Genomic DNA, 144,179 nt, shown 5'->3' on the forward strand with positions numbered 1-144,179 from the left:
TACGTTTTGTCCAGGTTAATATTTCACCTCACTCAGCTGGGCTGGCATCTGGAGCCAAACAGTCGGGTCCCTGCCCTGTCACATCTGAAGTGGCAGTTGAGGGTAGGCCTGGGGAGTGGTGTTTATGGGTTGTCTTGTGCTCGGGCTGTCTGTTGGGGAGCATTACCCAACTCTCCTGAAAGGGGAACTGAGCTCCCGGCCAGCTTTCAACCCACAGTAAGCACACTGCTTTCAATGTTTATTGTAAGAAACAGGCCCCCTGAAATCATTCTGCTTCTAGAAGTTTTCCTATACATGTGCTTGCACAGATGTACAAAAGCATGGGTGTTGCTCCCCACTGGGCCAGCAGCAGGAGTGGCCCACAGGGACACAGACTGGATTCTGAAAAAAGAGGTGGAAAAACCAGGTTGATCAGACAAGACTTTATTAGGGAACTTATATACAGAGGTCGACACCAAGATTCTCACGACAGACAGTGAAACGTCAAGCGTCACCTGGACAGAGGTCTGCACACAGCAGTGTGTGAAGGGGTTTAGATACCTAGTGCTTATGTGCAAGGATACATGCAAGGGGACCAGGAAAAAACATGTTTAATCTTTGGTGGATGGGGTTGTTTTTGTACTATTTAATGGGCTCCGACTGACTTTACCATGAAGTTAGGTACATGGTGTGTTTTTTCCTGGCCCAGGTCACTTGCTCAGGAACGTATTCTGGTTCTCTCCCAGAGTCCTTTGTGGGCAGGGTCCCTCACAATAGGTTCAGGAATGTCTACTGGAGCCTTGCTTGTGAGAGGGGAAGGTTGGAAAAGACCTCAACAGACACCAGCAAGGAGCCTGTGACCTAAGGCGGAAGCTCCGTGCCTGCTGAAGGGAAAGTCAACCATATTCCTGGGAGTTTATCCTGTTTATCTAATAAACATATCTGCAAACACAGGAAACAAATATACAGCCTTTCTCCCCCCCTGCATTGTTTAAGGATAGCAGAAATGTTGGAAGCAATTCAGGTGGCCCTCAATAGACAAGTGGTTTGATAAACAGTGGCATAGGCTAATGGCAGGGCCTCTGTGGCTGTGGAAAGCACTGGAGCTCTCCCCAGGGCTGACAGGTAGATCTTCAGGGCATAACAAATAGATACATCAAGTTCGATCTTTTGGGGGTATTGGAAATATTCTACATCTTGATTCTGGTGGCGAGTCTGTGGGTGAATGCATTTGTCAAAACTTATTGAACTGTACAGTTAAAACATGTCAATTATGCCTCAGTAGGAGCCCTGGTAGTACAATGGTTAAGCACGTGGTTGCTAAGCAAAAGGTTGGTGGTTTGAACCCACCAGCTGCTCCATGGGAAAAAGATGTGGCAGTCTGCCTCCGTAAAGATTTACAATCTTAGAAACATTATGGGGCAGTTTTATTCTGTCCTATAGGGTCGCTATGAGTTGGAATCGACTCAATGGCAATGTTTTTTTTTGTTTTAATACCTCAAAAAGTTGATTTTTAAAAAAGCAAGGTGCAGATCAGTGGGAAAGGGGAGAAGAAACATTCACATTTGCTTTCATTTGCCTAAAGAAATCCTGGAAGGAAACACAAGGCATGAATAAAACATTATTTCCTTATAGGAGATGGGGAAGGAATGGGGCGAACCGGGTGAGAGTTCCCAGGGTGGGAGTGAGACATTCCATCTTTCTATAAACCTTAGATTTTTGAGCCCTATGAATGTATTTGGAGCCCTGGTGGCGTAGTGGTTAAGAACTCGGCTGCTAACCAAAAGGTTGGCGGTTCAGATCCACTAGCCACTCCTTGGAAACCCTATGGGACAGTTCTACTCTGTCCTGTAGGGTTGCTATGAGTCGAAACCGACTCGACAGTACCTAATGACAACAAGAACATAAATGTATTACCGATTCCATATTTAAGTTGACAAGACTGTTCTGATATGAACGATGAATGTTCTGATATGAACAATCTAAGAGTTGTGGTTAAGTAGGAACAAGTGCAGAACTACGTGCATATTGGGTTGCTTTGGTGTGAAAAAGGGAGACTTTCCTGATGGAAGCATTGACTGTGGAAGGAAACAAAATGACCTGGTGGTTGCCACCAGAAAGGTGAACCTCCGGGCCTGCCTATCTGGTCTTGGAGGAAGACTTACTTTGTGCTATACCCTTCTTTCCAATTGGTTTTTACTTAAAATTGCATCCATGTGTGAGGCCAGTTGGCTATGGGTGGGGCTAAGAGATGGAGGCACAGAGCAGCAACTCTGAGGAGCGCTGACAACTTGCCAGCGAGGAGAGGACAGACACTCAGGGCACACGCTAGGCCTTGGCAACGATTCTTTTATTGAATGGCAGTGACAGAAGGAGGCTTGAATCAGGAGAAAGCTTCCCCTCCCTGCCCCTGCCCCCCAAGCCCAGCCACCAGGCATAGCACTCTGGCCCTTACACGTGTCCATGTCTCTTTCACATCCTTGGGCATCCATGACACAGTGCCACATGGCACCACAGTTCCTTGGTTGTGGTTCTCCTTCCTGCTCTGCCCCAGCCCCAAAGACCTGAAGAAAAGCCTCCCCGTGGGCAGGGCCCCAGCAGGGCTCACCTACCCACTGGTGGGAGGCCCCATTGCCTCAGGCCTCAGAGCAGGACCCTTATGGGGCTCAGGGCCTGGGTCGTCTGGGCAGGCTGGTCTTGAAGAGGGACTTGCCCGAGGCCTCGATGTAAGTGATGCTCATTTCCTTGGGGCTGATCTCTACGTAGGCAAAGCCTCCCAGTGAGTCTTCAGCTCCATAGTGGAAGCGCAGATAGCCGCTAGGGACTTTGCGCTGGTGCCGTTTTGAGGGGTCCATGAAGTTCCCAGCTCCACTCAGCACGTAGCCCACGCCATTCTGATCCTGAAGGTACTGCAGACAAGAGGACACAGGGCTCAGTGGAGCCCCAAGTCCCCCATGACCACCCACCTGAGGGCCAGGGTGAGGTCTGTTCCTGACCACAGAGTCACCTTGGGCAAGGTTCATAACCCTTCTGTGCCTCAGTTTCCCCAACTGTAGAATTTCCTACTTCACAGGTAGAGCACCGAAAAAAGCAACTGGAAAATGGTAGCTATTATTATGGCTTTTAGGGAGCTTTGACAAGGAGCTGTGATGGTGCAGTGCTCATGCACTCAGCTCCTAACCAAAAAATCAGCAGTTTGACCCACCAGTGGCTCCACAGGAGAAAAGATGTGGCAGTCTACTTTCGTAAAGATTTCAGCCTTGGAAACCCTATGGGGAAGTTCCACTCTGTCCTATAGGGTTGCTATGAGTCAGAATCGACTCAACGGCAACAGATTTTTTTTTTTTTTTAGGGAGCTCTGGCATGTTTTTCTGGTTAGTGTAGAATTTAAGGGAAAGTATTGACATTTGGGAGGCCACAGGAGGCCCTCAAATAGCATGTGGCACATTGGCTGGGGTGGGTACCCCTCGCCTGGCTCCCCAGCCCTCCCACTGGCCCCTTACCTGCAGGTTGTGGTCATGACCGCACAGGTAGGCGGTGACCCCATGTGTGGCCAGCAGTGGCTGCAGCTGCTTGACAAGGCAGTGGGTGGGCCCATGTTCGGCTATGGACCATACCGGGTAGTGGCCAGCTATCAGCACATAGTCTTCCTTGGCTGCTGCCAGCTGCTTTTTGAGCCAAGACAGCTGGGTGCGGGCCAGCACCGGGTCGCGGGGCCTCTCAGGGCGCTGGCTGAGGAAATCATCCGAGTTGCCACACAAGGTCACTGTATCCAGCATGAAGATGGCCACGGATACATTGGTCCGTGGAACCTTGAAGCGCAGGCGGTAGAAAGGGCTGGGGAAGTTCCTGTGGAGGGGAGAGAGGTTGTGGGCAGACATCTTGGGCAAAGGAGCCCTAGTGATGGCTCAGGCTCAGGCTCAGGCCAAAGGACCTCTTTGTTCACCTGAGTGCATGTCTGGGGTGGGGCAAGGCGGGCAGGCTCACCAGCGCTTGGAGATTTTGGAGTAGGCAATCTGTGCTGAGACGTTGCCAAGGTGGTCATGGTTTCCAGCCAGCACATACCAGGGCACGTTGCGAAGGGAGCGGGCAGAGAAGACGTCCTCAAAGGTTTCCTGCAGAAGACAGAAAGGGCGCCCCCCCATACCTGAGGTCAAGCAGCTACCTGGTTCTTCCAGGGGCTGGGGACATGGGGATCATCAAGTGCTCCAAGCACCTGCAGGTGCCCCGTCAGCTTCCCTCTGGACTGTCCTGAGGAGGGCCACCAGGTCAAGTGGCTTCTCCCTACTGCCCCCCCCCCCGCACCGGGAACCCAGTGGGCACATACCTGGAACCTCTTGTCATTGACATCCCGCACGCCAGTAAAGTAGAAGTTGTCCCCCAGGGACAGGATGAAGTCTGCACCCAGGGTCTGCACGGTCCTTGCAATCTCCTTGGCATTCGCCATTTCCCGGGCTGTGTGGAATGGGGCATTGGGGACCCCACCCCAGTCACCCACGGCCACAAAGCGCAGGGCGGGGGCGGCACTCTGAGCCAGGGGGAGCGCCAAGAAGGCTTGCAGGAGGAGGGTCAGCAGCACTGTCCATGCATCCATCTGGAAGGGGAGAGACGTACGTCTGGGGGCCTGAGGTTGTGGCACGGGCAACAAGCCCTTGAGACCCCCTTTCTGCCCTGCTGAGGGAGGTGCCCTAGTTCCCAGGACATCTCAGCAAAAGCTGGCCAGGAAGGTCAGGGGAGACAGGGTCCAGCGAGGGGCTGGGCAGGGGAGCCTATGCAGGCCCACTCCGCCCTCCCTTATCCCTGCTCAGCCGGATTTGGGCCTCCTGTCCAGCACTTACCCTGGCGGAGGCACAAGCCAGTCAGTGGGGGCTCCAAGAGGCAGGTGGGCTCCAGGGCAGAAATAGCAGGCACCAAGCCTTTATTCCCTGGGGCGGAAGTGGATCATTAATGAGGATGATGCAGTTTCTCCGCTGAATGTTCCAGAAGCCGTCCCCATGGGTCACGTGAGTGCTAGATCTCCCCAGGGTAGCACGCGGGATTTGGGGTGGGGGTTTGGGCACACGTGTGCAGTCGTGCCCGCCTGAGGCATGTTGGGGTGCAGCTGTGCTCGTCGGCACAGACTTGTCTGCCCCATGAACTTGTTTGTGTTGTGGCTCAAGGTGCCCTGTGCATCTGCATTGTGTATGTAGCGGTGTCTACTGTGTTTTGTGCCCAAGACACGGCTCATATGTCTGTGCCCTCTGACGGTTGTTTGTCTCTGTCGGGGTATAGCTGACTATGCCTGAGAGTCCCATGTCTGTGCAGAGGCACACGGCGCCAGGCCTGCGTGTGTCTCAGTGATGTGTGCCTGAGTGCTCCTGAGAGGCCGTGAGGGTTTCTGTGCAGACGGGGATGTGTGTGTCCTCGCTTTGTGCCTGAATTGTGCTGTGTGTCTCTGTGCCTGAATTCTTGTGGATAGCCATGCTGTGCCTGTACTGTGTCTCTAATGTGAGTTGTGTGTCTGGTGTGTGATGTGATGTGTGTTTGACAGCATCTGAGCGTGGGATTCTGTGTGTGTCCCAGTGCCCCCCTCCAACACACAAACCGCACCACCACCTCCGTTTTCCAGGAAGTTCCCACCCTCCTCCTCCACGTTCCTGAAGGAAGAACCCAGGCAGGAGGCAGCTGGTGAGAAGCTGTGTGACTACAACCTTTGCCCTCTACCCTAGCAGCTGCCTGCAGGCCCTCCGTGTGACCGCAGCCTCTGAGGGCAGGAAGTCAGGCCTCAAGGTTGGGGCCCCTGCACCTGCAGCCCATGTGACCCGCTCCTCTACTCCCTCCCTCTTCAGGAGGACGCTGCTGAGCGCTTAGTCCCAGCCCGGGACTCTTCACTTGCACCCTCACAACGAGTCCCTACAGTCCTTGTCGGGGCAGATGATAAGGGACCCCTCATGCTAAGCCCAGGACACCGGCTCAGAGGAGTCTGGCAACTTGCCTGGGGGCCCCTACATCCAGGCTGGGGCAAACAGGAAGGAATAAGGTCATGAGGGCAGGCGGCGACCCCTCCCTCCGGGGCGCGGCGCCGAAGCCGGCGGGGCAGTTGTCCTTGTCCACACCGCCCGCCACGCCGTCGGCCGGCCGGCCTCACCTGCGGGCGGCTGGGTTGCGGGCCGGGCCGGCCGCTCTCGCCAAAGCCAAGTTGCTGAAGCCCGGGACGGGCGTGGGACGCTCGCGTCGGGGCTGCCCGGCTTTAAGGAGGAGGCGGCCGGCCACGGTACTCTCCCTCCCCGCCCCCAGCGCTTCTGACCTGCCTGGGCAGGCTGCACCCGTCAATCCTGCTTGGGCGCCTGGCTGCAGGGTTCTCATCTGTAAAATGGGAATAACGAACTCAAGAGGGAGTCCCAGACGTACGTGTTGGCCCAGGGAGGGCGGCTGGGGACTCCTTTCGGACGCCCTTCCCAAGCCAGCCGGGAGTCGCCCCCCGCCTTGACACTTGGGGCCCACAGCCCCGTGTCGCAGCGCTGAGTGGCGCCTTTCCCTGGGCCGCGGAGGTTGGGCGGGGTGCTGGGCCGGGCTCTAGTAAGGAAGTCTGTCTTCAACCTCAGTTTCCTGGTGTTTAAAATGGGTATTAAGGGAGAAGGTTCAAAATCTTCCTATCAAGGAGAATTCCAGATAATATAAGTAGATACTCCCCCTTCTGGTATTTGAGTGTGGGCTCGATGGAAAAGCAAAAAAAAAAAAAAAACTAAGTGGAGACACCTGGCAGTCACCACCTTAACAAAATGTTTAAGATCTGGTAGACACTGCCTTAAGGTCACTATCCTTAGGGATAAGTCACGTGGATATCACATGGCCCACTGGAAACTCTGGTGGCGTAGTGGGTTAAGTGCTATGGCTGCTAACCAAAAGGTTGGCAGTTCCAGTCCACCAGGAGCTCCTTGGAAACTCTATGGGGAAGTTCTACTCTGTCCTACAGGGTCACTATGAGTCAGAATTGACTTGACAGCAACATGTTTGGTTAACCCCAGTCTAATCATGAGAAAAACACCAGACAAACCCAAACAGAGGGATATTCTACAAAATGCCTGACCAGGACTCTTCCAAAAAAAGGGGTCATGAAAAACAGGGAAAGACTGTCACAGACTGGAGTACACCATGGAGGCACGAAAGGAGCCCTGGTGACTTAGTGGCTAAGTGCTCAGCTGCTAAACCACCACCTGCTCTGGGGGATAAAGATGTGGCAGTTTGCTTCCATAAAAATTCCAAACCTAAGACCAAACCCGTTGCCATCAAGTCTATTCTGACTCATAGCGACCCTGTAGGACAGAGTAGAATTGCTCCATAGGGTTTCCAAGGAGAGGCTGGTGGATTCCAACTGCCGACCATTTGGTTAGCAGCAGAGCTCTTGTGCCACCATAAAGATTACAGCCTTGGAAACCCTATGGGGGCAGCTCTACTAACCCTGTGGGGTCAATATTAGTCGGAATTGACAACAACAGGTAAGGAGGCATGAGGACCAAGTGCAATGTCCTCGGCCAGAAAGAGGACGTTGGTGGAAAAAGGCGTGAAATACAAATACAATCTGGAATTTTGTTAATAGCAAGGTAAAAACAAAACAAAACAAAAACCAAACCCATTGCCATTGAGTCTGATTCATAGTGACCCTATAGTGACCCTAGAGGACAGAATAGAACTGCCCTATAGGGTTTCCAAGGAGTCGCTAGTGAATTTGAACTACCAATCTTTTGGTTAACAGCCATGGCTACCAGGGCTATGATAGCAAGGTACCAAGGTTAATTTCTCAGCTGTGACAAATGTACCATGTACCATGGTTAGGTAAGATGTTAACCATAGGAGAAGGTGAGTGAGAGGTAGACTGGAGCTCTCTGCAGGAATGTTGCAACTTTTGTGGAAATCTGAAATTATTCCAAAATAAAAAGGTTACTGACAACGTGGACATCCATGATTCAAGAACTTAAAAAATTCATTCAACCAACATTTATCGAGGGCTCTGGGGGACACGGCCATCAATGACACAGACACAAGTCTCTAGCTGTTAATTGCCTTCCTTTTTGGGGGCAGGGGCAGTCCCTTTCCATTTTATACTTTTATATACTGTTTGAATTTTCCTCTTGAAAAGCCCTGTTAGTTGTTTTACAGTTGAATAAATGCAGGATTCCTCCTAATTTATCTACAGTAAACATGTAAACACAGGGAACAAAACTTCACCTCAAATTCCAGGCAGTGGTTGTTTCTCTGGGGGAGAGGAACTCAAATCAAACCAAACCAGTTGCCATCAAGTCAACTCTGACTCATGGAGACCCAACGTGTGTCAGAGTAGAGCTGTGCTCCATAGGGTTCATGTAAGTAGATCTCCAGGCCTTTCTTCTGAGGTACCTCTGAGCAGATTTGAACCGCCAACCTTTCGGTTAGCAGCTGAGCGCATTACTGTTTGCGTCACTCAGGAACTCCAGGCAGGTGGGTGGGGGGAGAAAAAGGAATGGAATTGGGGCTAAGGGGTGATGGGGCGGGGGGTTCAACTTTATCCCTATTGCTTTCCTTCTTTCACAAAAGAAGAGGAAAAATATATCTGAAGCATTTGCTTCCTTATGTGGTGGTTATAGAGGTGCTTTAGGGATCATCCTCTGTGCTTTACTTTTTTAAATTAAAAAACCTAAGAGCATGTGCACGTGATTAAAATAACCATGTGAAAAAAAAAAAAAAAAGAAGGCATGTAATAAAAGGATCCCTTGGCTGTGTCTTCATGCTGGCCTCCCTGGTTCTGAATTTGCTCTTCACCCTCTGTTCATCCACTGTGGAGGTGGATCAGGATTTAGCTCACAGCCTCCCTCCCTCTCCACCCGGCTCCCCTGCCTCCTAACACTGGTGTAGATAGATTGCTTGAGTTCCTCCCTGTGCTCTCCCTTTGCCCCACTGGCCTCCTCACCCTTCCTGAATTACTCAGGCACCTCTGACCTCAGGGCCTTGGCACTTGCTGTTCCTCCCACCTGGAGTGTTCTTTCTTCCCCAGATACCCACATGGCTCCCTCCCCCAATGCATTCAAGTCTCTTTAACTTATCTGAAATGTACCACCTCACCCCACTGCTGTCTAGTGTTTATCAGGCTGTAGGTTTCTCCATAGTGCTTATCGCTGCTGGACAAACCACGCACTTATTTATCTTTTCTGTCTCTCATCAGAATGAGCTCTGTGGAGATAAGAACTTTCCCTGTCTTGTTCCGTGCTGCTTACCCGGCATCTAGCAGGAGCACACATAGATGGTTGCTCAGTAATTATTTGTGGAATGATAGAACGAAGGGATGCCCATTCAGGCCACCCCATCCTTTCAACCTTCCATCTAGTCTGAGGATGCAGTCTCCTCCCCTCCCCTCCCCACTGTCCTCACCCCTTGGTTGAATTCAACCAATCTCTTTACAGACTGATTCAATTGTAACTTTTGTTAATGTTTTTGGTAATCTGCCTGGGGCACAAGTCTTGTATATGTATAAACCCATTGCTGTGGAGTCGATTCCGACTATAGCGACCCTATAGGACAGAGTAGAACTGCCCCACAGTGTTGCCAAGGAGTGGCTGGTAGATTCGAACTGCTGATCCTTTGGTTAGCAGCCAAGCTCTTAACCACTGAGCCACCAGAGCTCATATATATATATAATTTATTATTCTTATATATACATTTTATGATTTATTTTTGTTGTTGTTGAGAATATACACAGCAGAACATAAACCAATTCAACAATTTCTGCCTGTACAATTCAGTGATAATGATTACATTCTTCAAGTCGTGCAACGATTTTCACTTTCCTTTTCTCATTTTTTCCTTCCCCATTAACATGAACTCTCTGCCTCCTAAACTTCCTATCTCATCTTTCCAGTTGCAGTTGTCAATTTGATTCCATATAGATAGATCTTGAAAGAGCACAATGCTCAAGGCAGACATTCTTTACAAGTTAAGCTCAAGTACTGTTTGGTTTTAAGAGGACTTCAGGGGACATTTTGGTTTAAAGATTAAAGATTATCTCAAGGCAATCGTTTCAGGGGTTCGTCTAGCCTCCATGGCTCCAGAAAAGCTGGATTCCATGAGAATTCTTGGAGATATTTCTAAAGGACCTGTGATGAGATGTGGCATCTCTCTCATATCTTGGTCACAATACTCAGGTCACTCTAAGAACATTTATTCCCACCTCAGAACCTCTGCAATTGCTGTTTCCTCCTCCTCTATCTTCGTACCATTGAATTCTTGGCTTAAATGCTCCCTCCTCAGACCTTGTTGATGTCCTGACTCAATTAGCCCTCTGCTCACTCCCCAGACTCTGCTGTTGTCCAAACACTTCCCACCCCCCAGCCAACCAGGAGTTTCCAGGAATGCAGGTCTGAGTGAGCAACCAAAGTATGCTCAGTGCTTGGAGCAATGAGTGTGGGTGGGCAGGGGTTAAACTTTACTTCTGACACAAATAGGTCAATGAGCGGAGGTGGGGATCAGATTGTCCATGCGGTGTGATAAGCACCTGAGATGGAAGGATGGTGAGTGGTGTCAGGAGATGGGGATTAGGGGCTATTGGGCTGCAGGGACAAGGACCTAGAGCTAAAGAGTTGAAAGGCTTAATCTGGAGGGAGTTAGGTTTGAAGGGTGGGGTCTGAACTGTGTTTTTCACAAGGTCAATCTGGAAGAAAGCAAGACAGATATCCGTCTAGATCTAGAGCTACACAGAGGGAAAATGAAGGAAACCCTCAATGAGGTGGATTAACACAATAGTCGAAACAATGTGATCATGAAGATGGCTAAGGACCTGGCAATGCTTCATTACATTGTACGTAAGGTGGCCATGAGTTGGAGCTGACTGAACAGCAGCTAACCACATCTATTTCTATCTCTGACTACATCTGTCCACATCCTCTTGGTACAAAAGTACAAGTACTCTGGATGGTACATATTGAAAAGAAAATCAGGTGTGAACAGAAACCAAATTAAGAATGGTATCCTCTGAGAGGTGGCTATTATTACCTTTCTCTTTCTTTTAAAAATCAGATCTTTATTCAAAATAAACTGTCCAAAAATGAATTGACCTTTATGGAATAAACAGACTCAAGGGTTTACGCAGCAGGCTTCTTTTCTTCTGCGGTAGGTTTCTGTTCTGCTGGCTTCTTCTCAGTTGCTGGTTTCTTGGTAGCTGCAGCCTTTTTTCCCACCGCTGACTTCTTCAGCTTCTTAACACCAATGGCTTTCTTTCCTTCTTTCTTCCCTGACACAGGCTTCCTGCCTGGAGCCGCTTTTTCCTCTGACCCGGCCACTAGCGCTGCTGCTGCTTCCTCCATCCAGAGTTTGTGACTCCCAGCCTGGCGGAGAATGGACTTCTGGCACCTGATCCTTTCATGTGGGTTTAGCTTCAATTCGATTCTCAGGCTTGTCAACGGGTTCTTCAGGACTCCGTGATGAGTGTTCTTGCATGGTGCTTAGAGAGCTCTTTGGATCTCTGAGCTTTTCAAGCTTCTGCTTAAGTCTGTATTGTTCATCTGGTGCATGGGAAGGTTGTAGCTGCTCTTGAGGGGAGGCAGCTTTACGTCAAGTGCCATACAGATCACCTAACTTGTGAAAAGCACTTTCAGCCCAAACGTAGGAAAAACCTCACAGGTCCACCAGGAGCCAGTTTCAAAATGTTGCGTTTGCTTTCATTAAAAACCCAAAAAGACCAATTGCCATCAAGTCAACCCTGACTCGTGGTGACCCCATGTGTGTAAGAGTAGAACTGTGCTCCGTAGGGCTTTCGATGGCTGATCTTTTGGGAATAGATCACCAGGCTTTTCTTTTGAGGTACCTCTGGGTGGAGTTAAGCTGCCAGCCTTTTGGTTAGCAACTGAACACATTAACCATTTGTACCACTCAGTGACTTCCTTGCTTATATGAAGCAGAGTAACTCCTGGGATGTTTCTGAAGGCCTTGTTGATATCATTGTCCTCGTTATAGACAAGGCACAGTTCCCTGCTCTGTATATGACAACGGTTTCTCATTTTGCCCTTGCCAGCTCTCATTCACTGAGAGGCATAGACCATTTTTATATCATCCCAGGCTTAAGTTTCTTAAGAAGCAAAACAGCCTCCTTTGTCTTCATAGATAAAGATAAAGCCTTCAACTTTATCTTTGACCACCAAAGGAAGTTCAGGCGCTTTCTCAACATGGTGACCTTTAGATATGATCAGTGCTGGTCAGGCTGAGACAGCCATGGCGGAGCAGATAGCATAGCAGTTCTGTGTCGTGTTCACTCTAGGTGCCAACGATGCCAGGTTTCGGTTGGTGCAAACACATGGCCTCCACAACACGTGTATCCAAAAGCATCCTGGCCAGGTCAGTGAGTTCTACCACCTCGAACTCTGGCAATTTGAGCCATAGCTCTGCACTCAGACCAAGACTTGGTACTGGTTTGATGACCTGCTTGTTCTCTGACCGCAGAAGGCTATCTGTTGTTTTTGCCCAAGTTCATGTGAACAAAGTTTGCTACAGCTGGTCAAATGGGAGCCTTACACACAGGAAAGTAACGCTTTTGCCTGATGAGTCTCCCTTTTTGAGGTAGACGGATATCAGTGACCAAGCGCACACCATGGGATAGAGGAGCAGGCTTATTATTGTTGTTGTTAGGTCCCATTGAGTCGGTTCCAACTCATAGTGACCCTATGTACAACCAAATGAAACACTGCCCGATCCTGTGCCAACCTCACAATTGTGGCTATGCTTGAGCCCATTGTTGCAACAGAATAAGACAGTTGCAAGACAGGCTAGAGCACTAGGCTGCCTGCCGCCCACAAGCAAACTGTTAGGTAAAAAAAGCCACACATTGGTCTAAGCAAAACACTGTCCAAATCCCTCAGTTTTCCTCATTAAAGTTCTTTTTTTGACTCAGAGAAAACCTGGAAAACAGTGCTCTGTTTTGCCAAATTTGCAGGGGCAGGTGATAGCTCCTGACCTGTTTTATGAAATTTGCAGGGAGAAGTGGTAATTCCGGATCTTTTATGATAGTTTCTCAATAAAGACTCACAATGTTAAAATTAAAATCATCTGTAGCTACTTGAAAGTACTTTCCAGTTGGAGGAACTAGTATGTTTAAGGCCTAAAATAAGAGACTAAGTCTCCAGCCAGGAGAATGAATTAAGTTCAAAAGGAAGAAAACCAAAAGCTTGAACCTTAGAGCTTAACATCTTTAATAAATGAGCCTAGATTTGCCCCCTGCTACCGCGACGTTGGTTTGGGGTTCATATTAAAAAACACTATGAACTAAATATACTAGAAATAATTTGGAATTTTAGTGACCCCCTTTTAGGGTTGGGAAAATAAGCTTCCATGTGTGTTGTCTTTTCCTTTTGGGGCAACTTTTGCTTGATACTCAGATTTTGTCAAAAGATTTAATATTCCTCCACCTGAGGCTCTGGTAAGTTAACAAATTTTACCTAGAACTGATTTTTCCGTTGAATGGAGTTGATCTTACCAAAAATTGCTGTATACACTTTAAGAAATTAAGATCCCTGTATCCTTGTTTTGTGTGGTATTGTCCGGTGAGTTTATGTGGTCTTTCTGTCTCCTTTTGCCCTGAGAGCTTTCTTCTGGGCTAGAGCGTTGTGTCTTAGTTTCTGTGTTGTATCGGGTTAGAGGCTATGGCTGACAGTGGCTGTTTTTTGTAAGGCTGTCTTACAACCTCAGTTCTTTCCTCGCCCGAAGAAAAACTGCATCTTTTGTCTGTCTTAGGTTTTAGACTTTTAATCCAAAAAAAAAAAAAAACCTGTTGCTGTCGACTTGATTCTCACTCATAGTGATCCTATAGGACAGAGTAGAATTGCCCCATAGGGTTTCCAAGGAGCAGCTGGTGAATTCAAACTGCCAACTTTTGGGTTAGCAGCTGTCATGGATTGAATTGTGTCCCCCCCAAAAATACGTGTCAACTTGGTTAGGCCACGATTTCCAGTATTCTGTGGTTGTCCTCCATTATGTGACTGAATTTTATGTTAAAGAGGATTAGGGTGGGGTCTGAACACCACACTTACCCAGATCACATCCCTGATGCAAGGTAAAGGGAGTTTCCCTGGGGCGTAGCCTGTACCACCTTTATCTCTCAAGAGATAAAAGGAAAGGGAAGCAAGCAGAGAGCTGGGGACCTCATACTACCAAGAAAGACGCACCAGGAGCAGAGAGCATCCTTTAGAGCCGGGGTCCCTGTGTGAAGAAGCTCCTCGTCCTGAGGAACATTGATGAGAAGGCTGACAGAGAGAGAAAGCCTTCTCCTGGAACCAACACCCCGAATTTGGACTTGTAACTTATTAGACTGTGAGAAAATAAATTTCTCTTTGTTAAAGCCATCCACTTGTATTTCTGCTATGGCAGCACTAGATAACTAAGACAGTAGCCAAGCTCTTAACCAGTGTGCCATCAGGGCTCCAGAGACTTTTAGGAGCTACTTAGAAAAAACTTTGATATAAATTGATCCATTTAAAAAGTACACTAAAAGAAAGATGGATTGTTTATTTTAATTGGTATAAGAAGGCTTTAAAAAGAAATGTTTATGTCAATCTTTGAAGCAAATCTTTCTAAGTAACTTAAGTTAGATATTACATGAAGTGTGTTTCATTTAAGAAAAAGGGATAATTTTGTCTTAAAGTAAAATTAGCAGTTCCAGAGTAGGAAAAGAGAGGCATAGGGCAAGCCTAGAGAGAGAGAGAGGGCTAGCCAAGACAACAGAAAAAAAAATTTATCTTTTGCCCTTCAGAATGCCTAGTGTTGCAGGGAAAAAACCTTACAAAGTTTAGTAAAGCAAAAAGAAAGTTTTATTTGGCATATATTCAAAAAGGCAAAAGCGAGAAGCAGACAAGCATGTTGCTTGAACCAATGTCTCCTAAATCCAAGGCAATATTACGGAATAGACAGAAGTGGGAAAATGGACAAGCATGCTGCCACAGCCATGTCTGTCCGAGTCCAAGGGACTATTACAGAATGACCAGTATATATTAACACTACAAAATGGGCAAAACCATTGAAATCATCACCTTTTCACAGATTTGCTAAAACTGTGATCCTACATTTTGAATTTTCTTTCTTAATGGCACGGGTACAGGTTTCAGTAAGGACAGTCAAGAGGGTCTTCATTGGTCCAACAAATTTTCTATTCAGGAAATGCTAATAGAAAAAGAAAAGAGTGGGAATTCTTTTGTGTTCTGGTTGATTGGCTCATGTGAAAGATTCCCTAAAAGATATTTTCCAAGATTATCCTAGCTGTTGTCTTTTTGGGTTGTCTTTATACCTCATGGCCCAGTTGATGTGTCCTTGTGAGTCTTTGTGAGCCCAGCTCCAGCTGGGTCACATTCTCTATGCTCAAGGACAGGGAATAATGATTCCAATATTATTTTCTAAATCACTAGGTCAATTTAAACATACAAAAATGAAGTAAAATGATGTAATCTTGTCTTCTGCCATGAGTTAAAAAAAATGAGGGCAAACAGGATCAGGCCTCCCCAGCCCCCAGTCTCTGAGGTCATATAGCTCTGGGGAAGCTTTTAAAAGGCTCCTTCCAACTAGGTGGAGACCTTTTCTTTTTTTAAATTTATTTATTGTGCTTTGGGGGAAAGTTTACGAATCAAGTCAGTCTCTCATACAAAAAGTTATACATACTTTGCTGTGTTCTCCTAGCTGTTCTCCTCTTAATGAGACAGCACATTCCTTCTCTCCACGCTGTATTCCCCAGGTCCTTTCAACCAGCCCTTGTCCCCCTCTTCCTTCTCATCTCGCCACCTGACAGGATGTACCATTTTACATTCCCACCAGCATAGTCTCAAGTGTCTACTTGAGCCGTGGATCTTACTCCTCACTAGCATCATTGCCTATCTTATAGTCCAGGCCAATCCCTATCTGTAGAGTTGGCTTCAGGAATGGTTCCAAACTTGAGCTATCAAAGGGTCCAGCGACAATGACCGTCAGGGTCCCTCCCGTCTCAGTCAGACCATTAAGTCTGGTCTTTATACAAGAATTTGAGATCTATATCCCACTGTTCTCCTGCTTCATCAGGGATTCTCTGTTGTGTTCCCTGTCAGGGCACTGATCGGTGGTAGCTGGGCACCATCTAGTTCTCCCTGTCTCAAGCTAATGGAGTCTCTGGTTTATGTTGTCTTTTCTGTTTCTTGGGCTCATCTTTACCATATGTCTTTGGGGTTCTTTATTCTGCTTTGCTCCAGGTAGGTTAAGACCAATTGATGCATCTTAGATAGCCGCTTGCTAGCATTTAAGACCCCAGATGTCTCTCACCAAAGTGGGATGCACACTGTTTTCTTAATACATTTTCTTATGCCAATTGACCTAGATGTCCCCTGAAACCATGGTCCCCAGACCCTTGTCCCTGCTAATCTCTCTCCCTCCCCACCCTTGTAACCATCAAAGAATATTTTCTTGTGTTTAAACTTTATCTGGAGTTCTTATAATAGTGGTCTCGTGCAATATCGTCCTCTTGCAACCGACTGATTTCCCTCAGCATAATGTCTCCCAGGTTCCTCCATGTTATGAAATGTTTCATGGATTCATCATTGTTCTTTATAGATGCGTAGTATTCCATTGTGTGAATATACCATAATTTTTTTATTCATTCATCTGTTGATGGGCACCTTGGTTGCTTCCATCTTTTTTCGATTGTAAACAGTGCTGCAATGAACATGAGTGTGCATATGAGACAGATAAGGTTAACTGTGCTGGTGGCTGAACAAAAGAGTTTTTAAAAGATTATCATCTAGAAGTTGGGTAAACAGGAACCACACCCTGTCAACATGAGATAGGAATGGGGCAGCCCCTGAATTACTATCTCCTTCTTACTGTCTTTCTAGTCCCCTCCTCCTCTGCATGGTTTGTATGCACAGAGGAGCGAGTGTCACTGCTGTTTGACCTTCCTTAGCCCTCTGAAGATGGCAATGTAGTGCCGAAGATCAAGTGGGGGTAGGCTATATCCCATAATAAGTGATGCCAAGGGCTGCTGAGAGGACTCCATCTTGAATATCAGAGGGTTCCATCTTAGATTCCAGATGTACACGTGACCTAATTAACATACGCCGCCATTCTGAGAAGTACCCACCCCTTGAAAGAAGCGCACTAAATATTCATTATTCTATTGTCTCCACCGAACCGTATAAGCCCTAGCCTTGCTTCCCTTTTAGAGTCAGTCTTCTGGAGAGGCTTAGATCCCCCCTGACTCCTTTTGCTTGACTCAAGCAAAATAAAGATTGCTGAAGATAAAGTTTGTCTTTCACGTGTATTCTTACTCAGGAAAAGACAAGTACCCTTTGTGTCGGGTTGGCAATTGGTAACACATATATCTGCTTGTATGAAGGCTCTTATTTCTTTAGGGTATATTCCAAGGAGTGGGATTGCTAGGTCATATGGTAGTTCTATTTCTAGCTTTTTAAGGACGCAACAAATCGATTTCCAAAGTGGGTGTACCATTTCACATTCCCACCAGTAGTGTAGAAGTGTTCCAGTCTCTCTACAACCTTTCCAACATTTATTATTATGTGTTTTTGGATTCATGCCAGCCTTGTTGGAGTGAGATGGAATCTCATTGTAGTTTTGCTTTGCATTTCTCTAATGGCTAATGATTGTGAGCATTTCCTCATATATCTGTTAGCAGCCTGAATGTCCTCTTTGGTAAAGTGCCTGCTCATATCCTTTTACCCATTTTTTAACTGGGTTATTGTCTTTCTGTTGTTGAGTTTTTGCAGTATCATGTAGATTTTAGAGATCAGATGCTGATTGGAAAGGTCATAGCTAAATACTTTTTCCCAATCTGTAGGTAATCTTTTTACTCTTTTGGTGAAGTCTTTGGATGAGCATAGGTGCTTTACTTTTAGGAGCTCCCAGTTATCTAATTTCTCTTCTGGCATTTGTATACTGTTAGTAATGTTTTGTATACTGTTTATGCCATGTATTAGAGCTCCTGGCGTTGTCCCTATTTTTTCTTCCATGCCTTTATCATTTTAGATTTTATGTTTAGGTCTTTGATCCATTTTGAGTTGGTTTTTGTGCATGGTGTGAGGTATGGGCCTTGTTTCATTTTTTTGCAGATGAATATCCAGTTATGCCAGCACAATTTATTAAAGAGACTGTCTTTTCCCCATTTAACAGACTTTAGGCCTTTGTCAAATATCAGCTGCTCGTATGTGGATGGATTTATGTCTAGATTCTCAGTTTTGTTCCATTGGTCTATGTATCTGTTGTTGTACCAGTACTAGGCTGTTTTGACTTCTGTGACGGTATAATATGTTCTAAAATCAGGTAATGTGGGGCCTTCCACTTTGTTCTTCTTTTTCAGTAGTGTTTTACTTTCCCAGGTCCTCTTTCTCTTCCATATGAAGTTGATGATTTGTTTCTGCATCTCATTAAAAAAATGTCGCTGGTATTTGGATCAGGATTGCATTGTATCTATAGATCACTTTGGGTAGAATAGACATTTTTACAATGTTGAGTCTTCCTATCCACGAGCAACGTATGTTTTTCTGCTTATGTAGGCCTCTTTTGGTTTCTTGCAGTAGCATCTTATAGTTTTCTTTGCACAGGTCTTTTAAGTCTCTGGTTAGATTTATTCCTAAGCATTTTATCTTCTTACGGGCTATTGTAAATGGTGTTGATTTGGTGATTTCCTCTTCAACGTTCCCTTCGTTGGTGTAGAGGAATCCAACTGATTTTTCCATGTTTATCTTGTATCCTGATACTTTGCTAAACTCTTCTATTAGTTTCAGTAGTTTTCTTGAGGATTCTTTAGATTTTTCTGTGTATAAGATCATGTCATCTGCAAATGAAGATACCATTACTTCTTCTTTGGCAATTTGGATGCCCTTTATTTCTTTATCTAGACTACTAGCTCTGGCTAGGACCTCCAACACAATGTTGAATAAGTGTGGTGATAAAGGACATCCTTGTCTGGTTCCTGTTGTCAAGGGAAATGCTTTCAGTCTCTCTCTGCTAGGATGATGTTGGATGTTGGCTTTGTATAAATGTGGAGACCTTTTTTTAAGACAAAAGAAAATAAGAAAAAATGGCTGCTTTACTATAGTAACCAAAAATTGGGTGGATCCCAATCATAAAAGAACTGTAAACAAGTGCTATCTAAAGTAGGGGAACTCTAAAAGAAGCCAAAAAAAAAAAAAAAAAAAAAAGGAAAAGAAAAAGGAATCACACTGAGACACATCTCAAATGGTCTAGAAAAATGTTTCCAGCCCTAGCCAGAGACTTCAGGTTATATTCATATCGATGAATTAGTCAGTTGAGCAGAGACTTTGTGATTTCCGAAGCCAGTTGATAAAATCTTTAAGGGCTAAAATTAGATTGGGAATAATATGAGAAATAGTAAAAGTTAAATAAGAACTTAGAATATTTAAACAAACTTTATTTCAACAGTTATGCTTTGTGATATACAGGCTTAACATAATTTCTAAGACCTTTTAGGTAGCTTACTGATATTAATTTGACTTAATAGATAAAAAAATAATAGATATTTGTCATAATTTAATTTTATATAATTTTGTTCTTTATGCCGCAGGAGAAGGGATACGTATATATATGTATACATATATAAGTCTGCTAATAAATGTGTTCATTTTTGCCATTTTAAAGGGATACACTATAAGAGATGTGCAACAAAGACAACGTTTAATAGTTGATTAAAAAGAAATTTATTTGATAATGGTCAAAAGTTTTATCTGTCTGATTAAAGTTTAGTGGTTTAATTTATGAGATTTTTAAGAGCTTTAATGTTAAATAGCATTTAAAACAAAGAATCATGTTTCTTGCTGTTAAAATAACAAAATTTTCTTTGATTTTTGTGTTAAAAAAACCCTAAAAAAGGGTTTATTTATTCTTTGAGTAATTTGTCTCAAAGGCAAAGATTCGGTCTTTCATTAAAATAAGATTCCTGAGTCAAAAACCAAGCCGCATGGCTTAAAAAAAAAAAAGCTAAGATTTTTACCTTTAAATCTTTGGTTAAATAACTTAAGTATTGTTTCTCAGTGGCTTATAATAAACTCCTGACAACTTTGAAGCTTCATGGAAAGTCACAAAAAATTTTATAAAGAAAAACTCCTAAAAAATGTTTATTTAATATTATAAATTACATAGAACATGTTGTCAAAACCAAGAGAAGTGCCCGATTCTCTTTGGGTTAAAATTTATATGTTAGTATTTTCTCTTAGGTTTTTGCCTAATATTAGACAGGAAATGCAAAATATTATGTCATAATTTTATCATTTCTGAGACAGGTCTGGGGTCCTGAGGTAAAACTCTCTTGTGAATAGAGGCTGTAAAAAAATTCCAAAGCAAATAAGATATGGTGTAGGTGAGGAAACCAGGGTCTCAACCTGAGGCTAAATTCTAAATGATAAACAATCAGATTTCCCTTAAGGCTTCCTCTTAGGATTGTTTTTCAGGCAAACCAGCTAAAACCAGAATTCCACAGGCACAGAAACAGTTTGGTTGATTGCTGGATGTCCCCATCCCATAATGAGTCTTGCACAGGAACCAAAGACTCATGCGAAGGAACTAAAATTACCGGATTTAGGTCATCTTTTTTTTTTTTATAGTACCCAGGGAAACCCTGGCGACGTAGCGGTTAAGTGCTACGGCTGCTAACCAAAAGGTCGGCTGTTGGAATCTGCCAGGCGCTCCTTGGAAACTCTATGGGGCAGTTCTACTTTGTCCTATAGGGTCACTATGAGTCGTAACCAGCTCGACAGCGCTGGGTTTTGGGTCTATAGTACTCAGCACCCATTTCAGAAGCGGGAGGTCCACCAGCCACTTCCTGCCAAAAGTCTGATCCAACCCCTTTTTTGAATATGCATGCTATTTCCCAGAAATCCAATGAATATGTATCACTTCCCTTTTACTGCATAGTATAAAACTTCTCCCAGCCCTTTGTTCTGGGAGACAGTGCTTTGAGAGTGATCTCCCTGTCTCCTACTCACTGTGAGTATTAAACTATGCCTATTTAAATCCACTTGACTCTTAGTTATTCTTAATGAGAGTACAAGCAGCGGGCCCATTGTGTTTGGTAACACTTCATTATTGCTAACTTGGTTGCAACTTTATTTTTTTTTTAATCTAGCATCACCAAAGCCAATGGTTTGATTGGGGAATTCAAGTCACTTACCTATGAATTTTTTAAAATTACTATTCAGGTATTTAGGGATTTGATAATCTTGGTATTTTCTTAGTATATCCTGACTATATGGTATTTGGGTTTTATATGGTATTATGTCTCAAAATTACTATGCATTACATCTGAAGATCTTTGAAAATAAGGTTAATCATTGTATTTAAAAAATATTTTTGTCTAAAGCTTTTTTTTTAACTGAATTTATTGGCTTTATTTTATGCTTGCAATTAATTTCTATCAGGTCTTTCACTTTTAAGGGTATTATTTTTATAAATTAATCATGGCCATATTAAGTTTTGTCATCTGCAGATAAGTTTTTACTTTGCTGATTTGCTAAAAATATTTGACCAAAATGTCTCAACAAAAAGATGGACTATATTGGACATATGAAAAGGACTGTGACTAGACTGAGTCAAGATTTCCAGAACTCAAGCACAATAAAAACAAACAAACAAAAATTCTTAAAAAAAAAAAAAAGACTTCCAGAACTCGTATGTAGAAGCTGGCGGGTTCACAGACTGAGGCTGAGCCAGAATCACGTGAAACAGAAAGAAACTACATAAGACACAGTAAATGAAAGGATTAATATGGGTTTTTTGTGGAAATATTGCTGATGTTTTAAGGTTCTACTTTCTGGATATGTAAAACCTTATCCTTTCTCCTAAATTATCTTACTAATGGGTTAATGATTCTCGAATTAGAAGTTCCTGTTGGTAAACTTAGCAAAGTTGTAAAGATCATAACCAGAAAAGTGTCTGAAGTTTGAGCTATGATTTTACAAGACAGAATAGCCTTAGATTTTTTTTTTTATTAGCTCATGAAAGTATAGTCTGTGCTGTAGCAAATACGTCTTGTTATATTTAGATAAATAACACAGGAGAAGGAAAACAGGATATACGTAGAATTAGACAGCAAGCTACTCGGTTACTCACTGTAACACCCTTACAAACATCAGATTTATTTGGTTAGTTATCCTCAGGAATAAATACATGAGCTAGATCGCTATTACAATGAATAATAGTATTCTTAGTCTGTATTCGGCATTATAAAACCTATCTTCTACTGTCTTACACACTTAAGAAGTCCTCGGGCTAAAATAAAATAAAATAAACTGAATCTGCTCACTTTGGCAACGAGATTGATGGGAACATCGCTCTTACTGAAGATCCTGGTGAAGAACCAGATGGTGTCAGGGGAAAACCAACACTGTGAGTTTAAAGAGCCTGCCATGGCTACCATATGGGAGCTCGACTAAATCCAGGTATTGGTCATCAATGTCGAAGCTCTGATCAAAAGGAGAGAATGATTTAGGAGATAATATTAGAGCCATTATTCCCTGTCTTTGAGCACAAAGAATGTGATCCAGCTGAGCTGGACTCACAAGGACACAGCAACTGGGCCCTGAGATATAAAGACAATAGCTAGGACAATCTTGTAAAACATCTTTTAGGAAAACATTCACATAAACAGAGCATAAAAGCCACTCATCTTTTTCTTTTAGCATTTACTGAATAGTCAGGTGTAACCATACTGGATGGACTAACAATTGCTGGATTTGTTCACACTCCCCTTCGTATGTAGAGCAAGGATTACCCATAATCCTTGTACCTCTCCACCCAATTTACTGGCTAAAAGAAGAGGGGGCACAATTAATCAATAGCGCAATTAATAAAAAAAAACAAAACCCTAGGCAGAGTCCAATACACCACTGTGAGGTCTGCCTACCCATAATACCACGACAGTAGATCAGTGGCCACAATGGAAGGCCAACTGTTCAAGCTTCTGTCCAATATTTGCCCCCTCTCTGAGAGCATGCCAAACAATTCCAAGCTGGGCTGTAGTTCAAAATGGACACTGGTCCTGGATGACCAATGTCCAAAAAGAAAAGGAGGGAATAAGATGGCGGTTCCCAGGCCGCAGAAAATTCCCCTGCCTCAAATAGCTTGTTTGACATGCCCCCCTATCTTTACATTAGAATCCTGGTTCCTTTGCTTGGCTCACCCCATAGCTTTTCATTAGAATCCTGGTTCCTTTGCTTGGCATACCCCATAACTTTACATTAAAACCCTGGTGATACAGGAAACCCTGGTGGTGTAGTGGTTAAGTGCTATGGCTGCTAACCAAAGGGTCGGCAGTTCGAATCCACTAGATGCTCCTTGGAAACTCTACAGGGCAGTTCTACTCTGTCAGTAGGAGTTGGAATCGACTCGATGGCACTGGTTTTTTTTTTTTTTTGGTGACGCATGAAGTTATACGTAAACCCCATTGCACCTGCGTAGAAGGATTAAGAATGTTGCTGATGTGACTTTTATGGACTTCCTACTTGTCAACCCCTTAAAAGTAACCTTTTCCCTTGCCCTCGCTGAGCAATCTTGGTGGCAGCAGCCTTTATTTCATTGCGTGAGGAAAGGAGCATGCATATGGGATAATTGAAAATACTATGGCTTAGGTCAGTTGCACCTTAGTTCTCAAAGTAACACCTTTGCTTTTTAACACTTTAAACAGTTCTTTTGCTGCAGATTTGCCCAATGCAACATGTCATTTGATTTCTTGACTGCTGCTTCCGTGGGCGTCGATTGTGGATTCAAGTAAAATGAAATCCTTGACAATTTCAATCTTTTCTCCATTTATCGAGACGGTCAAGTGATGGGGATTTTTGCTTGATGTTGAGATGTAATCCATACTGAAGGCTGTAGTCTTTGATTGTCATCAGTAAGTGCTACATGTCCACCTTCAGCAAGCAAGAAATACCTCTAGACACGTAAAGGAGCAAATGTTAACATTTGGTCATAATTGCTTCAGATACATATCTTCCTTTTTATAAAAGAAAGAAGAGTAGGGATAAAGTTGATTGATCCTCCCAACCTGGTAATTTCAATTGAAAAGGTCCCAAATGGTTTACAATGACAAGTCTCCCTCACATTCTTGTCCTCCAACTACATCCCCCCTTTGGAGGCAACATGTGTCTCCAGATTTTTGTATCTCTCTCCAGAGATGATTAATTGATTTCAGATTGATAATTTTAAATTGAAAAGTATATAATAATTTGGTTAAACCTGAAGCAGTATTGGAATGTTTAAGAGAACATAAGTTTCCCTGATTTATATGTTTAATTTAATAGTAACTGCCAAGTACTTTAAAAGGTTTTGCTTAGTGAAGGCATTTAAAAAGATTAAAGAATAAAATATATCACACTTTATAAATGCCATATAAAATGTTTAAGTGATTTTAATCCACAAAATGTGTAAATAGCCATAAATATTAATCACGTGTTCTTCTTGAAAGTGATTGCCAACTTTATCAGATCTATCAGTAATACCCACCAGCCATCTGTGTGGGGGCTTGTGGGTTGCTATGGTGCTGGAAGCTATGCCACCAGTATTTCAAATACCAGTGCGGCCAACCATGCAGGACAGGTTTCAGTGAAGCTTCCAGGCTAAGACAGACTAGGAAGAAAGGCTTAGTGATGTACTTCTGATTAGTTAGCCTGTGAAAGCTTTATGGATCACAACAGAACACTGTCTGACTTGCTTGCTTTGAACACGTCATCAGGAGGGTTCAATTACCAGAGAAGGATATCATGTTTGGTGAAAGAGAGGGCCAATGAGGGTGAGGAGGACCCTTGGTAAGAGGGACTGGCACAATATCTTCTAGGATGGACTGGAACGTGCTGGCAATTGTGAGGATGTTGCAGGACCAGGTAGCGTTTCTTTCTGTTGTTCATAAGATCCCATGAGCCTCAGGTGACTTGATGGTAGATAACAACAACAACAATAAGTAACATGATAGCTGTAATCTGAACTATAGGCTTCAGAGAAACCATTTCTAAAAGCATAATTTAAATTGACTGTGAATTCACAAGGAAGCCCTGGTGGCGTAGTGGCTAAGAGCTATGGCTGCTAACTAAAAGGTCAGCAGTTTGAATCCCCCAGGTGTTCCTTGGAAATCCTATGGGGCAGGTCTACCCTGTCCTATAGGGTTACTATGAGTTGGAATTGACTTGACGTAGTGGGTTTTTCGGTGGGTCCATTCACAAAGTAACCACAAAGGTGAATTTTCTAGGCACCAAAACTGTCAAAAACTCAAACACCGTCATGAGTTTGATTTGAGAAACTGAAAGGCCAGTGTGGCTGGAGCAGAGTGAGTGAGGGGCAAGTGGGAAAAGGGAACAGAAAGGTGAGGAGGGGGCCTGTGGGGGAAGTGTAGGGGAGGCAGCGTAGTGGTAGGGGATCTTGTATCCTACAGGGCCTTGGGAGCCCTGGGTGAGGACTTTGGCTTTTACCTCCAGTGAGGTGGGAGCTATGGAGTGTTCTGAGCAAAGGAGGGACTGATTTAACTTGGGTTTGCACAATTTCCACTGGTTGTTGGGCTGTGGGGCATAGGCTATCCGGTGGTGGGGTGGGTGATTCCTCAGTTCAGAAGAGGCAGCAGTCTTGGCCAGGGAAGCTCAGGGAATGCTCAGCAGGGACGGGCCAACAGCCAGGGTCCTTTTCCAGACCCTCTGACCTATCCACTGCTTCCCCCATGTGGCCACTGTCCAAACTGCAGCAATGTCCTGCAGACAGTGTTCCTTGAAGCAGCAAGTGCACCCGTGCAGTTTAAAAAGCAGCTTCGTACCAGCTTTAGCATCCCCATTTTATAGCAGGGGCTGCTGAGGTCCAAGGTCATCAGACTAGGTGTGAACTCAGTTCTTTCCAACTCCAAAGCTGGGACTTAACCTTAACACTCTGCCCCCTCCATGACAAATCTCTGATGCAATTGGGTTTAAATTCTTTGCTATTCCTTCCTTCAAATAGTGGAGCCTAATTTAATTCCCCTCCCACTGAATGTGGGCCAGACTTTAGTGATTCACTTTTTAAAAACTTTTCATTTTTGATATAATTGTAGATTCACATCCCGTATACCCTTCACCCAGTTTCTCCCAATGGCAACACCTTGCATAACTAGAGTACCAGGAAATTGGCACTCAGACAATATATTGACCTTATTCAGATTTCAAAAGATTTACAAGCAGTTATTTGTGTGTGTGTAGATTTAGTTTTATGCAATTTTATCACATGTGAAGGTTTGTGTGACCCCTATACCACAGTCAAGATACAGAACAGGGATCCCTCATGCTACCATTTTATAGCCACAGCCATCTCCCTCTTCACCACCCTCAACACCTGGCAACCACTAATTTGTTCTCCATATCTATCTATCTTTAAATTTCAAGAATGTTACATACATCCAAGCCACAACAATTGGTCTCTATTTGCCTGGAGCAACAGAGGAAGAAGGAGGGTCAGGAATAGGAGGAGGAAATAGAAAGTGTGGATAATTGCTTCCATGAACAACTGCCTCCTTTACCACGAGACCAGAACTGGATGGTACTCAGCTACCACCCTTGAACATTTTGATCAAAGATTCTATATAAGAATCCTGATCAAAAGGGGGCAAATGTAGAACAGAATTTCAAACTCTAATAGAATCCAGAATTTCTGGATCCATAGAGGCTGGATGAACCCCTGAAACTATTGCCTTGAGATAATTTTTAATCTTAAACCAAAAATATCCCCTGAATTCTTCTTAAAACAAAGCAATAGTTTAGCTTAACTTGTAAAGAATGTCTGCCTTGAACCTTGTGTTCTTTTAAGATCTATCTATATGGGATCAAATTGGCAACAGAAAATCAAAAGATTAGATAGGAACTTTAGGGGGCAGTGAGTTTATGTTAATGGGGGAGGAACAACTCAGAAAAGGAGGGTGAGAATGGCTATACAACTCAAAGAATGTAATCAATGTCACTGAACTGGACATGTAGAAACTGCTGGTGTATGTTTTGCCGAGTATATTCTCAACAACGACAACAGAGAATGTTTTATAATATATCCATATGGTGAAATACTATTCAGCAATAAAGAGAAATGAAGTACTGATCTGTCTTAGTCATCTAGTGCTGCCATAACAGAAATATGACAAGTGGATGGCTTTAACAATGACAAGTTTATTTCCTCACAGTAAAGTGGCTAAAAGTCCAAATTCAGGGTGTCAGCTCCAGGGGAAGACTTTCTCTCTCTGTCAGCCTTCTCATCAATCTTCCCCCGACTAAGAGCTTCTCTGCATAGGGACCCTGGGTCCAAAAAGCTCACTCTGTTCCTGGCACTGCTTTCTTGGTGGTATGAGGTCCCCAACTCTCTGCTTGCTTCTCTTTTCTTTTATCTCTTGTAAGATAAAAGGTGGTGTAGGTGACACCCCAGGGAAACTCCCTTTACATTGGATCAGGGATGTGACCTTTGTAAGTGTGTTACAATCCCACCCTAATCCTCTTTAACATAAAATTACAATCATAAAATGGAGGACAACCACACAACACTGGAAATCATGGCCCAGCCAAATTGATACACACATTTTTGGGGGGACATAATTCAATCCATGACATGACACATACTACAACATGGATGAACCTTGAAAACATGCTAAGTAAAACAAGTCAGTCATGAAGGGCCACATATTGCATGATTTCATTTCTATGGAATGTCTAGGCTAGGCAAATCTATAGAGACAGAAAGTATATTAGTGATTGCCTAGGGCTAGGGGGCTGGGGAGAATTAGAGGTGATGGCTAAGAGGTATGGGGTGATAAAAATGTTTGAAAAGTGATAGTGGTGATGGATGCACACTTCTGTGAATGGGCTAAAAACCACTGAATTGTACATTTTAAATGGATGAACTGTATGGTATGTGAATTACATCTTAATAAAGCTGTTCAAACAAAAGAACATTGTATAAATGGAAGGATATAGTATGCAATATTTTGAGACTGTCTTTTCTCCACTCAGCATAATTCCTTTGAGATCCATCCAAGTTATGTGTATCCACAGGTAGCTCCTTTTTATTGCTGATTAGTATTTCATGGAATGGATATATCACAGTTTGATTAACCATTCACCTTTTGAAGAAAATTTAGGTTCTTGGCAGGTTTGGGCTATTACAAAAAAAGCTACTGTGGTGAAATGAGTTCCTTTATGTGGCCTTTTGCCTTGGTTCTTTGGAAAAACAGCTTGAGAGGTTTTCCTCCTAACCCTTGAGGAGCTACCCTTGTCCTAGTTGTCTATTCCAGGAAGTTTGTTTCTTTTGTCCAGGTTGGTTGAGGTTTCCTGGGTAAGCTGGAAACACCTTGAGGTTTGATACTTTTTGTCTGGTCCTGAGCTGCAGCCTGCCCTGTGATTGGTATGCACCTTGCAGGGACTGGTCAACGGGCAATGCAAATGAGGTGACTATGGCCTACTAGGCAAATGAAGTGTCTGTGGCCTACCAAGAGGGGATTGGTCAGTTTGTGGCCCCTGCTGGGAGGGCCCATGCCTTGAAATTGACAAGGAGCTGTATATATATGCAACCAGTGCCAGACAGAAAGAAACAGGAAGAGAAGCAGAAGGAAGAGAGAAGAAACAGAGACAGAGACAGTGAGAAAGGAGGCAAGGCACCTCCTAGAAGAGCTGTAACATGGGTCAAGGGCTATAACACTGAAGGCAGTGAGAGGCCCAGAAAGAACCATGCAGCAGAGTTGGCAGTGAGAGACGGCAGGGCCAAGAGGAGCCTGTCCTGAGGGGGCTGAGAGGAGGCCTGCACAGCTGAGAAGCTGAGAGAGCTGTTCTGCACTGAAGAAGGGGGACTTTGCCTACATGCTTCCTGATCCTGATCCTGAGTTGTAGCCCGTTGATCCTAACCCCAAGTTATACCCTATCACTTCCTTAATAAACCATTTAACTGTAAGTGTGGTTTGTGAGATCTGTGTGGCCATCGTAACAGACTATTGAACCCAGAAGAGAAGAAGACAGTGCCGTGGGATGGGTGGTATCAGAATTGGTAGAAAGGTTGGAGAGTGGAGGTATATCTTACCTCCATCTCACAGGGATCAGCCTTGGGCTGATCTCGATTTGCATTAGCCACTCCGAAGTTAGACAGGTTCTGACACTACTACCTAGATTCCTCAGCTACCATGAACACACATGCACAGATTTTCGTGTGAATTTAAGTTTTCATTCCTCTGAGCTAAACACCCAAGAATGTAATTGTTTCATTGTATGGTAAGCACATGTTTCCTTTTGTAAGAAACTGCCATACTCTTTCCCTGAGGGATTGTATCATTTTATATTTCCACCATCAAAGTATGAGTGATCCAGTTTCTTTACATCCTCACCAGCATTTAGTGTTATAATTTATTACTTTAATCACTTGGATAGGTGTGTAGTAATATGTCATTGGGGTTTTAACTTGCATTTCCTTAATTGCTAATGCAGACCTCTGGTAGCCTAGTGGTTAAGAGCTCGGCTGCTAACCAAAAGGTTGGCAGTTCAAATCCACCAGCTGCTCCTTGGAAACCCTGTGGAGCAGTTCGACTCAGTCCTGTAGGGTTGCTGTGAGTCAGAGCTGTCTCAACGGCACCTAACAACAATGGCTAATGATGTTGAATATCTTTTCATGTGCTTATTTGCCCTCTGTATTATCCTTTTCAATGAAATGTCTGTTCATATCTTTTGCCCATTTTCTAATTGGATTCTTTGCCTTTTTATTGTTGAGTTTTGAAAGTTCTTTATATATTCTAGACACAAGTCCTTTGCCAGATATGTGGTTTACAAATATTTTCTCTCAGTCTTTAGCTTGTCTTTTCACCCTTTTAACAGGTTCCTTTGAAGAGCAAAAGTTTTTAATTTTGGTGAGGCCCAATTTATCAATTTTTCCTTGTTTGGATCATGCTTTTGGTGTTAAGTCTAAGAATTCTTCATCCAGCCCTAGATCCCAAAGTGTTCTTTCTGTTCTTTTTTTCCATAAAAGCTTTATAATTTATGTTTTACATTTCTACTTTTCCATAATCCATTTTGAGTTAATTTTTCATATATGGTGTGAAGTTTAGTTTGAAGTCCTTTTTTTTACTATAGATGTCCAATTGCTACAAAATCACTTGTTGAAAAGGCTATCCTTTCTCCATTGAACTGCTTTTTCACTTAAAAGAAAAACCTTTTGAACATATTTGTATGGGTCTATTTCTGGGTTCTCTAACCTATTCCATTGTTTTACCCATCTATCCCTCCACCAATACCACCATTCTTGATTTCTGTATCTATGTAATAAGTCTCAATGTTGGGTAGAATAATTTCTTACACTTTTTTTTTTTAATTTATTGTGTTTGAAGGGAAAGTTTGCCCTTCAAGTCAGTCTCTCATACAAAAACTTATACACACCTTGCTATGTAACCCCAGCTGCGCTCTCCCTAATGTGACAGCACATTCCTCCTCTCCACCCTGTATTCCCCATGTCCATTCATACAGCTCTTGTCCCCCTCTGCCTTCTCATCCTCCCACTTTATTTTTAAAAAATGTTTCAGCTATTCTAGGTTCTGTGCCATTCCATATAAGTTTTAGAATAAGTCTATGTCTACACAATGTTTTATTGACTATGCAAAGGCATTCAACTGTGTGGATTATAACAAGTTATGTATAACATTGCAAAGAATGGGAATTCCAGAACACTTAATTGTGCTCGTGAGGAACCTTTACACAGATCAAGAGGCAGTTGTTTGGACAGAACAAGGGGATACTGATTGGTTTAAAGTCAGGAAAGGTGTGCATCAAGGTTGTATCCTTTCACCATACCTATTCAATCTATATGCTGAGCAAATAATCCGAGAAGCTTGACTATATGAAGAACAACGGGGCATCAGGTTTGGAGGAAGATTCATTAACAACCTTCTTTATGCAGATGACACAACCTTGCTTGCTGAAAGTGAAAAGGACTTGAAGCACTTACTAATGAAGATCAAAGACCACAGCCTTCAGTATGGATTGCACCTCAACATAAAGAAAACAAAAATCCTCACAACTGGACCTATGAGCAACATCATGTTAAACGGAGAAAAGGGTGAAGTTGTCAAGGATTTCATTTTACTTGGATCCACAATCAACAGCCATGGAAGCAGCCATCGAGAAATCAAAAGATGCATTGCATTGGGTAAATCTGCTGCAAAGGACCTCTTCAAAGTGTTGAAGAGCAAAGATGTCACCTTGAAGACTAAAGTGCACCTGACCCAAGCCATGGTATTTTCGGTCGCATCATATGCATGTGAAAGCTGGACAATGAATAAGGAAGACCGAGAAGAATTGACACCTTTGAATCGTGATGCTGGCGAAGAATATTGAATATACCACGGACTGCCAAAAGAACGAACAAATCTGTCTTGCAAGTACAACCAGAATGCTCCTTAGAAGCAAGGATGGTGAGACTGCATTTTACATACTTTGGACATGTTGTCAGGAGGGGCTCAGTCCCTGGTGAAGGACATCATGCTTGGCAGAGTAGAGGGTTGCAAAAAAGAGGAAGACCCTCAAAAAGGTGGATACAGTGGCTGCAACAATGAGCTCAAGTGTAACAACGATTGTAAGGATGGCGCAGGACTGGGCAGTGTTTCATTCTGTTGTGCAAAGGGTCACTATGAGTCGCAATCAACTTGACAGCACCTAACAAAAACAACATGTTTATACAAAGCCTTGCTGGAATTTTGATAGGTATTGTATTAATATTACATATCAGTTTGGTAAGAATTGACATCTATATTATGCTGAGTCTTTCAATTCATGAACATGGTATGTCTCTCCATTTACTCAGGTCTTCTTTGATTTCTTTCATTAGCATTTTATAATTTACAGGATATAGATTCTGTACATGTTTTATTAGATTTATTCCTATATTTCATTTTACTTGGAGCAATTGTTAGTGATACTGTGTTTTTAATTTCAGTTTTCAGTGACACACTTTTTCCAAGATAAATAACATTTTAATGCAATATTTTAAAAAATCAAGATGAATGCAAAAAATCCCTGATGAATAAAATATCAAATTTTAAATAAGGATAGAATTAGTACTACAGATTTTTCCATTGCCTCCGGCCTCAATATGCTTGGCATGGCATTGTATACTCCAGTAGCTCACTTGTAGTGAATAAAACCTGAGGGACATGAAGTCACTTAACTTGAGGCCAGGTCATTGAAACGATAGAGATTTTGCCTGGCTCTCCTTTTCTTGGATCCCTCACTCTAGGGTAAGCCAACTGCCACATTGAGGAACTTAAGCAGCCTGTGGAGAGGTTCGCGTGCAAACAACCAGAGCCAAATTGAGTAAGCCACCTTGGAAGTGGATTTTCCAGCCTCAGCAACAGCTATAGATGACAGCAACACCAGCTGATGCTGACTGCAACTTATTAGAGACTCCCAGCCGGAACTGCCCAGCTATGCTGCTCCCAAATTGTTGACTCACAGAAATTGTTGCAGATGTTTACTGTCTTTTTAAGCCTCTCAGTTTGGGTTCCATCCCAGCGGATTTTCCCCAGGCACCCTCTATATAGTTTTCTTTTGCACACACTGGCCTTTTTTTCTTTTTTTCAATTGTACTTTAGATGAAGGTTTACAGAGCAAGCTAATTTCTCATTAAACAATTAATATTGTTTGTGACATTTGTTGCCAACCCCACAACATGTGTCAACATTCTTCCCTGTTACCAGCTTTCTTGTCTCCTGCTGCCTTCTTGTCCTTGCCCCTGGGCTGGTGTGCCCATTTAGTCTCATTTTGTTTTATGAGCCTGTCTAATCTTTGGCTGAAGGGTGAACCTCAGGAGTGACTTCATTACTGAGCAATAAGGGTATTTGGGGGCCACACTCTCAGGGTTTCTCCAGTCTCTGCCTGAGCAGTAAGTCTGATCTTTTTTTGTGTATGTGTGAGTTAGAATTTTGTTCTACATTTTTCTCCAGCTCTCTCCTGGACCCTCTATTGTGATCCCTGTCAGAGAAGTCGGTGGTGGTACCGCGCGCCTTCTAGTTGTGCTGGACTCAGTCTGGTGGAGGCTGTAGTAGTTGTGGTCTATCACACTGGTCTTTCTTCCTCCCAAGAGCTTGTCTCTGCCTTTACCTTGCTGGAACCTCCTTTTGGTACTCACCTTGGGTATTACCTGCTCTATCAGCTTCCCAGATAGCTTGGTTACAAGTACTGAGTGAGTCCCCACACTCTGACATCTGAGCCTGGCCTCACAGACCAGTGTAGAGTCAGCCTAGGATGAGTAAAATGGGTTGCCTTCTCAAGGCAGCTTTGCCAAGGCTGGAGTGGACAAGCCTCAAAGGAGGGGGTGAGCCAGTGAGTGGAGGGGTGAGGCAGAGCACCATGGGTGTATGCCTGTGTGTGAAGACAAGAGCAATGAATAGGTGGCTCCCATGCAGACACTTCTGGCCTGGGGCGAGTGAAGAAGTTGCAACTTTTCGGGGCCCTAAATTCAGTCCCCTCAAAGCTTCTTGCTCTCAGTCACTCCTCCACGAGGATTGTGGGTGGTGCTTTCATGGCTCTGGTCTGAGGAAGAGCAGAAGGAGGGTCTCCTCTGCCCTGGTGAGGGGGTGAGGGCGCTGAGGGTGGAATCCTCCTCTCAGCAAACCAAGACCAGGAAGATGCGTGTTTCCATGGGCTACAGCGTGACAGCAACTGGTTCCAGGGTGAGAGGAGTGTGGGGAGTTCAGGAGGGCCCAGTGCCTGGTTTCATGCTCTGCTGTTACAGTTTTGAAATTCTTAAGTATTGATCAAGGGGCCTGCATTTTCATTTTGCACTAAAAAAACCAAACTCATTGCCCTCTAGTCATTTCCAACTCATAGCGACCCTGTAGGACAGAGTAGAATTGTCTCACAGGGTTTCCAAGGAGCGCCTGGTGGATTCAAACTGCAGACTTTTTTGGTAAGCAGTGGTAGATCTTAACCACTACGCAACTAGGCCTCACAAATTATGTAACTTGTTCTGGATTGGGGTGCCAAGCTTCCTATATCTGACCCTATCATGCCGCCTCCTTCAGATCTGCACAGAGGCCTTGACCCCCAAATCCTACCCAAGTCCTTGGATGACACCCCCACACTGAGTCCATCAAATCCCTTCCTGGGGCCTGGACCAGGTCCCTGGTCCCTCAGATCCAACTTTCTGATCTTGGACACCACCTCCAGATCCACAAATCATTCCTTGGGATCAAGACACCGTCCCTCCCCCACTCTCCCACCCCGACCCTGGTCACTAGGCATCATTCCAGACCTTCAAAGCCTTTATCCCTTCTGAAGCACAAGGGCTCCCTTTGGGGTTTAGACTCCTCCCCGTATCCTCAGAAGCCCCTCCACTACATCACGGGCACCACCTCTCGACCCTCAGGCTCCTCCTGTCTCTGGCCCCCACCCATGTTCAGTGTTCACTGGAGCCTGGAGGCGAGGCGCGGTCCTGAGCCTGGTTGGCGGCAATATGGTCTCCTGCAGGTGGGCAACGGTGAAGGTGGAGAACAGGTCCTGAAGGCAGTGGATGAGCCGGCTGAGTGGGGGCAAAGCGGGATTTGCCCTCACCCCAACTCTTTTTTCTTTCCCACCTCTATTCTGCTTACCCACAAGTCCAAGGTCACAGGGGAGCTCTGGTTTCGGCCCGAATCCTTCCAGATGGCGAACTAACCACCAAGTTCAGCAGCAGAGTCCTCCGGTTCTAACCAGCCACCAGGCGCCGTGAACTGCCTCAAGGGACGGGGCGGGGCTTACCGTGGTCAGGAGGCGGGGCTGACCTGAGTGGCGGGTTGTAGGGGGTACCGAGCCAGGGTTAGTGAGTGGGTGAGAAGGATCCGACTGAAGTGAGACCGGACCGGGTCAAGGTGAGGAGAAGCAGCATGACGTTAGGTTGTACCAGGACCCAGTCAAAGTGGGATGCGACTGGGCCAGGACCGCGCAGGTGGCTTGGCTGAGCCGAGAGGGCGCATACCAGTTTATAGTCTCCCCCTGACCTGCTAGAGGAGGGAAAGGTGGGTCCAGACCGAGCCTAGGAAAACCTTATCTAACCCGCAGGCTTCATTCCGGTCTTCCCTATCAGCTGACCCCGCTGCCCCTCACCTGCGTGGGCCCGGCAAGCCCGGGGCGGCAGAGGGCGCCCCTGCCCCGGGCCAACACCACCTGCGGGGCCAGGACCTCCTTTCCCGCCAGCACCCGGTGCCCGGCGGCAGCGGCCGGCCTCCTGCTGCGGCTCCCCTATTCCACGTGCACCGTCTCTCAGCAGCGTTAGGAGCACTTGGGGGAGAGCGGCCAAGAGAGGGTGAGGGTCCGGTGGGTGTCCCTGGGCCAGAAATTTGGTAAGGGCTTGTGGAAATTTCAACAGAAATTAAAGAGTGGGGGAAACAAATGAAGATGAAGGCTAGAGTCTCGTATGGAACCTCAGCAGAAAAGAGGATACACCTTGGTAAAGGGACCAGGATGGGGATGGGTGGGGTGGGTGAGGCACGTACCTAACAGGGAGGCCTGGGTGGGACACGTCAGGGCCTGGAAAGAGGTCTTGGGTAAGGATTGGAGAAAAGCGTGGAGGAAAGTCTCATCTCCTGTAGAAATAGGGGTCTGTGGGTTAATGCTATTCAGCTATATGCATCCCCTCCCGAATGGAATTAGCTTTGCTCTTCCCCGAAGCATGCTGGGGATGAATTTGGGGTGGACTTGGGCTAAGGTACAAGGCCAGGAGTGGCATGACTGGGCCAGTGGCCAAGACTGAAGGATGCCTTAGCAACAAGAAGGAAAACATCTGGGCCTGGATGTGAAGTCCCTGGGAACACTGACTGCCCAAGGACGTGGGAGAAAACAATGAGCCTTGGTCCCAGCTGGAATGGTATATAAGCTTGGGTCCTTTGCTAGGTGGTTGCAGAAAATACTCCAGCTGGCCACCACTGGAGAGCAGCTGTTTGCCCGTGTCAGTAAGTTTCCCTGAATGCATGAATCTGGAAAGGGCTATGTGTCAGTTCTTCGGATTATCTGCCAGGATGCACAGTGAGGATCTTTCCTTGCCGGGGCTGTCCCCCGACAAGTGGCGTAGTCAGCAGGAATCAAAGGGCACACCACACCTTCCCAGATGCGTGGGGAAAAGTGGGCTCCCCTGGGGGAAATCCTAGGGTGGCCAGGGATGCAAGCCCTGGGACCACTAGCCTGGGCTGTTGATGCCTGGGTACCAGTGCGTGAATACGGGGACGCCCTGAAAACACCACAGGGACTGTTGCAGTTACTAGAGTCTTTGCATGTTGAGAAAGAAAAGAAGGCTGTTTGTGTTTTGGTTGCGGCAGTTGCGTGGCCGCTGTTGTGGGCATGATGATATTCATGGGAGGTCCCAAAGCAAAAGCCAGATTGCTGTGTTGAGGCGGCTCATGTGGGGTGGCCTCTACTGGCATCATTGAGAGGGGCTTCTGATGCGGAGCCAGTCGCTAGGGCCCTAATTAGGCAGCTGGAAGCAGAGCCGCAACTGGGGGATTTGCGGGCAGCATATTCCTCCTCCACCCAAATATTAGTGCCCTGTTTGTGGAAGCAGGAGGGATCTTCGGGGGAAATCCCAGGTTGGCCAGTGACCTCTGTGTGGGGTGGTCTGGCCCGTATACTTTTCTGTGGGAGGAATCCCGGGGTGGCCAGTGAAGCTTGGCTAGCTCAATTGGTAGAGCATGGGACTGGAGCTAGTTGGAGGGGATAAACAGGTCCCTGGTGCTGAGAACACCCTGTAACACCTAGTGCAAAGCAAGAGTTAAAACAGCAGGGAAAAAAGAAAAAAAAAAAAAGGAGTAAAAAGCCCTTCAAGATAGCTTATGTTGAGCGACCTTGAAGAGACCTCAGAATTCTCCGATAGCTGCCCTGGCCAAGATAACTGAACAGCAACCTAGCTGCAGCTGCAATGGTAAGGGGAAAACTAAAAGAAGGGGGCCCACCACCAGGTTACCAAGCAACTGGACGGACCCATGCTTGCACTTGGTATGGTGGAGGCGTGGCCCCACAAATGAGTAAGGGCTCTGTCAACTTTTCCCAGATCTTCTTTTGGAGATAACTGAGATTGAGGATTAAGCCTAATTTCTCTGTCACCAGTGAGGAGGAAAGGCCTTGTGTTACAATTAAAGTCCAATGAGGTATACTTTGGGTCTGAGGTCACTATCATTGAGGCACCTGCCCCAGCCTGACTATGGATAAGTCCCATGGGGCCCCTACAAATCCTTATTGTATGTACTGATGACGTTGATGTATTAATGCACACCTTTGTAAACTTCTGCCTCCAAATCCTGATGGGAATTGCTGACGTTAGGGCCATTTTTAGAGGGGCACAAGGAAACTGTGACGTGGGCTATAGCTAACAACCTGGCCATTCAGTCTGGCCACTGACAACCCTCGGACTGACATATAATGCAAGCCCCTATAGAAATGAGATATCTGGACAAAAAAATAAGAAAATCAGTTCTGCTCCTGAGAAGCTTTTGTTACTTGTGTGGATAGTCATCAGAAAAGCCCCTATGCTGAGAGCGGAAAGCAGTCAAGGAGCAGACCAGTCTTAACCAGCTGACTGCAGAGGCTGAAGCATTGACTGCTCCAGAGCAAAGAGATGTGCAATCGACCACCTCCTGAATTTAAGAGAGGGCCGTCCTTGGAGATTCACACACTATCCTAGACCGGGCCTATACACATGGACTGCCACTGTCATCAGGAAACACTGGATAGCACAGGAAAGCTGACCTGCCTACGGGACCCTGGCCAAGGCTAAAACCTGCGCGGGGACAGATTCCCGAGCCAACAGGCCAGGGTGTTCTCAGCAGGTAAATCATATTGGGGCTTCTTATCCTACACAGAGGCTTCCACTGGATCTTGAATGAACTCTTCACATTCTTTATCACCCCAAGACATAGGGGCAATTGAGCACTCCAATGGACAGGTTTAAATGGCTAATGGGAGGGGACAAGACAATCCCAGCCTGAACCATGCATCTCAGACAAGCAGTCTGGGGTCTCAGTGCAGCAGTCCCTGCAAGGATATTTCTTATTTGTGCCGTATGTTCGATCAAACCCTCTATTCTATAAAATGTGTTTCTTTGGTGCAGAACTGTTCCTAACAAAAGATCTGAGTTCCACAAAGGCACTGACCACAGCCCACAAGAGGAGGCCAAGCCTATGGCTCCCCCAACCAAGAGGTGGGAGTCTCCCTTACCCCTCGACAAGAGGTGTGGCCAAGGTGCGCAGCAGGTGCAGGAAGCCCTCCACTGGGTGACAGGGGACCAGAGGCCACACATTGAAATGATCATACACACTGGACCCCCGCTAACAGCTATTGATGGGTACGGGGGGTGGGGCTGTCAGGGTGCGCCAAATCAAACTAGTGCTGCAGATTGGAAGGCTGCCCCCAAAGGCCTACAAAGTATACCTAGCCCCTATATCGATACCGAATACATTCTGGGCAGAGATATCTTGTTGGGACTGGAGCTGCACACCTCTGGTGAGTTCCACCTACAAGTGAGAGCTGTAAAAACTGTAGTACAAGGTAACAAGGTAATGCTAAATGGTCCCGTGTGCAGTTGCACTCCCCAGCTCAGGTCATGGCCCTTAAGCAGTGCCACCTCCCTGGTAGACACCAAGAAATCACTGAGGCCACGCAGGAGCTACACCCAGTGGGGATTCTAAGACTGGCCAAGAGCCCCTTCAATAGTCCTGTCTGGCCAGTGTGCAAGCCGGATGGCTCCTGGAGAATGACAGTAGACTACGGGGAATTGAATAAGGTGACTCCCCTTGTTTGCAGCTCTACCCAACATTGTACAGATGATGGGGAAAATGGGGGAGGCATTGGGCACTTACCACTTTGTGCTCATCTTGACTAATGCTTTCTTTAATATCCCTCTACGCTCAGACAGCCAGGACCAGTTTGCCTTCAGTTGGGAGGTGAGGCAGTGGACTTTCACTGCTCCCATAAGTGTACCTGCATAGCCCCACCATATGCCGTGGCATGGTTGCCTCTGACCTCAAGCAATGGATTTCCCCTGCTGAGGTGGCTGTATTCCACTATACTGATGATGTCATGCTGACCTCTGACTCATTTGCTTCTTTGCAGACTGCAGCTGGTGAAGTAGTCAAACACCTCCAGGCACGGGGATGAGCAGCGGTGGAGAGAAAAATGCAGGGGTCTGGTTTGTCATTCAAGTGCTTGGGTGTTATCTGGTCATGTGAGAGGCAAGTGATGCCTGAAGCGGTGATGGATGAGGTCCAAGCCTACCCCCGCCAGAAACTGTAAAGCAAATACAGGCTTTAGGAGTGTTAATGCAGGGTCAGCCATGCAAATTGGACGTAGCCTGTTACCCTAAAGGGCATGAGTGGGGCCTGTGGCAATGGCAAAACAACAAGAGAGTGCCACCGGGATTTTGGTCCCAGTTGTGGTGAGGAGCGGAAGAGAGGTATAGCATGTTGGAAAAACAGTCATGCACAGTGTATAATGCCCTACTGTAAAAGGTAGCATGTCCTTATAAAGGGTCAAGTTCCCCTTTACTGGGAGCGTCGGAAAAGGGCTAACACCTCTTCTTTCCTCAGAGTGATGTGTTGCACCCCTGACAACAGTGTGCTAGAACCCTGCTAGTTGTTGCCAATATTTGGTTAGGGAAGCAAAAGCAAAGCCTATAGGCAGGGGCATACCTATCGCCCAAGGGGTAGCTTTGGACATGTGGCTTCCATGGGTGGCTGTAACTGCCCTACAACTGGGTAGGGTGCTGCACCTGGGGGCAGCTGTACATAGCTGCTAATATTTACCCCACCCTCCCCAGTGTTCCCAGCATTTGGCAAACTGTAACAGCCCAGCACAGATACCAGGGCACATCATGGTGGTTTTGCCCCCTGTTCCTGCTCTTGCCCCAGGCCACCACTATCGTTGTGGAATTGCAGGTAGAGGTGCTAGCCAGACACACCACAGCTGCACTTAACAGCACCAGGTGGGCTAACACTCTTCTGAATGTGGAGACTCAACAAATATGGAAGGTCTTCCTTCAGAGTAGGATGGCCCTTAACATCCTGACCGCCACCCAGGGTGGCACCTGTGCCATGATAAAAACTGAATGTTACATGTATAGCCCTGATGCCTCTAAAAATGTGTCTTTAGCTCTGCAGGACTTGCAGCAACACATCACTGCTGGCAAACATGATGCAGCTGACTCTGTCTCCAGCTGGCTACAATCCCTCCCGTCCGCCTGGCAGACAGGCTTCTGTGTGACATTGGGACTCTTATTACTATGTCTTTTCCTGTGTTGCCGGTTATACTGAGTATATGGTCTGGTTTTGCAACGCTTCTCTGCATACCAAGTCCGAGGGCTATTGCGGAAGAGAGGGTGGTAAGATTGTAAGGACATTAGGAGGGTATGCTGGGGTGGACTGTAGGGTAATGCTATTCAGCTGTATGCATCCCCTCCCTAGTGGAATCAGCTTTGCTCTTCCCCAAAATATACTGGGGATGAATTCAGGATGGACTCAGGCGAAGGTACAAGGCCGGGAGTGGCATGACTGGGCCAGCGACCAAGGCCGAAGAATGCCCTTGTAACAAGAAGAAAAACATCTGGGCCTGGATGTGAAGTTCCTGGGAACACTGACTGTCCAAGGACGTGGGAGAAAACAATAGGGCTTGGTCCCAGCTGGAATGGTATATAAGCTTGGGTCCCTTGCTAGGTGGTTGCGGAAAATACTCCAGCTGGCTGACACTGGAGAGCAGCTGCTTGCCCGTGTCAGTAAATTTCCCTGAACTCAAGAATCTGGAAAGAGCTATGTGTCAGTTCTTCGGATTATCTGCCAGGATGCACAGTGAGGGTCTTTCCTTGCTGAGGCTATCCCCCAACAGGTCTGAGTTTAGTGGGGACTACAAAGTGAGGGCCACACCTACCGGATAATTGGGACAGGAACAGGCTTCCAGGTCCAGTAGGGTCTGGGAACTGGGTGAAGAAGGCCTGGTGGGAGGACCCAGGCTGGGACAGGGCTTTGACCCACTCCCTAACCATGAGCTTCAGGGGGCCATTGCTCAGGCTGCTACTCCCCTGGGAGCAGTCAGTTAGCACTGTCAGCTGCATGTTCCCATCCTGGGGGGTGAGGGGCAATGCTGCAAGCCAGCCCTGGCCCACAAGTGTCAACTGCTGAGGACAATTGGGCCCTGCTAAGGATGAGGGGTGATTTCCATTGTGGAAATCATGTCTTCATGTCAGGAAGAGGTGGGGAGGAGCAGGCTGGTGGGGTGGAGAGGGGTACTATGATGTAAATGTGGTCATTGACCTGGTATTTTTCCACCACTGACATTTTGTGGCTCAGGTTCTAGGTGGGTCAGTAATCCCCCTTTGTGGATGGAGTGGAGTCCTTCAGGTTTGAGCTCTGGCCCTCCTTTTCCTGTTTATCCACTCCTCACTTCTCTTTCACTCCCTCCCTCCCACAACTATATGATTAACATACGCCCCTGTGCCTCTCTAGGCAAGGACATTCCTGTCCCACAGTGTTCCTGGCCACTCCCGCTTCCTCTCCAGCCATTGCTGCATTTTTAACAACATTATGTGAATTCACTGATGACCTCTTTCTCCCAGCTGTCCCTGTACCAGATCGGATGGCAGGTAACTGAGCCCTGCCCAAGTTGCACTCTGCTCTCCCTGTCATCCCAGTCTGTGCTTACTCACATCAGGAGCACTGACCCCATGATCCACTCCAACCCCAGGTGCCTCTATCCTAGGTATAGGGGAACCACCTGGATACACCAGCCTGAGAACTTCTGGTGCACCTGCTGCACCAAAGCTATCTGTAGGCACATGGGTGGGGTAGGGCAGGCGTGAGGCCACACCTGATAAGGGTTGGTGTCCAAAGACTTCTATCCTGGTTTGAAACTCCACGAAGGTACATGGTCATCTACCAACCAATTTTGTAGGAGCCTGTCTTAGACTTTAACAACCAAATTTATTCTCTCACAGTCTAGGGGGCTAGACGTCCGAATTCAAGGCACAAGCTCCAGGGGAAGGCTTTCTCCCTCTGTCGGGTCTGGGGAAGGTCCTTGTCATCAATCTTCCCCTGGTCTAGAAAGCTTCTCAGTTCAGGGACCCCGGGTCCAACGGACATACTCTGCTCCTGGCTCTTCTTGCTTGGTGGTAATAAGTCCCTCTCCTCCCTGCTTGATTCTCTCTTTTATATCTCAAAAGAGATTGACTCAAGATACAGCCTAGTCCTGTAGATTGAGTCCTGCCTCATTAACAAAACTGCCTATAATCCCACCTCATTAACATCATCCAAAAATCAAACCTGTTGCTATGGAGTGGATTCCAACTCATAGCGACCCTATAGGACAGAGTAGAACTACCCCAAAGGGTTTCCAAGGAGCAGCTGGTAGATTCAAACTGATAACCTTTTGGTTAGCAGGCAAGCTCTTAACCACTGCACCACCAGGGCTCCATTTAGGTTAGGATTTACAACACATAAGATAATCACATCAGATCACAAAATGGTGGACAACCACACAATACTGGAAATCATGGCCTAGCCAAGTTGATACACATTTTTGAGGGACACAATTCAGTCCATAACAAAGCCCCATACACTTCTCCTTATCCATTGTGATGCCCCAAACATTCCCATCCTGTTTATTTTCACTTAATTTGTGACAGTGACAGATACTGCCCCCTTCTTACAAAATATCCATGGTTGCTTGGAATAAACACTACATTTTCCAGCTTAGGCCTGGCTGTGTTACCAGGTTCTGGTCAATGAGAGGTAATTTGACATGGCCTGGCCAATTTTCCTGGCCTGTTCATTCTTTCAAAAGAAATTTTCATTGTAGTAAATGTACATAAAATAAAATTTGCCTTTTAACCATTTTTAAGTGTACAGTTCAGTGGCATTAATTATACTCACAACGTTGTACAACCAACACCACTGTCTATTTCCAAACTTTTTGACACCCCAAATAGAAACGCTATCAACATTAAGCAATAATTCCTCATTCCCTCTCCCTCTGTCCACTGCCCTCCTCCGTCCCTGGTAACCTCTAATCATTTTCTGTCTATGTGAATTTGCTTATTCTAGATATTTCATGTAAGTAGAATCATACAATATTTGTCAATTTGTACATAGCTTATTTAGCTTAGGATAAAGCTTTAAGGTTCATCCACGTTTTTACATGTATTAGAACTTCATACATTTTTTATGGCTGAATAATATGCCACTTTCTGTATATACCACATTTTGTTTATCTATTTATTTGTTTATGGACATTTGGGTTGTTTCTACCCTTTGGCTATGGTAAATAATGCTGCCATGAACTCTGGTATACAAGTCTCTGAGTCCCTGTTTTCAACTCTTTAGATATATGTACCTAGGGGTGGAGTTGCTGGGTCATATGTTAATTCTACGTTTAGCTTTTGGAGGAACTGTCAAAGTGTTTTCCATTTCATATTCTTACCAGCAATGTACAAGGATTTCAATTTCTCCACCATGTTCTCCGATACTTGCTATTTTCCTTTTTTACAATGCCAGTAGATGTGAAGTGGCATCTCATTGTGGTTTTGATTTGCATTTACCTACTGGCTAATGTAGTTGAGCATCTTTTCATGTGCTTATTGGCCATTTGTATCTTTCTTTGAGAAATGTCTGTTTAAGCTCTTTCCCCAGTTTTAAATTTGGCTGAATGTGTTTTTGTTGCTGAGTTTCAGGGGTTCTTTATATATTCTGAATATTAAACTCTTATCAGATGTGGTTCAAAAAACTTTCTCCTAATCTGTTGGTTGTCTTTTCACTTTGTTGGTAATGTCCTTTGATGTACAAAAGTCTTTACTTTTGATGAAGTTCAATTTATCAATATTTTGTTTTGTTGTCATATCCAAGAATCTATTAACAAATCCGAGGTCATGAAAACTTACTCCAATGTTTTCTAAGAGTTTTGTGATTTTGGCTCTTATATTTAAGTTGTTGATCCATTTTGAATTAATTTTGTTAAAGAGATTTTTTTTTTTCTCCATTTAATGGACTTGGTACCCTTGTCAAAAATCAATTGGCCCTAGATATATAAATTTATTTCTGGGCTCTCAATTCTATTCCATTGCTTTATATGTCTATCCTTACGCCAGTACCACAATGTTTTGATTACCATAGCTTTGTAGTACTTTTTGAAATCAAGAAGTATAAGTACTCCTTTTTTTTTTCAAGATTGTTTTGGCTGTTTGGGGTCCCTTGCAATTCTATATGAATTTAAAGATCTGTTTTTCCATTTCTACAAAAAAGGCTGTTGAAATTTTGGTAGAAATTATATTAAATCTGTAGCTTGCTTTGGGTAGTATTGACATCTCAACAACATTAAGTCTTAAAGAACATACAATGTTTTTCCATTTATTTAGGTCCCCTTTAATTCCTTTCAGCAATGTTTTATACTTTTTAGTGTACAAGTCTTTACCTCCCTGATTAAATTTATTCCTAGGTATTTTATTCTTTTACATGCCATTGTAAATGAAATTGTTTTTAAAATTTCTTTTGGATTACTCATTGCAGGTGTATAGAAACACAACTGATTTTTGTAGGTTGATCTTGTGCCCTGCAACTTTGCTGAATTTATATATTACCTCTAGTAACTTTCTTGTAGAATCTTTGGGATTTTCTATATAGAGGATCCTGTCATCTGCAAAAACAGATAATTTTACTTCTTTTATTTTTATTGGGTTTCCATTTATATGATGGGTTACATTAATTGTTTTTCTAATGTTGAACCATCCCTGCATACCTGGGATGAATCCCACTTGGTCATGGTGAATTATTTTTTGATATGTTGTTGAATTCTATTGGCTAGAATTTTGTTGAGGATTTTTGCATCTAAGTTCATGAGGGATATAGGTCTGTAATTTTCTTTTTTTGTGGTGTCTTTACCTGGTTTTGGTATCAGGGATATGCTGGCTTCGTAGAATGAGTTTGGGAGTATTCTGTCCTTTTCTGTGCTCTGAAATACCTTTAGTAGTAGTGGTGTTAACTCTTCTCTGAAAGCTTGATAGAATTCTGCAGTGAAGCCGTCAGGGCCAGGACTTTTTTTTTAGTTGGGAGTGTTTTAATTACCTTTTCAATCTCTTCTTTTGTTATGAGTTTATTTAGTTGTTCTACCTCTTTTTGTTAGTTGAGGTAGGTAGTGTGTTTCTAGGAATTCGTCCATTTCTTCTAAGTTTTCAAATTTGTTAGAGTACAATTTTTCATAGTAATCTGATGTGATTCTTTTAATTTCAGTTGGGTCTGTTGTAATATCGCCCATCTCATTTCTTATTTGGGTTATTTGCTTCCTCTCCTGTTTTTCTTTGTCAGTATGGCCAGTGGTTTATCAGTTTTGTTAATTTTTTCAGAGAACCAGCTTTTGGTCTTGCTAACTCTTTCAACTGCTTTTCTGTTTTCTATTTCATTTAATTCTGCACTAATTTTTATGATTTGCTTTCTTCTGGTGACTGAGGGTTTCTTTTGTTGGTCTCTTTTTATTTGTTCAAGTTGTAGGAATAATTCTTTGATTTCGGCCCTTTCTTCTTTTTGTATGTATTCACTTATTGATATAAATTCACCTCTGAGCACTGCTTTCACTGTGTCCCAAAGGCTCTGATAGGAAGTGTTTTCATTTTCATTGGATCTATGAATTTCTTTATTCCATCCTTAATGTCTTCTATAACCCAGTAGTTTTTGAGCAGATTATTGTTCAGTTTCCAAGTGTTTGATTTATGTTCCTTGCTCCACGTAAGCTACTTCTGTTTTGTTTCATTCTTAGCTCTTAGGTTTTGGTCTCTTTTAAATGGATTCTTCGTTTTAAGTTTCTTTAGTTAAGGGAGTCCCTGGGTGGTGCACATGGTTCTCAGTGTAATGAAAGTTTGGAGACTTGAGGTCACCTTTAGAGGCTTATCTAAGGTATGGCAGGTAAGGCAAGTGCCCTGGGTGTGGCTTGGAGGGGCACACACACCAATGAGCACAGTTGCTGACTCAGAGCAACTATAAGACAGAGTAGAACTGCCCCATAGGGTTTCCAAGGCTGTAAGTCTTTACAGAAGAACGCTGCCACATCTTTCTCCTGTGGAGCGGCTGGTGAGTTCAAACCACCAACCCTTCAGTTGGCAGCCGAGTGCTTTAGCTACTGTATTACCAGGGCTCCACTCTATATAGCTCTTCCTAATGGAATCTTTCAGTAGCAACCATGCAGAAGGTCGGGTACTTAATATAAAAGTGCCACACCACCTTAATTTAAAATAACAAAATTCTCAAGAGAGAAGCAGGCTTCCAAGGCAAAGAAGTCACATTTTCTAGAATCCATTTTTTAAGAGAAAGTCTCCTAAAGATACTTGTTAGTGCTCATAGCTATAGTTTGCAGAGCGCTTACTACCGGCCAGGTGCTACGGAATAGTTCACAAGCATCTCATCAGCCAATTCCCGCAACAGCCCTAGGACCTGCGAGCAATTACTGTCCCAACTGATGGATGTGAAAACTGAGGCTCAGAAGTGAAGTCACTTGTCCCCAGCCCCTACATCCGTCCAGCCACGGAGCCAAAGCTCCCGCAGGCCATGGGTGTGTGGAGCCCTTTCTCGGCACCACCCAACTCTCGTGGGGGATGGGGAAGGGGTGTCTGAAGCCTCCACAGCTCTGTACCCTCCCCCTTCACGACTTCTGTGGGCCACCTGCACCCCAGGGCTCACCACACTCCTTAAGGGGCTCGTCCGACTAGTCCTGGCAGTCCTTGACCGGGTTGCACACTTTCTCCAGGGTGATGCATTCGCCACTGTGGCACTTGAATTTGTTGGGCCCCTCACACAGCATCACTAGGACAGCCAGAGACAGGGGGGGTCAGGTGCTTCTGAGTGCAGGAGACTGCTTAGAAGTCTTTAATGTGATGGTTAATTCATCTAAGAATATATGTAAATATATTCATTAATAAAACACAATAATGACTGAGCACCTGTGAAACACCACCTAGCTTAAGAATTAGAATGTTACTTAAAGCAGGGTTCAGCAGACTTTGGCCTATGGGACAAATCAGTTCATTTAAATAAAGTTTTATTAGAACTCACTCAGAGTTGAGTAGTTCTGAAAACATTTACTCTCTGGCCTTTACAGAAAAGGCTCGCTGACCCCTGATCTAGACTACCATGGCTGTCTTTCCCTGTCCCATCCTGTTAAGACCCATAAGCCAAGAAAACCAAACCTGTTGCCTTCAAGTTGATTCCGACTCACAGCGACCCTATAAGCACAGAGTAGAGCTGCCCTGTGGGGTTTCCAAGGTGCTGCCGGTAGATTCGAACTGCTAATGTTTTGCTTAACAGCGGAGCTCTTAACCACTGTGCAACCAGGGCTCCGACTCCACCACTGTTTAGAATTAATTCTACTGGGGTTGAATCTCTGGGTTGCTACCAGTTTCTGCTGTGACAACAGTGCTGCTGGGATCATTTCAGAGTGTGGGTCCCACTGTACTGCCGGTTTCTCCAGAGAACGTTTCCAGGCATAGAACTGCTGGGTTGTTCGCTCAGGAAACTGCTGCAGACGTCATATCACGCCTATAACCGTGAGTGCTGTGCGCACTGGCCTTATTAAATCTCCCCACCTCGAAGTAGGTGCTTTTATTATGCACATTTTCAGATAAGGGGAAGTGAGGCTCAACCAGGGGTCAAGTAACTTGCCCAAGGACCCATAACTGGTGGGGGCTGAGTGGGAGTCCCAAGCCCAGGCCCACACCTGCATTCACCACCAGCAGCCTCCTAATGCCCCCCTCGCAACTTTACAGAGCGCTTCACAAAGAGCAAGGCACTGAGAGATGGAGGCCAGGAGACCAGGTGGCACGCTGCTGTGCCTGTCCGCAGCCCAGGTACAAAAGCCCCTCCTTGCACTGATGCAGCCAAGCTCGTCGCTCAGGTCCTTGCAGTGTACTCCTTGTCGCACTGCTGGCTGCCATGGATACAGGTCCCATTCCCACATTGGAACTGGTCAGACCAGCATGTGGCCATGGCTGGAAAAGACAGGAGGGTTAACTCTCTCAGGAAGAGGCAGTAAGAAAAAATCCCCTCTGCTCTAAAGCCGCCATCACCCATGACGGGCCAAAGGGAACCCACTGCGTTGGCCCTCTGAGCAGCCATATGGGTGGGGACTTCGGAGAGGAAAAAGTGAAGCCTCTTCGACTAGGAGAAGAAAATGGCTCATCCTCCAGTTCCGAGAAAGAAGAGACCCAGGTCAAAAAACAGCCTTCCTGCCAACCACCTGTCTTCATATTCTAACTGCTAACCAATGTAGATTTCAGAAGTTTCTTTTTTTTACAACAGTATTTTGTTCCTCAATGAAAAAGAATCAAGGATCAGCACAACTAGATGGTGCCCGGCTACCACAGCTGGCTGCTCTGACAGGGATCACAATAGAGGGTCCTGGACAGAGCTGGAGAAAAATGTAAAACAAAATTCAAACTCACAAAAAAAGACTAGACTCACTGATCTGATGACAGAGACCAGGTAAACCCTAAGAGTATGGCCTTCAGACACCCTTTTAACTCAGTACTGAAGTCACTTTTGAGGCTCACCCTTCAGCCAAAGATTAGAGAGGCCCATAAAATACACAATAATATGTGTAGCTCAACCATGTATATGAGACTAAACGGGCACATCACCCAGGAGAAAGGACGAGAAGGCAGAAAGGGACAGAAAACCTGGATGAATGGAAACGGGAACCACTGGAGAGAGTGTTGACATGTTGCAGGGTTGGCAACCAATGTCACAAAACATTAGTTAACAATATTAATTGTTTAACGAGAAACTAATTTGCTCTGTAAACCTTCATCTAAAGCACAAGAAAAAGAAAACGAATTAAGGAAAATTTCTATTAAAGTAACAGCAGTTTGGAAAATAGGAAGGGAGAAAAAAAAACCCACCCCAAATCCTAACTCCCTAACATAGCCACTAAGATTTTCTTAGATTTCCCTCCAGTCCTTCCTCACTTGCATTTGTCAGAACATGGAACTCATTAAAAAGCCGACAGACCCAACAGGATGTCCTCAGCAGATCAGGTGAGGCAGATGGGAGCAGCTGCCACCAGAGGCAGGGAGGAGCCCAGTAAATTAGGGCAAAACAAACAGGGACCATGAGTATAATACAGCCGTTGAAATGGCCGACCGTGAGCGTGGAAAGTGCTTACGTGAGGACGCTAAGTGAAAAAGCAGACCTTAACATCAGAATCCCGTGGACGCGTGTGGTGGCTGGCCGCATTCTATAACTTGATCTCACACAGGTTTACTTGCCCTGCTAACGCATTAGGCTGGGTATTTGTGCTTCACGCATTTTTCTGTGTGTTACAGTTCACAATAAAAACGTTTCCAGTAAAAAAAATTAGACTCCGGATGTCAGTGAAGAGATCATACAAGCGTGGACGGAATGATCCCTCTTTAATCCAGGTGTTTGTCTTCACATTGACAACAGCAACTGAACGTGACTCTACCAAAAATGAAGCTGTGACAGCTAATGTGGTAGAATGACAGAGATTTTGGTTTTCACAGTGTGTGTCCTCAGAAAAGTCCTTTAGCCTTTCTGTGCTTCAGTTTCCTCATCTGTAAAATAGGGAAAACCCGCCTCCCAGGTATGGAAATTAAATGAGTATGTGTTATGTTTTAGAACAGATCACATACAAAGTCACCAATTTTATAAAATGTGACTTTAAAACAAGTTTGTTGTTATTGTTGTGTCCCATCAAGTTGATCCTGACTCACAGCAACTTTAAACGATGGAGTAGAACTGCCCCATAGGGTTTCCAAGGCTGTAGTCTTTATGGAAGCAGACTGCCACGCCTTTCTCCCAAGGAGTGGCTGGGGGTTTGAACTGCTGACCTTTAGATTAGCATCTGAGTGTCTAACCACTGCGCCACCAGGGCTCCTTAAAACAAGTTTAGATCTACACAAGGATTACAGCTATGTGAGAACTGATTACATCTGGGTCAAGACGCAAAAAGAAAACACGTTTTCGATTCGCAGTGTTTCTGACATGATAAAACCAGCTGCCACCAAGTCCGTTTGGGCTCATGGTGACCCCGCATGTGTCAGAGAAGAACTACGCTCCACAGGGTTTTCAATGGCAAATTTTTCTTTCGAGGCACCTCTGGGTGGACTCAAACCTCCAACCTTTTGGTTAGCAGCAAGCATGTTAACTGTTTACACCACCCAGGGCCTCTTTCTAACACAACTGTTGTTAGTTGCTATTGATTCGTCTCCACTCATGGCGACCCCACGTGTGCAGAGTAGAACTGCTTCACAGGGCTTTCAAGGTTGTGACCTTTCAGAAACAGATCACCAGGTCTGTCTCCCAAGGTGCCCCTGAGTGGGTTCAAACCAGCAACCTTTCAGCTAGTAGTGACGCACTTAACCGTTTGCGCCACCCAGGGACTCCGTTCTAACACACTAACAATCCCCATTTAAGGAGCCCTAACACAGGGCCATCTACAGGGCCACATTCTTTATTTGCACTGTCTCCAGCTCAGGAGCCACTAACCATGAGACTATTAAACTTTAAATAAATAAAATTAAAAATTCACTAGCCACGTTTAAGCGCCCGATAGCCACATGGGGCTAGTGGCTATTGTGCTGACAGTGTTGAAAGAGAAGATTTCCACCATCACAGAAGCTTGTCTTGGACAGAGCTGGACTCTAACCACAACCCACACAGGTCACTGCTGTTACCCCATTCTATCGAGGGGTGGAGAAGACCACGACACAGTGAGGCTGAGTTCTCGGCCAAGGGTCACTCAGCTCAATGCCTCCAGCCCAGGCCTGGGACCCAGGATCCTTCCTGGGCCGATAATACTGCAGCCTGTGGCTTGCTCCCTTAATCAAGAGATGAACTAGGGGTAAAAGACAGTCACGTATGGGGGCTACTGTCTCCCTCACATGATCAGAAAAATGAGACGAAACTGAAGTGGGGCCAGCTTCCTTGCTGTGTGGTTGGAAATCACTGAACCACTTAAAGCCACTGACCGTCCTACAGCAGGGTACCAGGCCTTACCACAGTCCTCCTCGTCTGACTTGTCCTTGCAGTCGGGGGCGGTGTCACAGCGCCAGCTGACGTGGATACACTCGCTGCCATGGCAATGGAACTTGAAGGCGGAGCAGGGGTCGTTGTCCCTTTGTGGGGCAGATGTGTTGTGGCCCCCACAGTGCTGCAGCCACTCGTCCGAGCCATCCTTGCAGTCAGGGTCGCCATCGCAGGCCCACAGCTAAGGGATGCAGGTGGAGGTGTTGCACTGAATGTTGGCAGGGCCACAGGTGTTCATGGTCACAGGGCAGGCGTCCTCGTCTGAGCCATCCAAGAAATCCCGGTCAGAGCCACGAACACCCCCGAGATGCACTTGCCATCGTGGCAGCGGAACTTGTCCTGGGAGCATGTCTTGGGGGCTGCGGGGTAGATGGGAGAGGAAAACCCCGTCACCGTGGAGTCTCCAACACCAGCCCCTTCCACAGATGGGAAGCTGTGCCGTGGAGAGGTCAGACCCTGGCCAGCATGCTGGTGGAGAAGCGTGCAGGGTACTGATCAAGGCCCCAGGGCTCTGAACAGATTGCCTGGCTCACACCTGCTCCATCCCTGTTCAAAATGGGCAAGTCACTGTTCCTCTCTGTGCCTCAGTTTCCTCATCTGTACATGCCTTTTGGGATTGTTGTGACAACTAGTGGGTTAATGTGTTTGCAGCTTATAGGTGGGGCCCAGCACACAGGAAGTGTTGTTTAAGGCTTTGATGTTAATTGTTCTTAAAAGGGCCAACACTGACACATAGCTCCAAAGTGCCTTCTCATTCAGGAATCTTGGCCTTCTTTCTTTCTTTTTTAATTGTGGTAAAAATAGACATAACAAAACATTTTTTACATGTACATTTCAAAGACATTAATGACACTCACCATGTGGTGCAACCATAACCACTATCCGTTTCCAAATTTTTTCATCACCCTTAAGAGATGCTCAGTGCCCCTTAAGCAATAACTCCCCCTTTCCCCTTTCCTCCGCCCCTAGTAACCACTAGTAAACTTTGGTCTCTATACGTTTTTGGCCTTACTGCTTAACACAATCCTCCAGCTCTGTGACACTCTTACTTTCGCTGGTTAGTTGGAGGATTGAGTCTCAGCCAACAAGCACCCACTGTCTGCTTGGCCTCCCAGGGAAAAGGCAGGGAGAGGTGGCTCATGATGGTCACAGTGGCTAACTGGAACATGTAGTAGGTGCCGTGCTGTGGACAAGGACTGCCTCAGTGAGTGTGTGACAACCCTGAGAGGAAACACCATGGCGCTCCTGCCTCCCGGTCAAGGTGGGACTTGAGGGGTGGGAGGGGCCTGGTATGAGCCCCCAAGAGACACAACACGGGCAGGTAAGCTGGGGAACAAAGTCTGGCCGCGCCCCAGGAAATGGTGTATATACCACTTCCCGGAAGCCTGGTGTAGTTATGGGCAAAATTATGAGAGAGCCCCGGGATCACACTCACCACAGTCTTGGTCGTCTGAGCCATTCTCGCTGTCCACTTGGGCATCACATCTCCAGAACTGAGGTATGCAGTTGTTGACCCGGCCCCCACAGCTGAAGTCCCCAGACTGGCAGGTAACAGACTCTATGAGAGAAATGGGATTGAAGCTTAATGCAAAGGGAAGACTAGACAAACTCACCAGTCCTATCTTTGCAAATGAAGAACCCAGAGTCTTCAGAGACAGCGTGTAAATTCCACCTTTGTGTGTTGAAAGCAAGGGCATTTAATGGAACTTGCTAGAAATCAGTGGTTAAAGGACCAACTGCCATCAGGTTGAACCTGATTTATGGCAGTCCCTTGTGTGTGTCAGAGTACAACTGTGCTCCACAGGGTTTTCAATGGCTGATTTTTTGGAAGTAGAGCCACTCTTCTAAGGTGCTTTGGGTGGACTTGAACCTCCAACCTTTTGGTTAGCAGCCGAGTGTGTTAACACTCTGCACTACCCAGGGTCTCCTGTTAAAGAACAACCAAACCAAACCAACCCCATTGCCGTTGAGTCAATTCCAACTCATAGTGACCCTATAGGACAGAGTAGAACTATCCCATAGGGTTTCCAAGGAGCAGCTGGTAGATTAGAACTGCTGACCTCTTGGTTAACAGCTGAGCTCTCAACCACTCTGCCACTGGGGCTCCTGTTAAAGGACAGTCCCAGTAAAATCTCTCCCTGCCTCCTGATCACTGGCTGCTTTTCCACCTCATCTCCCACCCGCCATCATTGCAAAGGGTCAGGAGGCGCACCACGCTCAGAGAGGACTCACTGCATGTCTCCTGGGACTCGTCAGAGCCATCCTGGCACTCAGCGCTCCTGTAGCAGACCCACTTGTAGGTGATGCACTCGTTCTTCCCACACTTGTCTCCTGCTGAGAGAGAAGAAAAGGAGAACGGAGGCCCCTCAGTGCTAGGTCAGAGAGTGAACAAGTGACCAATTTCCTGCCAACTAAAGAATGAACCTGAAATACAATCCTATGAACAATAGTCCGAGTCCCAGGAAATACAAGTCCAAGAAATAAGTAAGTCCAAATTATCAACAATTTTAAAGATTTGATGGTTGTTAAGTCCAAAGTATGGATCTATTGAGGGATGGGAGCAAAGTATTAGAACTTCTGTGCACAGCTGTTTAGCCTTGAGGCTGCTGAAAGACATTTCCCAGCATCTGTTCTCCTCCATGTTAATAAGACCCTCATTTGGAAATGGATAGTGGTGATGGTTGGACCGAGTGGTGAATATAATTAATGTCAAAGAATTGTACATGTAAAAAAATGCTGAAATGGCAAATGCTTTGTTATATATGTATTTAATCACAATAAAAAAAAGAAGACCTCAAAGTTTCAGGTGGGCAAATGACCCAAATAAGGTCTATGATTTCCCAACCTCCCTTGCAGCTAGCTGTGGCCATGTGACTAAGCTTATGCCAAAGGGATGTGAGTGGATGTGACATGTGTAAATTCCAGGTCATGGCCTTAAAGGAAAGGGTAGAAAGACTGACCATTTGCTTATTTTCATTGTGTTGCAACATTCTGTCATTAGCCTGTGTCTAATTTAATGGATTCATGGGTTAGCTTTAACCAACTTTCCTAAAAAAAGACAGGTGACACAACAAGAAAACCAGAGGTTGAATTCTGCCTTAACTGTATAGTGCGGCTTCAGATGTTAACAGATTATAATATGAACGAGACACTTACAAATGTTATGTATTTAATTTTTATCTATTATCATCTTTTTTTTTTTTAACATTTTGGTTTTTATGTTACGGTTAAGCTTTGTAATGAACATAATATATTAGTACAGGTACATAAAAAATAAATATGTTGGGGAGGGCATGCTCGTATTTTTTTTAGTAAGGGGTGTGTGTGATTTTAAAAGTCTGAAAACGAACTAGTTAGGATTATGACCAAAAGACTGTAGGGCCAAGTGCAATGTGGTATATTGGATTTGTATCCTGGAACAGGAAAAGGATGTTAGAGGAAAAATTGGGGAAATCCAAATAAAGCCTAGAGGGATAGTAAAATGCTGATGTTAATCTCTTAGTTTTCACAAAAGTACCCTAGTTACATAAGATGTTGACATATAGGGGAAACTGGATGAGGAGTTTATGAGAACTCTCTGTACATCTTTGCAACTTGTCTGTAAATGTAACGGTATTCCAGGAAAACACAAGGGGTCTCCATGAGTCAGAATCAACTCCATGACAAGGGGTTTTAATGTTATTCCAAAACAAAAAGGTTATCAGGGGAAAAAAAATCCTTGAGACAAGAGATTACATAAAGTCGAACAATCCCACTCTTAAACATTAACAATGAGGGTGAATAAAGATTTATGGAGCATTTCGGGGGCAGGAGACTTGTGAAAGCAAGACCACGAATTCGATGATGAAGAAAGAGCCATGAGCCTCTATTTTACCCCATCTGTCTCCACCGAAGTTAATACTAAGAGATATGGACCAGAAAGCAGATCATAGGCAGAAGAGAGGAGGAAGAGCACGCCTAGAAATTTCCCTCCCAGGCTCATGCATCTATGGCTGCTGCTCCCTCTTCCCACCCCATTTCCTCATACCTACAAGGTGCAGACATCTGTTTTCCCTGTAAATTACTGCCCTGAAAACGCTACAAGTGAGGAAGAAAGGGATGCCCCTGAGGTCACAGGACTTCACCAACAACTCCCAATCCTGAGCTGTGAGCGTTGTAACACTGAGGAAGTAGAAGTCTCCTTTTGCAGAAACCTGGGGGCACTCTTCAGCTTGACACACAACCTGCCTCCATGCCGGATCCTGTTAACCTTTCACAACCCCAAGGGCCTGCAGTTTCCTTTGCCTGCAATGCCCCCTCCCTGCCCCCACCCCTTTGCTTGGCCAGCTCCTACTGGTGTTTGGTTCAACTTCATGCTGATCTTCAAAGAAAAAAACTGATTTAGGTACCCCATGAGCTCCTAAAATATCTTTTTCTTACCCCTATGACACTGCATCAAAATTTCCTGTTGACTTGTGTACCTCCTAGCCTGGACTCATCAGCCCAATGCCTGACATAGTCATAATAATTTTAATAGGCAGGCTGAAATTTAGAGCCGGGTCCATCACCAAGCCAGGCAAGGTTTGGGGAAAGGAGTGTTCTTCCACACTCCATCTTTTAAGAGAGTAACAGGGTAGAACCTGTTAAAATTCAAAGCGAAGGGTCCAGGCTCCAGCAGATACACTAACACAAGCGCACAACAATGTAAGTTCAAGGATCCAACAAGACCTTACTTACAACAGAGAAAAGGGGAAATATCTGTGGTAGTTTAAAATACTTTCACAAATTCTGTGGCACTCCCTTTAAAAGGTGGAGCCTAATTCCCCTCCTGTGGAGTGGGCTCCAGAGTTACTGACTTGCTTCTAATAGAAAATGCTAGAAGCATGTGGCTTCTGAGATGAGGTCATAAAAAGCCCTGTAGCTTCCTCCCTGCTCTCTCTTGAACTGCTTGCTTTGGGGAAGCCAACTGCATGTCAGGGCTGTTTGAGTTTCTTTTAAGAATGTTTTACTCTTGAAATTAAAGAAAGGAAAAAACTAAGTGAGAGAATTGAAAGACGCAGTCACTATGTACCTCTGGCTTTAGGCCAGGTTACTTTGGCCCTTTGTTGTCGTTGGTTAGGTGCCGTCCAGTCGATTCCTACTCATAGCAACCCTAGGTACAACAGAACGAAACATTGCCCAGTCCTGCACCACCCTCACAATCTTTGCTATGCTTGAGCCCATTGTTGCAGCCACTGTGTCAGTCCATCTCATTCACTCTGACCCTATAACTTCCCAAATGGCTTTCGTTGGCATCGGTCCTTCTAATCGGGTAGACATGGCCAGAGATCCCCAGATACCCTTGAATATCTCACCCGACCTTGAACCTGATCCTGAACCTGGGCTGAGGGCTCTGAGGGCTCTGGGGGTCAGGGGTTCTGAGACTCCACATTCTTGTACTTCATTACTGTCCTCTGGTTTATAAACTGCCCCACCATACAGATGAGTGTATTTTCGTCATACAAGATGGAGGAAGCACTTGCCCACAGCCAGGGGATGACTGGAAAAGGTAAGTCGTTTCTGATTTTCCATAACCTGATGCCAGCCATCGTGGAGTGTTACACACACACACACACACACACACACACACACACACACACACACACACACACCATCTTTCACTGTACTGGACTCTAGCGAGCACAATTAAACTATCATTTGGGTTGTTTTTCCTTGTCTAAAGGAGCCTGGTGGCACAGTAGTTAAAGTGCTCAGCTGTTAACCAAAAGGCCGGTGGTTCGAACCCACCAGCCACTCTGCAGGAGAAAAATATGGCAGTCTGCTTCTGTAAAGGTTACAGCCTTGGAAACCCTATGGGGCAGTTATACTCTGTGCTATAGAGTTTCTATGAGTTGGAATCGACTTGACAGCAACTGACAAAAACATTCATTTCTATCTTGGTGGCACACACAGCAATTTTGTGTAGATTCCCTGAGAGGCAGTGTAGTGAGGTAGTGAGCTGGTGGCTACACCAGGTTACTAGGTTTGAATTAAATGGCTTTCTAGGCCATTCAATTAGAATGGCTCAGGCAACTGACTTGATCCTTCTCAGCCTCAGTTTCCTCATCTGTAAAACGGGAGAATGTCGTTGTGTGCCATCAAGTCGATTCCAACTCATAGCAACCCTATAGCACAGAGTAGAACTGCCCCATAGGGTTTCCTTGGCTGTAAATCTTTACAGACACAGATCACCAGGTCTTTTCTCCTGAGGAGCTGCTGGTGGGTATGAACTGACAACCTTTTGATCAGCAGCCAAGTGCTTTAACTATTTTTTTTTTTATTAACTTTTATTGAGCTTCAAGTGAATGTTTACAAATCAAGTCAAACTGTCACATATAAGTTTTGCTTTAACTATTGTGCCAACAGCAGTCCCTATTCCCTGTTGGAAACCCTGGTGGCGTTGTGGTTAAGAGTTCAGCTGCTAACCAAAAAGGTCAGCAGTTCAAATCCACCGGATGCTCCTTGGAAACCCTATGGGGCAGTTCTACTCTATCCTTTAGGGTTGCTATGAGTCAGAATCGACTCGACGGCAACAGAGTATTCCCTTTTGTGAGGAGCTCTGCCCAGATCCTGACATAGTTGACATTAACTCAAAAAAATAAAAAAAGACAGGTGATATATTCATACAAAAGAATACTACTCAGCAGTAAGAATGGACAAATGACTGATATAGGCAAAGAAATGGATGGCTCTCTGAAACATTATGTTGTGTCTGGCTCAAGAGTACATACTGTATGATTGCATTTATAGGAAGTTCTGTTGTTGTTTTTGTTATTAGCTGCCGTCATGTCAGCCCCAACTCATGATGACCCCATGCATAATGGAACAAAATGCTTGGACGTGTACCATTCCCGTGATCAGCTGCAGACTGGACAATGTTCCGTTGTGACCTACAGGGTTTACAATGGCCGATTTTTGGCCTTTCTTCCTAGTCCGTCTTAGCCTGGAAGCTCTACTGAAAGCTGTTCAGCATCATGGCAGCACACAAGCCAGCACTAAGAGAATGGTGGTAGTAACTGCACATGAGGTGCATCGGCTGGGAATCAAAACCAGGTCTCCAGCCCAGGAGGTGAGAACACCACTATTGAACCACCAATGCCTCATATGAAGTTCTAGTGCAGGCAAAACTAGACATCAGGTTAGTGTTTACTTCTGGGGTAGGTGGGGTGATTAACAGGAAAGGGGCACCAAGGAACTTTCTAGGGAGGATGGAAATAGTCTACATCTTGATGGGAGGTGGGTGGTGGATGGTGGTTACACTTGTCAAAACTCAACTTTTCGCTTAATATCTGTCCATTTTGTAGTAGGTCAACTATACCTCAATTTAAAAAGAAAACAAACTCAGGGCCTTCCAAGTTCAAGTCCAATGCTCTTTCCAGAGGCTGGGGAACTGATGTGGTGAAATTAGGAGGTATGAGGAGAACCAAAACACGGATGGAGGTGGTAAAGATGGTGAAACATAAGGAGTATTTAGAAGAATCAACAGAACTTGGTAACTGTGAATCACAGTGGCCACAGTCTAGAACCCAGGTGACAAGGAGAACGGATGGTGGAAGACAGGGAGGAAGAGAAAAGTGAATGAGTTCAGCTTTGGAATTTGCTGTGGTCCCAGATACCATCGCCCAACGACTGATCAGTACAGGATGTCTCACTCAGCAGTGCTTCTACAATCTACCCCACACCCCCTGACTCACAGCTGAACTATGATAGTTCTAAAAGGAGGAAATGACTCATATCTCCCCACTTCTTGCACAAAAAAGCATTTGGAATTGCAGGACTCTCAGAAAAAATACAACAAGAAATTTCAGGCAAAGAGCATTTGCAATGAGGAGCTTGGAAGTGGAGCTTCAATCACCCCACCACTAAGCAGCCCGGGGATTGGGGCTTCAGTTACCACTAATCCACTGTCCTGCTTCCCAGCCTTTGCTTAAGGGCCCATCAGACACACAAAATGTGCCACTTAGGAGACTGGAAACACTAGTTAACACCTTAAACCCATTGCTGTCAAGTCAATTTCAACTCATAGTGATCCTATAAGGCAGAGTAGAACTGCTCCGTAGTTTCCAAGGCTGTCATCTTTAAGGAAGCAGACTGCCACATCTTTCCCCTGCCGAGTGGCTGGTGGATTCGAACTGCTACCTTTTGGTTAGCAGCTGAGTGCCTAACCATGCATCACCAGGGCTCCTTTTAATTAACACCATAAGGCTCTTTAAAGAGGGACAAAGAACAATAAAACGCCTTTGACCATCAAGTCCACCCCCCAACACTTCTTCAAACATTTGCTAGCCACAGGTGGCTAAAGACCTCAATAACCAGAAGACCTTGTCGCTACCTGTTTCTGTCAGAACAGGCGATCCATCAGCTGGCCAATCTGTAGGCAATGTTTAAAATGTGGATTTCACTGCTACAGCCACTGCCAGATGGCAGTTGGCCGGGAAATAAGCCCCAAGGCCTTGCCAGTCGGTGGGGATCAGGAACAGAGTACGGAATGAGTGACAGTATATCAAGCCAGTGTTCCCACATGAGCCAAGACCCTCCTGAACAAGGGAATGGAACTAGTCCTGTTCCAAACACCACAGCCCAAAGAAAGCGCACATCTTCCTTGTCTTTCCCTGGTGCTGCAGAACCAAGTTTTGGGTTTTTCCAAGTCAGTTCATTTGAATTTCAGCAAAAGCAAGCCAGCATTACCTTCTGCCCTTCTAGCTCCAGCATACTGGGGATGCCTACAATTATGTAAGCTCTGCACCCCTTCAAAAAAAAATCTTTCAACTCTGGCCCTCAGATTTCTGGTGTCGAATTTCTGGTGCCAGGGACAAGGTTATCGAAACAGAAGAGGAGCATTCTCATTTCTGCTTTTTCGCCAGCATGCAAATGAGGTGGTGAACGTTTTCGATGTTTGCTGTAAAACAGTTGTTGTACAGGGAAATCAAGACTGTAGATGGAATCATTTCCTTGACTAAAGAAAATCCCCTGGGCTGGCCTAATGACTCAGCTGAAAGCAAATGAGAAGTCAATTTGCCAATGTTATGATGGGAAACAAACTGGATGATGCCAAGGTATTTTCCCCTCTGGGGTGATCGTGAAGGCCAGATCTTGTCGCCCACTGCGCGTTTGGGAGAGGACTCTTGATGTTAGCTGCTGGTTGCTTCCACAGCCTCTTAGCAACAAACAGCCACTGACAGCCAGCGAAGTGTGAATGTGAAGAATGGAATTAATGTGGAACGGGAGGAGACTTCTAAGGCTTGAGCGTGTGCTCATGGCAAAGCACAGAGCAGCAAAAGCTTTTGGAATTGTACCTTCATACAACTGGAGATGAGCAGGAACAGTGTGGAAAGACAGAATGACACATATACCCCACTGCTATTCAGCCAATTTCAATTCATAGCGACACTACAGGACAGAGTAGAACTGCCCCATAGGGTTTCCAAGGCTGTAAATCTTTATGGGAGGAGACTGCTACATCCTTCTCCTGAGGAACCACACGTAACTCACCTGAAAGGTGTTTGGTCTCAATAAAGCTCTTCCTATATTTTGCCAGTGTTCCCTGGAAGAAAATCCCCCTGGAGCATGTTGCTAAATTGGGACATACTCAGTGCTTCACACAAGCTAACTGATTTCGATCTAAGTGAAGGTATTCCAACCACCTTGGTTTCCAAAGGGACGGACAAGCAGCTTTCCTGGAAATGCCTTGAAGACAGTGGAGGAGCAAGCTGGAGCAGGTAGGGCTGCCTACACTTGCATAAGCTAAACCATCATCCTGCTAACATCAGAAGAGAAAAGCAGCTGCCAGCTCTCAGAAGCCTGGGAAAAACCCTAGGGCATGTCGTTTTTCTGGGAACAGAAGACACATGCATCAGCTCTTCCGCCACCCAGCGAGATGGGAAACTAAAGCGAGGCCATTGCCTTGCTAAAGACTTCACTGGCAACATTTCCCAGGAAGGAGGTGATCACAAGAGGAATACAGGTTATCATGTACCTTTTTATCAGGTGATGCTTCATACAAGTGGGCGGCAGGCATGGCCACAATAATGCCCTGCTATGTGGTTGCTGGTGGCGTTGTGATTAAGAGCTACAACTGCTAACCAAAAGGTTGGCAGTTTGAATCCACCAGGCGCTCCTTGGAAACTCTATGGGGCAGTTCTACTTTGTCCTATAGGGTCACTATGAGTAGGAATAGACTTGATGACAATAAGAACAGGTTACATGTGGTTGCATCCAACCTCCCTCTCCTCCTGGCAGAGGCTGATGTATCACAGGTACAACAGATTTCAAGAGCTGAAAGCTTTCCACTCAAAGCCACCCCTCTGCCAATAAATAATAAGCTTCCTGCGATCCTGCTCAACAGATAGCCACAAGCCTCTCACAGGCTGAGCAGGCTGGAAGAAGGGAAAGAACCGTTTATCTATTGCCTATGGCTGGGCCACAATTAGGCATAAATATGGATCTCTTCCAGTCAGTTGGCCAGGAAGCTATCTTCCATATTTCTTGGCATAGACAAGTGAGCACCTCCAGCACTGCATCGGTTTGTTGAAACATCTCAATTGATATTCTGTCAATTCCTGGAGCTTAGCTTTTCACCAATACCTTCAGAGCAGCTTGGACTTCCTTTAATATCATTAGTTAATGATCATGTGCTACCTCTTGAAACGGTTGAACATCAACTAATTGTTTTTGGTATAATGATGCTGTGTGTTCCTTCCATCTTCTTTTGATGCTTCCTTCGTCGTTTACTATCTTACCCATAGAATCCTTCATTATTGCAACTCGAGGCTTGAATTTTTTCCTCAGTTCTTTTAGCTTGAGAAACGTCTAGCATGCTCTTCCCTTTTGGTTTTCTATCTCCAGCTCTTTGCACATGTCATTATAATGCTTTATTTTGTCTTCTCAAGCTGCCCTTTGAAATCTTCTGTTCAGTTCTTTTACTTCATCAATTCTTCCTTTTGCTTTAGCTGCTCGACACTCAAGAGCAAGTTTCAGAGTCTCCTCTGACATCCATCTTGGTCTTTTCTGTCTTTCCTGTGTTTTTAATGACCTCTTGCTTTCTTCATGTATGATGTCCTTGATGTCATTCCACAACTTGTCTGGTCTTTGGTCACTAGTGTTCAAGGTGTCAAATCTATTCCTGAGATGGTCTCTTAACTCAGGTGGGATATACTCAAGGTCATATTTTGGTTCTTGTGGACTTGCTCTGATTTTCTTCAGTTTCAGTTTGAACTTTCATATGAGCAATTGATGGTCTGTTTCCCAGTCGGCCCCTGGCCTTGTTCTGACTCATGATATTGAGCTTTTCCATCGTCTGCTTCCACCAAAAAAAACCCAAAAAACAAAAAAACCAAACCCAGTGCCCTTGAGTAGATTCTGACTCATGGAAACCCTGGTGGCATAGTGGTTAAGTGCTATGGCTGCTAACCAAAGGGTCGGCAGTTTGAATGCGCCAGGCACTCCTTGGAAACTCTATGGGGGCAGTTCCACTCTGTCCTATAGGGTTGCTATGAGTCTGTTTCCACAGATGCAGTTAACTTGATTCCTGTGTGTTCCGTCTGGCGAGGTCCGTGTGTATAGTCACCGTTTATGTTGGTGGAAGAAGGTATTTGTAATGAAGAAGACATTGGTGTTGCAAAATCCTATCATTTGATCTCCAGCATTGCTTCTGTCACCAAGGCCATATATTCCAACTACCGATCCTTGTTCATTTCCGACTTTTGCATTCCAATCACCAGTAATTATCAATGCATCCTGATTGCATGTTCAATCAATTTCAGGATGCAGCAGCTAATAAAAATCTATTTCTTCATCTTTGGCCTTAGTGGTTGGTGGGTAAATTTGAATAATAGTTGTATTAACCGGTCTTCCTTGTTGTTGTTGTTGTTAGGTGCTGTTGAGTCGGTTACGACTCATAGCCACCCTATGCACAACAGAATGAAGCACTGGCAGGTCTTGCGCCATCCTTACAATCGTTGTTATGCTTGAGCTCATTGTTGCAGTCACTGTGTCAATCCACCTTGTTGAGGGTCTTCCTCTTTTCCGCTGACCCTGTACTCTGTCAAGCATGATGTCCTTCTACAGGGACTGATCCCTCCTGACAACATGTCCAAAGTATGTAAGATGCAGTCTCTCCATCCTTGCTTCTAAGGAGCATTCTGGCCACACTTCTTCCAAGACAGATTTGTTCGTTCTTTTGGCAGTCCATGGTATATTCAATATTCTTTGCCAACAACACAATTCAAAGGCGTCAACTCTTCTCCGGTCTTCCTTATTCATTGTCCAGCTTTCACTTACATATGATGCAATTGAAACTACCATGGCTTGGGTCAGGTGCACCTTAGTCTTCAGGGTGACATCTTTGCTCTTCAACACTTTGAAGAGATCCTTTGCAGCAGATTTGCCCAATGCAACACGTCTTTTGCTTTCTTGACTGCTGCTTCCATGGCTGTTGATTGTGGATCCAAGTAAAATGAAATCCTTGACAACTTGAATCTCTTCTCTGTTTATCATGATGTTGCTCATTGGTCCAGTTGTGAGAATTTTTGTTTTCTTTATGTTGAGGTGTAATCCATACTGAAGGCTGTGGTCTTTGATCTTCATTAGTAAGTGCTTCAAGTCCTCTTCACTTTCAGCAAGCAAGGTTGTGTCATCTGCATAACGCAGGTTGTTAATGAGTCTTCTACCAATCCTGATGCCCCGTTCTTCTTCATATAGTCCAGCTTCTCGGATTATTTGTTCAGCACACAGATTAAATAGGTATGGTGAAAGAATACAACCCTGATGCACACCTTTCCTGACTTTAAACCAATCAGTATCCCCTTGTTCTATCCGAACAACGGCCTCTTGATCTATGTAAAGTTTCCTCATGAGCACAGTTAAGTGTTCTGGAATTCCTATTCTTCACAGTGTTATCCATAGTTTGTTATGGTCCACACAGTCGAATGCCTTTGCATAGTCAATAAATCACAGATAAATATCCTTCTGGTATTCTCTGCTTTCAGCCAGGATCCATCTGACATCAGCAATGATATCCCTGATTTCACGTCCTCTTCTGAAACCAGCCTGAATTTCTGGCAGTTCCCTGTCGATATACTGCTGCAGCCATTTTTGCTTGCTTGTGATATTAATGATATTGTTCTATAATTTCCACATTTGGTTGGATCACCTTTCTTGGGAATAGGCATAAATATGGATCTCTTCCAGTCAGTTGGCCAGGAATCTGTCTTCTATATTTCTTGGCATAGACAAGTGAGCATCTCCAGTGCTGCATCTGTTTGTTGAAACATCTCAATTGATATTCCATCAATTCCTGGAGCCTTGTTTTTCGCCAATGCCTTCAGAGCAGCTTGGACTTCTTCCTTCAGTACCATCGGTTCCTGATCATATGCCACCTCTTGAAATGGCTGAACGTCAACTAATTCTTTTTGGCATAATGACTCTGTGTATTCCTTCCATCTTCTTTTGATGCTTCCTGCGTCATTTAATACTTTCCCCATGGAATCCTTCACTATTGCAACTTGAGGCTTGAATTTTTTCTTCAGTTCTTTCCGCTTGAGAAACGCTGAGTGTGTTCTTCCCTTTTGGTTTTCCATCTCCAGCTCTTTGAACATGTCATTATTATACTTTACTTTGTCTTCTCGAACCACCCTTTGAAATCATCTGTTCAGTTCTTTTGCTTCATCAATTCTTCCTTTTGCTTTAGCTGCTCGACGCTCAAGAGAAAGTTTCAGAGTCTCCTCTGACATCCATCTTGGTCTTTTCTTTCTTTCCTGTCTTTTCAGTGACCTCTTGCTTTCTTCATGGATGATGTCCTTGATGTCATTCCACAACTTGTCTGGTCTGCGGTCACTAGTGTTCAATGCATCAAATCTATTCTTGAGATGGTCTCCAAATTCAGGTGGGATATACTCAAGGTCATATATTGGCTGTCATGGACTTGCTCTGATTTTCTTCAGTTTCAGCTTGAACTTGCATATGAGCAATTGATGGTCTGTACCACATTCGGCCCCTGGCCTTGTTCTGACTGATGACATTGAGTTTTTCCATGGTTTCTTTCCACAGATGTAGTCAATTTGATTTCTGTGTGCTCCATCTGTTGAGGTTCATGTGTATAGTCACTGTTTATGTTGGTGAAAGAAGGTATTTCCAATGAAAAAGTCGTATTAACTGGTCTTCCTTGTAGGCATATGGATATTATCCTGTCACTGACAGCATTGTACTGCAGGATAGATCTTGAAACGTTCTTTTTGACGATGAATGCAACACCATTCCTCTTCGAGTTGTCGTTCCCAGCATAGTAGACTATAAAAATTGTCCAATTCAAAATGGCCAATACCAGTCCATTTCAGCTCACTAATGCCTAGGATATCGATGTTTATGTGTTCCATTTCATTTTTGTTGATTTCCAGTTTTCCTAGATTCATACATTGTACATTTCAGGTTCCAATGATTAATGGATGTTTGCAGCTGTTTCTTCTCATTTTGAGTTGTCCCACATCAGCAAATGAAGGTCCCGGAAGCTTTACTCCATCCACGTCATTAAAGTCAACTCTACTTTGAGGAGGCAGGTCTTCCCCATTCATCTTTTGAGTGCCTTCCAACCTGGTGGGCTCATCTTCCAGCACTATATCAGACAATGTTCCGCTGCTACTCATAAGGTTTTCGCTGGCTAATGCTTTTCAGAAGTAGACTGCCGGGTCATTTTTCCTAGTCTGTCTTAGTCTGGAAGCTCAGCTGAAACCTGTCCTCCATGGGTGACCCTGCTGGTATCTGAATACCGGTGGCATAGCTTCCAGCATCACAGCAACACACAAGCCTCCACAGCAGGACAAACTGACAGACACGTGGGGGTCTTCCTTGTAGGCGTATGGATATTATCCTATCACTGACTCCATTGTACTTCAGGATAGATCTTGAAATGTTCTTTTTGATGATGAATACAACACCATTCCTCTTCAAGCTGTCATTCCCAGCATAGTAGCCTATATGATTGTCCAATTCAAAATGGCCAATACCAGTTGATTTCAGCTCACTAATGCCGAGGATATCAATGTTTATGCATTCCATTTTTGACGATTTCCATTTTTCCTAGATTCATACTTTGTACATTCCAGGTTCCGATTATTAATGGATGTTTTCAGCTGTATCTTCTCATTTTGAGTCGTGCCATATTTATGCCTATTCCCAAGAAAGGTGATCCAACCAAATGTGGAAATTATAGAACAATATCATTAATATCACACGCAAGCAAAATTTTGCTGAAGATCATTCAAAAACGGCTGCGGCAGTATATCAACAGGGAACTGCCAGAAATTCAGGCTGGTTTCAGAAGAGGATATGGAGTCAGGGATATCACTGCTGATGTCAGATGGATCCTGGCTGAAAGCAGAGAATACCAGAAGGATGTTTATCTGTGTTTTATTGACTATGCAAACGCATTCAGCTGTGTGGAGCATAACAAATTATGGACAACACTGCTAAATATGGGAATTGTAGAACACTTAATAGCGCTCATGAGGAACCTTTACATAGATCAAAAGCCAGTTGTTCGGACAGAACTAGGGGATACTGATTGGTTTAAAGTCAGGAAAGGTATGCATCAGGGTTGTATCCTTTCACCATATTTATTCGATCTGTATGCTGAGCAAATAATCCGAAGAGCTGGACTATATGAAGAACGGGGCATCAGCATCGGAGGAAGACTCATTAACAATCTGCATTATGCAGATGACACAACATTGCTTGCTGAAAGTGAAGAGGACTTGAATTACTTACTAATGAAGATCAGAGACCACGGCCTTCAGTATGGATTGCACCTCAACATAAAGAAAACAAAAATCCTCACAACTGGACCAATAAGCAACATCTTGATAAATGGAGAAAAGATTGAAGTTGTCAGGGATTTCATTTTACTTGGATCCACAGTCAACATCCATGGAAGGAGAGGTCAAGAAATCAAAGGATGCATTGCACTGGGCAAATCTGCTGCAAAGGACCTCTTCAAAGTGTTGAAAAGCAAAGATGTCACCTTGAAGACTAAGGTGTGCCTGACCCAAGCCATGGTATTTTCAGTTGCATCATATGCATGTGAAAGCAATGAATAAGGAAGACCGAAGAAGAGTTAATGTCTTTGAATTGTGGTGTTGGCGAAGAATATTGAATATACCATGGACTGCCAAAAGAACGAACAAATCTGTCTTGAAAGAAGTGCAACCAGAATGCTCCGTAGAAGCGACGACGGCGAGACTGCGTCTTACATACTTTGGACATGTTGTCAGGAGGGATCAGTCCCTGCAGAAGGACATCATGCTTGCCAAAGTACAAGGTCAGCGGAAAAGAGGAAGACCCTCAACAAGGTGGATTGACACGTGGCTGCAACAATGAGCTCAAGCATAACAAGATTGTAAGGATGGCGCAGGACCGGGCAATGTTTCGTTCTGTTGTGCATAGGGTCGCTATGAGTCGGAACCGACCCGATGGCACCTAACAACAACGGCTGGGCCAACTGCCTCTCAGCAGCTAATTTAAAATGTCCGGGGAGAAAGAGGGAACTTGGGATCATGCACCAACGAACCTCTTACCCAAATCTACATCTGAAGCCCCCCAAACGAAGAAACGTCAAAGCGGGCAGCTCAACTAACCCCTTTAGCGCCTCTGAACAGACAGGCAACCCAGGGCAGGCGGAGCGAGGGCGGCCCGAGGACACGATCAGGGCCGAGGCCTGGCAACAGACCGGGCGTTCGGCGGACGCTTCGTCCACGTTCGCAGATACAGCTACAGTCCGGGACTAGCCGCCTCCTTTGTGACAGAGCCCCGAAGGACCCCAGGCTTTTCCAGGCGTCGCTCTCAGTGAGAAGTAGGTGCGACGCGAACGCCACGCCCGCCCCGCCCCGCGCGTGCACATGCTCCGCCCCGTGCCGCACGCCCCTCCACAGCCACGGCCTCCCATTGGCCGAGGGGAGTGGCTCGAGACCCGCCTGTTCGAACCGCAACCAATGGGAGCATGGGGGCGGGCCGGCGGGGCCGGAGGCGGTGACCCAGCGCAGAGGCGCGCGCGAGGCGCCGGGGGAGGCCGCTCCCGGCCGGGGGTAGTGGCTGAGCCCCCGGCCCCACAAAGCCGACTCCGCGGTCGAGGTATCCCCTGACCGCGGGCCAGCGCCGGGGAGGCTTGTGGGGACCTCCAGGTGGGTTAGCCTGGCCTCGGCGAGAGGGTCCCCGGGTCGTCTTCGCCTCAAGAATGGCCGGAAGAGTGGGTCCCTCCCTTTCAGGGCTGGAGGTCCCTGTACTCCGCTCTGAGGAAAACGAGGGGGCACCTCAGCTGGAGGAGACCCCGGTTCCTCTGAGCCCTCCGAGCCCCCCAAACCTCACGCCCACCTCAGTGCTCCCTCCAGCCTTTTGGGAAGCTCCTCGGGCCATTTTCCCGCAAGTCTCCCAAGTCGGGAGTGATTCTTTGCCACACACACAAATTGGAGGGGTCGGGCAGACCTTACCACCGCCCCCGAAGTCGGGGCTCCCTGACCCGCGTGCGCGCCCTGAGCCAGCCTTACCTGCAGCTCCCGCCGCGGCGAGGAGCAGGGCGATGGCGCAGCGCAGCCCCCAGCCTGCCGACCCCATGCTCGCAGCCTCGGTCTGGGACGCCCGGCCCAGCCCCGGGTCGGCTGTGTCTGGGCAGGAGACTCGGGCTTCGCGCGGCACCGCGGCGACTACACGCGGGGCTGGAGTCATTGGCAGCATTTCAACGTGAGGTTTCTAGCAGGGGGAGGAGTTTGCGGTGGGGTGATTTTCAAATATCTTCACCTCACTGCGGGAGGAGGAGTTTCGAACGCCCGATGTGACATGGGCTCTTTAACCCTTGAAGCCCTGACTCCGAAGCCGGTCCTTCCCACAGCACGCCAGGGCAGGCTGCTCCCTAAATTGGAAACGCGCCTCTTGAAAGATCCGGTTAAAGTTTCTCTTCACTTTTAACTGCGGCCATTTGCTTTTTGGTGCCCAACGGATGTTAAAAAACACTCTTCTAAAATACTGTAACTACAATTTCCCCTTTGCCTCGAACGGAAAAACTTTGAGGTTTTGTTAGAAGCTTATTTTGCCCTCCTTTCTCACTTGGCCTTTTCCTTTCCAGGAATTGTATAGATATTTTTAATTTATTTTGACTGCATAGTTTTTTTTTTTTTTAATTTTTATTGTGCTTTAAGTGAAAGTTTACAAATCAAGTCAGTCTCTCACAGAAAAATTTATATACATCTTGCTACATACTCACAATTGCTCTCCTCCTAATGAGACAACCGGCTCCCTCCTGCCACTCTTTCTTTTCCTGTCCATTTCACCAGCTTCTAACCCCCTCCACCCTCTCATCTCCCCTCCAGGCAGGAGATGCCAACATAGTCTCAAGTGTCCACGTGATTCAAGAAGCTCACTCCTCACCAGCATCCCTCTCCAACCTATTGTCCAGTCCAATGCCTGTCTGAAGAGTTGGGTTCAGGAATGGTTCCTGTCCTGGACCAAAAGAAGGTCTGGGGGCCATGACCACTGGGGTCTTTCTAGTCTCAGTCAGACCATTAAGTCTGGTCTTATGAGAATTTGGGGTCTGCATTCCCACTGCTCTCCTGCTCCCTCAGGGGTTCTCTGTTGTGTTCCCTGTCAGGGCAGTAATGGGTTGTAGCCAGGCACCATCTAGTTCTTCTGGTCTCAGGATGATGTAGTCTCTGGTTCATGTGGCCCTTTCTGTCTCTTCGGCTCGTAATTACCTTGTATCCTTGGTGTTCTTCATTCTCCTTTGATCCCGGTGGGTTGAGACCAATTGATGCATCTTAGATGGCAGCTTGCTAGCGTTTAAGACCCCAGACACCACTCTCCAAAGTGGGATGCAGAATGTTTTTTTTAATAGATTTTATTATGCCAATTGACTTAGATGTCCCCTGAAACGATGGACCCCAAACCCCTGCCCCTGCTATGCTGGCCTTTGAAGCATTCAGTTTATTCAGGAAACTTCTTTGCTTTTGGTTTAGTCCAGTTGTGCTGACCTCGCTTGTATTGTATGTTGTCTTTACTGTCATCTAAAGTAGTTCTTATCTACTGTCTAATTAGTGAATATCCCTCTCCCACCCTCCCTCCCTCCCCCCTCTTGTAACTGTCAACGAATATATTCTTCTCTGTTTAAACTATTTCTCGAGTTCTTATAATACTGCTCTTAGACAATATTTGTCCTTCTGCAACTGACTAATTTCACTCAGCATAATGCCTTCCAGATTCCTCCAGGTTATGAAATGTTTCACAGATTAATCACTGTTCTTTTTCAATGCATAGTATTCCATTGTGTGAATATACCATTATTTATCCATTCATCCGTTGATGGACACCTGGGTTGCTTCCAGCTTTTTGCTATTGTAAACAGTGCTGCAATGAACATGGGTGTGCATAGATCTGTTCGTGTAAAGGCTCTTATTTTTCTAGGATGTATTCCAAGGAGTAGGATTGCTGGATCGTATGGTAGTTCTATTTCTAGCTTTTTAAGGAAGCATCAAATCTATTTCCAAAGTGGTTGTATCATTTGACATTCCCACAGCAGTGTAGAAGTGTTCCAGTCTCTCCACAGCCTCTCCAACATGTTTTGTGTTTTTTGGATTAATGCCAGCCTTGTTGGAGATGAAATCTCATTTTAGTTTTGATTGGCATTTCTCTAATGGCTAATGATTGTGAGCATTTCCTCCTGTATCTGTTAGCTACCTGAATGTCTTCCTTAGTGAAGTGTCTGTTCATATCTTTTGCCCATTGTTTAACTGGGTTATTTGTCTTTTTGTAGTTGAGTTTTTGCAGTATCATGTAGATTTTAGAGATCAGGCGCTGATCGGAAATGTCATAGCTAAAAACTTTTTCCCAGTCTGTAGGTAATCTTTGTACTCTTTTGGTGAAGTCTTTGGATGAGGATAGGTGTTTGATTTTTAGGAGCTCCCAGTTATCTAGTTTTTCTTCTGCATTGTTAGTAATGTTTTGTATACTGTTTATGCCATGTATTAGGGCCCCTGACGTTGTCCCTATTTTTTCTTCCATGATCTTTATCGTTTTAGATTTTATTTCTAGGTCTTTGATCCATTTTGAGCTTGTTTTTGTGCATGGAGTGAGGTATGGGTCTCATTTCATTTTTTTCCAGATGGATATCCAGTTAAGCCAGCACCATTTGTTAAAAAGACTGTCTTTTCTCCATTTAACTGTTTTGGGGCCTTTGTCAAATATCAGCTGGTCCTATGTGGATGGATTTATGTCTGGATTCTCAATTCTGTGGCATTGGTCTATGTATCTGTTGCTGTACCAGTAGCAGGCTGTTTTGACTACTGTGGCGCTATAATAGGTTCTAAAATCAGGTATGGTAGGGCCTCCCACTTTGTTCTTCCTTTTTAGTAATGCTTTACTTATCCGGGGCCTCTTGCCCTTCCATATGAAGTTGGTGATTTGTTTCTCCATCTCATTAAAAAATGTCATTGGACAGATATATGCACACCCATGTTTATTGCAGCTCTCTTTACAATAGCAAAAAGCTGGAAGCAACCAAGGTGTCCATCAATGGGTGAATGGTTAAATAAATTGTGGTATATTCACACAATGGAATGCTACGCATCGATAAAGAACAGTGACTAATCTGTGAAACATTTCATAACATGGAGGAACCTGGAAGGCATTATGCTGAGTGAAATTAGTCAGATGCAAAAGGACAAATATTGTATAAGACCACTATTATAAGATCTTGAGAAATAGTATAAACTGAGAAGAACACATACTTTTGTGGTTATGAGGGGGAGGGAGGGAGAGTGGGAGAGGGTTATTTACTGATTAGTTAGTAGATAAGAACTACTTTAGGTGAAGGGAAGGACAATACTCAATACATGGAAGGTCAGCTCAACTGGACTGGTCCAAAAGCAAAGAAGTTTCCGGGATAAAATGAATGCTTCAAAAGCCGGTGGAGCAAGGGCGGGGTTTTGGGCTATGGCTTAAGGGGACTTCTAAGTCAATTGGCAAAATAATACTATTATGAAAACATTCTGCATCCCACTTTGAAATATGGCGTCTGGGGTCTTAAATGCTAATAAGCGGCCATCTAAGATGCATCAATCGGTCTCAACCCACCTGGATCAAAGGTGAATGAAGAACACCAAGGTCACACGATAACTATGAGCCCAAGAGACAGAAAGGGCCCCATGAACCAGAGACTTACATCATCCTGAGACCAGAAGAACTAGATGGTGCCCAGCCACAACCGATGACTGCCCTGACAGGGAGCACAACAGAGAACCCCTGAGGGAGCAGGAGATCAGTGGGATGCAGACCCCAAATTCTCATAAAAAGACCAGCCTTAATGGTCTGACTAACAGTAGAAGAATCCCGGCGGTCATGGTCCCCAAACCTTCTGTTGGCCCAGGACAGGAACCATTCCCGAAGACAACTCATCAGACATGGAAGGGACTGGGCAATGGGTAGGAGGGAGATGCTGATGAAGAGTGAGCTACTTGTATCAGGTGGACACTTGAGACTGTGCTGACATCTCCTGTCTGGAGGGGAGCTAGGAGGGTAGAGAGGGTTAGAAACTGGCAAAATTGTCACGAAAGGAGAGACTGGAAGGGCTGACTCATTAGGGGGAGAATAAGTGGGAGTATGTAGTAAGGTGTATATAAGCTTATATGTGACAGACTGACTTGATTTGTAAACGTTCACTTAAAGCTCAATAAAAATTATTTTTAAAAAGTCATCGGAATTTGGATCGGAATTGCATTAAATGTATAGATCGCTTTTGGTAGAATAGCCATTTTTATAATTTTAAGTCTTCCTATCCATGAGCAAGACATGCTTTTCTACTTATGTAGGTGTCTTTTGGTTTTTTGCAGAAGTGTTTTGTAATTTTCTTTGTATAAGTCTTTTACATCTCTGGTAAGATTTATTCCTAAGTATTTTATCTTCTTGGGGGCTACTGTAAATGGTATTGATTTGGTGATTTCCTCTTCAATGTTCTTTTTGTTGGTGTAGAGGAATCCAAGTGCTTTTTGTATGTTTATCTTGTATCTCCATACTCTCCTGAACTCTTCTATTAGTTTCAGTAGTTTTCTTTAGGGTTTCTGTGTATAAGATCATGTCATCTGCAAATGGAGATACTTTTACTTCTTTCTTACCAATCTGCATGCCCTTTATTTCTTTATCTAGCCTAATTGCTCTGGCCAGACCTCCAGCACAATGTTGAATAAGAGTGGTGATAAAGGGCATCCTTGTCTTGTTCCCGATCTCAAGGGGAATTCTTTCAGACTCTGTTCATTTAGGATGATGTTGGCTGTTGGCTTTGTATAAATGCCCTTTATTATTTTGAGGAACTTTCTTTCTATTCCGATTTTGCTGATAGTTTTTATCATGAATGGGTGTTGGACTTTGTCAAATGCTTTTTCCACATCAGTCGATAAAGTCATGTGATTCTTGTCTTTTGTTTTATTTATATGATAGATGTTTTTCTAATGTTGAACCATCCCTGCTCACCTGGTATGAATCCCACTTGCTCATGGTGAATTATTTTTGTGATATGTTGTTGAATTCTATTCGCTAGAATTTTGTTGAGGATTTTTGTATCTATGTTCATGAGGGATATAGGTCTGTAATTTTCTTTTTTTGTGGTGTCTTTACCTGGTTTTGGTATCAGGGATATGCTGGCTTCATAGAATGAGTTTGGGAGTGTTCCGTCCTTTTCTACCCTCTGAAATACCGTTAGTAGTAGTGGTGTTCACTCTTCTCTGAAAGTTTGGAAGAACTCTGCAGTGAAGCCGTCAGGGCCAGGGCTTTTTTTAGTTGGGAGTGTTTTATTTGCTTTTTCAATCTCTTCTTTTGTTATGAGTTTATTTAGTTGTTCTACCTCTTTGTGTTGGTTTAGGTAGGTAATGTGTTTCTAGGAGCTCATCCATTTCTTCTAGGTTTTCAAATTTTTTAGAGTACAATTTTTCATACTAATCTGATATGATTCTTTGAATTTCAGTTTGGTCTGTTGTAATATCGCCCATCTCATTTCTTATTTGGGTTATTTGCTTCCTCTCCTGTTTTTCTTTTGTCAATTTGGCCAATGGTTTATGAATTTTGTTGGTTTTTTTCAAAGAACCCGCTTTTGGCCTTGTTAATTCTTTCAATTGTTTTTCAATTTCATTTAGTTCTGCTCTTATTTTTATTATTTGCTTTCTTCTGGTGCCTGTGGGTTTCTTTTGTTGGTCTCCTTCTATTTGTTCAAGTTGTAGGGATAATTCTTTGATTTTGGCCCTTTCTTCTTTTTGTATATGTGCATTTATTGATATAAATTGACCTGTGAGCACTGCTTTTACTGTGTCCCAAAGGTTCTGATAGGAAGTGTTTTCATTCTCATTGGATTCTATGAATTTCTTTATTCCACCCTGAATGCCTTCTATATTCTATAATCCAGTCTTTTTTGAGCAGGGTACTGATCAGTTTTCAAGTGTTTGATTTCTTTTCCCTGCTTTTTCTGTTATTGATTTCCACTTTTATGGCCTTATGGTCAGAGAAGATGCTTTGTAGTATTTCAGTGTTTTGGATTCTGCTGAGGCTTGCGTTATGACCTAATATGTGGTCTATTCTAGAGAATGTTCCATGTGCACTAGAAAAGAAAGTATACTTGGCTGCTGTTGGGTGGAGTGGTCTGTATATGTCTATGAGGTCAAGTTGGTTGATTGTGGATTTAGATCTTCCGTGTCTTTATTGAGCTTCTTTCTGGATGTCCTGTCCTTCACCGAAAGTGGTGTGTTGAAATCTCCTACTATTATTGTGGAGCTGTCTATCTCACTTTTCAGTGCTGATAGAATTTGTTTTATGTATCTTACAGCTCTGTCATTGGGTGCATAGATGTTTAATATGGTTATATCTTCTTGGTGTGTTGTCCCTTTAATCATTATATAGTGTCCTTCCTTATCCTTTCTGATGGATTTAACTTTAAAGTCTGTTTTGTCAGAAATTAATATTGCCACTCCTGCTCTTTTTTGATTGTTGTTTGCTTGATATATTTTTTTCATCCTTTGAGTTTTAGTTTGTTTGTGTCTTTAAGTCTAAGGTGTGTCTTTTGTAGGCAGCATATAGACAGATTGTGTTTTTTAATCCATTCTACCACTGTCTGTCTCTTTATTGGTGCATTTAGTCCATTTACATTCAGGGTAATTATTCATAGGTGTGATTTTAGTGCTATCATTTTGATGTCTTTTTTTGTGTGTTGTTGAACAGTTTCTTTTCCCCACTTAATTTTATGTGCTGAGTAGATTATCTTTATATACTGTCCTTTCATCATATTCATTGTCATTGATTTTGTTTCTGCTGAGTCTGTATTTTCTTTCTTTTATTTTATTTTGATGTATAGGATAGTTTGTGTCCTTTGTGGTCACCTTATTATTTACCCCTATTTTTCTAAATTTAAACCTAACTTTTATTTCTTTGTATCGCCTTGTCTTTCTCTCCATATGGAAGATCTATGACAACATTTCTTAGTCCCTCTTTATTGTTTTAATGTTGTCTTCTTTTATGTAATAATATCACTGTTACCCTGTTTTGAGTGTTTTTTAAATCTTGATTTATTTTTTTTATTTCGCTGTCTGGGTTGAATTCTGATTGCCCTACCCATTGTTCTAGTGTTGGGTTGATACCTGATATTATTGATTTTCTAACCAAATACTCCCTTTCATATTTCTTGCAGCTTTGGTTTGGTTTTTATGAATTCCCTAAACTTCTCTTTATCTGGAAATGTCCTAGTTTCACCTTCATACTTGAGGGACAGTTTTGCTGGATATATGATTCTTGGATGGCAGTTTTTTTCCTTCAATTTTTTAAATAAGTCATCCCATTGCCTTTTTGCCTGCATGGTTTCTGCCGAGTAGTCTGAGCTTATTCTTATTGGCTCTCCTTTGTAGGTGACTTTTCGTTTATCCCTAGCTGCTCTTAAAATTCTCTCTTTATCTTTGGTTTTGGCAAGTTTGATTATAATATGTCTTGGTGACTTTAACATCTCCCTTTTGTTTATGTGGAGTTTGATGAGCTTCTTGGATAGATATCTTCTCATCTTTCATGATATCAGGGAAGTTTTCTGCCAAAAAATCCTCAACAATTTTCTCTGTATTTTCTGTTATCCCTCCCTGTTCTGGTCCTCCAATCACTCGTAGGTTATTTCTCTTCTGAGTCCTACATGATTCTTAAGGTTTCTTCGTTTTTTTAAATTCTTTTATCTGATTTTTCTTCAAATACATTAGTGCCAAGTGCTTTATCTTCAAGTTCAGAAATTCTACCTTCCACTAGTTCAAATCTGCTTTTCTGACTTTCTATTGAGTTGTCTACTTTTGTAATTTTTTCTTAATCTTCTGAATTTCTGATTGCTGTCTGTCTATGGATTTTTCCAGCTTATTAAATTTTTCTTTATGTTCCTGAATGATCTTTTTAATTTCTTCAATTGGTATATCTGTGTGTTCCTTGGCTTGTTCTGCATATTGCCTCATTTCCTTCCTGATATCTTGAAGTGTTCTGTATATTAATCTTTTGTATTCTGCCTCTGGTGATTCCAGGTAGGCACTTTCATCTAGAAGATCCCTGGATTCTTTGTTTTGAGAGCTTGTTGAGGTGATCATGGTCTTTTTCTTTATGTGACTTGATATTGACTGTTGTCTCTGAGCCGTCTATAAGATATTGTATTAGTTTATTTTATGTTTGCTTACCATGTTGTAGCTTCTTGCTTTGTTTTGTTTTGATATGCCCAAATGGGTTGCTTGAGTGAGTTAACTTGGTTATTTTTGCTTTTGGAGCTCTGATGTCCTGTTCTCAGATGGCTAGAGCTGTTATCAGCTATATCAGTCTAGGAGTACATTCGCTTTTCTTATACAAATTCAGCTCAGGTGTCCAGGTAGCAGATCATCAAGTGTGTGGTACAGGCTCTGTCCCACAGTCTTAGAGGGGCAGGGGTGATTGGTTTAGGTACCGGTATCTGGTTCCAGCAGGGGGTCACACTCTGAACAAGGTAGGGGGCTGAGAATCATCCCCCACGTGCTCTGAGGAAAGTGTGTCCCTGTTCCCTATAGTGTACAGGTGGGTGGGTTCTGTAGACAGACCATGGGCACCCAGTGTTTTTTTGTTGTAAGGACTGGGAGGTACCAGTTATCCTTATACCCCTGTCACAGGTGGCTGTGTGACCTGAGTGGAGCTACCAGTCCTTAGGCGCCTGATGTGAGTAGGTGAGGACTATGTTTAAAAGGCAAAGCAACGTCAAACATCAAACACCCACATCTCCACCACACAGCTGAAATGGTTGGAGTCTGCCAACAAGGGTCTATTCTCCTGAAATAGGCCTACACAGGTCCATGCAGAGGGGAAAGATTTTCAAAGTCCATGGACCGTTTATGCCTGGACAGGAGCCACTTCAGTCCTGAGCTCCCCCAGTTAGTGGAGCTGGCAAATTATCTTTTCCCCTAATTGCAAATTTATCCCTTCTCTAAGGCTGGGAGGATGGCTCTAGGTGCTTAACAGGGCCTATCTCAGGCCCAGGGAATCCAGCCGCTGAAGCCAGCTTGGATGTGGGGGGCGGGTGCGGGGTAAAATATACGCACGTACTTAGCTTTTGCTGAGAGCAGTGTTCTTCTGTGGATCAGGAGTTGTGAGTAGGCTGTGTGGCTGGCTGCTTCTCCCTGAGGTGAGTGCGGCCAAAAGCTAGAATGAGCCCTCCGTTGCCGCTCCCGGAAATGCTGCCTGAGGGCTCCCTACAATTCAGGTCCGGTAACTCCTCTCCACTTCTGAACGGCCTCTTCCTCCCCTGCCCCTCAGTTTGTGTTCTAAGCTTGCCTTTGATGTTCAGGGCTCCTAGTTTGTCATAAATTTACTAGTTTCACTTGGTTTATTTGGGTCTTTGTTGTAAAGGGGGCTCGCTTGAAGCGTCTGTCTATTCTGGCATCTTGGCTCTGCCTCTGTATAGTGTTTTTAGATGGTTATTCCAGATCATTGTATAAATGGTAAGCCATGAAAAATTTAAAGGAACTCTTCACAAATTTTTTTTTTTCTTCACAAAAGTACAGCCAAAAATTCATTTTGTTTTGTGGATGAATTATGAGCAAAATCCCGTTACCCATTGCCATCAAAATGATTCTGACTCATAAGGACCCTATAGGACACAGTAGAGCTGCCCCATAGAGTCTCTAAGGAGCGCCTGATGAATTCCAACTGCTGATCTTTTGGTTGGCAGTGGTAGCGCTTAACCACTATGCCACCAGGGTCAAACACGTTTAAAATCAGTTGACCCAGAACTAGGGTCTGGACTTAAATATTGATATATCCTTTTGGGAGAATGACTTGGACAAACAGAAAGGCAGTTTCCTTTCCCCTGCAGTAAAATCAAAATAAACCAAGCTTTTCACAGTTGCACCTGATTGTTGAAACCACCAAGGGCTGGCAGAAAACAACTTTGAAGAATCAAGAATTCTCTTTTGGGGTTCATGCTGTTGCCAGAGGCCATTTCCCAAAGAGGCACGTGTAGAAAACTTGCCTGAACCCCATAAAAGGCCTGGCAGTCGTGGAGGGATCCCCCAGGAATGAGCTAGAGTTATCCTGGGTTTTGCAAACTGAACTTGGCAAGGAGTGCTAACCTCTCAGTAGCGTTGTGACAAAACCCAGGAGAAAAGGCAGAAAAGAGGCTGAAAGAGGACAATTGAACCCTCAGAAAGAAAAACAGTGATGAATCCAGAGGAGGGAATTTATAAGCAGAACATTTGGCAGTTTAGAGCCCCAGGTTGAGAATCAGATCCTGGGTAAATAATTTTGCTTTTCCCAACCTGTAAATAGGAGAAAATAATGCCTGCTTCTCTTGGCAGGTTCAGAGTAGGGTCAAATGAGATTATCAGCAATCACCCGGGGATGTTTACAGGGCTAGGTAGTTCTGGGAGCTGTTGTAACATTTATGAATGGGTCACCATTAAATTCCATTCCTGTTCCATATGCTATATTTTTTAAAATCCCTTCAGAAAAATTACAAGACAAAGAGCTCAGTTACTGTTGTGAGCCCAGCTTTCCCTTTTCTCCACCTTGTGGTAAACCTTTTCCACAACAAACCTGGAGAGAGTTACCAGGAAGCAGGGCTTTGAACTGGTTCTTTCCAGTGGGAACCCCTGCTGAGAATTTGCATTTCTAACCAGTTCCCAGGCGATGCTAACACTGCTGGTTAGGGACCAATTCTGAGAACCTATAAAAAAAAAAAAAAAAAAAAAGAAACAGAGCCCTGGTTCTCAAAATTTAGCACACATAAGAATCACCTGGGGCAGACACATGAGCCTACGTGGGTGGCTCTTGTCTGGAGGCGAGATGAGAAGGCAGAGGGGGACAGGAGCTGCTTGAATGGACATGGGAAATACATAGTGGAGAGGAGTGTGCAGTCACGTTGTAGGGTCACAGAATGTGTGTATAAGTTTTTGTATGAGAAACTGACTTGAATTGCAAACTTTCACTTAAAGCACAATTTTAAAAATGATTGAAAAAAAATCACCAAGGGATCTTGTTAAAATATAGATTCTGATTCAGTATATCTGGGGTGGAAATGCATGTTCTTAGCAGAGGTTTGAACTGGAATGAACTGGTTCAAAGCCCAGGATAAATTTTGAGAACCACTGCTTTACTAGTGGTTCTCAGAACTGGTCTCTAACCAGCACATCAGCATGGCCTGGGAACTTGTTAGAAATGCAAATTCGCAGCAGGGGTTCAAACCCAAGTTCAAAGCCCTGGCAGGAAGGCTTACTCAAACTCCAGAGTTTCTCTGGAGAACGCAGGGCAGACCTGGAAGAGGACTGCCAAAGCTCTGAAAAGTGCATTCCTGGGATGCCAGGGCTTGGGCAGGGTTTCCAGGACAGCTTTACACACACACCTGCCTCCAACCTGTCTGAGAAAACCTCAGGTCCCTACTCTGTCAGCCACACATGACCATATATTGCCCTAAGGGCTGGGCCACGTTGCTTAATTTCCCTATTTCCTACCTGGAGTCTCTGTTTGCTCTTCTGAAAAAGGAATTCTCGCCTCCATGTGGGAGACCAGGGTTTGATTCCCAGCCAGTGCACCTCATCCACAGCTACCAGCCATCTGTCAGTGGAGGCTTGTGTGTTGCTATCGTGCTGAACGGGTTTCAGCGGAGCTTCCACAGACTAGGAAGAAAGGCCTGGTGATCTACTTCTAAAAATCGGTCAGTGAAAATCCTGTGGATCACAATGGTTCAATCTGCAACCCATCATGGGACTGGTGCAGGTTTCATTGCATTGTGGAACTAACAACAACAATCATAGGGTTGTTATGAAGATTAGATAAATTGGTATATGTAAGGTGATTGGAGCCATGAATGGCACACAGTAAACACCATATATCAGCTCTCTATTTTGGGGTTTTTTTTTTTCTTCCTGCTTGTGTTTCAACTGTTTTTTTTTTTTTTTTTCTAAATCTCTTTAGGGAAGACTGATCCTTGCCTTTTTCCTAGCAGGCAGTTGGTAAGTAATCCTTTCTTGGAATCCACTTCATTTGAAAGTTCCTGGGCTTGGGAAGTCATCTAATTCATCCCAGGGTACGCACTTTTCCTTATTCTAACAGGCAGCCCAACTGTCCCGGTTCTCACAGCCCTGATTAACCATCGTGGGTCCCTGCCCAAGGAGCCAGGCTGCTTGGCAGAGATCTGAGCATCATGGATGGCAAAAGTGGCCTGGCCTTTGGTCTGCAGACAGCAGAGAGAACGAGTAGCTGTAGAGGCCTTGATGCCTTCCAGTAGGTTTGACTAGGGACCTGCCCCTCCTGTCACCATCAATGATCAACACAAAATGCTTGTAAGCCCCGTGAGGGCAGAGACCATGGCTTGTATCTCCAGGGTTGAATAAATAAGTGAAAAACAAAGAGATTCTTGTTGGGGGCTACAGCATCAGAGATGCCCCGCTTTTGGATCCCACTTTCAATGGGATCTTGATAATTGCTGTATCGCTACCGTTGAGTCAGCTCCGACTCATGGCAACCCCATGCACAACAGAATGAAACGTTGCCTGGTCGCGCACCATCATCATCATCGTTGGTATGCTCGAGACCATTGTTGTGGCCACTGTGTATTTTGAGAGCCTTCCAACCCAGGGGGCTCATCTTTCAGCACTCTACTGGACAATAATATTCTGTTGTGATTCATAGGTTTTCATTGGCTAATTTTTGGGAAGCGATCACTAGGCCTTTCTTCCTAGTCTGTCTTAGTCTGGAAGCTCCGCTGAAACCTCTTCACCATGGGTGATCCTGATGGTATTTGAAATACGGTGGCAGAACTTCCAGTATCATAGCAACACACAGACCACCACAGTACAGCAAACTGACAGGTAGTGGTTTGATAATTCCGAACTAAAAACCCATTGCTGTTGAGTCAATTTCAACTCATAGCGACACTATAGGACAGGGTAGAACCACCCCATAGGGATTCCGAGGCTGGAATCTTTATGGAAGCAGACTGCTACACCTTTCTCTCCCAGAGCAGCAGGTGGGTTCAAACCGCTGACCTTTCAGTTAGCAGCTGAGCACTTAACCACAGTGCCACCAGGGCTCCTCGCTTTGATAATTAGGAGCTCACATTTTGCCCTATGCTGGCAGTCTTTCCTTTTAAGCTGCACACCAGACTCAAAAGCAAACCTGTGCTGAGAAGATGGAGAGAGCCCTGAGCTGGTGGCCCAGGAGATTCACAATTGACCCAGGAGGCCTCCTCGCCTCTGCCTTGAGGAGCCAAGACTGCAGGAGAGAGAAGTGGGAGGTTGCCTGCAGGCAGGGCCTTTGCCTGTCAGGCATGCAGAGGCTACTTCTAGGGTAAGCGCAAGACTACTAGAGGAGAAACAAACAAACAAACAAAAATCCAAACGTGTTGCTGTCAAGTCGACTCCAATTTATACAACAGAGTAGAACTGCCCCATAGAGTTTCCAAGGGCTTCTAAGGAGGGGACTCAAACGGCCAGCGTTTCAGTTAGCAGCCAAGTGCCTCAACCATTGGCACCCCCCAGGGATTCAAACTGCCAGCCTTTTGGTTAGCAGCTATAGCTCTTAGCCACTCTACCACGAAGGCTCACTAGAGGAGAAGTATATTTTAAATAGGTACAATATTCACGTGGTTCCAGAGTAAAAAGGCCCAAAATGTGGACAGAGAGAAAAGCTTCCCTCCCACCCCAGCCACCCAGTTCCCCTCCCCTCTGACAATAAATTGCTAGTTTCCAGTGTATCCTTCCAGAAACATTCTAGGCATATAAAAAAAACCCTAGACTGTTGCCATCAATCCCGACTCATAGCAACCCTATACGACAGAGTAGAACTGCCCCAAAGGGTTTCCTAGGCTATGATCTTTAATGAAGCAGGCTACCACATCTTTCTCCTGAGGAGCAGCAGGTGGATTTGAACAACTGACCCTTCGGTTAACAGCTGAGCACTTAACCACTGAGTCACCAGGGCTCCTTATACAAGGAAGGGTGACGTATTCCCCTCCTTAACCTTCACCCCACATGAAATGGACCACCCTTCTCCTTTCACTTAACAATGTAACCTGAGGGTTATTCTGTATCAGGAAAAGGTGGCTTTCAAATCAGCCTGTAGGTAGACAGGATTTCAGCAGGCAGGGGTGACACTGGGGTGGAGGAGGGTAGAGAAACTGGCTGAAGGGCGAGCATGTTCGTGGAATGGTGGGAGGTGAAAATTAAGTTGGGACTGGACATCCAAAGACTCAGTATGCCGCTCAAATGCAGGGAACTATTTTCGGGTCAGTGAGAAGCCTTTGAGGCCATGGCGGCTTGGAGTGGCAGGATCCTGGGGTCACTGCCGATTTCTGATCTATTAGTGATAATATTATTTGTAGTAAACTGTATGTTGTTGTTGTTAGGTGCTGTCGAGTTGGCTCCGACTTATAGCGACCTTATGTACAACAGAACGAAACACTGCCCAGTCCTGTGCCATCCTTACAATTGTTATGTCTGAGCTCATTGTTGCAGCCACTGTGTCAATCCGTCTTGTTGAGGGTCTTCCTTTTTCTCACTAACCCTCTACCAAGCATGATGTCCTTCTCCAGGGACTGGTCCCTCCTAACAACACATCCAAAATGCGTGAGATGAAGTCTCACCGTCCTCACTTCCAAGAGTACTCTGGCTGTATTTCTTCCAAGACAGATGTGTTTGTTCTTCCAGCAGTCCATGGTATACTCAATATTCTTTGCCAAGACCATAATTCAAAGGCATTAATTCTTCTTCAGTCTTCCTTATCCATTGTTCAGCTTTCGCATGCATGTGAGGCAATTGAAAATATCATGACTTGGGTCAGTTCCCAGAGTGACATCTTTGCTTTTTAACACTTTAAAGAGGTCTTTTGCAGCAGATTTGCCCAACGCAATACATCATTTGACTTCTTGACTGCGGCTTCCATAGGTGTTGATTGTGGATCTGAGTAAAATGAAATCCTTGACAATGTCAATCTTTTCTCCACTTATCATGATGTTGCTTATTGGTCCAGTTGTGAGGATTTCTGTTTTCTTTATGTTGAGGTGTAATCCATACTGAAGGCTGTAGGATTTGATCTTCGTTGGTACTTCAAGTCCTCTTTGATTTCAGCAGGCAAGCTTGTGTCATCTGCATACTGCAGGTTGTTAATGAGTCTTCTACCAATCCTGATGCCTCTTTCTTCTTCATATAGTCCAACTCGGATTATTTGCTCAGCATACAGATTGATGCACTGATGCACACCCTTCCTGACCTTAAACCACTCAGTATCCCCTTGTTCTGTTCGAACCACTGCCTCTTGGTCTATGCACAGGTTCCTCATGAGCACAGTTAAAGTGTTTTGGAATTCCCATTCTTTGCAATGTTATCCATAATTTGTTATAATCCACACAACCGAATGCCTTTGCATAGTCAATAAAACACAGGTAAACATCCTTCTGGTATTCTCTGCTTTCAGTCAGGATCCGTCTGACATCAGCAGTGATATCTGTGGTTCCACATTCTCTTCTGAATCCAGCTTGAATTTCTAGCAGTTCCTTGTTGATGTACTGCTGCAGCCACTTTTGGGTGATCTTCAGAAAAATTTTACTCGCATGTGATATTAATGATATCGTTTGATAATTTCCACATTCTGTTGGATCACCTTTCTTTGGAATGGGCACAAATATGGACCTCTTCCAGTCAGTTGGCCAGGTAGCTGTCTTCCAGATTTCTTGGCACAGATGAGTGAGCACTTCCGACACTGCATCTGTTTGTTGAAACATCTCAAGTGGTATTCCATCAACTCCAGGAGCCTTGTTTTTCACTAATACCTTCAGTGCAGCTTGGACTCCTTCCTTCCATACCATCAGTCTTGATCATATGCTACCACCTGAAATGGTTGAACGTCAACAAATTCTTTTTGGTATAGTGACTCTGTGTATTCCTTCCACCTTCTTTTGATGTTTCCTGTGTCATTCAATATTTTGCCCAGAGAATCCTTCAAAATTGCATTTCGAAGCTTGGATTTTTTCTTCAGTTAATTCAGCTTGAGAAATGCTGAGCGTGCTCTTCCCTTTTGGTTTTCTAACTCCAGGTATTTGCACATTTCAGTATAATATTTTACTTTATCTTCTTGAGCTGCCTTTTGAAATCTTCTGTTCAGCTCTTTTACTTCATCATTTCTTCCATTTACTTTAGCTAGAGCAAGTTTCGGAGTATCTTCTGACACCAATTTTGATCTTTCTTTCTGTCTTTTTAATGACCGTTTGCTTTCTTCATCTGTGATGTCCTTGCACAGCTCATCTGGTCTTCAGTCATCAGTGTTCAATGCATCAAATCTATTCTTGCAATGGTCTCCAAATTCAGGTGGGATATACTCAAGATCGTATTTTGGCTCTCGCAGACTTGTTTTAATTTTCTTTGGCTTCAACTTGAATTTGCCTATGAGGTCTGTTCTGCAGTCAGCCTCTGGCCTTGTTCTGACTGATGATATTGAGCTTTTCTGTCGTCTCTTTCCACAGATGTAGTCAATTTGATTCTCGTGCTCTCCAGCTGGTGAGATCCACATGTATAGTTGCCATTTATGCTGTTGCAAAAAGGTATTTGCGATGAAGAAGTCATTGGTCTTACAAAATTCTGTCATGTGATCTCTGCCATCATTTCTATCACCAAGGCCACATTTTCCAACTTCTTTTGTTTCCAACTTCCGCATTCCAATCACCAGTAATTATTAAGGCATCTTGATTGCATGTTTGATCAATTTCAGACTGCAGAAGTTGGTAAAAATCTTCAATTACCTCATCTTTGGCATTTTTTTTTTTTTTTTTTTTGCTTTAGTGGCTGTTGTGTAAATTTGAATAATGGTTGTACTAACTGGTCTTCCTTATAGGTGTGTGGATATTTTCCTATCACTCATAGCGTTGTACTTCAGGATAGATCTTGAAATGTTCTTTTCAACGATGAATGCAGTGCCATTCCTTTTCAATTTATCATTCCTGGCATAATAGACCATATCATTGTCCAATTCAAAATGGCCAATACCAGTCCATTTTGGCTCACTAATGCCTAGGATACTGATGTTTATGCATTCCATTTCGTTTTTTCACGATTTCTAGTTTTCCTAGATTCATACTTCATGTTCTAATTATTAATGGATGTTTTCAGCTGTTTCTTCTCATTTTGAGTCATGCCACATCAGCAAATGAAGGTTCCAAAAGCTTGACTCCATTCATGTCATTAAGGTCGACTCTGCTTTGAGGGGGCAGTTCTTCCCCCGTTGTCTTTTGAGTGCCTTCCAACCTGAGGGGCTCATCTTCTGGCACTATATCAGACAGTATTCCATTGTTATTCATAAGGTTTTCACCGGATAGTTTTTTCAGAAGTAGCCTGCCAGGTCCTTCTTTCTAGTCTGTCTTAGTCTGGAGGCTCCACTGAAACCTGTCCACCAAGGGTACCCTGCTAGTGTTCCAAATACCGGTGGCAAAGCTTCCAGTATCACAGCAACATGCAAGCCCCCACAGTATGACCGACTGACAGATGCATGTAAATTGTATGCATAGGGTCAGATGGTGGTGGTGTATATTCTGGTGAGGGAGATGTGGGGAAACAGAGGATTGTAGGACAGTATGATGAATAGCTACCTCTCTGGGTGAAAATTGGGGCTGTTCCACAAGCTTTCCCAGAAGAGGCTCTGTCCTTGAGAAGTGCCTCAAAGGTCATTCAGGCAAGCTCAATAAGGAAAAGTGTCCAGACAGAGGGAAGAGGATGTATAAAGCCAGGACAAAACTAACTTCCTGATTCCCACACTCCATCTCACCCCACTCCCCTTAACTGCTCTACCCGCACTGAGTCTGTGGCATCCTCATCCAGTCCGATACCCAGAACTCATTTTGAATTGACTCCTTTCCTCATCCCTCAAATGCCATCCATCAATAAATTCTGGAATCTCTCTCTAAGGAGACCTGAGCCCATCTAATGCTCACAAACCCCATGGCTACAACCGAGAGCCCCCCACCATGTCTCACAGGCACCTCCCAAAGCTCCCAGCTTTCAATTCTTACCCTTTCACTGCTGCCTGAGAAGAATTTTTCCATCACAGACCTCACCCTGTCCCTCCTTGCTCACACACCTCCCATGGGTCCCTAGTGTCCTCAAGTCCCAGTTTCAGTCAGGCATTTCAAGTTTTGCATGACTTGACCCTGCCTGCCCAACCTCATTCACATCCTACTGTATCATTATTATATACAGCAACAAAGGCAACAATAACAATGCTACCCCTCTCTGTAGAGGGCCTGCACTATGCAAGGCCTAGTGTCATGCACTTTACCTGAAGAATTTAATGCTCACAACAGCCTTATCTCCATGTTACGCAAGGGACTGAGGTTCAGAGGGACCTGCCCAAGCTCACCAGCCTGGACATGAACTTAGTTCTTTCCAACTGCAAAGGTTGGGATTAACCAGCACTCTCCTGCCTCCAGGACAACCCCAGACCTCACCACGGGACTCAGACTGTTCTGTGCTTTCTTCCTGGAGGGCCCTCACCTCCATCCCACCTTTCCAAAGCTTTGCTCTTGGACTCACATCAGATGTCACCTGCTGCATTAGGTCTCCCCAGTGGTGTGTGAATCCTTACCTCTTCTTCTCTGGGCCTGGCTACTCCAAGACCAGGAAGGGTGAGCCCTGTGAGCCACCTTGGGTGGCTTCTCAAGGCCGCTTTGCTAGGGCATGAGTGGATGAAGGAGGAAGAAGCAGATGAGGGGCAAGGGTGGCAAGAACCTGAGTGAGAATGGGAGTTAGTGTGGCCCTGTATTTCAGGAATCCAGCCAGTGAATCTTTTGATATGGTTCAGCAGAAGAGTTGGTGCCATTTCTGAGTTATACATTGGTGCCCAAAGGAAAAAGCAGCCTAACAGTCACCCCCTCCCCCGGGGCTTGTGGGTGGCATTTTAATGGCTCTGGTTTGCAACAGCAGCAGGAGGATGGAGAGGCAGTGGTTCACCCAGCCCATGGTGGAGGGTGCTCCGGCTCTGAGGTGGACGTCTCTACCACTCCACGAAGGGTTCCATCTGACGGAGGCTAGAAAAGTGCGGATCTCCATGGGCTGCAGCGTGATGGCAGCAGAATCCAAGGAGGAGGCAGGGGTATGGAGGTCGGGATCTGCGGTTGCAGAAGGAGACAAGGAGTGAAGGTGGCATCTACCCTACTGCCTTCCCCGTAGTGGATTGGCTCCCCCAAGCCTGGACACAATCTTATACCCTCAAAGCGCCTCTGGAGCTCTGACACCCCAGATCCTCAATCCCTGTTCCTGAGCCTGGTCAAAAAACCAACCCTCCGCCTGCCTTCACACTGCAGACACAGCCCTCAGACCCTTATACACCTCCCCTGGGCATCTACACTGCTTCCCGACGGTCAAGCTCCTTCCGCCCGTGGCTCCCACCCGTGTTCGGCGTCCACTGGAGCCTGGAGGCACGATCCCAAGGCTGGTTGGCCGCTAGCGTGGTCTCCTTCAGGTGGGTGATGGTGAAAGTGGAGAACAGGTTCTGTGGGCAGTGAACGGGCCGGGTGAGTGGAGGCAAAGTAGGTTTTCCCTCAACTCTTTTTTCCTTCCCACCTCAGCTCGGCTCACCCTCAAGTCCAAGGTCACAGGGGAGCTCATGTTGCCCTCTGAGTCCTCCCCGACGGCGAACTGGTGCTCCAGGCGCAGCAGCAGGGTCCTGCGGCCCCAGCGGGCCAGGGTAAGCAGGCGCACAGCAGGAGGCAGCTCCCTGCGCAGTCCGGAGAACTGCAGAAAAGAACGCGGCGGGGCTCAGCCCCAGAGGGGTGGGGTTCAGCCAGGGAGAGGTGAGACCCGGCAGGGGGACAAACCGCTCAGCCTGGGTGGGGCGGGACTTAGTAGTTGTCAGTAGGCGGGGCTAGGCTTATTCACCGAAGAGGCGGGGCCTAGGAAAAGGGGCGTGGTTGACTCGACTTGGGTCCAGGTGCAGCTGAAGATTGAGTAGGGAGGTGCTGTGCTGAACTGGGCACAGTGGGTTTGGGGCGTCTGTCTGAGATCAGAGCTCAGTGAGGTACAGAGCCCAAATACAGCAGTCTCACTTTGGAGGTGGAGGGGTGGCACTTAGCCCTGACAAGCTAGGACTGAAGCACAAAAGGAACGGGAGGTCAGGCCGCGAGGTTGAGCAGGGAGGGTCAGGGAGGAGCGCAGGAGAAGGAAGGGGATGAGAAGCGCAGGGCGGAGACGGGGGCGGGCCGAGCTTTGTGATCAGAGGGGCGTGTCTTGGGCCAGAGGGAAAGTGTGCATGGGGGGCAGGGCCAGGATGCGGCTGAGCCCAGATTGGGGGAGCTGAGCCACAGGGGCGTTGAGGGACTTCAGGTAATCAAGAGGGATGCTGCACAAAAAGAAAAGATCTTTGATGGTTATGGGGAGAGGGCTGAGGATGGAAAAATACTAAATAGACAATAGACAAGTGGTGTAAGACAGTACACAATACTGGGAAAGCCAGCACAACTTGTACCAGGCAAGGCCATGGAAGCTCCACAGACACATCCAAACTCCCTGAGGGACGGAATGGCTGGGCTGAGGGCTGTGGGGACCATGGCCTCAGGCAACAATTAGCTCAATTGTTATAACATAGTTTATAAAGAAAATGTTCCACATTCTACTTTGGTGAGTAGCGTCTGGGGTCTTAAAAGCCTGTGAGCAGCCATCTAAGATACTCCACTGGTTTCACCCCTTTGGGAGCAAGAGAGAATGAAGAAAACTAAAGATACAAGGGAAAGGTTAGTCCAAAGGACTAAACGATCACAAATACCAAGGCCTCCACCAGACTGAGTCCAGTACATCTAGATGGTGCCTGGCCACCACCACTGACTGCTCTGACAGGGATTACAATAGAGGGTCCCAGACAGCTGGAGAAAAATGTAGAACAAAATTCTAACAAACAAGCAAAAAAAAAAGACCAGACTTATTGGCCTGAAAGAGACTGGAGAAACCCCAAGAGTATGGCCCCCAGATGCTCTTTTAGCTCAGTAATGAAGTCACTCCTGAGTGTCACCCTTCATCCAAAGATTAGACAGGGCCATTAAAAAAAATGAGACTAAATGGGCACACCAGCCCAGGGGCAAGGATGAGAAGGCAGGAGGGGACAGGAAAGCTGGTAAATAGGGAACCCAAGGTCAAGAAAGGAGAGTGATGACGTGTAGTGGGGTTGGTAACCAGTGTCACAAAACAATATGTGTAGTGTTTAATGAGAAGCTAGTTTGTTCTGTAAACCTTCATCTAAGGTACAATTTAAAAAAAGCGGGGGGGGGGGGGGGCGCAGATCTAGGCCCACAGGGTGAAAACCACATCAGGGTAAAAAGTCAAGTCCAGGATGTTTTTGGGGGTCCAGACACGTGGAGAGGGACTGATCAGGAAATGGACAGCCTCCATCCTACCAAGTTCCCACCCCTATTCTTACCGCGGGCGGAAGGGCAGTCCCTTCCTCACCCCCCTCACAAACTCGCACATTCTTTTCCATGTCCACAATCCTTTCTCCTTTCGTCCCTTCTTTCTGTTTATTCCCTCATGCTGGGCATCTCTCACCGTTCTGCGTCTGTTGCCCGGGTGGGTCCAGGGGGCGCCACCGCCATGGGCAAACACCACCTGTGGGGCCAAGACTTCTTTTTCTGCTAGCAGGCGGTGCCCGACGGCAGCAGCCTGGGTCGTGTCCAGTAGGACGAGGTGTCGCCCTCGCACCTGCAAACCCTTGAGGTCCTTGCCCGGCTCCAGCAGCTGCTCACCTACACCGTATCCGTCGACTGACCACAACCTCCGGTGTACCTGGTGGAAGATCAACCATGGAAGAGGTGAGAACCTGGGAGAGGATGTGACCAGACGAAGGTCTGGTGGAGGCAGGGACCTATCTACGGAAAATAGGCCTATGGCAATTAGTTTTACATTGCCCAAAGTGATCTCTCACAGCTGGCAATGGAAACTGCTGAAGGCCAATAGACACTGCTTATTTGCATGCCTCCTCAAGAGGTGCCTAGGGCACGGGCCCTACTGCCATATCTTAGTTACACCTCTGGCCAGAGGTTCCTGGCTGGAACATTGGGGAGGGGTTAGGGAGACCAGGAGATGAATTAAAAACCTCACAGGACTGCAATAAAAGTCTGGTAGCAGAACCAGGAAGAAATAGGAGTCAGATCAAGAGAGTCAGGACAGTGAGGACACAAGCACCTAAGGTAGGGGCTGCGAATGGACAAGAGTCCTGGGCAGGACTGGGCAGGGAAGACGTAAGAAGTGGCCTAGAGAAAGGAACAGCATGAGTATGAAGGTCTCATCCTAGAGGAGTTGGTCCAAAGATCTTAGTTTACAGTCCACCTTCTGTGGGGTGCACCTGGTAGACAAATGAGAGAAAAAGTGGTCAAAGTCCAGTAAGGGGATCAAGGTGGGAACTGGGTACCAAAGTTGGAAAGATCATAGGCCAGCTGGGCCAACTTGAGTAGACAATGACAAGTGTGTGGGGGTGGAAAGATGCAAGTGGAAACTAGTTTAAGGCCAAGTGGGGACTCTGGAGAAGGCCTGGTGGGAGGATCCTGACTTGGGACTCTGATCTACTCACCATGAGCTCCAAGGAGCCATCACTCAGGCTACTGCCCCCTTGGGAGCGGTCGGTCAGCACTGTCAGCTGTATGTTCCCATCCTGAAACATGAGAGTATCTGGGTAAGAAGCATTCCTACGTGCCTGCTCTTGCCCATGGGAAGGGCACAGAGGAGGTGCACCTATGGATACAGGCTTGAAGTACACAGGATGAGGGTCGGATCCCCAGTCTGGGGAATGGGAAGGTGAGATGCATTGTGGAGGTCAGGTGGGGGTTTCAAGAGTACCGTGATATAAATGCGACTGTTGACTGGGTAGTAGTTTCCTGCCACTGGCTCAGTCTGGTTCAGGTTCCAGGTGGGTCTGTAATCCCGCCTGGAAACAGGTGGAGGAAGTCTGGCAGGACTAGTGATCAAGTCCCCTTCATCCCTCTCACCTCCTTCCTCCAACATTCATTTGATAAACACACATACCCCTACCGCTCTCTAGGCTCAGTCATGCCATAGGCCACCCTCTGCCCTACAGTGTCCCTGCCTGTCCCCACCTTCTCTCCAAGATCTCCCGACCATTGCTGTCTGTGTAGAAACGTCCATGTGTCTCCAGCGTTGTGTCAAAGCGACTGATGACTTCCTTTCCAAAGCCAATTCTGAGACAGATTGGATGGCAAGAAGTTTAACCCCACACAAGCCCCACCTTTCCCATGGCCTCCCTGTCATCCGGCCTGTGCTCACTCACTCTGGAGGTATTGGCCCCACTGTCCACTCCAGTTCCAGGTGCCTCTGTCCTGGGTATAGACGAACCACTTGGGAACACCAGGCTGAGAATTTCTGGTGCACCTCCTGCACTAAGGCCGTCTGTGGGCACATGGGGACAGATAGAGACTGTAGTAAGCCATACCCTGAGCAGTGTGGAGCCCCATAAAGTTCCTTCTCAGCTGTGAACTCTGAAAAGGCCCATCTCATAGTCAAGAACACTAATGGCCCTAGGCTTTCTGTCCTAAGTTTTGCTCATTGTCCCCAATGATCTCAGTTCCCACTGCCCATGGAATAGGTATGCTTTATTGACTTCTAAATGATATAAAATTACTGCACATACTTAAAGTGCACAAATTATAAAAATCTGACATATATATACACCCATGAAGCCATCATTTCAGTGGTTTGGGTAATGAAAATTACCTCCTGATTCTTGGGTATCCTGTCCCAACTTGTTCCTCATCCACCACTAGTCTTCTATGTCATTATAAATTTTTCATTTTCTAAAATTCTCATAAATGGAATCATATAGTGTATACCCTGTGTTAGGCATTTTTCACTCAGCATGATTATTTTGAGAGTCATCCAATAATTTTTTAAGTGGAATAATACTCCATTGTATGATGGATATATTAAAATATATTTATCCACTCATCTGTTGATGGGTGTTTGGATTAATTCAGTTTTGGGGTGTTAAAAATATAATTCCTATGAAAGTTCAAGTACAAGTGTTTGTAAGGATATATGGTATCATTTATCTAGGAAATTTCATTTTATTCCATCTAGGAGTAGAATGTAGCCCTGGTAGTGCATTGGTTAAGAGCAGGTCAGCAGTTCAAATCTATCAGCCACTGCTTGGAAACCCTACCTGTCCAATAGGGTCGCTGTGAGTCAGAATCCACTCAGTGGCTACAGGTATGGTTTTTTTTTTTTTTTTTTTGGTAGAAGTAGAATAGCTGGGTGTTATGGTAGATGTATGTTTAACTTCTGAAGAAACTGCCAAAGTGTTTTCCAAAGTGGTTGTTCCATTTTACATTCCTGCCAACGGTATATGAGCATTCCAGTTGCTCCATATCTTCACCGACATTTTATATTAGCCTTTACAATTTTAGACTTCCAAAATGCTGTAGTGGTATCTCATTGTGCTTTATGTTTGCATTTATCTGATTAATAAATATGTGGAGCACCATTTCATCTTATTTGCCATGGATAGTCAATGGTGAAGTGTTAGTTGCATTGTTTGTTTACATATTGCTACTTTTTACAGTTCTTTATATATTCTGGGTATGAGTATTTCATTAGATATGTGATTTGTAAATATTTTGTTGCAATCTATGGCTACTCTTTAAATTTTCTTAGTCTAAGAAGGCAGAAGTTCTTAATTTTGATGAAGTTTGATTTCTCAAAAACATTTTTTAACTTCCTGTATTTTTATCATATCTATGAAAAATTTACCTAACCTAGGGTCAAAATGGAGCTCTGGTGGCACAGTGGTTAAGAGCTCGGCTGCTAACCAAAAGGTCGGCAGATCAAATCCACCAGTCGCTCCCTGGAAACTCTGTCCTATAGAGTTGCTCTGAATCAGGATCCACTCGACCACACCTAACAACAACAGCAAAGATAAAAATGTTAAAAAGCAAAGATGTCACCTTGAGGACTAAGGTACATCTGATCAAAGCCATGGTGTCTTCAATCGCCTCACATGCATGTAAAAGCTGGACAATGAATAAAGAAGACCGAAGAAGAATTGATGCCTCTGAATTATGATGTTGGAAAAGAATCTTGAATATACAATGGACTGCCAGAAGAACAAACAAATCTGTTTTGAAAGAAGTACAGCCAGACTGGGTCTTACAGACAAGAATGGTGAGACTTTGTCTCACATACTTTGGACATGTTATCAGGAGGGACCAGTCTCTGGAGAAGGATACAACACTTGGTAAAGTAGAGGGTCAGCAAAAAAGAAGAAGATCTGCAATGAGACGGATTGACACGGTGGCTGCAACAATGGGCTCAAGCATAACAACTATTGTGAGGATGGTGCAGGACTGGGCAGTATTTCCTTCTGTTGTATATAGGGTTGCTATGAGCCCAAACCTACTTGACGGCACCTAACAACAACAACAAGGTCAAAATAATTTCACCTGTGATTTCTTTGAGAAATGTTATAATTTTAGGATTTACATTTGTATCTGTGATCCACTTTGAGGTAGTTTTTTGTGCATGATGTGAAGCACAGATCCAAGTTCCTTAGTTTTTCCATATGCATATCCTATTGTTTAGCATTACTTGTTGAAAAGACAGGATTTTCTACTGAATAATCCAGTTTTGTAGTAAAATCACTTCACCACATACGTATGGGTCTTGGTGATGTAATGGTGAAGAGTTCAGCTGTTAGCCAAAAGGTCGGCAGTTCAAATCCACCAGGCATTCCTTGGCAACCCTATGGGGCAGTCCTACTCTCCCCTGTAGGGTCAGTAACAGTCAGAATCAACTCAATAGCAAGAGGTTTGGTTTTTTGTGGTTATTTCTGTATACTTTATTCCATTCCATCAATCTATTTGTCTATTATTAGGGCAAAATATTAGTCAGTGGTAAGTCCTCCAATGTTCTGTTGTTATCCCTAAAGTTTTCATTGGTGAATTTTCAGAAGTAGTTTGCCAGGCCTTTCTTCCTAGTCTGTCTTGGTCTAGAAGCTCCACTGAAACCTGTCAACTATGGGTGACCCTAATGGTATTTGAAATTCAGTGGCATAGCTTCCAACATCATAGCAAGACACATGCCACCATAGTACAACAAACTGACAGACGAGCGGATATGCACATAACACAACCCTGTTTGCCAAAAATGAAGAAGCACTTACTGATGAAGCTAAAGGACTACAGCCTTCAGTATGGATCACATCTGAATGTGAAGAAAATGCGTATCTCCACAACTGTCAATAAACGACATCATGATCAATGATGAAGAAACTGAAGTGGTCAAAGACTTCATTCTACTTGGATCAACAATCAATGCCTGTGGTAGCAGCACTCAAGAAGTCAAATGATATAGTACACTGAATAAATCTATTGCAAAAGGCCTCTTTAAAATCTTGAAAAGCAAGGATGTCACTTTTCCTTGTAGAGTCAGTTACTGCCTTTTAAAGATTTTAAAAATAAAGTCTTTAATGTATGAAGTACATTACTGTATGAATGTATGAAGTGTGAATCTAGGAATACCATGGCTTTAATGTACGAATGTATGAATTATGCATCTAGGAAAATTGGAAGTCATCAAAAATGAAATGGAATGCATAAAGATCAATATCCTAGGCATTAGTGAGTTGAATTGGACTGATACTGGCCATTTTGAATCAGACAATTATATGGTCTACTATGCCAGGAATGATAAATTGAAGAGGAATGGCATCACGTTCATCATCAAAAAGAACATTTGAAGATCTATCCTAACATACAACGCTGTCAGTGATAGGAAAATATCCATATGCCTACAAGGAAGACCAGTTAGTACGACTATTATCCAAATTTACCCACCATCATGGATTTAATTTTGTCCCCCAAAAATATGTGTATCAGTAGTCAAAACAGCCTGGTACTGGTACAACAACAGACATATAGACCAATGGAACAGAATTGAGAACCCAGATATAAACCCATCCACATATGAGCAGCTGATATTTGACAAAGGCCCAGTGTCAGTTAATTGGGGAAAAGATAGTCTTTTTAACAAATGGTGCTGGCATAAGAGGATATCCATCTGCAAAAAATGAAACAAGACCCATACCCCACATCATGCACAAAAACTAACTCCAAATGGATCAAAGACCTAAACATAAAGTGTAAAACAATAAAGATCACGGAAGAAAAAATAGGGACAACATTAGGAGCCCTAAAACAAGGCATAAACAGAATACAAAACATTACTAAAAATGACAAAGAGAAACCAGATAACTGGGAGCTCCTAAAAATCAAACACCTATGCTCATCTAAAGACTTCACCAAAGGAGTAAAAAGACCACCTACAGATTGGGAAAAAATTTCCAGCTATGACATCTCTGAACAGCGCCTGATCGCTAAAATCTATATGATTCTGTTAAAACTCAACCACAAAAAGACAAACAACCCAATTAAAAATTGGGCAAAGTATATGCAAACGCACTTCACTAAAGAAGATATTCAGATGGCTAACAGATACATGAGTTAACAGATACATGAGGAAATGCTCTCGATCATTAGCCATTAGAGAAATGCAAATTAAAACTATGATGAGATTCCATCTCACTCCAACAAGGCTGGCATTTATCCAAAAAACACAAAATAATAAATGTTGGAGAGGCTGTGGAGAGATTGGAACACTTCTACACTGCTGGTGGGAATGTAAAATGGTACAACCACTTTGGAAATTGATCTGGCGTTTCCTTAGAAAGCTAGAAATAGAACTACCGTACCACCCAGAAATCCCACTTCTCCGAATATACCCTAGAGAAATAAGAGCCTTTACATGAACAGATATATGCACACCCATGTTTATTGCAGCACTGTTTACAATAGCAAAAAGCTGGAAGCAACCCAGGTGTCCATCAACAGATGAATGGATAAATAAATTATGGCATATTCACACAATGGAATACTACGCATCGATAAAGAATGATGATGAATCTGTGAAACGTTTCACAACATGGAGGAACCTGGAAGGCATTATGCTGAGTGAAATTAGTCAAACACAAAAGGACAAATATTGTATAAGACCACTATTGTATAAGATCTTGAGAAATAGTTTAAACTGAGAAGAACACATTCTTTTGTGGTTATGAGGGGGGGAGGAAGGGAGGGTGGGAGAGAGTTATTTACTGATTAGATAGTAGATAAGAACAACTTTAGGTGAAGGGAAGGACAACACTCAATACAGGGGAGGTCAGCACAACTGGACTGGACCAAAAGCAAAAATGTTTCCTGAATAAACTGAATACTTTGAAGGTCAGTGGAACAAGGGCGGGGGTTTGGGGACTATGGCTTCAGGGGACATCTAAGGCAATTGGCAAAATAAATTCTATTAAGAAAACATTTTGCATCCAACTTTGAAGTGTGGTGTCTGGGGTCTTAAACGCTAACAAGCGGCCATCTAAGATGCATCAATTGTCCTCAACCCACCTGGATCAAAGGAGAATGAAGAACACCAAGGTCACAAGGTAATTATGAATCCAAGAGACAGAAAGGGCCACATGAACTAGAAACTACATCGTCCTGAGATCAGAAGAACTAGATGGTGCCTGGCCACAACTGATGACTGCCCTGACAGGGAACACAACAGAGAACCCCTGAGGGAGCAGGAGAACAGTGGGATGCAGACCCCAAATTCTCATAAAAAGACCAGCCTTAATGGTCTGACTAAGACTAGAAGAATCCCGGTGGTCATGGTCCCCAAACCTTCTGTTGGCCCAGGCCAGGAACCATTTCTGAAGCCAACTCAGCAGACATGCAATGGACTGGACAATGGGTTGGAGAGAGATGCTGATGAGGAGTGAGCTACTTGCATCAGGTGGACACTTGAGACTATGTTGGCATCTCCTGTCTGGAGGGGAGATGGGTGGGTAGAGGGAACTAGAAACTGGCAAAATGATTACGAAAGTAGAGACTGGAAGGAGGGAGCGGACTGACTCATTAGGGGGAGAATAAGTGGGAGTATGTAGTAAGGTGTTTATAAGTTTATATGTGACAGACTGACTTGATTTGTAAACTTTCACTTAAAGCACAATAAAAATTATTTAAAAAAATAAAAGGTTGTATTTAAAAAAAGTGTATCAATTGGGCTGGGCCATAATTCCTGGTATTGTGTGATTTTCCTATAAGCTGTAAATCCTGCCTCTGTGATGTTAATGAGGGAGGATGCGTGGCAGTTGGGTTAGTGAGGCAGGACCCAGCCTACAAGATTGGATTGTGTTTTGAGGCAATCTCTTGAGATATAAATGAAAGAAGGGAGCAAAGAGACAGCAGGACCTCATACCACCAAGAAGGCAGTGCCAGGAGCAGAGCGTGTCCTTTGGACCTGGGGTTCCTGCTCAGAGAAACTCCTAGTCCAGGGGAGGATTGATGACAAGGCTGACAGAGACAGAAAGCCTTCCCCTGGAGCTGACACCCTGAATTTGGACTTTTAGCCTACTTTACTGTGAAGAAATAAATTTCCCTTTGTTAAAACCATCCACGTGTGGTATTTCTGTTATAGCAGCACGACGTAACTAAGACACCCACCGATCACTAAGGCCAAAGATAAAGAAACTGAAGATTTTTACCATCTTTTGCAGTCTGAAATTGATCAAACATGCAATCAGGATGCATTGATAATTACTGGTGATTGGAATGCAAAAGCTGGAAACAAAGGATTGGCAGTTGGAAAATATGGCCTTAGTGATAAAAATGTTGCTGGAGATCACATGATAGAATTTTGCAAGACCAAGAATTTCTTCATTGCAAATACCTTTTTTAACCAACATAAAATGGCAACTATACACATGGACCTCACCAGATATAATACACAGGAATCAAATCAACTACATCTGTGGAAAGAGACGATGAAAAAGCTCAATATCATCAGTCAGAAAAAGGCCAGGGGCTGACTGTGGAACAGACAATCAATTGCTCATATGCAAGTTCAAGATGAAACTGAAGAAAATTAGAACAAGACCACGAGAGCCAAAGTATGACCTTGAGTATATCGCACCTGAATTTAGAGACCATCTCAAGAATGGATTTGACATGTTGAACACTAATTACCGAAGACCAGATGAGTTGTGGAATGACATCAAGGATATCATACATGAAGAAAGCAAGAGGTCATTAAAAAGACAGGAAAGAAAGAAAAGACCAAAATGGATGTCAGAAGAGACCCCGAAACTTGCTTTTGAACATCAAACAGCTAAAGTGAATGGAAGAGATGGTGCAGTCAAAGAGTTGAATAGAAGCTTTCAAAGGCAGCTGGAGAAGACAAAGTAAAATATTATAATGAAATATGCAAAGATCTGGTTTTCTAACCAAAAGGGAAGAGCACACTCAGCATTTCTTAAGCTGAAAGAACTGAAGAAAAAATTCAACCATGAGTTGCAATTTTGAGGTATTTGGTGGGCAAAATATTGAATGACAGAGGAAGCATCAAAAGCAGATGGAAGGAATATACAAAGTCACCCAAAGGACTTGGTCGATGTTCAGCCATTTCAGGAGGTAGCATGTGACCAAGAACCTATGGTATTGAAGGAAGAAGTCTATGCTGCACTGAAGGTATTGGTGAAAAAAAGGCTCCAGGAATTGACGGGATACCAATTGAGATGTTTCAACAAACAGATGCAGTGCCAGAAGTGCTCACTCATCTATGCCAAGAAATTTGGAAGACAGCGTCCGGGCTAACTGACTGGAAGAGATCCATTTTTATGCCTATTCCAAAGAAAGGTGATACAACTGAATGTGAAAATTATTAATATCACACCTAAGTAAAATTTTGCAGAAGACCATTCAAAAGCTGTTCTGGCAGCACATTGACAGGGAACTGCCAGAAATTCAAGCCGGATTCAGAAGAGGACATAGAACCAGGGATATCAGTGCTGATGTCAGATGGATCCTGGCTGAAAGCAGAGAATACCAGAAGGATGTTTACCTGTGTTTTACTGACTATGCAAAGGCATTCGACTGTGTGGATAACAAATTGTGGATAACATTTCAAAGAGTAGGAATTCCAGAACACTTAAGTGTGCTCATGAGGAACCTGTACCTAGACCAATAGGCAGTCATTCGGACAGAACAAAGGGATACTGTATGGTTTAAAATTAGGGAAGGTATGCATCAGGGTTGTATCCTTTCACGATACTTATTCAATCTGTATGCTGAGCAAATAAGTAGGGAAACTGGACTATATGAAGAAGAACATGACATCAGGATTGGAGGAAGACTCACTAACAACCTGCGCTATACAAATGACATAACCTTGCTTGCTGAAAGTGAAGAGGACTTGAAGCACTTACTGATGAAGATCAAGGACTACTGCCTTTGGTATGGATTACACTTCAACATAAAGAAAACAAAAATCCTCACAACTAGACCAATAAGCAACATCATGATAAACAGAGAAAAGATTGAAATTTTCAAGGATTTCATTTTACTTGGAACTGCAACCAGTGCCCACGGAAATGGCAGTCAAGAAATAAATGATGTATTGTATTGGGAAAATCTCTGCAAAAGACCTCTTTAAGGTGTTAAAAAGGAAAGATGTAACTCTAAGGACTAAGGTGCACCTGACTGAACCCATGGTGTTTTTGGTCACCTCGTATATATGCAAAAGCTGGACAATGAATAAGCAAGAATTGATGCTTTTTAATTATGGTGTTGGTGAAGAATACTGTATATACCATGGACTACCAGAAGAACGAACAAATCTGTATCGGAAGAAGTACAGCCAGAATGTTCCTTATAGGCAAGGATGTCAAGACTTCCTCTCCCATAAATAAAATAAAATTTATTTATTCTCACATACTTTGGACATATTATCAGGAGGTACCAGTGCCTGGAGAAGGACATCATGCTTGGTAAAGTAGAGGGTCAGCAAAAGAGAGGAAGGCCCTCAATGAGATAGGTTGTCACAGTGGCTGAAACAACGGACACAAGCATAACAACTATTGTGAGTATGGGGCAGGGCCAGGCAGTATTTCATTCTGTTGTACACAGGGTCACTATGATTTGGAACTGATTCGACAGCACCTAACAACAACAACAATAATAAAAGATGTTAAAAGCTTGAAAATGGCCTTCTAAGATATCGTTCTCTACTTGTCATGGATTGAATTTCTTCTTCCAAAAATATGTGTCAACTTGGTTAGGGCATAATTCCCAGTATCGTGTCGTTGTTCTCTATTTTGTGATTGATGTGATTTTCCTGTGTGTTGTGAATCCTACCTCTGTGATGTTAATGAGGTGGAATAGATGGCATCTATGTTTGTTTTTTTTTTATGTTAATGAGACAGGACTCGATCTACAAGATTGGATTATGTCTTGAGCCGGTCTCTTTTGAGATTTTTTACATAAAAGAGAGAAGCGAGCAGAGAGACAGGGGGACCTCATACCACCAAGAAAGCAGTGCCAGGAGCAAAGCATGTCCTTTGGACATGGGGTTCCTGCGTGGACAAGCTCCTAGTCCAGGGGAAGATTGATGAGAAGGAGCTTCCTCCAAAGCCAACAAAGAGAGAAAGCCTTCCCTTGGAGCTGATGCCCTGAATTTGGACTTCTAACCTACTTTACTGTGAGGAAATAAATTTCTCTCTGTTGAAGCCATCCACTTGTGGTATTTCTGTTATAGCAGCACTAGATAACTGAGACGCTACTCGTCTGGAGCGAAAGAGAAAGAAAGAAACCAAAAACACAAAGAAGAAACTAGTGCACAGGACAAATAGTCTACACGAACTACGAATTCATCTGCCCTGAAACCAGAAGAATTAGATGGTGCCTGGCTACTACTACTGAGCATTCTAATCGGGGCCACAACAGTTGAACCCTGATAGAATGGGAGGAAAATGTGAAACAGAACCTCAAATTCCTAAGGAGAACCCCCCCCCGCCAAACAAAATAGACTTACTGATCTGGTTGAGACTGGAGGACTCCCTGAGGCTATTGCCCTGACATATTCTTTAAACCTTGAACTGAAACTAACCCCTGAGGTCACCATGTAACTAAATCACAGATTGGCTCTCAAAATAATAAAAAATCACCTATATGAGACCAAATGGTCAACAACTACTTTAAAACAAAGATGAGAATGTAAAGGGACAGAGATGCTAGGTTACTGGAAACAGAACAACCAGTACAGAAATAACGGGAATGTTCACTCATTGTGAAGAATGTACCCAATATCACTGAACAATCTGTGTAGCAATTGTTGAATGGGAACCTAAACTGCTGAATAAGCCCTCACTGAAAACACAATAAAATATTATGAAAAAATAATAATAGAAAACTTTTTTTTAATTAATCCAAGTAGTTATCGTTTCTGGTACTCTTTGTTCCTTTGTGTGTATCCTGATGTCCATCTTGGTATCATTTTCCTTTTACTTCAGAAATTCCTTTGGCCTCTCTTTTAGAGGAGAAGGCAGCTCTTCCCCAGTCATCTTTTGAGTGCCTTTCAACCTGGGGGGCTCATCTTCCAGCACTATATCAGACAATGTTCTGTTGCTACACATAAGGTTTTCACTGGCTAATGCTTTTCAGAAGTAGACTGCCGGGTCCTTCTTCCTAGTCTGTCTTAGTCTGGAAGCTCAGCTGAAACCTGTCCTCCATGGGTGACCCTGCTGGTATGTGAATACCAGTGGCATAGGTTCCAGCATCACAGCAATACACAAGTCCCCACAGCACGACAAACTGACTTTAATGACGTGGATGGAGTAAAGCTTTTGGGACCTTCATTTGCTGATGTGGCACGACTCAAAATGAGAACAGCTGCAAACATCCATTAATAATCAGAGCCTGGAATGTATGAAGTATGAATCTAGGAAAATTGGAAATCGTCAAAAATGAAATGGAACACATAAACATCGATATCCTAGGTATTAGTGAGTTGAAATGGACTGGTACTGGCCATTTTGAATCAGACAATCATATAGTCTACTCTGCTGGAAATGACAACTTGAAAAGGAATGGTGTTGCATTCATTGTCAAAAAGAACATTTCAAGATCTATCCTGAAGTACAACGCTGTCAGTGATAGGATAATATCCATACGCGTACAAGGAAGACCAGTTAATATGACTATTATTCAAATTTACGCACCAACCACTAGGGCCAAAGATGAAGAAATAGAAGATTTTTATCAGCTGAAATTGCTCGAACATGCAATCAAGATACATTGATAATTACCGGCGATTGGAATGTGAAAGTTGGAAACGAAGAAGGATCAGTAGTTGGAAAATATGGCCTTGGTGATAGGAACAATGCCGGCGATCGAATGATAGAATTTTGCAAGGCCAATGACTTCTTCATTGCAAATACCTTCTTTCACCAACATAAACGGCGACTATACACATGGACTTCGCCAGATGGAACACACAGAAATCAAATTGACCACATATGTGGAAAGAGACCATGGAAAAGCTCAATATCATCAGTCAGAACGAGGCCAGGGACCAACTGTGGAACAGACCATCAATTGCTCATATGCAAGTTCAAGCTGAAACTGAAGAAAATCAGAGCAAGCCCACGAGAGCCAACATATGACCTTGAGTATATCCCACCTGAATTTAGAGACCATCTCAAGAATAGATTTGGCGCATTGAACACTAGTGACCACAGACCAGACGAGTTGTGAAATGACATCAAGGACATCATCCATGAAGAAAGCAAGAGGTCACTGAAAAGACAGGAAAGAAAGAAAAGACCAAGATGGGTGTCAGAGGAGACTCTGAAACTTGCTCTTGAGCGTCGAGCAGCTAAAGCAAAAGGAAGAATTGATGAAGTAAAAGAACTGAACAGAAGATTTCAAAGGGCGTCTCGAGAAGACAAAATAAAGTATTATAATGACATGTGCAAAGAGCTGGAGATGGAAAACCAAAAGGGAAGAACACGCTCGGGGTTTCTCAAGCTAAAAGAACTGAAGAAAAAATTCAAGCTTTGAGTTGCAATAGTGCAGGATTCCATGGGGGAACATATTAAACGATGCAGGAAGCCTCAAAAGAAGATGGAAGGAATACACAGAGTCATTATACCAAAAAGAATTTGTCGATAGTCAACCATTTCAAGAGGTGGCATATGATCAGGAACCGATGGTACTGAAGGAAGAAGTCCAAGCTGCTCTGAAGGCATTGGCGAAAAACAAGGCTCCAGGAATTGACGGAATATCGATTGAGATGTTTCAACAAACAGATGCAGCGCTGGAGGTGCTCACTGGTCTATGCCAAGAAATATGGAAGACAGCTTCCTGGCCAACTGACTGGAAAAGATCCATATTTATGCCTATTCCCAACAAAGGTGATCCAACCAAACGTGGAAATTATAGAACAATATCATTAATATCACACGCAAGCAAAATTTTGCTGACGATCATTCAAAAGCGGCTGCAGCAGTACATCGACAGGGAACTGCCAGAAATTCAGGCTGGTTTCAGAAGAGGATGTGGAACCAGGGATATCATTGCTGATGTCAGATGGATCCTGGCTGAAAGCATAGAATAACAGAAGGATGTTTAGCTGTGTTTTATTGACTATGCAATGGCATTCAACTGTGTGGATCATAACAAACTATGGATAACACTATGAAGAATGGGAATTCCAGAACACTTAATTGTGCTCATGAGGAACCTTTACATAGATCAAGAGGCAGTTGTTCGGATAGAACAAGGGGATACTGATTGGTTTAAAGTCAGGAAAGGTGTGTGTCAGGGTTGTATTCTTTCACCATACCTATTTAATCTGTATGCTGAACAAATAATCCAAGAAGCTGGACTATATGAAGAAGAACGGGGCATCAGGATTGGAGGAAGACTCATTTGCAACCTGTGTTATGCAGATGACACAACCCTGCTTGCTGAAAGTGAAGAGGACTTGAAGCACTTACTAATGAAGATCAAAGACCACAGCCTTCAGTATGGATTACACCTCAACATAAAGAAAACAAAAATTCTCACAACTGGACCAATGAGCAACATCATGATAAACGGAGAAGAGATTCAAGTTGTCAAGGATTTCATTTTACTTGGATCCACAATCAACAGCCACGGAAGCAGCAGTCAAGAAAGCAAAAGACGCATTGCATTGGGCAAATCTGCTGCAAAGGATCTCTTCAAAGTGTTGAAGAGCAAAGATGTCACCCTGAAGACTAAGGTGTGCCTGACCCAAGCCATGGTATTTTCAATCACATCATATGCATGTGAAAGCTGGACAATGAATAAGGAAGACCGAAGAAGAGTTGATGCCTTTAAATAGTGGTGTTGGTGAAGAATATTGAACATACCATGGACTGCCAAAAGAACAAACGAATCTGTCTTGGAAGAAGTGTGGCCAGAATGCTCCTTAGAGGCAAGGATGGCAAGACTGCCTCTTACATACTTTGGACATGTTGTCAGGAGGGATCAGTCCCTGTAGAAGGACATCATGCTTGACAGAGTACAGGGTCAGCGGAAAAGAGGAAGACCCTCAACAAGGTGGATTGATACAGTGGCTGCAACAATGAGCTCAAGCATAACAATGATTTGTAAGGGTGGCGCAGGACTGGGCAGTGTTTCGTTCTGTTGTGCATAGGGATGCTATGAGTTGGAGCCGACTCAACCGCACCTAACGACAACAACAACTCTTTTAGAGCAAGTGTGCTGATTATAAATCCATTAATTTTTTTGTGTGCCTGAACAAAGCTCTTACTTTTCCTTTCTTTTGGAAAAGTATTTCTGCTGGGTATAGGATTCTTGGTTATTTTTATTCTTTCAGTTCTTTAAGGTTGTTACTCCAATGTCTTCTGGTTTTCTTGTTTCTGATGAGAAATGTACTATCAACCTTATCTTTGCTTGTCTGTATGTAACGTGTCTTTTTCCCTGGTTGTGTTTAAGATTTCCCTTTGTCTTTGGTTTATCCCAATTTGATTATGTTGTGTTTTGGTGTAGATTTTTTCATTTATCTTGTGCTTGTGTTTTGTTGAACTTCCTGGACCTTTGGGTTTATGGTGTTCATCTAATTGGGAAATTTTGAGACCCTTAAGTGATCAATTTTTTTTTCTGTCCATCCCACCTTTTTGAGGAGACCGGTTATAAGTACCTATACCACTTGACGTTGTCCCACCGTTCACTGATGCACTGTTCATTTTTTCCATTGCATTTCTTGGGGTGTTTCATTTCAGATAGTTTCTTTTGGTGGGTGTTAAGTTCACTTATCTTTTCTTCTGCACCATTTGATCTGCTGTTTATTCCATCAAATGTGTTTTTCATCTGACTTTTTTTTATCTTTAGTAGTTTGATTTTTGTCTTTTAAAAAACCATCTCCCACATCTCTATTTAAAACACTGATTCTTTCTTCAAAACCCTTGAATATATTGAATGCAGTTATTTACTGTTTTTATTGTTCTCATTTACAAATTTTTTCATCTCTTAATGAGTTTTCCCCTTATATGGGTTGTATATGAGTGCATCTCTGCATACTTGGAGATTTTTATTTTATGCCAAATATTGAGATTAAAAAAAAAATTGTACTTTTGGTGACAATATATAAACAAAAATGCTCTCACTCAACAATTTCTACTTATAAAGTTCAGTGATATTGGTTATGTTCTTCACATTATATTAATGTTCTCATTGTATCTGTTCTAGTTTTTTCACTCCCATTAACTTAGATTCACTGCTCCCTAAACTTCTCATTTATACTTTAGAGTCACTATTGGCCATTTGGTCTGATATAGACAATTTTTTTTTTTTTAAGGAGTGCTGTCCTCAACAGTAACATTCTTCACTTTTTGATCTATACTGCTATTTAGTTTAAAGGTGTTTTCAGGGGATAGTTTCACTTCCAGGCTTAAAGAGTATCTCAGGACAATAGTATCGGGGATTCCCCCAGCCTCAAGGGTTCCCCCCACGTGTCTGTCAGTTTGTTGTACTGTGGGGACTTGTGTGTTGCTGTAATGCTGGAAGATATGCCACTAGTATTCGGATACCAGCAGGGTCACCCATGGCGGACAGGTTTTGGCTGAGCTTCAAGACTAAGACAGACTAGGAAGAAGGACCTGGCAGTCTACTTCTGAAAACAATTATCCAGTGAAAACCTTATGAATAGCAGTGGAACACTGTCTGATGTAGTGCCAGAAGATGAGCCCCCCAGGTTGGAAGTCATTCAAAAGACGACTGGGGAACAGCTGCCTCCTCAAAGTAGAGTCAACCTTAATTACATGGATGGAGTCAAGCTTTCCGGACCTTCATTTGCTGATGTACCACAACTCAAAATGAGAACAGCCGCAAACATCCACTAATAATTGGAATGTGGAATGTATGAAGTATGAATCTAGGAAAATTGGAAATTGTCAAAAATGAAACGGAATACATAAACATCGATATCCTAGGCTGAAATGGACTGGTATTGGCCATTTTGAATCAGACAGTCATACAGTCTACTATGCTGGGAGTGACAACTTATAAAGTATTATAATGACAGGTGCAAAGAGCTGGAGATAGAAAACCAAAGGGGAAGAACACACTCAGCATTTCTCAAGCTCAAAGAACTGAAGAAAAAATTCAAGCCTCGAGTTGCAGTAGTGAAGGATCCTATGGGGAAAATATTAAATGACACAGGAAACATCAAAAGATGGAAGGAATACACAGAGTCATTATACCAAAAAGAACTGATTGACGTTCAACCATTTCAGGAGATAACATACGATAGGAGCCGATGGTGCTGAAGGAAAAAGTCCAAGCTGGACTGAAGCCATTGGTGAAAAACAAGTCTCCAGGAATTCACAGAATACCAATTGAGATGTTTCGACAAACACTGCTGGAAGTGTTCACTTGCCTATGGCAAGAAACTTGGAAGACCTGGCCAGCCAACTGACTGGAAGAGATCCATATTTGTGCCTATTCTCAAGAAAGGTGATCCAACTGAACACAGAAATTATCAAACAATATCATTAACATCACATGCAAGCAAAATTTTGCTAAAGATCATTCAAAAGCGGCTGCAGCAGTATATCAACAGGGAACTGCCAGAAATTCAGGCCAGATTCAGAAGAGGACATAGAACCAGGAATATCACTGCTGATGTCAGATGGATCTTGGCTGAAAGCAGAGAATACCAGAAGGATGTTTACCTGTGTTTTACTGACTATGCAAAGGCATCTGACCGTGTGGATCATAACAAATTATGGATAATGTTGTGAAGAGTGGGAATTCCAGAACACTTAATTGTACTCATGAGGAACCTTTACATAGATCAAGAGGCAGTTGTTTGGACAGAACAAGGGGATACTACGTGGTTTAAAGTCAGGAAAGGTGTGCATCAGGGTAGAATCCTCTCACCATACCTATTCAATCTGTATGCTGAACAAATAATCTGAGAAGCTGGACCATATGAAGAAGAATGGGGCATCTGAATTGAAGGAAGGCTCATTAACAACCTGCATTATGCAGATGACAGAACCTTGCTTGCTGAAAGTGAAGAGGACTTAAAGCACTTACTGATGAAGATCAAAGATAACACAGCCTTCAATATGGATTACACCTCAGCGTAAAGAAAACAAAAATCCTCACAACTGTACCAATAAGCAACATCATGATAAACAGAGAAAAGATCGAAGTTGTCAAGGATTTCATTTTACTTGGATCCACAATCAACACCCATGGAAGCAGCAGTCGAGAAATCAAAAGATGCATTGCATTGGGCAAATCTGCTGCAAAGGACCTCTTTAAAGTGTTGAAAAGCAAAGATGGTCACCTCGAAAACTAAGGTGCGCTTGACCCAAGCCATGGTATTTTCAATTGCATTGTATGCCTGCAAAAGCTGGACAATGAATAAGGAAGACCGAAGAAGAGTTGACGCCTTTGAATTGTGGTGTTGGTGAAGAATATTGAATATACCATGGACTGCCAAGAGAACGAATACATATGTCTTGAAAAAAGTACAATGAGAATGCTCCTTAGAAGCAAGGATGGCGTGACTGTGTCTTACATACTTTGGACACATTGTCAGAAGAGATCAGTCCCTGGAGAAGGACATCATGCTTGGTAAAGTACAAGGTCAGCGGAAAAGAGGAAGACCCTCAGCGAGATGGATTGACACAGTAGCTGCAACAATGGGCTCAGGCATAAGACTGTGAGCATGGCGCAGAATGGGGCAGTGTTCTGTTCTGTGGTACATAGGGTCACTATGAGTTGGAACCAGCTTGACGGTACCTAATAAGAACAACTACAATGGGTCTAGTAAGTCTGGATTCTTTAAGAATTTGACAGGCTGTTCCTTATTTCTCTCCCTGTCTATCAGGATCCATCTTTGTGTCCCTGATCAGACTGTTCAGTAGTGGTAGCCAGGTACCATCTAGTTTTTCTGATCTCAAGGTAGAGGAGGCAGTGGTTCATGGAGACAAGCTGTCCTATAGCCTAGTGCCTTCTCTGAATCTTGGATTTCCTTCTTTCTCTTTTGCTCCAGATAAATAAGAGACCAATAATTGTATCTTAGATGACCTCTTGTAAGCTTTAAGACCCCAGACCCTACCCACCAAACTAGAAGGTAGCACATAAACTTTAAGAACTATATTATGCCAACTGACTGGATTGTTCCATGAGACCATAACCCTAAGTCTTCAAACCAAGGAAACTAATCCCGTGTTGGTGATATGTTATATGTAAGTAGTATTAGAGGTACCCTGGTAGTGAAATGGTTAAGCTCTTGGATGCAAATTGAAAGGTGGATGGTTCGAATGCACTGGTGGTTCCCTGGGAGAAAAGACCTGTCAATCTGCTCTGGTAAAGATTATAGTCTAGGAACCCTATAGGGTAGTTATCCTGTCCTATATGGTCACTGTGGGTTAGAATCGACGTGATGGCTCACAACAACAACAAAAGCAGCAACAACAAGCAGTAGTATCAGCGTCTGTAACCCGTTTTTATTTTATTTTGTTTCTTGTTGCAAAAATATATATAACATGTTGTTCTTGCGTTCCATTGAGTCAATTCTGTTCCACATCAACCCTATAGGACAGAGTAGAAGTTTCCCATAGGTTTCCTAGGGTATACTTCTCTCATTCTTGGCTCTGAATGTGAATTCTCTGATTTCTAGTACAAGGTAAGATCCTCACACATCAAATGGGAAATCCCTCAATACCTGTTCTCATAGCTAACATTCTACAACTCAGGGATAACCAACCCTTCAAACAGCACCCACAGAGGTAATGTCCATAAGCGACTACTCCACAGGTCTTCAAAAAGCTCTCACCTGTGTGAGATGTGGATCCTCAGCCTCCTAGCACCAGGGACACAACCAAACCTGGTTTTCCCACTCCCACATGTAATCTCCCTTCCACCAATGCCACAGAGCCCTTTGACACCCGCCTCATTGCCCCTGGTTCCAAACCTTCACCAGGTGGGTCTCAGATGAGAGACTCACGGGCAGTGCATCCAACTTCTCAGGTGCAAAGATGTAGGCTCCTGAGCCTTTGCTGGCATTATACCTGAGGTAAGCATAGGCAAGAGGAGTGGGTCAAGACCAGTTCAGTTCACAGACATCCTCCCAGACAGGGTGGCCACTCCTCACCAGAAGAAGGCCTGGTGGATGGGCAATACAAGCTTCTTGTCCCGGTTCTCTAGCTCCTTTAAGAGCCCCGTGTGGGTGTCGAACACAGCCCGGGTGTGCTGGAGAGAGAGGGGGGCAGGCAGACGCTAATGATCTTTGTCTCAGTGATGGCAGCTCTGTCCTTCCTGATGCTCAGGACAAAACGTCTGGAGTTGTTTCTATTATCAGACCCCGTATCCTATCCTTCAGCAAACTGTTGATTCTTCAAATCCTATCCAGAATGCTTCTGCTACCTTGTCAGCCCCCACCATCTGTCACCAGACTATGGCTCTCATTTCCTCCTTGGCCTTTCTGGCTTCCACCCTTGATCCACACAGGCTTTTCTCCACAGTGAAGAAAGAGCCTCTTAACCTGCAAGTCAGGCCAAGTCCCTCCTCTGATCAGTACCCTCAAGGCGCCCACCTCATTAAGAGTAAAATGCATATCTTCCCTTTGGCCCTCCTGCCCTTAAACCATCTGCCCCATCACCTCCTTCTCTTGTCTTTCCCCTCACTCACTCCGCTCCAGCCACATAGCCTGCATACTGTATCTCACACAGCCAAAAATGCTTGTTAGGGCCTTAGCCCCTGCTCATCCGTCTGGGGGTGCTCTTGCTGCACACCCCTCACATTGCTTACCTCTCTCAAGGGTATGTTTGAGTGTTCTCTTCTCAGGGAGGCCTTGCTCTGGACCTCCTGTCCAACATTGCCACCCACCCACCCACCCACCCACCCTGACAATATACAATCTCTGCCCTTGTTCATTTTTCTCCAGAGGAAATACATGGTATTTTCACCTATGATACATCAATTATCCTCTTTATTGCCCTTCTCTCTTCTAGGACATAATTTCCTTTCTCACCCCTGGATCAACCTGGAACTCAATTATGTCATGTCATGGGGGAAAGGGTTTGAAATTGGGGTCCCACCTCATTTTCAATGACCAGGACAGAAGACTGTGACTTCTGTGGGTTCAACCAGGAGAAGCCAGTCTGAGGGTTCTGCTTATGGACTTGGGTCACAGAGTAGATGCTGAATCCCAGGGCAGGTGCGGAGGCTGTGAATAGCAGCTCTGGGGGGTGCTCCCTACTGCTGAGGACTAGATGGTCCACAACCTGATACCATGGAAGGAGGAAAACTGAGACAAGTCTATTGATGCACACATACATCCACAGTCTGAGTCAGGTTTGAGGTTGTCCAAGCTAGGGTAGGGAGTGTTCCTGGGTGAGGAGAAAAACTGGATGAGATGAGAAATTTTGGCTTGAGTTTGAGGAGGCGATTCATGACGGGAAAGGGAGAACCAGTAATGGGGTAAAAATTGGTGAAGTGGGAGAGTGAAGGAGGGTTATTCATGGTGTAGGGATGCCTACCTGAGGCAAGGGTAGGTAAGAGGAATGGGTCAAGACCGTGAAATACAGTCATGATGGGGAAGGATTTCAAGTGAGGATACTTCGAAGAGAGATTTATGATGGGACATAGTCTTGGGTGGGACATATTCTTGGGAAGAGATAGTCATGGGTGGGAGATAGTCATGGAAGTATATATTCATAGGGTGAGATATAAGGGAGGGCTCACTTCGCTGGGCACCGTCTGTCCACTAGGATCCAGCACAAGATAATCGCCTTTGCTGACCGGCAGCCTCAACATCCAATCCACCTGGCGTGCCAGTGGGTTGTAGACGATGACTTGGAACTGGGGTAGGTGGTAGAGAGGGGCTTTAGTTAGGGCAGGCCTTGTATCACTTACCGTGCCAGGTCGTGCCCCTGTGTGAGATTGGTAAGATAGATCAACTCATTTCCGCTAAGCCCCGCCCAAGTGTAGATAGGCCCACCTTCACCGACCTAAGCGGGAGCCCTTGGACCGAGGCTTGTGCCCGAATGAGGGGCCGTCCAGCCTCTTGGCTGTCTAGGTTCCTTGACCCTGGCCCTACCTTCACCTATCTTGCCCAATTTTTCTCTGTGCATGATCCTGTTCACTGATCTTCCTGCCACAGCCCTATCTATCGAATTGTTTTGCGGGCTGACTCAGGCCCTCCTGGCCCCTCCCGCTGTAACTCACAGAGAGGTCCCACCCCTCCCACGTACTCCTTTTGTATCACTCCTCGTATAACCAAGTTTTAGGACTGGGCTTCCCTTTATCAGGCGGTTCCCACCGGGTCCTGGCTCTCCTACTGCGTGTCCCGCTACTAGCCCCACCCCTCGAAGCGGATAATCCCACCCAAACCCCACCCTTTCCGGCCCTGGCCCTCCCTCCTTGTAGAGGGCTCACGCGCGCCGCCCTCTGGCTGAGCTGACAGACGCTGATGTTGAGTTCGCGGCAGAACTTGAAGTTCTTCTTGAAGCCACTGAGCCGCGCCAGAGCGTTGCGCAGGAGCACCTGCGGGTGGGCGAGGAGGATGGGAAGCGCAAAGGAAAGGGTCAGCTCTAGCCTGTTCCCCCCTTCAAAACACCCTTTTGTCTACTACCCTACCACACCATGCACCTCTCCGTATATGGCCTCACCCACGGGGCGGAGTCCTGCGCCCACCCTTCCTGGTGCTGCGGTTCTTGGCCCCATTGCTGCCTTATTTTGCTCCTTTCTCTTCCTGGCTCTGCCCCCAGGGGCCCTTCCTCTCCCCGCCTTACTGCACTTGACGCCACGTCTCCTGGCCCCGCCCCACACACCTCACAAGGTCCCCAGCCTGCGGCGAGCTGGCGCGCGTAGTCATCAGCCACGTGCTGCCGGGAGGTGCCGCTGACGGCGTCGTGGTGCTGGAGCACAGCCATCGCCTCCCCTGTGGGTGGGATGGTGAACCAGCGGGGACTCGTCCGGACACCGCCCGGACCCCAGGAAGACACGGAAGGTCCAGTGCAGGTGGGAAGGGTTCTTAGGCGCTTTAAGGAGGGACCAGAGGAGGGGCCGAAAAACAGGTCCTGCCCTAGTCCTGGCCGGGGGACCCCCACCAGCCTGACACCTACTGAGGGGCGCACTGTCTCCCAAGCCATAGGGTCCCGCATTGGCCACTGGACCCGTCAGCGCCTCCAGCTGGTTGCACACCTGGTGGGCAGAGACGTGTTTGGGTGGCCAAGCCTGCCTGGGACATCTGGGCTACTCCTTAAAGCCGAGAACCCACCCACCTGCAGGAAGTTGTAGCTGATGCGCTCATAGCGTTTGAGGGCCGGCCGGCTGGAGAAGTAGCCAGTCCAGAAATTGTGGGGGCGGTCGGCATAAGGGAAGAAGTCATCCTGTTTCACCGACCTGCGAGGGTGGGGCACTGAGGGCAGAGTCGAAGCCCATGGGGCATCCCAACTCCGTCCTCCGTGGCTCCCCAAATACCAGCTGAGGTTGGCCTTGTTCAGCTCCCAGAGGTAACAGGCCGGGGTGGAGTAGAGAACGTGGATTCGGCTCCCTTTGGTCTGCTGCTGGGGGGAGGAGTGGGTGGGTGAGCAGTCGGGGAGTCCGCACCTTCCCGGGGACATACAGGTGTGCACATACGCACGAGTACACACCATCTCCAAGCTGATAAACAATCAAGATATATATATTTTGGTTGAAAATCAATGGCCTAGTGTGAAAATTAAAATTTGACTGTGGCTAAATACCACCATCCTTCAAGGAATTTCTGAAATAAAAGAATACATCAGAATTTATTGAAAATTCTATTTAATGATATAAAATATTAGTGGAAAAAATAAATATGACTTTAGAGCACAGGCTATATTAATATAAATAGCATACACAGCACTGTTGGTGGGATTGTAAATTGTTTCAACCATTATGGAGGGTAGTATGGTGCTTCCTCAAAAAGCTAGAAACAGAAGTACCCTATGATCCAGCAGTCCCCCTCCTAGGTATGTACCTTAGAGAACTAAAACTACTGACATGAAAAAACATATGCATACCTATGTTTATTGCAGCATTATTCACAATAGCAAAAAGATGGGAACAACCTAACTGCCCAACAGCAGATGAATGGATAAACGAAGTGTGTTTCATATGCACAATGGAATACTATGCAGCCATAAATAATAATAATGAATTCTCAAAATATATTGTGGATGAATCTGGAGGATATTATTCGAATATACTATGGACTGCTAAAAGAACAAACAAATCTGTCTTGGAAGAAATAACAACCAGAATGCTCCTTAGAAGCAAGGATGGTGAGACTATGTCTCACGTACTCTGGACACGTTATCAGGAGGGATCAGTCCCTGGAAAAGGACATCATGCTTGGTAAAGTAGAAGGTCAGCAAAAAAAAGGAAGACCCTCAATGAGATGAATTGACACAGTAGCTGCAACAATGGGCTCAAGCATAACAATGATTGCGGGGATGGCGCAGGACCGGGCAGTGTTTGGTTCTGTTGTACATGAAGCTGCTATGAGTTGGAACTGACTGAACAGCACCTAACAACAAGACAACTGCACACACCTAGATGCTTAGACACAAACATGGACTTTCTCGCCAACCCACATTGTCTTTTCTTGTTTGTTTTTTAAGAGTTAAAACTTTTTTTGGGTAGAAAAAAGTATTCATCAACGGGGAGTAGCTCTCTGAAGAGATAAGCTCGTCTGTCATATTACAATTTAGATCAATTTATATGCAGTGCAAAAGGGAACTTTAAAATGATTGGCTGTCATTCACTTAATCAGCAGGAGGCAGATTGAATTGGTATATTACATTTGAGGATCTACATTCGATCAGCCAGCATGGCTTATCTAATTATTTACCCTTTTCCCAAAACTGTCTTTCATACGAATTTTTAGTTTCCATGAAGAGTTAAGTTTAAAGGGAGGGGGCTATTTTCTTTAACACAGCCATCCTAGTGAGTGTGAAGTGACATCTCATGGTGGTTTTTGATTTGCATTTCCCTAATGGCTAATTAAGTAGCCCTGGTGGCACAGTGGAAACCCTGTTAGCATAGTGGTTAAGATCTACAGCTGCTAACCAAAAGGCTGGCAGTTTGAATCCACCAGGCGCTCCTTAGAAACTCTACGGGGCAGTTCTACTCTGTTCTATAGGGTCACTGTGAGTCAGAATCCCCTCGCCGCAAGAAGTTTGGTGGCACAGTGGGTTAAGAGCTCAGGTTGCTAACCAAAAGGTGGGCAGTTTGAATTCACCAGCTGCACCTTGGAAACCCTATGGGACAGCTCTACTCTGTCCTATAGGGTCACTATGACTCAGAATTGACTAGACAGCAAGGGGTTTTTTGGTGGTGCAGTAAGGAGCCCTGGTAGTGCAGTGGCTAAAGCACTCAGCTGCTAACCAAAAGGTTGGCAGTGTGAACCCCCCAGCCGCTCCATGGGAGAAAGGTGTGGCAGTCTGCTTCCGTAAAGATTATAGCCTTGGAAACACTGTGGGGTACTCCGACTCTGTCCTACAGGGTTGCTATGGGTTGGAGTCGACTTGAGGGCAGCGGATTTGGTTTGGTGGTGCAGTGGTTAAGCAGCTCATTGTAGAAACCCTATGGGGCACTTCTACTCTGTCCTATGGGGACACTTTGAGTTGGAATTGACTCTATTGGCACACAGCAACAATGGCTAATTACATTGAGCATCTTTTCTTGTGCTTAAACCAACATTCTCTTAATTCTTCAATAAGCTCAGGATTCTGGACGAATCACAAACCGTGAACCATGCAATTCACAGCTGAGTGGGAGAGACAGCAAACTGATCATGAATTACAGTTGTCCTCAATGTGGCATAAAGGTATTCATGGGAGCAAGGGTTCATTTTAGAGTGTTGGGAGGGCTTTCTGGAACAGGGCACATTACTGCTGGGGCCTTGAAGGAGAAGCAGAAGTTTTCTAGCCAGAAGTATTAATAACAAACAATAAGCACTAGCATTTATTGAGCACTAGTATGTGTCTGGAAACTGGTGGCATAGTGGTTAAGAGCTACGGCTGCTAATCAAAAGGTCGGCAGTTCAAATCCACCAGGCGCTCCTTGGAAACTCTATGGGGCGGTTCTATTCTGTCCTATATGGTCGCTATGATTTGAAATTGACTCGATGGCAATGGGTTTGGTTTTTTTTGGTTTTAGTATGTGTCCTGTGCAGTCCTCACAATTCTTGCTATGTTTGAACCCGTTGGTGCAGCCACTGTGTCAATCTATCTCATTGAGGATCTTCCTCTTTTTCCCTTACCCTCTACTAAGAAGCAGCTGACCAAAGCCATGGTATTTTCAATCTTCTCATATGCACGTGACAGCTGGACAATATATAAGGAAGACCGAAGAATTGATGCCTTTGAATTATGGTGTTGGCAAAGAATATTGAATATACCATGAACTGAAAGAAGAACAAAGTACAACCAGAATGCTCCTTAGAAGCAAGGATGGTGAGACTTCTTCTCACATACTTTGGACATGTTATCAGGAGGGACTAGTCCCTGGAGAAGGATATCATGCTTGTTATAGAGGAAGACCCTCAATGAAATGGATTCACACAGTGGCTTCAACGATGGGCTCAAGCATAGCAACGATTGTGAGGATGGCGCAAGACTGTGCAGTGGTTCATTCTGTTGTACATGGGGTTGCTATGAGTCAGAATCCACTCAGCGACACCTAACAATAACTAATTTACTAAGCCTGATGTCTGTCCTTCTCCAGGGACCGGCCCCTCCTGATACCCAGTGCCATTGAGTTGAATCCGACTCATAGCGACCCTATAGGACAGAGTAGAACTGCCCCACAGAGTTTCCAAGGAGCACCTGGCAAATTTGAACTGCCGACCCTTTGGTGAGCAGCTGTAGCACTTAACCACTACGTCACCAGGGTTTCCCCCTTCCTGATAAGCTGTCCAAATTATGTGAGACTAAGTCTCACCATCCTCACTTCTAAAGACCATTCTTGGCTGTAGTTCTTCCAAGACAGATTTGTTTGTTCTTCTGGCAGTCCATGATATATTCAATAGTCTTGTGAAATAATTAAAATTTCAGAAGATCTCTGTGATCTGGTGATGCCCATTTTCACTTTAGATGAGGTTGGCAGGAGGTTTTGTTTTAGATGAGAGGAGATCAGGCTCTCATGCCGATGTGAAAGAACAACTACCTGTCAACGTAACTGGAGTGCACCAGTACTCCGTATACACAGAACCACACCCACGTGCAATCCTGCAAGTCTACATATTCAGTGGCAGGCAGGTACCATAGGGTAAGTGCCTAGGTGGTGAAGATAAAACAATTCTACAGTTCTAGGGAAGACTGGTTTTCCTGTAGACATGATAACTTGTGGCCATCAGAACCTATTTGAAACCTTTTCAATAAAAAACAACTTGCCTCAGAGGCCATGCTGATGAAAGCAACTGGTTAGCTGTCTCACTGAGTGATCAGAGTTTTCTACAGCTCCATCTATGAAAGTCACCCAAACTCTGAACACCACTCTTCCTCCAAACTCAACGTAAGATCAGGAGTCTGCGCCACTTAGAGAATCCATGCCTGATGAGCATAGCTCTCCTTCACTTGAGTAAGCAATAAATTCAGTTTTGTGCCTTAGTTTGAGATATCAAGAGGCGGTCTCATCCTTTAACACTACCTGTGCATTGGACACACAAGGTCCAATGGGGAAGGGCATGCTCACCTGTGCATTGACCAGCCGGATGAGCTTGTCAAGGTTCTCGAACCAATTCTGGGCTTGCTCATAATGGAAGTCCGAACCCATTGTCATTATGATGTGGTTGGTGCGGTAGTGCCCAGCCTGGAGACAGAGTGGTGGTATCTTCTTAGACCAGAGTGTCCTGAAGCCTTGCCCCTGTGTACAGCTGTGTCACAAGTTGTCAAGAGTGTGGATGCACGTGCATGCTTGTGTGGTGATGGTTACATGAAGCATGTTGGAGCATGTGAATATATTTATAAGAAAGATTTGTTGAGCAGTTACTATGGGCCCACCCAATGGTGAGTCAGGTGCCATGCTGGTTCCTGAACATGGTGGGAGTTTGCAATTGGGAAGGATACTACTAGCTCTGAGCCAGAATTCACACGAATTCAGGAAACATACCTGGGCAACCATCCCAGCTGTGCCATCCACCAGCTGTGTGTCTGTGCGCTAGTGGGCACACTCACCTTGCATTCACCTTTCTAGCTGTCAGTTTCTTTGACTTTAATTGGGATAATAATGTTATGATGGTAATTGAAGGGATGCCTGTTCTGTGGTAAAGCCCACTGAATATTATCTACGTGGATGCTGTGGTCAATTGCACCGGGTTAGGGCCATGTCCTGGTCAAGGGTACCTGGTCAGCAGCCACATTCAGGAAGTGTGCCACCACACTGTCAGCATTGTAGTTGGGGCTGCCAAGATCCTCTACCACAGGTGGGTCATGGCACCGAATATCCCAGCATAACCCGCTTGGTGGGTCGTAGTTGTTCGGGAGTACACCTGTGGGCCAGGCCATGGAGTGAGATGAGGGATGTGCTAAAAGCCGTAGAAGCAGATCAGGAGCATGATTCTCCAACCCACCCACCTCCCCACCACCTCACTCACTGGTGAAGAGGTCAGCAGTGGGGGGTTGGAGGCTCGCACTGCCCCGCCACACCTGCTCCATCTCTTGTGCTACCTCTCGCGTATACTTATCCTGGTAGTCTATGCGCCCCAAGAAGATGCCGTCGAAGCCCATCTGGGAGCAGGGGACAAGTTCAGAGCACAGAGGGTGGAGGGTTGAAACCCAGTTCCCATCCTCTCCCAGCAAGTTTGAGATGGGCCAGGTAAATGCAAATAAAGGCAGAATGCCTTCCACTACTAAACTACAAACTCACCCCACTGGGGCTGGAAGGGGATGGACTCAGTACGAACACAGGTAATAAAGCCAGTCTAAATACAAGTCAGGACTCCACTCTGTTTCGAGTTCAAGGTTGGGGCATGACCAGAATTCAGAGTGAACATGGATGAAAACAAATCGAGTTAGCCTGAATGAGCTAGAGGCAGGGCCAGGTCTGATCTGGCAAGGGGGCAGAGCTTAGAAGGGGCTGTGAGGAGGTGGGCCTGAGTGGCCTGAAGGGAAGCACCTCAGCTTGTCCGTCACAGAGCAGGGGAGAGGGTGGTAAAGCCAATATAAAGTGAAGGGCCCTGGCTTGGGTCAGGTCAAGGGCCGGGTTTGGCTGCACCTGGGCAAAGAGCGAGGCCTGCTCACGTGAGTGGCCAAAGGGGTCAATGTGCCAGGCTACATGAGGGAGCCCATCTTTGCCAAATGTGTCTTCCAGAAAGCACAGCCCGAGTGTCATCTGATCCACAATGGCGCCATAATGTGTGGTGGCCTCGTCGTTCATCACCCAGCCGCCGTTGGCAAATTCCAGGCGCCCTGGCCAGGAGAAGCAATGGTGAGAGGCAGAGGTCCCAGATTAGGGCCTACGAAGAGGCCAGAGTATGTGATCTGGGGATGAGAGGATCTGCTTGAATTCCTAAATGTGGAATGAGTGGTCAGTCTTTGTCCAGTGGGGCCAGGGAATGCAGAGGATGGCCTAGTATTCTAGGGGCTGGCTTTTAAGAGGCTACTGAAGGGGAGGGCTTGAAGGATGCATAGGAGTTCCCCAGGGGAAGGGCAACTCTAGACAGGCAGAGTAACCCATATGTGTGTGCCTATACATGGCATAAAAAGAGCAGGAAGAGGACTACAGAAGGGGAAGCTGGGCAGAACTTTCTTTTTACTTCTTTGGGACAAGATCACCTTGCTGCACCAGCTCCTTCACAACCTCCCGCGTTGTCTCTCTCTGCTGACGCCACCAGCGGGAGAAGAAAGCCATCTCCACATAGACGAAGCGGCGAGTGGGCTCACCTAGCAGGGCTTGCACCACTGAGTCCAGGATGTTCACCACACACGGAGAAGTCTTCCACGTGGGGGCTTTGAGCGTGGCAGCTGGATAGTAAGGGCATGGGTGAGAAGTGATCACACAGAACAAGACAGCCAATTCTGGACACAGCCCAAACCACACTATCTAAGGCAGGTGAGATTTGGGGGCTCATACGGGGAATAAACGTTCTGGGGAAGTCTTCTGCATAGTCGGACCCAGATCTCTGCTCACCATCACAAAAGTACTGGTCCACTGTCTTGAGCCAGCCCACGTCATTGTGTGTGTGGGCCACCAAGTGCACGTTGAGCATGTCTGGTTTCACCTTGGGGCATGTCTGCACAGGGACTCCAAATACATACACATAGCTTTTAGCACCCACCCACACCACTCACCCACCTCCCACCCAGGACAGGCTGAATAAAAAGTGGGCACAAGATGAGCCTTGATTAGATACCCATTCAGTGAATCCATGACTCAAAGGTAGGACCCCTCGCTGTGTTCTGACCTGATTCATGTGCCAATGAGCCTGGGCCCCTCTACGGTTGATACAGTCAGACACACAACCACATTCTCAGATAGATACAAGCAGACATACAACCATGAGCCCACACTGGATCCAGAATCAAATACTCAGTAACACCAACCTCATTCTCAGACTACACAATGACACGAGGACTACCAATGGTCAGAAAAGCAGCCATTCAGTAGACGCGCGCGCGTGCGCGCACACACACACACACACACACACAAGGACACACTAAAAAAAACCCCATTGCTGTGAAGTCAGTTCTGACTCATAGCAATCCTATCATCATATCCTCCGGACACAGAGGTGTACTCTGGGACATGTGCCCTGGGGTCTTCCCAGCCTTTGCGCAGACCAACTCTTGGTCACTTTGCCGTGTAGGCACCTCACACCTTGTAGCCACTCGCACGAGCCTCGGGCGCCACCAGCAGCAAAAGAAGGAGGAGGAAGGAGGGGATCTGAGGCCCTGGTACACGGGAGTTGGTTGTGACTCCAGATTTGGAGGTCCCATCTGTGTCCTGATCCCTGTTCATCCCTGAGTCATGAGCTTCTGTGCCCATTGCTCCCTGGCTTTCACTGTCACTTTCTCCTTGGTTTGAACTATGACAGAACAAAGGCTTGGCTTCCGGATCTGGCCAGCCAATCAGGGCTGCCAGACTGGGTAGGGGTGGGGCTTGAGTCATCTGAAGGAGATGGGAACGTGGAAGACAGGTCGGGGAGCAGAGCCTGAGGCGTTGGCTGGGACCCCATAGGAACCTGGTGTATCAGCTGGACTGCAGCCAGCTCCTGCAACATCCACATGGTCACCACCAGCTATAAGAAATATCTTTTGAGACCTGGTGAAGGAAGGGGCTCCTCCACATTTCCTAGGGAGCTGTCCAGAAAATCCCAGCCAGGGCTGGGGCAGGGGAGGGCCCTGGAACACAAGGAGCCCAGAAGGTGAATGTCCCTGAGGAGGCAGCAATGTGGCAAGGATGGTAGATCTGAGTCTTGAGGGAGGTGGCTGAAATCTCTGGAATCAACCTTCACATGGACCAATGCCTGAGTTCTGGAATCAGGGGGCCTGTCCCCAGCCCTGGAGGCCCCAACTAGGACCAGATGTGGACAGTCCCACCTACCACTCTCCATGTCCCATCTGTTAGCAGGAAGTTGACCGACATCCAATGCATCCAAAGTTCAGTCACTTCCCACAGCACCAGGCTGCCCTGTTCTATCATTTGGCCTGTAGACTGATATAGTCCCTTCTCCCTAGACTCCTGGCTTCACTTCAGAGTTTCTTGTCCTCACAGCAGCCATGGTTTGCCTGTTAAAACCTAACAGGCCCTCCTCTGCTCACAACCCTCACATGACTTCCATCTTGCTCAAGCAAAAGCCAAAGTCCTTAGAGAATCCTTCAAGCCCTGGCTCGTTCTGACCCCATCACAGCCCTGACTTAATCCTCTCCCACTCTCCCCTCTCTTCCTCAGCTCTAGCTCCAGGCCCAGCATCTTAAAATTCCTCAAACTGCTGTGCTAGGCTGAATAATGTCCCCCTAAATACCCACATTTCATTATAATACATGCTTAGAAGCAAGGATTATGACACTTCATCTTATGTACTTTAGACATGTTGTAAGGAGGGATCAGTCCCTGGAGAAGGACATTGTGCTTGGTAAAGTAGAAGCTGAGCTAAACAATGGAAGAACCACAATGAGACGGGTTGACACAGTGGCTGCAACAATGGCCTCAAACATAGCAAGATTGTGAGGATGGTGTAGGACCAGGCAGTGTTTCTCTCTGTTGTACATGTTGCTGTTGTGAGGTGCCATTGAGTTGGTTCCGGCTCATAGCAACCCTATGTACAGCAAAATAAAACACTTGATGACACCTAACAACAACAACAACAACAACAACAAATGAACTAGGCATGAAAGGGGAAGGGTCCCTTTAAAGAGGGAGTCGTTGGAGGGTTAGACAGGGGTGACACTGAGACAGTCATACGCAGAGCTGGGGGTAAGCAGGCAAAGCAGATGGAACATAAAAGTCCCATCTTGCTCTTTTAATGGGGATGTCCACTAGGGGAAACCTCCTTGGATGATGTTGTTAGGTGCCCTTGAGTTGGTTCTAACTCATAGCCACCCTATGTACAACAGAAGGAAACACTGCCCGGTCCTGGGCCATCCTCACAATTGTTGCTGTTTAAGCCCATTGTTGCAGCCACTGTGTAAATCCATCTTGTTGAGGGTTGTCTTAGGTATCTGGTGCTGCTATAACAGAAACACCACAAGTGGATGGCTTTAACAAAGAGAAATTTATTCTCTTACAGTCTAGGAGGCTAGAAGTCCAAATTCAGGGTGTCAGCTCCAGAGGAAGTCTTTCTCTTTCTGTCGGCTCTGGAGGAAGGTCCTTGTCATCAATCTTCCTCGGTCAAGGAGTTTCTCAGTGCAGGGACCCCAGGTCCAAAGGATGTACTATTCTCCTGGCTATTGTTTCTTGATGGTATGAGGTCCCCATGTCTCTCTGCTCACTTTTCACTAACAATATAATAAAGGAAAATGATCTTTATGTTTTTGTTCCCCATGCAGTCAATGCTTTGTTAAATGCTGGGATACCCAGCACATATGCATAGTCAAATAGCTACCTATGAAGCTATTCTACTTTCCTCTCCTCACATTCACATTCAGCACGTCAAAGCCCTAGATTCATTCATTGTGTTGCCTGTCATGAATTCTTCTGAGCTGAAGCGTGACTGCTTAAATCTTACTGAACAGTTACTAACTCCCGGGCCTGATTTACAAAGAAATTCCTTTAGAAAATCCTGACCTTTTTTGTTTGTAGATGGGTCATAGTTTAAACCTTCCCCATACTCCTCCAAATTTCAGACTGACTATGCCGTAGTCTCCCCTACTGAAGTAATAGAAATGGGACCTTTCCCTAAAGCCACCTCAGCCCAGCAAGCAGACGTATATGCTCTGATCTGAGCGTGTGTATTAGCTAAGGGTCTAGTAGCCAATGGTCTTTCTCAGCATCTTGGTTATCTAGCACTGCTATAAGAGAAATACCACAAGTGGATGGCTTTAACAAACAGAAGTTTATTTTCTCATAGTTTAGCAGGCTAGAAGTCTGAATTCAGAGCACTGGCTCTATGGGAAGGCTTTCTCTTTCGGCTCTGGAGGAAGGGTCTTTACAGCTTCTGCGTCTTGGCTCCCTGGATATTTCCATGTATCTTGTCATCTATGTTACAGCATTTGTCTTCCTTCATCTCTGGTTTCTTGCTTGATATCTTGTAAGTGATTGACTAAAAACACATCCCACGCTAATTCTGCCTCATTAACATGAAAAAAAAAAAACCCATCTCCAAATGGGATTATAACCATTGTCATAGAGGTTAGGAGTCATGTAGGATTTACAACACATAGTTTTGGGGGACACAATTCAATCCATAGCAGACAGTCAATATGCGATTAGAGTTATACATGATTTTGGACTGTTATGGAAACAAAGAGGGTGTTTAACATCAGCTGGGACTGAAATTAAAATTATCCAGTTCATTAAGGAACTGTTGGATGCCTTATTATTACTAAAAAGCTTGACCATTGTTAAAATACAAGCCCAGCAAAAGGAGCTTACTTCTGTAGAAATTAAAGGAAATCATTTTGCAGATTGTAGGGCAACAAAAGGCAGCTACCCAAATTTGTGCAAATAAAATTATGTTCTCAGAAATAACTGAGCTGCAAATAATGAAATTTCTCTCAGTTTTCAAAGCATGTGATAACCAAACAAGAAAATGCAGAACCGTGGGGAAAAGCTTTATGGACAGAGGAAAGATACGCAATAGACCCCATGTCTGTGTTATGGATTAGGCCAAATAAAAGAACTGTCCTTCCCTTATCCTTACACTATCCAATGCCTTGTCTATTACATGAAGCTAATCCTTATGCTATAGATAAAATAGTACAAATTATGTAAAACTATTGCTGGAGTAAATTTCGGAAAGTCACTATAGATATTTACAACGCATGTCCCACCTGCCCTTTGTTTAATCCTGGAAAACACTTAAATCCTCCCCCTGGTCATTCTCCACAGCCTTCAGGGCCTATGTTTGTATGGCAAATGGATTTCATCCAATTGCCCCTTACCAGGGTTATCAGTTTGCTTAATAATCTGCATGTTTTCTCACTGGGTAGAAGCTTTTCCTTGCAGAAAAGCAACTGCCACCTTTGTAGCAAAGAAGCTTTTAGAGAATATCTTTCCACATTACGGTGTTCCTTCGGAATTGATAGTGATTGAGGGACATACTTCAGGGAGGAAATAATTCAAGAATCACCCCAAGTCTTTCTTATTCATCGATTACATTATTACCCTCACCATCCTCATTCTTCTGGGTTAGTAGAGAGAACAAATGGAATTGTTAAGAATCAAGTAGTTAAATTTTGTAGTTCTTTAGAACTAACTGCCTTGGACTAAAGTCCTTCCTTTAGTTTTACTGAACCTAAGGTCAACTCTCTTTCGAAAACAAACTCACACCCTATAAAATTCTTCCTGGAAGACCCATGATTTTGCCGCATGTTAAAATTATAGATCCAAATATAGCTCAGCTAGATCTCCTTAAATATTGTAAATCATTAATGCACTATATTCAGGTTTCTTCTTCACAGGTTGAGGCAACCTTCAACAAATGAGAGACTGCTTTAGGCCCCAGGACTCTAAGGACCTGTTGCCTGGAGAATACATCTATTAGAAGAGACAACAATTGAAAAGCAGTTTAGAATCTTGGTGGAAGGGACCCTACTTTGTCCTATCTGCTAAATCTTGTTGAGCAAAGCTCTCAGCCCCCTATTGCCATTGAGTCAATTCTGACTCATAGCGACCCTATAGGACAGAGTAGAACTGTCCCATAGGGTTTTCAAGGTTGTAATCTTTGTGGAAGCAGACTGCCACATCTTTCTCCCCGGAGCATGTAGTGGGTTCAAACCTACTTTCAGTTAGCAGCTGAGTGCTAGAAGAGATAAAATCTTGGATTCATTTATCCCAGCTAAAAAAAAGCCTCACCTCCCTCTAGGGAAGCAGCCCCAACGGGGATTTATAACTGACTATTCTTTTAATATGCTTATTTTTTCCTAGTTCTACCATCAGGTTTCTTCATTTCTATTTGCTCTTCTACAAATGCCTTTTAACCCTGGACTGATACTTATGCTCATCGTTTTAAACTGACTATTCGATTTGTGCAGCAGTGCCTATTTCTAGCCAGTCGAAACCTCCTTGGTGGGTGTCCCCTTGCAAAGGGCAGATTGGGCAGTTCTTCATTTATTAATTCAGGAACTTATGAAAGAACAAAGTTCCCTAAATGACCCTACCATAACAAAATTTTCTGTTGCTCAATACCACATCCACCATTGAACAAAGGACACAATTTGACCATTTCTCTACATAGTACTCAGGCTTTAGCCTTTAAGAAGGGTTTAAAACATCTCCTAAAGAATAATTAAACAGCGCCTTCTGTATTGACTCCCCTGTTGACAAGTATGGGACAATTTTATTTGGCTGACCCCTAAGCAGAGAGGTTAAGTCACACGCTCCTCTACGCTGGGAACAAGTCAACCATAGCATACAGCATGATCTAAAGTCTACCAGAAACATGGGATGGCTGCAAACTTCTGATTGATAGCCACTATTTCTCTTCAAGCTACTGATTGTTTTGCCACTGATTGGTTGTGACGCCCTGGCATTTATTGGTTAGCCCCAAATGGCACATTTCTGGCTCTACTCTTTGGCCTTGGCTTCCACCTGGATGGGTTGGAAGATGTACTATAGGATTGAGCTATACCCAAGGTCAAATATTAACTGACTTGCCTCTTCCAGCTAACATCCCCTTCTGAAGAGGTCAGTGGTCCAGCCTAGTGTTTCACTGGTGTGATCATTAACTTCTATTTTTGCATCCCAAATAGGTTTAGAGAATGTTGTTATGGCACATGTAGAGAAACCTATAAAAAACCAAACCTGGTGCCGTAGAGTCAATTCCAACTTATAGTGACCCTATAGGACACAGTAGAACTACCCCATAGTTTCCAAGCAGTGCCTGGTGGATTCGAACTGCCAAGCTTTTGGTTAGCAGCTGTAGCTCTTAACCACTACACCACCAGGGTTTCCAACACATGTAGAAACTCTGACTAAATATATTTGGAGTACTTTAAATGATTCCACCTGTGGACTCTATGAAATGAATACTGAAATGACTATGATGAGAGTAGTTCTTCAGAACCAAACGGTCCTTGACATCCTTACTGCAGCACAAGGAGGCCTGTGCCATTATTCAAACTGTTTTCTTTATATTCCTGATAATAGTGCTAATATCACTCACTGTGTTTCCCATATGCAATGCATAGTGTCAATCTCAACGATCCTGTTCCCTCTTTATCTGAAATTCTAAATAACTCGTTTGGCTCTTGGGGCGGATGGTGGAAGAAAATACTAATTTTCCCCAACTTGTTTCTATTCATCTTTCTATCTTTCTTTACAAATTATAAAATGTCGTTTTTTACTAATCAACTATTGCACCTCTCTGGAATATTGTGTACCCAAAGCTACTTGCCCTGCAGATAAATTGATGTTAATCACTTGTGCTTTTCAACAAGAAAATTATGCGGAAAATTTTGCATATTGATATACAGGTATTGGTGTATTGGTTAATGTCCTTCCACCTGGCAGAGGAATTCTTCAAGCTTGGCCTAAACTTGCCCTAATAAAGCCCTGAAACAACTCATCCTGAAGATGAGACCTAATAGCATGGCAAGGTGAAGAAAATGAACATGAGATGAAATGACATCAAAACAAGATGAGGAGGCGGGGCCAAGATGGCGGACTAGGGAGACGCTACCTTGGATCCCTCTTGCAACAAAGACTCGGAAAAACAAGTGAATCGATCAAGTACATAACAATCTACGAACCCTGAACAACAAACACAGATTTAGAGACGGAAAACGAACAAATATGGGGAAGCAGCGATTGTTTTCGGAGCCTGGAGCCAGCGTCCCAGTCAGGCGGCTTCATTAACATTGGAATTGCCTGAGCCAGAGGGAGAACGGCTCCGCAGCGGCTTTGCTTTCCCCCCCTTTTTTTTTTCTTTTGGTCTTTTCCTAACCCACTCTTTTGGCCTGAGAGAAGGAACAACAACAACAACAAAAAAAACCCAGGGACCAAAAATCCACCCCTAACTGGACTAAAAACACAGAACCAGCTACAGCCAAGCATATATAATCCAAATCTCAGACTTTCATCCTTACAGGGAACAAGGTGGCGGTTATAACCCAAAGGCAATTCTGATAGGGATCTGACTGCATTTTTTTTTTGGCGGATTTTCTGGAAAAACTAGTTTCCCAGTGATGGCTCGGAGACAGCAGTCCATATCAAACCACATAAAGAAGCAGACCATGACAGCTTCTCCAAGCCCCCAAACAAAAGAATCAAAATCTTTCCCAAATGAAGATAAAATCCTGGAATTATCAGATACAGAATATAAAAAACTAATTTACAGAATGCTTCAAGACATCACAAACGAAATAAGGCAAACTGCAGAAAAAACCAAGGAACACTGATAAAACTGTTGAAGAACTCAAAAAGATTATTCAAGAACATAGTGGAAAAATTAATAAGTTGCAAGAATCCATAGAGAGACAGCATGTAGAAATCCAAAAGATTAACAATAAAATTACAGAATTAGACAACACAATAGGAAGTCAGAGGAGCAGACTCAAGCAATTAGAATGCAGATTGGGACATCTGGAAGACCAGGAAATTAACACCAACATAGCTGAAAAAAAAAATCAGATAAAAGAATTTAAAAAAATGAAGAAACCCTAAGAATCATGTGGGACTCTATCAAGAAGGATAACTTGTGGGTGACTGGAGTCCCAGAACAGGGAGGGAGGACAGAAAACACAGAGAAAATAGTTGAAGAACTCCTGACAGAAAACTTCCCTGACATCATGAAAGACGAAAGGATATCTATCCAAAATGCTCATCGAACCCCATTTAAGATTGATCCAAAAAGAAAAACACCAAGACATATTATCATCAAACTCGCCAAAACCAAAGATAAACAGAAAATTTTAAAAGCAGCCAGGGAGAAAAGAAAGGTTTCCTTCAAGGGAGAATCAATAAGAATAAGTTCAGACTACTCAGCAGAAACCATGCAGGCAAGAAGGGAATGGGACGACATATACAGAGCACTGAAGGAGAAAAACTGCCAGCCAAGGATCATATATCCAGCAAAACTCTCTCTCAAATATGAAGGCGAAATTAAGATATGTACAGATAAACACAAGTTTAGAGAATTTGCAAAAACCAAACCAAAGCTACAAGAAATACTAAAGGATACTGTTTGGTCAGAAAACCAATAATATCAGATACCAGCACAACACAAGGTCACAAAACAGAACATCCTGATATCAACTCAAATAGGGAAATCACAAAAACAAATTAAGATTAATTAAAAAAAAATACTCATAACGGAATCACGGAAGTCAATATGTAAAAAATCACAATAATCAAAAAGAGGGACTAAATACAGGAGGCAGAGAACTGCCATATGGAGAGTGATACAAGGCAATATAGAACATTACAAGTTAGGTTTTTACTTAGAAAAATAGGGGTAAATAATAAGGTAACCACAAAGAGGTATAACAACTCCATAACTCAAGATAAAAGCCAAGAAAAACGTAACGACTCAACAAACATAAAGTCAAACACTACGAAAATGAGGATCTCACAATTTAATAAGAAAAACATCTCAGCACAATAAAGTATGTGGAAAAATGAAATTGTCAACAACACACATAAAAAGGCATCAAAATGACAACACTAAACACTTATTTATCTATAATTACGCTGAATGTAAATGGACTAAATGCACCAATTAAGAGACAGAGAGTCTCAGACTGGATAAAGAAACACGATCCGTCTATATGCTGCCTACGAGAGACACACCTTAGACTTAGAGACACAAACAAACTAAAACTCAAAGGATGGAAAAAAATATATCAAGCAAACAACAAGCAAAAAAGAGCAGGAGTAGCAATATTAATTTCTGACAAAATAGACTTTAGACTTAAATCCACCACAAAGGATAAAGAAGGACACTACATAATGATAAAAGGGACAATTGACCAGGAAGATATAACCATAGTAAATATTTATGCACCCAATGACAGGGCTGCAAGATACATAAATCAAATTTTAACAGAACTGAAAAGTGAGACAGACACCTCCACAATTATAGTAGGAGACTTCAACACACCACTTTCGGAGAAGGACAGGACATCCAGTAAGAAGCTCAATAGAGACACGGAAGACCTACTTACAACAATCAACCAACTTGATCTCATTGACTTATACAGAACTCTCCACCCAACTGCTGCAAAGTATACTTTTTTTTCTAGCGCACATGGAACATTCTCTAGAATAGACCACATATTAGGTCATAAAACAAACCTTTGCAGAACCCAAAACATCGAAATATTACGAAGCATCCTTTCAGACCACAAGGCCATAAAAGTGGAAATCAATAACAGAAAAACTAGGGAAAAGAAATCAAATACTTGGAAACTGAACAATACCCTGCTGAAAAAAGACTGGGTTATAGAAGACATTAAGTAGGGAATAAAGAAATTCATAGAAAGCAACGAGAAAGAAAATACTTCCTATCAAAACCTCTGGGACACAGCAAAAGCAGTGCTCAGAGGCCAAATTATATCGATAAATGCACACATACAAAAAGAAGAAAAAGCCAAAATCAGAGAACTGTCCCTATAACTTGAACAAATAGAAAGCGAGCAACAAAAGAATCCATCAGGCACCAGAAGAAAACAAATAATAAAAATTACAGCTGAACTAAATGAATTAGAGAACAGAAAAACAATTGAAAGATTTAACAAAGCCAAAAGCTGGTTTTTTGAAAAAAATAACAAAATTGATAAACCATTGGCCAGACTGACTAAAGAAATACAGGAAAGGAAACAAATAACCCAAATAAGAAACGAGATGGGCCACATCACAACAGACCCAACTGAAATTAAAAGAATCATGTCAGATTATTACGAAAAACTGTACTCTAACAAATTTGCAAACCTAGAAGAAATGGATGAATTCCTGGAAAAACACTACCTATTTTTTTTTTTACCTAAACTAACACAATCAGAAGTAGAACAACTAAATAGAACCATAACAAAAAAAGAGATTGAAACGGTAATCAAAAAATTCCCAACAAAAAAAAGCCCTGGCCCGGATGGCTTTACTGCAGAGTTCTACCAAACTTTCAGAGAAGAGTTAACACCACTACTACTAAAGGTATTTCAAAGCATAGAAAATGACGGAATACTACCTAACTCATTCTATGAAGCCCCCATTTCCCTGATACCAAAACCAGGTAAAGACATCACAAAAAAAGGAAATTACAGACCTATATCCCTCGTGAACATAGATGCAAAAATCCTCAACAAAATTCTAGCCAATAGAATTCAACAACATATCAAAAAAATAATCCACCATGACCAAGTGGGATTTATACCAGGTATGCAAGGCTGGTTTAATATTAGAAAAACCATTTATGTAATCCACCATATAAATAAAACAAAAGACAAAAACCACATGATCTTATCAATTGATGCAGAAAAGGCATTTGACAAAGTCCAACACCCATTTATGATAAAAACTCTCACCAAAATAGGAATTGAAGGAAAATTCCTCAACATAATAAAGGGCATCTATACAAAGCCAACAGCCAACATCACTCTAAATGGAGAGGGCCTGAAAGCATTTCCCTTGAGAACGGGAACCAGACAAGGATGCCCTTTATCACCGCTCTTATTCAACATTGTGCTAGAAGTCCTAGCCAGGGCAATTAGTCTAGACAAAGAAATAAAGGGCATCCGGATTGGCAAGGAAGAAGTAAAATTATCTCCATTTGCAGATGACATGATCTTATACACAGAAAACCCTAAGGAATCCTCCAAAAACTACTGAAACTAATAGAAGAGTTTGGCAGAGTCTCAGGTTATATGATAAACATACAAAAATCACTTGGATTCTTCTACATCAACAAAAAGAACATCGAAGAGGAGATCACCAACTGAATACCATTCACAGTAGCCCCCAAGAAGATAAAATACTTAGGAATAAATCTTACCAAGGATGTAAAAGACCTATACAAAGAAAACTACGAAGTACTAGTGCACGAAACTAAAAGGGACCTACATAAGTGGAAAAACATACCTTGCTCATGGATAGGAAGACTTAACATAGTAAAAATGTCTATTCTACCAAAAGCCATCTATACATACAATGCACTTCCGATCCAAATTCCAATGTCATTTTTTAATGTGATGGAGAAACAAATCACCAACTTCACATGGAAGGGAAAGAAGCCTCGGATAAGTAAAGCATTACTGAAAAAGAAGAAGAAAGTGGGAGGCCTCACTCTACCTGATTTTAGAACATATTATATAACATATAATAATATATAACGTAACATATTATACAGCCACAGTAGTCAAAACAGCCTGGTACTGGTACAACAACAGGCACATAGACCAATGGAACAGAATTGAGAACCCAGATATAAATCCATCCATATATGAGCAGCTGATATTTGACAAAGTCCCAGTGTCAGTTAATTGGGGAAAAGATAGTCTTTTTAACAACTGGTGCTGGCATAACTGGATATCCATTTGCAAAAAAATGAAACAGGACCCATAGCTCACACCATGCACAAAAACTAACTCCAAGTGGATCAAAGACCTAAACATAAAGACTAAAACGATAAAGATCATGGAAGAAAAAATAGGGACAACCTTAGGAGCCCTAATACAAGGCATAAACACAATACAAAACATTACCAAAAATGACAAAGAGAAACCAGATAACTGGGAGCTCCTAAAAATCAAACACCTATGCTCATCTAAAGACTTCACCAAAAGAGTAAAAAGACCACCTACAAATTGGGAAAGAATTTTCAGCTATGACATCTCCGACTAGCGCCTGATCTCTAAAATCTATATGATTCTGTCAAAACTCAACCACAAAAAGACAAACAACCCAATCAAAAATTGGGCAAAGGATATGAACACGCACTTCACTAAAGAAGATATTCAGGCAGCTAACAGATACATGAGAAAATGCTCTCGATCATTAGCCATTAGAGAAATGCAAATTAAAACTACAATGAGATTCCATCTCACTCCAAGGCTGGCATTAATCCAAAAAATAAAAAATAATAAATGTTGGAGTGGCTGCGGAGAGATTGGAACTCTTATAACACTGCTGGTGGGAATGTAAAATGGTACAACCACTTTGGAAATCTATCTGGCGTCATCTTAAACAGTTAGAAATAGAACTACCATACAACCCAGAAATCCCACTTCTTGGAATATACCCTAGAGAAATAAGAGCCTTCACACAAACAGATATATGCACACCCATGTTTACTGCAGCTCTGTTTACAACAGCAAAAAGGTGGAAGCAACCAAGGTGTCCATCAACGGATGAATGGTTAAATAAATTATGGTATATTCACACAATGGAATACTACGCATCGATAAAGAACAGTGAAGGATCCGTGAAACATTTCATAACATGGAGGAACCTGGAAGGCATTATGCTGAGCGAAATTAGTCAGAGGCAAAAGGACAAATATTGTATAAGACCACTATTATAAGATCTTGAGAAATAGTATAAACTGAGAAGAACACATACGTTTGTGGTTACGAGGTGGGGAGGGAGGGAGGGTGGGAGAGGGTTTTTTACTGATTAGTTAGTAGATAAGAACTACTTTAGGTGAAGAGAAGGACAATACTCAATACACGGAAGGTCAGCTCAACTGGACTGGACCAAAAGCAAAGAAGTTTCCGGGATAAACTGAATGCTTCAAAGGTCAGCGGAGCAAGGGCGGGGGTTTGGGGACCATGGTTTAAGGGGACTTCTAAGTCAATTGGCAAAATAATTCTATTATGAAAACATTCTGCATCCCACTTTGAAATGTGGCATCTGGGGTCTTAAATGCTAACAAGCAGCCATCTAAGATGCACCAATTGGTCTCAACCCACCTGGATCAAAGGAGAATGAAGAACACCAAGGTCACACGATAACTATGAGCCCAAGAGACAGAAAGGACCCCATGAACCAGAGACTTACATCATCCTGAGACCAGAGGAAGTAGTTGGTGCCTGGCCACAACCGATGACTGCCCTGACAGGGAGCATAACAGAGAACCCCTGAGGGAGCAGAAGATCAGTGGGATGCAGACCCCAAATTCTCATAAAAAGACCATACTTAATGGTCTGACTGAGACTAGAGGAATCCCGGTGGTCATGGTCCCCAAACTTTCTGTTGGCCCAGGACAGGAACCATTCCCGAAGACAACTCATCAGACATGGAAGGGACTGGACAGTGGGTAGGAGACAGATGCTGATGAAGAGTGAGCTATTTGTATCAGGTGGACACTTGAGACTGTGGTGGCATCTCCTGTCTGGAGCGGAGATGGGAGGGTAGAGAGGGTTGGAAGCTGGCAAAATTGTCAGGAAAGGAGAGACTGGAAGGGCTGACTCATTAGGGGGAGAGTAAGTGGGAGTATGGAGTAAGGTGTATATAAACTTATATGTGACAGACTGACTTGATTTGTAAACGTCCACTTGAAGCTCAATAAAAATTAAAAAAAAAAAAAGAAAGAAGATGGAAGGAATACACAGAGTCACTGTACCAAAAAGAATTGGTTAACATTCAACCATTTCAGGAGGTAGCATATGATCAAGAACCAATAGTGTGGAAGAAAGTAAGAAATACAAGCTGCACTGAAGACACTGATGAAAAACAAGCCTCCAGGAAATGACAGAATACCAGTTGAGATGTTTCAACAAATGGACTCAGCGCTGGAAGTGCTTGCTCATCTATGCCAGGAAATTTGGAAGACACCTACCTGGCCAATCGACTGGAAGAGATCTATGTTTATGCCTATTTCAAAGAAACGTGATCCAACAGAATGCGGAAATTATCGAACAATATCCTTAATATCACACAGAAGTAAAATTTTGCAGAAGATCATTCAAAAGCAGTTGCAGCAGTACATCAACAGGGAACTGCCAGAAATTCAAGCTGGATTCAAAAGATGATGTGGAACAAGGGATATCATTGCTGAGGTTAGATGCATCCTGGCTAAAAGCAGAGAATACCAGAAAGATGTTTACCTGTGTTTTATTGACTATGCAAAGGCCATTCGACTGTGTGGATCACAACAAGTTATAGATAACTTTGCAAAGAATGAGAATCACAGGACACTTAATTCTGCTCATGAGGCACCTGTACATAGATCAAGAGGCAGTCATTCGAACAGAACAAGGGGATACTGCATGCTTTAAGGTCAGGAAAGGTGTGTGTCAGGGTTGTGTCCTTTCACCACACTTATTCAGTCTGTATGCTGAGCAAATAATCTGAGAAGCTGGACTATATGAAGAAGGACGGGGCATCAGGATTGGAAGAAGACTCATTAAGAACCTGTGTTATGCAGATGACACAATCTAGCTTGCTGAAAATGAAGAGGACTTGAAGCACTTGCTGATGAAGATCAATGACTACAACCTTCAGTATGGATTATACCTCAACATAAACAAAAATCTTCACAACTGGACCAATGAGCAACATCATAATAAATGGAGAAAAAATTGAAGTTGTCAAGGATTTCATTTTGCTTAGATCCACAAATGTACATTGAAGCAGTAGTCAAGAAATCAAACGATGCACTGCACTGGGCAAATCTGCTGCAAAAGGCCTCTTTACAGTGTTAAGAAACAAAGATGTCACTGTAAGGACTAAGGTGCACCTAACTCAAGCCATGGTGTTTTCTCAGATGATGATGAGCCAGATGCAGGAACCAAGCCAGAAAAAGCCAGTGAGATTTGCCAGAACATCTATATATATTGGATGCAGGCCATGCTCCTGAGGAAACGCCCCTTACAACTGATTGACTGGTCACATCAGATCACATTATGGAGGGAATTACATTATATCACAAAATGGAGGATCACTACATCATTACATAAATGCCAAACTACATCACTACGTAACTGCCAAACCACTAAGAATCATGGCTTATCCAAGTTGATATTAGCCATCACAGGGGTCTATGGAAAATGATCAGAAGAGTGATTATAAGCAAGCAGATAAAAAAAAAAAAGCAGTAATTAAACAGGAGTCTTGGTCCAATGTATTGGGTAGATCAGTGTTTGGAAGGAGCGAGGGAGGGAGGAGGGGCTGTCTACCAAGGTGCTACACAAGGGTATTTTTAAGGTAATGGAACAGTTCTGTACGGTACTATCTTGCTGTTTACATGACTCTGAGCATTTGCCAAAACCATGCATTTATACATCACGAAGAGTGAACTATATTAGTCGTAAATTTAAAAAAATCATCCAGAATATTTGTAAATCCTAGAAAGGACAGCAGAGAATGGAAAGAATCTAACTGTATTACAAATGTTTGCCATTATCTCACTGATATTTATGAGGAAAAAAGGGGCTGACCTGAAGAACTTTGGAAAACATGTTTTTACTGAAAACTACAAGACTAAATACAAAAAGAACTGTACAGAAACACTGTGCTTTAGTTGGTAAATTTGTTTCACAGAATGGTATGTATTAACAATTTTGAAATTACATGTATAATATGGTTGAAAAATACATATTGTTGATAATGGGGGCCAGGCTTCTCACCTTTAGAAAAAGACATTATAATTAGCAAGGGAAAGCTAGAATAAATATTACCAGAGATAATGAGGAACACTATTGTTGTTAGGTACTGTGGCGTCAATTCTGACTCAATACAACCCTATGTACAGCACAGCAAAACACTGCCAGGTCCTGCACCATCCTCATAATCATTGTTATGCTTGAGCCCACTGTTGTAGCCACTGTGTCAGTCCATCTTGTTGAGGATCTTCCTCTTTTCACTGACCCTCTGTTTTACCACCCATGATGTCCTTCTCCAAGGACTCGTCCCTCTTGATAACGTGTCCAAAGTATGTGAGACGAAGTCTCTCTGTACTTGCTTCTACGGAGCATTCTGGCTGTCCTTCTTCTTCCAAGACAAATTTGTTCATTCTTCTGCCAGTCCATGGTATATTCAATATTCTTCACCAACACCATAATCCAAAGGCATCAATTCTTCTTTGGTCTTCTTTATTCATTGACCAGGTTTCGCATGCATGTAAGGTGACTGAAAACACTATAGCTTGAGTCAGGCGAAAGTCCTTAAAGTGACATCTTTGCTGCTTAACACTTTAAAGAGGTCTTTTGCAGTAGATTTGCCCTGTCTAATGCATCATTTGATTTCTTGACTGCTGCTTCCATGGGTGTTGATTGCAGATCCAAGTAAAATGAAATCCCTGACAACTTCAAACTTTTCTCCATTTATCAAGATGTTGCTTATTGGTCCAGTTGTGAGGATTTTTGTTTTTCTTTATGTTCAGATGTAATTCATACTGAAGGCTGTAGTCTTTGATCATCAGGAAGTGCTTCAAGTCCTCTTCACTTTCAGCAAGCAAGGTTGTGTCATCTGCACAAAGAAGGCTGTTTATAAGTCTTCCTCCAAACCTGATGCCCTGTTCTTTTTCACATAGTCCAGCTTCTCGGATTATTTGCTCAGCATACAGATTGAATAAGTGTGATGAAAGAATACAACCCTGATGCACAACTTTCCTGAATTTAAACCACATAGTATCCCCTTGTTCTCTTTGAACAACTGCCTCTTGATCTATATACAGGTTCCTCATGAGGACAATTAAGTTTTCTGGAATTCCCATTCTTTGAAATGTTATCCATAATTTGTTATGATCCACACAGAAGAATGCCTCTGCATAGTCAGTAAAACACAGGTAAACATCCTTCTGGTATTCTCTGCTTTCAGCCAGGATCTATCTGACATCAAGTAATGGGAACATTACATAATGATAAAAGGATGAATTCAATGAGAAGACTCAACAATCCAAAATTTGTGTATTCTTAATAACAGAGCTTCAACATATATGAAAGAAAAACTGATTGAACTGAAGGATGAAATAGAAAAAAAAAATCACAAGGATGTGGAAATCAGCATAAAGATCTTAACAATACCATAACCAATTTGACCTAATTGACGTTCATTTAACACTCCATCCAACAACAGCAGAAGACACATTATTTCTAAGTGCTCACTAAACATTCAGCTATCCATCCGTCTGTCCGTCCCTCCGTAGTCCGTCCATTCGTCCATCCATCCATCTACCCTGTTCCTGGGTAAAGATACGTGATATGCAAGAAAACACAAACTATGAACGGAAGGCAACACTTCAGACTTCCAGGATTCTAAATATGGGCAAATATTTCTTTGAAGAGCGTGATAAAATTTTTTCAAACGGCCAAATACACAAATACCAACTTTCTCTGCTCCGCAAGTGTATTAGAAATCTTTGTCTACTGCAATCTGCCTTTAAGCTTATATATACATTTCAGAAAACCTAAGCTTTTCTCTACAGAGGAGATAAGGACAGCAGTGGACAAATGCCAAGTCCGAGGTGACACCACCGAACCCCACGGTCGCTAGGTGGAGACCTCTGGATGGCACACAGAAGCCCTCCTTCCGCTCCTAACCTCCCAGAAAGCGGAAGCGGAAGTACGCGTCCTTGGAACGACAGCCAGGTTTGGTGGTTGTCCTGTTCCGGCGTGAGGTGTCTGTTGGCGTGCCGCCTGGTCCGGTACTCCTGTCCCGGGGTCTAATGGTGCTGGTCCCGGTCTCCTGAACAGTGCTGGCTTCTCCGCCCTCCCTGGGCTGCTCCAAGGCCGCGCGACTTCCTGGAGACGCACTGTCGGGGGGACTCGCGCCACCGCCTGGGCCGAGAGCGATGCCCGGCCCGCCCGCGCCCTCCTGGACCGCAGCTGTTTTCTGCACGGCCTGGGCGGTACCTTGTCTCTTGGTGCCATTAAGGGGTAAAAGCGTGTCAATCCTCGCTGAGCTAAAAAGTGTGGTTCCCCGACCAGCAGCATCAGTTTCACTGGGCGTTTGTGAGAAATAGAGTCACGGGCCTCCTAGAGTCTGGATGCCCTGCTCCCCTCTTCAGCCCGCCACTCACCGTACTCTTGTTTTCTGTGCTTCGTTAAAGCAGGACTTTTGTTAAGTATTGCTGGTCAGACAAAAAGTAAGTTTATGAGAGGGATGCTGGTGAGGAGTGAGCTTCTTGGATCAGGTGGACACTTGAGACTATTAATAATTTTTATTGTGCTTTAAGTGAAAGTTTACAAATCAAGTCAGTCTCTCACACAAAAACCCATATACACCTTGCTACACACTCCCAATTACTCTCCCCTAATGAGACAGCCTGCTCTCTCCCTCCACTCTCTCTTTTCATGTCCATTTCGCCAGCTTCTAACCCCCTCCACCCTCCCATCTCCCCTCCAGGCAGGAGATGCCAACATAGTCCCAAGTGTCCACCTGATCCAAGAAGCTCACTTCTCACCAGCATCCCTCTCCAACCCATTGTCCAGTCCAATCCATGTCTGAAGAGTTGGCTTCGGGAATGGTTCCTGTCCTGGGACAACAGAAGGTCTGGGGGCCATGACCACCAGGGTCCTTCTAGTCTGTCAGACCATTAAATCTGGTCTTATGAGAATTTGGGGTCTGCATCCCACTGCTCTCCTGCTCCCTCAGGGGTTCTCTGTTGTGTTCCCTGTAAGGGCAGTCATCGGTTGTGAGGTTGCACCATTTCACAGTCTCACCAACAATTTCTCCACCTTCCCCAACTCTTGTTGCTTTCTGTTTTTCTGATAGTAGCCATGTAGTAGGGCTGAGATGGTATCTCATTGTGGTTCTGATTTGCATTTCTCTAATGACTAATGGCATTGAGCATCTTTCTATGTGTTTATTGGCCATTTGCATATCTTCTTTGGTGATATGTCTGTTTAAATTTTTTGCCCATTTTTGAAATTATCTTTTTGTTGTTAAGTGGTAGGAGTTCTTTATATATGTTTGTTATTAAACGCTTATCAGATATATGATTCCCAAATATTTTCTTCCATTCTGTATGTTGTCTCTTCACTTTGTTGGTAAAATCTTTTGATGCCCAAATTTTTATTTTGATGAAGTCCAATTTATCTGTTTTGACTTTTGTTGCTCTTGCTTTTGGCATCATAGTTAAGAATCCATTTTTTGAAAACTAGTATGTGGAGAAGATAAATGTTCATGTTTTTTAAAATTGAAAACATTTCATGTTCCAAAAATTTCAGTAATGTGTAGAGGAAAAATGATCATTAAACACCACTTGAAATCTCAGGAAAAATATTGTGCATTTGTTTTTCTTTTTCCATCCGTAGAGACTGATATTCTAGAAGTACTCTCTATTTGGACTGGAGTTCCCTTGGAGCCATGACTGGTAGTGTGGTCACTTTACGTCAAATTCAAACCTTCATTTAAAACTACTGAATTTTCCTAGCTGAGAATCAAAGAATTGCCCCTCTGATAACATCACGATATCGCCTTCCATTTCCTGAAGGCCTAATACATGCCAGAACTGTGTTCTCCCTTCCCTCTAACATAAAGCTTCAGAAATGGGAGTGGAACCTGTTTCAAAGGTCACAGTTTGATTCTTCTTAACCTACAGGTTAAGATATGGGCTCTTGGGTACCAGTGGACTCATAAACCAAACCCTTCCCACAGTCCACCTTGAGTGCTAAGGGCTATATGGCTCTGAAACCTAACATGTGCAAAACAGAGCTCTGCAATGTCAACTTAGGAAATCTGCATCCCACCTAGCTTTGCCATATCAGTAAGTGGCATCAACATCCATTCACTAGATTGGGAGATATACTCATCCACTTCTGTTCTCTTTTTCCCTCATCCTCCACCTTCAGGAAAGCACAAAGTCTTGTTGGTTTGGAACCAAAATATAACCACCTTCTTCATGGCTGCAACCCTACTCCACGCTACTCTGAGAGATGCCCTGTAGAAAAACAGCCTCTGAACTTTCTCCTACTTTTTCTCTTCTCTCAAGAAGGTATAATCCACACCCAGCAGCAAGATGCATATTTCAAAAATGTAAACTAAGAAAGATGTCAATCACGTATAAAGTCCATATATTTTACATTGCCTAACAATCCTACATGTTCAGGCTTATGTATAGCTCTCTAACTTAAATTTATAACACTCATCCTCATGTTAAGTAAGCTCTTGACACACTTAAAAATTTTTTTTACAAAGATATCAAGATTCGTCATGCCTTTCATCCTCTGCACCAGATGTTTCCTCTGATTAGAGGAAAACTTTTTACCATAGGAATCCCACTATTCTCCTAATTCAGGTCTAACTGCAAATGTCACCTCCTCAGAGATTTCCCCCTTTGGCCCTCAGTTATTCTGACTCATTTCTTCCCACTCATTTCTATGTTTAAATATCACTGCAGTTTTTAGAATGTGGTAAATCCACTTTAGGTTGACAGTAACCTTAATCATGGGAATACAACCAAATTGTACGGAATGTTACCTTTGCTTTTATCTAGTCTATTTCCCTATAGGACAGGCTTCCAGCAAACCAAAAGCTGTGAAGCTGTGCATTGTGGTGATGGCAGCTTTCTCACCCTCTCTGTTGTGTTGATCAGTTATGCTTCTGGTCAATCTACTAGCCAGGTGTGTAGCTATTCGCAATTAAAATGAATTAAATCTGAAAGAAAAAATTTGGATCCCTAGTTGCGCCAGTCATGTGTTAAGTGGTAAATATCCACATGTGGCTAGTGGCTTCTATATTGGTCTATGCAGAGACAAAACATGCCTATCTTTAAAGAAAGTTCCACTGGATAGTGCTGCACAAGAGTATAGACAATGGGTGATAATCCATGTGTATGATTATTCTGTGTGTGACCCCAATTATCAATGTCATAGGCCAGAAAGAACAAGAAAACAAAATATAGAGTGCCCATAATTTACAGTCTAGCATGGGAGACAGTTTAAAATAAGTTACAAAAAACGAGGGACACCTGATACCTGTAATGAAAGGGCCTAAACCAAGAGTCAGGTTAGACTGCTTGAAAGGGAAACTCATTTATGTGAAGATTTACAGAATTAGTTGGCTTCAACTGTATACATAGTTAGCTATACACATGAGCAGGGTTGATAGCATGTGTGATGGGTGGGCGTGGAAAGAGTAATTCAGTTGGGAAAAGTGTGTAAATCTGTGAAGCAGCAGAGAATGCATTATTATCCATTGCTTGATAAGAGTCAGAGATGACTGGAGCAAAGAAAACAAAGTGTGGGTTGGAGGTTGGGGCTGTTGTATGAACTAGACTGGAGGAGGCGATGGCAGAAGGTCGTTTAGAACCAGGCTGGCTACTTGGGGCTCTCTGAAGGTCAGTGGCTAGACAGCCACTGACAGGCATTAAGCAGGGATGGGTATGAGTATATTTGTCATTTAAAACAGAACACTCCAGTTCCTGTAATGCAAATAGATTCTGGAAAAGACAACCACGAATGAATGATAGCAGGAGCTTGTTATGAACAAGTTTAGAAGGGCTGTGAGGTGGCCTAGACATGGAGATTGGTTGTGGAACAAGAAGATAGTGGATGATATAATGTAGATATAGAAGGTTCAGAGGGCATCTCAGTTGATAGACTGCTCACTCCTTGAGTTGCAGGCTATAGAGCTGTGAATGCTCCTCAGAGTTGAATGTGGATGTGGATAACCTGGGGCCCTGGGGCATGTTAAAATGCAGATTTTTGTTTAACACATCTGGGGTGTAGCATGAGAGTCTACATATCTAACAAGCTCTCAGTTTATGCTGAAAATGATAAATATAGAAATAAAGTTGTGGATTAAAATTAGTGCTATTAAAGAAAATAATAAAAGGCAAGATAATACTTAAAGGGGAGACACATGCGTAATGGTCATGCAAGAGAGAACATTTACACTGAGATCAAGAAATAAAAGAGTGGGAGTCAGCTGGATGGGGAAGCTGCGTGCACTGGGGGCGGGGCATGGGAACAGAAGCGAGAGATGGCTCCTTGGAGAAAACTTAATGATTTTCTGATTTGTTGATTGATTCATTATAATGCTGAAAGACAAAGTGTTCAGGAATCCTCACAGATTTCTTGAAAGCTTGGGGACTGGTGGTGTCATGGTCTGAGAGCAAAGAAAGAAAGAAAGAAATACTCAAGGGGAATAAAAATGTTAATTGCAGAACCCACAGGAAAAATACCACATATTATAATGCTAAGTATGAAATGAAAGTTGACAAACAAAATCAAAGCTCAATGGAAGAGATTTAACTGCACTTAATTAAAAATCAATGATGCATGATGAGTGAATTGACCAAACTTGAAAAATAGGTTCTCCCTGAAAATGCACCCATGTTGATATCAAATAACAGTGTGTGTGTTGATCTACAAGGGGCAAAGTTATGTAGGTGAACACACAAACTGTTCCTTGGAACCATGAATCCCTGGAAATCAGGTTCAAGTTTTCCAGCCTTGCCCTGGCTGCCTGTCATGCTCTGGAATGACTAAATTCCTCCACCTGTTGCCAAAAGGAAGAGACTGTGAATCTATGTGAAAAATGAAGCTGTGTGCTCTGAAGGCTGGCACCTGCCATGTCTTAAATGCAAATACCCTTACGGGAAGGTAGAGCATTGTCTTGAGCCTGGGAGGAAATCCTGCCCAGGGAAAGAGCTGAAGGCCAAGGACCTGTTACTCCCTCTTTATACACCATTCCCCCCGCCCCCCTGCCTCCATCTTTTCAGGTCCTTGGTATGATATGGAGAGAACTGGTCCAGTCAGGCAGCTGGGTACCTAGGGCGACCATTTTGCACATCCTTGCTATCACAAGTAAGAGATTCAACTCCTCTGACTGGCTCTGTGGACCAAACAGTATTTATCTGCCTTCTGACTGCCCAGTGGCTCTGCTTCCACTCCCATGCGTCTTACTTAAGTGGCTTCTTGGGCTCCGAAAGGAAATTCACTTAACCTCTAGAAGCTGTGCCAGGAAATGGTGAGTACCACAGAGAACTGGGTAATTCTTAGAATAAGGGGGTGAGGCTAAATACGATTTGGTGGGGGACCTGCCGTGTGCTCTGTGTTTCTTCTGTGAGCTAAAAGGTGTCAGAGGAGGCCAAGAGACCCAATCCTAAGCGGCATCCTAAGGCCCTGCTCCACTTTTACTGGGCCGTCCCTCTACACATGTGTTGTTTTTCAAGCCTTGAATGGCTGGAGTTACCTTGAGGAGGAAAGTCTGGTTAAAGTCTTTGTCGGAGTACTTACAGGGTTACTGTCTGGTCATCCGTTCTTGCTCAGTCCCAGAATCCCAGAGTCCTTCATCAGCAAGATCCGTACTGGATATGTCTGACACCCCACAATGCATCCCATCCTGCCTGGCTTTTACATTCTCAGGTGCCCACCTCTTCTGTAGGCTTTCCCGAGCCTGCAGGGAAGGGGGGAAGTGAGTGCTACTTTATTAAATCATTGCAAATGTATACCACACCAGCAATATAAACAAGTTCAGAAAATGATGCCACCTATTAAGAGGCAAATAAGTCCAAATAGCAATTTTTCCACCATGTCCCCACCCAGAGAAACACCCCTCGATCTCCGTCCACCAGTTGTTATCTCCTGTACGTTCTGTGCCATCTAATATGGTTTGTAAGTGAACAAGGGAGTGGTTTACCAGGACTGCATTGTTAGAAATATGTACACAACATTCAATGTTTAATAAAAGTACAGGCGCCTCCTTGGGCCGCTGTTGTCATGTCCCAAGCCATTCTGTTCTGGA

At 44.2% G+C, this 144,179-nt stretch overlaps 2 protein-coding genes and 3 pseudogenes across 8 annotated transcripts; all 5 read right to left on the bottom strand.

Annotated features, from left to right (window-relative positions):
• Positions 1 to 2,318: 2,318 nt before the first annotated feature.
• Positions 2,319 to 34,669, bottom strand: ACP5 (acid phosphatase 5, tartrate resistant). Of its 7 annotated transcripts, none has more exons than XM_049876959.1 (6): positions 34,565 to 34,669; positions 4,818 to 4,904; positions 4,307 to 4,573; positions 3,967 to 4,094; positions 3,483 to 3,828; positions 2,319 to 2,888 (listed from the first exon to the last, which is right to left on the bottom strand). In XM_049876959.1, the coding sequence occupies exons 3-6, from the start codon at positions 4,571 to 4,573 to the stop codon at positions 2,646 to 2,648; spliced, it is 984 nt and encodes a 327-aa protein (XP_049732916.1). In that variant the 5' UTR covers positions 4,818 to 4,904; positions 34,565 to 34,669; the 3' UTR covers positions 2,319 to 2,645. The 7 variants fall into 7 exon arrangements, with proteins under 7 accessions (XP_049732916.1, XP_049732915.1, XP_049732914.1 ...); XM_049876958.1 differs by lacking the exon at positions 34,565 to 34,669 and adding an exon at positions 6,370 to 6,551; XM_049876957.1 differs by lacking the exon at positions 34,565 to 34,669 and adding an exon at positions 6,266 to 6,551.
• LOC126071206 (60S ribosomal protein L4-like) lies at positions 11,070 to 11,641 on the bottom strand (annotated as a pseudogene).
• On the bottom strand, positions 11,425 to 12,679 carry LOC126072184 (60S ribosomal protein L4-like; annotated as a pseudogene).
• LOC126072185 (low-density lipoprotein receptor-like) lies at positions 19,225 to 68,941 on the bottom strand (annotated as a pseudogene).
• Positions 68,942 to 82,298: 13,357 nt separating this feature from the next.
• Positions 82,299 to 120,941, bottom strand: LOC126071207 (lysosomal alpha-mannosidase-like). Its single transcript, XM_049875452.1, has 24 exons — positions 120,791 to 120,941; positions 120,087 to 120,242; positions 119,732 to 119,905; positions 119,172 to 119,365; positions 118,552 to 118,684; positions 118,301 to 118,446; positions 117,651 to 117,767; positions 113,409 to 113,491; positions 113,210 to 113,330; positions 113,051 to 113,129; positions 112,757 to 112,866; positions 112,362 to 112,469; positions 111,669 to 111,785; positions 111,023 to 111,208; positions 110,077 to 110,174; positions 109,897 to 109,993; positions 91,817 to 91,935; positions 91,626 to 91,727; positions 91,369 to 91,456; positions 91,103 to 91,183; positions 90,082 to 90,318; positions 88,126 to 88,281; positions 87,937 to 88,039; positions 82,299 to 87,656 (listed from the first exon to the last, which is right to left on the bottom strand). Exons 1-24 carry the CDS (start codon positions 120,939 to 120,941, stop codon positions 87,406 to 87,408), a joined length of 3,207 nt encoding a protein of 1,068 aa, XP_049731409.1. The 3' UTR covers positions 82,299 to 87,405.
• Positions 120,942 to 144,179: the final 23,238 nt, after the last annotated feature.

Source organism: Elephas maximus, chromosome 3, assembly GCF_024166365.1.
Source record: "Elephas maximus indicus isolate mEleMax1 chromosome 3, mEleMax1 primary haplotype, whole genome shotgun sequence".
NCBI lineage: Eukaryota > Metazoa > Chordata > Mammalia > Proboscidea > Elephantidae > Elephas > Elephas maximus.

Bases quoted from the DNA above. Each gene is read 5' to 3' on its own strand.
- LOC126071207 (XM_049875452.1), bottom strand. From the start codon at position 120,941: ATGGGCACAGAAGCTCATGACTCAGGGATGAACAGGGATCAGGACACA. The intron at 117,768-118,300 runs GTACCCTTGACC...CTCTGTCTCCAG, and splicing joins TGAATGTGGCTGCTGACCAG to GCTGGGCACTACCGCACCAA. The intron at 91,457-91,625 runs GTGGGGACAGGC...ACCTGTTTCCAG, and splicing joins CGGGAGATCTTGGAGAGAAG to GCGGGATTACAGACCCACCT.
- ACP5 (XM_049876959.1), bottom strand. From the start codon at position 4,573: ATGGATGCATGGACAGTGCTGCTGACCCTCCTCCTGCAAGCCTTCTTG. The intron at 4,095-4,306 runs GTATGTGCCCAC...TGTCTTCTGCAG, and splicing joins TCAATGACAAGAGGTTCCAG to GAAACCTTTGAGGACGTCTT. The intron at 2,889-3,482 runs GTAAGGGGCCAG...TCTTGTCTGCAG, and splicing joins GTCATGACCACAACCTGCAG to TACCTTCAGGATCAGAATGG.